The 144179-nt window shown below is 30.2% G+C and overlaps 13 protein-coding genes and 1 pseudogene across 21 annotated transcripts; 5 read left to right on the top strand and 9 right to left on the bottom strand.

Annotated features, from left to right (window-relative positions):
• The first annotated feature begins 28614 nt into the window (after nt 1-28614).
• Nucleotides 28615-30123, top strand: LOC113848950 (DELLA protein GAI1-like). Its single transcript, XM_027478400.1, has one exon. It carries the CDS (start codon nt 28615-28617, stop codon nt 30121-30123), a length of 1509 nt encoding a protein of 502 aa, XP_027334201.1.
• A 3591-nt stretch (nt 30124-33714) lies between these two features.
• Nucleotides 33715-40098, top strand: LOC113848953 (nucleoside diphosphate kinase 2, chloroplastic). Its single transcript, XM_027478403.1, has 7 exons — nt 33715-34021; nt 34108-34164; nt 34380-34466; nt 37773-37853; nt 37949-38061; nt 38214-38263; nt 39668-40098. The coding sequence occupies exons 1-7, from the start codon at nt 33794-33796 to the stop codon at nt 39733-39735; spliced, it is 684 nt and encodes a 227-aa protein (XP_027334204.1). The 5' UTR covers nt 33715-33793; the 3' UTR covers nt 39736-40098.
• Nucleotides 40099-40371: 273 nt separating this feature from the next.
• Nucleotides 40372-41312, bottom strand: LOC113851134. Its single transcript, XM_027481614.1, has 2 exons — nt 41107-41312; nt 40372-40829 (listed from the first exon to the last, which is right to left on the bottom strand). The coding sequence occupies exons 1-2, from the start codon at nt 41198-41200 to the stop codon at nt 40372-40374; spliced, it is 552 nt and encodes a 183-aa protein (XP_027337415.1). The 5' UTR covers nt 41201-41312.
• A 1488-nt stretch (nt 41313-42800) lies between these two features.
• On the bottom strand, nt 42801-51328 carry LOC113848951 (uncharacterized protein slr0889-like). 2 transcript variants are annotated; one of them, XM_027478402.1, is made up of 12 exons: nt 50965-51328; nt 50734-50862; nt 50272-50466; nt 48600-48647; nt 48399-48527; nt 47382-47506; nt 46623-46733; nt 45733-45841; nt 45369-45487; nt 44441-44594; nt 43332-43476; nt 42801-43105 (listed from the first exon to the last, which is right to left on the bottom strand). In XM_027478402.1, exons 1-12 carry the CDS (start codon nt 51079-51081, stop codon nt 43041-43043), a joined length of 1446 nt encoding a protein of 481 aa, XP_027334203.1. In that variant the 5' UTR covers nt 51082-51328; the 3' UTR covers nt 42801-43040. The 2 variants fall into 2 exon arrangements, with proteins under 2 accessions (XP_027334203.1, XP_027334202.1); XM_027478401.1 differs by having other exon boundaries at nt 42802-43105; nt 50266-50466.
• Nucleotides 51329-52726: 1398 nt separating this feature from the next.
• LOC113849703 (26S proteasome non-ATPase regulatory subunit 6 homolog) lies at nt 52727-55923 on the bottom strand. The gene is made up of 8 exons (XM_027479794.1): nt 55730-55923; nt 55542-55656; nt 54374-54464; nt 54154-54299; nt 53842-54061; nt 53618-53726; nt 53225-53393; nt 52727-53129 (listed from the first exon to the last, which is right to left on the bottom strand). The coding sequence occupies exons 1-8, from the start codon at nt 55863-55865 to the stop codon at nt 52955-52957; spliced, it is 1161 nt and encodes a 386-aa protein (XP_027335595.1). The 5' UTR covers nt 55866-55923; the 3' UTR covers nt 52727-52954.
• A 3138-nt stretch (nt 55924-59061) lies between these two features.
• On the bottom strand, nt 59062-64600 carry LOC113851133 (30S ribosomal protein S21, chloroplastic-like). Its single transcript, XM_027481613.1, has 2 exons — nt 64212-64600; nt 59062-59182 (listed from the first exon to the last, which is right to left on the bottom strand). The coding sequence occupies exons 1-2, from the start codon at nt 64598-64600 to the stop codon at nt 59062-59064; spliced, it is 510 nt and encodes a 169-aa protein (XP_027337414.1).
• A 1690-nt stretch (nt 64601-66290) lies between these two features.
• On the bottom strand, nt 66291-70796 carry LOC113849829. Of its 5 annotated transcripts, XR_003502147.1 has the most exons (11): nt 70574-70796; nt 70169-70194; nt 69849-69933; nt 69384-69593; nt 68509-68631; nt 68370-68427; nt 68155-68228; nt 67653-67741; nt 67499-67571; nt 67344-67396; nt 66506-66863 (listed from the first exon to the last, which is right to left on the bottom strand). XR_003502147.1 is itself a non-coding variant. In XM_027480023.1 (10 exons), the coding sequence occupies exons 1-9, from the start codon at nt 70673-70675 to the stop codon at nt 67502-67504; spliced, it is 837 nt and encodes a 278-aa protein (XP_027335824.1). In that variant the 5' UTR covers nt 70676-70796; the 3' UTR covers nt 66443-66863; nt 67499-67501. The 5 variants fall into 5 exon arrangements, 3 of the variants coding, with proteins under 3 accessions (XP_027335826.1, XP_027335824.1, XP_027335825.1); XM_027480023.1 differs by lacking the exon at nt 67344-67396 and having other exon boundaries at nt 66443-66863; XR_003502148.1 differs by lacking the exon at nt 67344-67396 and having other exon boundaries at nt 67697-67741.
• A 3278-nt stretch (nt 70797-74074) lies between these two features.
• LOC113851359 (E3 ubiquitin-protein ligase AIRP2-like) lies at nt 74075-75593 on the top strand. The gene is made up of 5 exons (XM_027481824.1): nt 74075-74163; nt 74420-74588; nt 74689-74755; nt 75032-75254; nt 75383-75593. The coding sequence occupies exons 1-5, from the start codon at nt 74075-74077 to the stop codon at nt 75591-75593; spliced, it is 759 nt and encodes a 252-aa protein (XP_027337625.1).
• Nucleotides 75594-78316: 2723 nt separating this feature from the next.
• LOC113849950 (GDSL esterase/lipase At3g48460) lies at nt 78317-80132 on the bottom strand. Its single transcript, XM_027480224.1, has 2 exons — nt 79456-80132; nt 78317-79002 (listed from the first exon to the last, which is right to left on the bottom strand). The coding sequence occupies exons 1-2, from the start codon at nt 80089-80091 to the stop codon at nt 78496-78498; spliced, it is 1143 nt and encodes a 380-aa protein (XP_027336025.1). The 5' UTR covers nt 80092-80132; the 3' UTR covers nt 78317-78495.
• An 18360-nt stretch (nt 80133-98492) lies between these two features.
• On the top strand, nt 98493-99641 carry LOC113851388 (protein NOI4-like). The gene is made up of 3 exons (XM_027481853.1): nt 98493-98737; nt 99244-99441; nt 99559-99641. The coding sequence occupies exons 1-3, from the start codon at nt 98729-98731 to the stop codon at nt 99580-99582; spliced, it is 231 nt and encodes a 76-aa protein (XP_027337654.1). The 5' UTR covers nt 98493-98728; the 3' UTR covers nt 99583-99641.
• A 965-nt stretch (nt 99642-100606) lies between these two features.
• LOC113849342 (zinc finger CCCH domain-containing protein 43-like) lies at nt 100607-104863 on the bottom strand. The gene is made up of 6 exons (XM_027479197.1): nt 104131-104863; nt 103487-103552; nt 103008-103127; nt 102625-102900; nt 101587-101856; nt 100607-101360 (listed from the first exon to the last, which is right to left on the bottom strand). Exons 1-6 carry the CDS (start codon nt 104650-104652, stop codon nt 101157-101159), a joined length of 1458 nt encoding a protein of 485 aa, XP_027334998.1. The 5' UTR covers nt 104653-104863; the 3' UTR covers nt 100607-101156.
• Nucleotides 104864-109532: 4669 nt separating this feature from the next.
• Nucleotides 109533-114478, bottom strand: LOC113849693. 4 transcript variants are annotated; one of them, XM_027479781.1, is made up of 5 exons: nt 113957-114237; nt 113764-113874; nt 113319-113553; nt 111922-112016; nt 109533-111758 (listed from the first exon to the last, which is right to left on the bottom strand). In XM_027479781.1, exons 3-5 carry the CDS (start codon nt 113536-113538, stop codon nt 109965-109967), a joined length of 2109 nt encoding a protein of 702 aa, XP_027335582.1. In that variant the 5' UTR covers nt 113539-113553; nt 113764-113874; nt 113957-114237; the 3' UTR covers nt 109533-109964. The 4 variants fall into 4 exon arrangements, with proteins under 4 accessions (XP_027335582.1, XP_027335580.1, XP_027335581.1 ...); XM_027479779.1 differs by lacking the exon at nt 113764-113874 and having other exon boundaries at nt 113957-114303; XM_027479780.1 differs by having other exon boundaries at nt 113319-113874.
• A 5028-nt stretch (nt 114479-119506) lies between these two features.
• Nucleotides 119507-123992, bottom strand: LOC113850504 (annotated as a pseudogene).
• An 8171-nt stretch (nt 123993-132163) lies between these two features.
• LOC113850239 (26S proteasome non-ATPase regulatory subunit 6 homolog) lies at nt 132164-135545 on the top strand. The gene is made up of 8 exons (XM_027480692.1): nt 132164-132505; nt 132580-132694; nt 133767-133857; nt 133929-134074; nt 134167-134386; nt 134507-134615; nt 134842-135010; nt 135106-135545. Exons 1-8 carry the CDS (start codon nt 132370-132372, stop codon nt 135278-135280), a joined length of 1161 nt encoding a protein of 386 aa, XP_027336493.1. The 5' UTR covers nt 132164-132369; the 3' UTR covers nt 135281-135545.
• Nucleotides 135546-144179: the final 8634 nt, after the last annotated feature.

The following is a 144179-nucleotide window of genomic DNA, read 5'->3' as shown; positions in this document are numbered from 1 at the left end:
GGAGACGACCACCGCTTTTGGAAAAGAGACATTCAATATATTATTTTTAAAATATGCAAACTAAAAGTTATTATTGAAGCCTAAAATTGAAAAAGTCATTATAGAAGTCTATAAATAAGTGCATTAACCATCCCTAGTTAAAATGCAAGGCTTGTTTTAAAAGATAAAGTATAAAATATAGATTTATAATAAAAATAATAAAAATCTAAAAAACTATTTGTTTTTTAAATAAACGTTACATTTATCCATTTCAAAGAAATGAAATTTTAAATAAGAAAGGAAGTCAATTAAAGAGTAAATACATGCACATTTTTCGCGTGTCCTATAGCCATTTTAAGACTCACCCACTCAAGATTAGCTAAATATGACATCATTTATTTTATCTGATGGTTTTAATTGAATCAACATTTTGAAAAGTTCTTATAATAAAACAAATTAGTATAAAAAATGAATAATTTTTTAAAGAATTTAAAATAATTTGTTTCTCTATTATTTAGAAGTTTTGAAAAATTATTTTATTTAACTTTTTTAAAATTTAAAGAGATAAGTTATTTTTAACTTAAAAAATTATTCTTTTATAAGAATTTTTTTACAAGTTTATCCAAATAAGACCAATATATCTTTGAACTCATATTTAATGAAATTTAGTTATGTCTAACCGACCCTTTGGGATAATTTTAAGAGTTGAGTTTTGTAAAGGTGAAGAAAATATTTTATTTCTAATTTTATATTTTTAAAATAAAAAAATAATACAACAAATAACATTTAATCTGTTAATTTTATTTTTTAAAATGTTATATAACTCTTTTATTACTAGAAATTTATGTGTAAATATAGCTTAAACGAAGGCGAGGCTATCTTCTACTTTTTTTGTCTGAAGGCTACGTTGTACTTTTTCTTTTTGGGTCAGAAGGCTACCTTCTACTTTGAGAACGATTGGGCTTAACCCATCATCCAAGTCTCATGGACTATGATTGGATACGGATTCAACATGGGCATGAAGCTCTGTTTTGGTCTAATAAAGACACCAATAAGTTGAGAACATAATGATAGAACATTTGGGATCCAAACAAGAAGCTTAATAGTGAGAGTGAACGAAGTAAAGAAACATAGGCTCTTTGTTGGAGATGCCTTTATTATCTTAATATTTGAGTGACAACCTTACAATAAGAATTTATTTGCTTAGAAACAAATTGACTAGGCTACTAAACTGTAAGGGAAATTAAGAGTTAAATACAAAAAAGCCTTCCAATCAACCATCTATATGTTACAGCATAATAAAAATTAAAGGGGTTCTTGCTATTACTTTGCAACATTATGGTTGGATCATACTGTGTTTTAGTTAATTTGGGAACAAATAAGGCATTATATCCTCTAACAGTTCAGAGTATACTTATGATTTAAGACAATGCCTTTGATCTGGCTATTTTGAGATCTAGAAAATATCAAAGAGGACCTAAATCTTTGATTTTGAATTTATCATCTAAAAAACATTTTAACATGAAGAATGTCAAAGAATTTATCATCAAAGGAAATATGGGTTTTTTAGAAAAAATAAAAATCATTTGCCATGAAAGTACTGCAAAAAAAGAATGGTTCAATAATCCAATAATTGAATGAACAAGTTAGAAAAAAAAAGCAACAAGTTGGAATTAGAGCTCTAATTAAAAATTCAATGTCGTTTTATACTAATAATCGAATAATTTAGTCACTTTCTTAAAAAAAAAAAAAGTCTAAAAAAAGTCACATAATTAATGTCATATTTAGTTAAAGTTGTGGATAAGTCTCTGTAAAAAAAATAATTTAAAATTAAATTTTTTATAAATTTAAAATAATTCATTTTTTTAAATTTTATAGAAATTAAATAAAAATAAATTTTAAAAAATAGAGAAATATAAATTAATTTTAACTTATCAAACATGAAAAAAAAATTATTTTTTATATCATTTTTTTCTTCTATAAGAACTTATTCACAAGCTCACTCAAATATGACTTGAATAACTAATTATAGCATAAACACAAAGTAACTAATTTCAACTAATACCCTGTTTAGATGAATTTGTAAAGATGTTTTAATAAAAAAATTAGTATAAAAATAAATAAATTTTTTTCTAAGTTAAAAATTAACATATCTCTTCAAATAAAAAAAATTAATGAAACAACTTTTCAAAACTTTTAGAAAAATAGAAAAAATAGAAATTATTTCTAACTCATAAGAAAAATTTTATTTATTTATTTTTCGATAAAAACTTTAAAAACAAAATTATTACCAGAACCTAATTGACATGACCAGCAACTACCTTCGCTGATGTGTGAAATGTAAGAGTTCGATCGGTAAGATGTAAGGATCGAAGGTTTCTTTTATAGCATAATTATTTAAAATTTGCATGGCATCAAATTTCGAAAACCAAATGAAACTTAAAATCTAAAATTAGCCAATAGTTTATCAAGTATCGAATAAAAAGGTTAGTATAATTTTATTCTAAACTGGCATTTAAATTTTTAAATTTGACCCAACAATACAAGAATGACGCAACACTTGAATATATATTTTTCTGCTCAACACAAGAATTTAATAAGTGAATCGACATTTCACTCACAGTAAAACCTCTGGCATGATTGAGTTCAATCATTTACTTACATCTCCGTTTAGATGTGCCCTACTTTTTTCTACTACTTGGATCGGGTGACACTGATGTATGACGATGTGATGAGCTGATGACAACCATTGCCAAGAGACAAATCCACCTGGCACCTGCCTCATTTGCCATGAACCAAATTCATGAACCAATTGTGATGTTTCATACACCTTTATTGGTGATAGCAACGGATGATTTTATTCAGAGAAGAACCAGTGTTTTCCAACCAGTGTCTCTCTCTAAGGACCTTGTGCTAGGAAACAAATGCTAATGAGAAACACTCTAAAACACACATACTTGTCATGTGACCAAAATTAGCATAACCTCTCACCAAAATATATGGCATTGTGTCCCTAGCTGCGTGGAGAATTTTATGCGCTATACATGAAACTCCAAATATTATAAACCATAAGCAAATGAGATATCATTCCAATTTGAAAAAAAATAATCTAGAATAATACCGTACATGATATCTATATTCGGATTGAGGCTTAGAGATTCAATGAATTAAGGGCAATGATAGGGTCAACTAAGTCCTCCAGAAAAGGCCATGGGGTCAAAACAATTAAAATGGCTTGTTCATGAAATGGCCAACATCCCATTTTCTAAAATGCAGGGCCCTGCATGCCTAGAATTATGAGTTCATGTCTTCATCCTTCCTTTATTACCTTGTCTGTTTCAATTGCAACAAACGTTGAGTTTATGACGCTTAGCCCCCTTTCATTTTCACTGCAGCATGAATCGCGGCACACATCGACATCAATAACAACTTCTGGCTCTTCATATCACATATGTTATTAGCATTTGCCATGCTTAACCCAACCCGTTTTGGTCGAATCGAATTACGTCTAATATTTCTCAATTATTTTGCATAAATAAAAGGTATTTGTTATAAGTTCATAAACTTCAAATAACATCGTATACTCTTTAAATTAATGATTATATGAGAATTGAGAAAGTGGACAGTTACTTAAAATAAATAAAAAATTACAAAAATGAAGATGTTAGAATCTAAGGTTCGGAGAGAGAGAGAGAGGAGGGGGGGGGGGGTTTATTAGAATAACAATTCAAATCACGTATCTATATACTGGGATTTATGGGATGTATATGACGCATAGCTTGCGTAATGACTTAAGTTAATCATAAATTAATGTTGACTTGCCAATTTTTAATCAATTAATTAACTTAATAAATAAACTTAAACTTGATCTTATATTTAATTATATAATTAATTTAAATTTAAACTTTATGGGTTGACATTACAGATTCGTCAATAACTTGTGTGCGATGTCTATATTCATATAATAACAAAAGGGTTAGTTTTAAATAAGAAAAAAAAATATAGTTACTAATAAAATGTTTCTATTACTTAATAGATTATAACTTTATAGAATCATTTATTTTCATCTTTAGATTTTTTCGTCCTCTTCATTTTCGTAATTTTACTTTCAATAATAACAACAATAATCAAATATAAACAAGTAAAAAAATTAAACTGAAATTTTATAAATTAAAAATATAAACTTAAACTTTAAAATTTATCTTTTAACATCTTCACTTTTTGTTTAGTTAAACCGAAGTTTCAAGTACTATGTCCGGGTCGTTCATATCGATGAAGGGGATGTATTTTACATTAGGGAGGGAGGTAAGGGTAATGACGATGCCCGAAATTCCTTTATGCCCAATCGATTCTTGGACATGTGATATGTTGGCAATGTGTAAAAGTAATAAGATTCTGAAACACCATTGTTTGAGCCAGGATTTGAATTGGTGATTGGGTTCATCTCATATGGTCGATGTAACTTTTCCATTATTAATGGCCGAGTTTGTGACTAAGGTGAGAAAAGGGTAGGTAGATATAAAGTCATGCACTCAAACTTTTAAGTCAGCAAGAGTTTAATCAAAGCAAAGTAACAATATACCTACATAAGATCATGCACGATGTCGGTACAAATGAGTCGAAGCTGTGTGACCTTTACTCATGTAATGTGCCAACCATTTGAGAATCACAAGATTACCATAGATATGGCCGTTACGGATGTTCCAAAAGCGGATCCTCCAAGTAAGTATGGCCGAATTCCAAATAAATCATCCAAATTTGGGTGTAACCGCAAAATCTACCTTTTCCGTACGTTGTTTGGACATAAACAAACAAATACAAAACTACAAATTCAGTAGTTAATTAGTATAAAAATATTATTTTTGCTTACTTAATATCTGTCTAGGTATGTTCGTGGATAAGTTTATATATATATATATATATATATATATATATATATATATATATATATATATATATGAAAAATGATTTTTTTTACACTAATATAAGTTTAAAAAATTTTATATTCGATTTAAATATTTCATTTAACTTACATTTAATGGTTAGTGAAGTAATAAATTATAACTTATTAGATGTAAGTTAAATGAAAGGGTCAGATCAAATGTAAGAGTTTTTAAACTTATACTAGTATGAGAAAATCTTGTCCTTGTATATATAATAAATAAAGTATTTTCCATGAATTAAATAAATGATCTTTTAGTCCTTGTATATTTTTTTTTTATAAGATCCATATTATTACGACGTGGAATATCATTACGACATGAAGTTTAACTTGCTACTATTGCTGCTATAACTTAGGAGTTTCAATTTTATTGTTTAAATATCTAAATTTGTGTTTTAGTTTAAACGTTTGTGTATCACGTTATAGTTATTTCTTAGCTTTCTGTTAAGTTGTAAAGGCTATATATTGGCCACTTTGAATTCAATAACAACAGTCAATTTGCAAGTTATTTCATTCTCTTCAAACTGGTATCAGAGCCCCCACTGGGCCTGATACATATAACTAAGCTGCAACTTAGCTATAAGGAACATAAAGTTCAAAGATGAGCGACGAAAAGTTTTCAGCAAAAATTCCTCATTTTGATGGTCTTCATTATGATCATTGGAGTGAGTTGATGGAGAATCTCCTTCATGCCAAGGGTCTATGGAGCTTGATTGAAGATAGTTTCGAGGAGCCTAGTGATGTGGCTGCATTGACTGATGCAGAATTGGAGCAGTTGAAAACAACCAAAACAAAGGATCACAAAGTCAAGCATTATCTTTTCAGGGCCATTGATAGATCAATCTTCGAACAAGTCTTGGATAGACGCACTTCCAAGATTGTTTGGGATTCCCTAAAGCGAAAATTTGGGGGTAATGATCGTGTGAAAAGGTCGCTGCTTAATTCTTTGAGAAGGGAGTTCGAGGTGCTTGAAATGAAAGAAACAGAAACCATTACTGAATACTTTGCCAGAGTGATGGCAGTGGCTAACAAAATGAGAAGCAATGAGAGGATATACCTGACTCGAAGGTAGTGCAAAAAATTCTTTGAACATTGACGGAGAGATTCACCTATGTAGTGGTTTCAATCGAAGAGTCAAATGATACAGAAAAATTGTCCATTGATGAGCTTCAAAGCTCTTTAGTGGTTCATGAACAAAAGTTTAAAAGAGTCAGCCGAGATAGTGAACAAGCCCTCAAGGTGGAAAGCAGCCGAGGACGAGGAAGAGGAGCATATCGAGGTAGAGGACGTGGAAGAGGGAGGCAGTCCTTCTCAAAGTCCACTATGGAGTGTTTTAAGTGCCATAATTTAGGGCATTTTCAGTACGAAAGTGCAAAATGGAACAAAGAATCCAATTATGCAGAATTGGAAGAAGAAGAAGAGCTCATTTTAATGGCTTTTGGAGAAGAAACTGAAGTAAAAAGGAATGACGCATGGTTCTTAGACTCAGGATGTTCTAATCATATGTGCAGAGACAAGGGACTTTTCTTACACATGGAAGAAGGATATAAGCATTCTATTAAGTGTGGAAATAACTCTCGAATGTCTGTAGTAGGAAAAGGTAGTGTTAGATTAATGTTTAATGGCACGACCTTTCTTGTTCAAGATGTATATTATGTGCCTGAGCTTCGAAACAATTTGTTGAGTGTGGGGCAGTTACAGGAAAAGGGTCTTGCCATTCTCATAAAAAATGGGATATGCAATATCTATCATCCATGCAAAGGCCTGATTGCTCATACAAAGATGAGTGTTAATCGTATGTTTATCCTTCTGAACGAAAGCGCCAACACCACTATTTCCGTTGAAGAATGTTTGCATACTTCCCCTGATCTCACTTACCTTTGGCATCAAAGGTATGGTCACTTAAGCTACAAAGGATTAAAGACACTGTAAACAAAGAAAATGGTACGTGGACTACCTCAACTAGAAGCCTCCAATGTCCCTTGTGAACATTGTTTTACTGGTAAACAACATCGTAATCCTATCCCTAAGAAAAGTGAATGGCGTGCTAGTGAAGTCTTAGAACTCATACATGCAGACATTTGCGGACCAATAGAGCCAATCTCAAATAGCGGAAAAAAAATATCTCTTATGCTTTATTGATGATTACAGTCGCAAGAGTTGGGTCTATTTGCTCTTTGAAAAATCAGAAGCTTTAGAGTGTTTCAAAACTTACAAGAAATTGGTGGAAAAGGAAGTAGATGCACCTATCAAGTGTCTGCGGACAGACAGGGGAGGAGAGTTCAACTCTCTTAATTTCAAATTATTTTGTGAAAAAGAAGGAATAAAGAGGCAACTTACCACAGCATACACGCCACACCAAAACGGAGTAGCAGAACAAAAAAATAGAACAGTGATGAACATGGTACGCTGCATGCTTTCTGCTAAAAAGGTTCCCAAAATTTTTTGGGCTGAAGCTGTGAATTGGACATTCTACTTACTAAATCGATGTCCAACACTTGCTGTGAAAAACATCACTCCTCAAGAAGCCTGGAGTGGCGTCAAACCGTCAGTTGAACATCTTCGAGTTTGGGGTTGCATAGCACATGTGCACATACCAGAGGCAAAGCAAGGTAAACTTGATGATAAGAGCTTTCCTTGTATTTTGTTGGGCATGAGTAATGAGTCAAAGGGTTATCGTCTATTCGACCCTAAGACAAAGAGGATTGTAATTAGTAAGGATGTAATATTTGAGGAAGAAAAGAGTTGGGAGTGGGGACCTAATTATAAAGAACAAATAGAAGCAGATCTAGTGTGAGATGATGATGGCTTCAGTAGTAGTGATGAGGAACATAGAGGTGAGATAAATAGTGATGGATTAGAGGAAGAAATGGAGTTCAATAATGGCGTTGAGGATAATGGGAACAGTGTAAGGGGTAGTGCAGATAGGAATGAAGTAGAGAGTTCACAAGAAAATTTGATTGAAAGGAGAGAGACAAGGACACCATTTTGGATGGAAGGTTTTGTGAGTGGTGAGGGGCTGAGTGAAGAAGAAGCGGAGTCCTACATGGTACAAGACAATATAAGTAATGATCTAACCCTGTTTGAGGAAGCTGGCAAGCATGAGAAATGGAGAAAGGCTATGGACAGCGAAATAAACTCAATTGAAAAAAACCAAACCTGGGAGCTCATGAACCTGCCAATTGGAGCAAAAACAATTGGAGTGAAATGGATTTTTAAGACAAAATTGAATGAGCCGGGTGAAGTTGATAAATATAAAGCACGGCTAGTGGCTAAGGGGTATTCTCAAAAACACGGAGTTGATTTTTATGAGGTATTTGCCCCAGTTGCACGAATGGATACAGTAAGGATGATTGTGGCACTTGCAGCATGCAGAGAATGGAAAATTTTTCAACTGGATGTCAAATCTGCGTTCCTTCATGGAGAATTGAGCGAAGACGTGTACATTGAGCAACCAAGAGGATATGGAAAGAAAGGAAAGGAGCACAAGGTTTACAAACTGCACAAAGTCTTGTACGGCCTAAGGCAAGCACCAAGGGCGTGGTTTAGCCACATAGAGTCCCATTTCATGAAAGAAAGATTCCAAAAATGTCCAAATGAACAAACCTTATTCATCAAGAGAAGCATTAGAGGCAACATATTAATCGTTAGCATTTATGTTGACGATTTGATTTATACTGGTGATGATATGGGCATGATGATTGAGTTCAAGAAGTCTATGATGCAAGCTTTTGACATGACTGACTTAGGGAAGATGAGATTCTTTCTTGGCATAGAAGTGTTGCAAAAACCAGAAGGGATTTTCATGTGTCAAAGAAAATATGCCACTGATATCTTGAAGAAGTTTGACATGTCTGAGAGCAAACCTGTGAGAAGTCCAATTGTTCCAGGTTTTAAGATTAACAAAGATGTTAATGGTATAGCTGTGGATGATACTTATTTTAAGCAAATTATTGGAAGTTTAATGTACCTTACTGCTACAAGGCCTGATATAATTTTAGTGTAAGCTTAATTAGTAGGTATATGTCAAAACCAACTCAATTACACTTACAAGCTGCCAAAAGAATATTAAAGTACTTAAATGGAACTGCTGGCTTTGGAATTTTCTACAAGAAGGGAGGGGAAGAAGACTTGCTTGCTTTCACAGATTCTGATTATGCAAGAGATGAAGAAGATTCTAAAAGTACATCCGGTTATGTTTTTTTATTGAGTTCGGGAGCAGTGTCGTGGATGTCTAAGAAACAACCAATTGTTGCTTTCTCAACCACTGAAGCAGACTTTATTGATGCTGCTACTTGTGCATGTCAAGCTGTGTGGATGAAAAGGATATTAAAAAACTTAAATCATGTTCAAGAAACCAACACTGTTATCATGTGTGATAATAGCTCAACAATCAAACTTTCAAAAAATCCAGTAATGTACGGAAGGAGCAAGCATATCAGAGTACGTTTTCATTTTTTAAGAGATCTTGCAAAAGATGGAGAAGTCAAATTGGTGTATTGTGGAACTAAGGAGCAGATTGCAGATTTGATGACTAAGGCTTTAAAACTTGAGGCATTCGAGAAGCTGAGGAAGATGATGGGAATGTTTGACCTCAATGAAGTAAACTAACTGCATAGTGCATACTGCAGTTAGTTTAAGGGAGGGAATGATAAGATCCATATTATTATGATATGGAATATCGTTACGACGTGAAGTTCAACTTGCTGCTATTGCTGCTATAACTTAGGAGTTTCAGTTTTATTGTTTAAATATCTAAATTTCTGTTTTAGTTTAAACGTTCGTGTATCATGTTATAGTTATTTCTTAACTTTCTGTTAAGTTGTAAAGGCTATATATTGGCCACTTTGAATTCAATAACAGCAGTCAATTTGCAAGTTATTTCATTCTCTTCATTTTTGTAGTTTAGTTTTTATAGATAAAAAAATTTCTATATCAATTTTTATCTAAAAGTTTATTTTTAATTTTGTCTCTATTATTATGGTGACATTTATATTAGTTTCAAATAATATTTTCTTATTATCTTTAGAGGAATATTTTGAATTCTTCAAAGAATTTTCATATTCTTTTCTATACATTTTTAATTTATAACATTGAACTTTATTATACAAGTTAATGTTTTTTTCTTTAAACTTGTATAAAAATCATATTGAGAAGATTTTATATTTTAATTATCTTTACATGAGTATTACTTCCAATATTTTAATTTCAAATGTTATTATTTATTTGTCATATTCTCATAATAATTCTTATATCTGCTTCTATTATCAATATTTTAATATAATTTTTTTAATATAGTCAATATGTTATTGTAGAAATAATGGCAATAATAATTTAAATAATAATTTTAATTTTCTTACAATTATACTAAAGATATAGAGGAAGAAAATTATTAACTTTGAACACAATTTAAGAAGATATGATTGAGATTTGAGATATTAGAATAAAGATGATAAGAGAAAGAATGACAATTACGATGAGATGTAATAGAGTAGAAAAGTAATAATATTATAGATAAAAATAGTAGAAATGATACTCATGTAAAGCAAGATAAGACATGAAGCTAAATATGAAAAAATATAAAAAAAAATGTAAGACTTATTTAAAAATTTTGAAATATTCATCTGATGATATAAAAAGTCACTATAATAATATGGACAAAATTGAAAATAAATTTTTTTATTGAAACTTATATACATTTTTTTAATTAAAGAGACTAAATTACAAAAAATAACCTTATATAAAAATTAAAAGATAATCTAAACATGTCATATTGGATAGTTATTTGTCATATAAAAAAAATCAACTTCATTATAACATTTTGTAAAAAATGAAATTGAAAATAATTTTTTATAAAGACTTATATATATATATATATATATATATATATTATCTATAAGAATTAAATTACAAAATAAATTTTATATGGGAACCAAAAGATTATTTATTCTAAAATAATTTATCTTTTTAAGTTTTAGGATAAATAATTCTAAGGTAATGATTCTGTAAACCATTACCTTAAGAATTAATATTTAAGAAATAAATTATAAATTTTATAAATAACATTGAAAATAATAAATTTTTGGTGTTATAATTTTAAATATTTTTATTGATTGATTTCTTAATCTTTATTCTAGTATAATGATTAGCAGAATTGATTTTATAATAACCGTTTTAATATATACATATATATAGTCTTAAAAATACGATTTATGTAAAAAAAAACAATTATAAATCGTTATATAAAATGTTCTATTTAGAGAGAGAGAGTCGCTTCATCAACAACAAAGGGTCACGTGGAGTGCAGTTGATAACACGTGATTGTGAAATACGAGATATAGGGATTTAGTTCTGTGCACTCACCTCCTCAAGGTAAATAAATTCATGTACGAACCTAGAGATACTTAAAATGTCTTCACATCACAGACCTTAACCCTTGTTTATTATTTAATGGTGATTAATTCGAAGTATTAAATGAAATAACGTGGGCCATTACAAAATCCCACAAACCGCATCTAATTATTGTTGTTATAAGTTAGAATAGAAAAACAATGGGCCCAAAGGAAGTGGATCAGAGTAGAAGAGGACGAGAAATCAGGCACATGCTCACATGGTTTGGCACATGAAAGGGCTATCTATCCCCCAGGGTCACGACAAGAACTCCCTGTGCAACGTTTATGCCAAGCATAGACCTTAATTACATTGCAATGTTTGACCCTTTCGTATCCATCTTTTATAAATTTAATTCATTGAAAATGACACTACTTTTTGTCATGCAATGGTAGTTGTTCCTGATTTTAAATCCTATACATGTTTTCTAATTATGACAACTTTCAATGAGCTTTTGTATGTACTAATCATTGATTTCAATAATTAACTAAAATATAGTTCGTATTATTTGTTTCAATCATCAATAATCCGACATTCAAAGAGGATGATCATGCCCTTTAATGCATAAAAGAATTACATATACATGGTGTTTCAATTAATGATTAGTATTTGTTCCTCAGCGATATCAATAATATAACAAATGACGATTCTAGTCTGGCAATTGCACAGTGTAACCCATTCATATTAATCTGTAATTATACAACAGCTATTTTTTCACTATACCTAAGTCTCGAGAAGGGAGTTGTAATTCCAAGATTAAAATTAACACAATATAGAATTGCAAAATTTACCATCATCAAATATTGGAATACAAAATTGACATATTAGTATAAAGTAGGGATCTGTGTGTGATAATGGTATGTAATATGGTCGATGGTACCAGTCCATTCCAAGTTTACAACTTGGATCCATTGTGTCGAAACATATAGAGCAAACTTTCTTAGTTGGCATTTATCTCATTTTTTTAATTTGGGAATTAAGGGGGGCCAACCTTGTACCAATTGAACTAACTGATAACCAAGCAAAAACTGGCAAAAACCATTACCAAGGGCATTTTTGTACCAGAAAACTCTATAAAATAGGGAGGTGCATGTATGGGTGTTTCCATGCACAATATTCTCTCTCTTACCTTCTATTTTTCTAATTCAATTTGCTTAACATCATTCAAAGAAATCATGGTGTCTAAAGTGGAAGAATCAATGAAGAGGAACAAGCAACTACACCCACAACTGCAGAATCAGCAACAACAGCTGCAGAAACAAATTCAGTGCAACAAAGGAAAAGCTGGCAAATTCAAGAGAAGCAGCTCCAATCTTGAAGAGGATGGTGCCTCTTCTGCCATTCTCTTTCTGGCTTGCATAGCTTGTGCTCCTTCCTATGCATAGCACGCAAAATCCACACACATATATATACCATGTGCCTCTCCTTCCTCTTCCATCTTGCCTTCTTCCACACATCTTATCGAGTAGAAATATAAAGATATGTTTAGTTCTTCCACCATCTTTTTATTTTTTCCCAGTCTTCTTAATCTTATCTCTTCGCATGTTATCTATAACCTATGTTGTTAATTAGTAGCTTTAAACAGTGTAGCTTCCATGTCATCATTCTTTTTTAGTGAGTGTACCATTGTTCAATATTAATTGCAATTCATTTGTGCAAGGTTATGAAGTACAAATCAATGTCTCCTCTGTTTTGAATATTAACACCTTTTTGGTTCCACCATTTTAAATATGTTTAATATCTTCTATGTGGCTCACTATTACATACAATTTCAGATGCAATCAAGTCCACTACATTTCATGATAATAACAAATCGCATACAAAATATATATATATATATATATATAAAAGATAAAATTTAAAAATTTTTATATTCAATTTGAACTTTTTATTTAATTTATATTTAATAAGTTATAATTTATTACTTCACCGACTATTAGATATAAGTTAAATAAAAAGTTTAAATTAAGTATAAATTTTTTTAATTCTATACTGTTAAAAAAAAATCTTTCTCATATATATATATATATATATATATATATATATATATATATATAAAAGTCAATAAAAACATTAAAAGACTCTTATATAGCAAAGTTTTTAATCCATACAAATAAAAATATTTTAAAGTTTTAGGTATATGTTAATTTAGGTTTAATCTGTATAATCTTATATAGAAATTACATTAATAACATGATGCAGTACATTTTATGCATTCAATGGGGTAAATAACGGACGTGCTAGCTGTTACACCGGTCAATGACATGTAAGTAGTTACTACTTACTTGTCCAATGGGTGTAAGGAAAATAGTTGTTAGACACTTTTTTTTAAAAAAAAGAATAATTTAAAAAAAATACTAAATGATATGATATATATATTTTTTAAAAATTATGTAGGCATTAATATTGTTTAAATATTTAAAATAAAAGTTGGTGAGAGTGGTTGTATTGCAAAGAAAACGGGATTACGATGAAATTGTTTTCTTTTTTAAATCACATTTCTCCATCAATACCAACATGTCTTAAATATTTAATTATATTATATCTGTTTCTATGTTCTTAACTAAAAAATATACTAATTAAAAAATAATTATTTTGTGATAATTATTTAATATTTTAATTTATTATCCTTTTTATTTTATTATACTATTTTTTCAATTATTAAACTATTCAAATAATATAAACATTTTATTCTTATACTTAAATTATTAATAATATTATTTAAAAGTATTTAAATAAACTCAACAACAACATGGCCGTACCATCTGACCCCTCACTCAATGGATGTTGTCTTTTTTCTTCTTATGGGTCTTTATGGGTCACATGGATGTAACAGGATGGTAAATGAGGGTTGTTTGGGAAGAGAAATATTGCAGGGACAGCTTGTCAGAGTATTTTTAATTATAATAAATATATTTAAAATTAATATTTTTAAAATAAAAATTGATATATTAACAATAAATTTTGTGCATTTTTTAATCATAATTAATATATAATTTTTAATTTAAAATTTAAAATATATCATCTCCTAGAAAACATCTTCCACATACACTTTCAGTCACTGCATAAATAGAAATATAGCACTTTGTTTGTATGATTGATTCCCTGAAGACCTGAAATCAAATTTGTGTGATAGGTCCGGTACTAACATAAAACACCGTGGTTGACCCATTTCTGAAAATAAATTCCACAAACTTGTGACTTTTTTAGCATTAATTTTTGAACCATTTTTTAATTTCTTTTTATACCATGTTTTATTTTTATTTTTAAACATTTCTCCTCCAAAAATGCCCTGTATCAACACAAAAGGAAAAGAAGGCTCCATTTTTGGACCCGTACTCGTACTCGTGAAAATATAGAACACTCAATAATCACCTTTACATTATTCACTTTTAACTTGCATGAACTCTATTGATTCTTGCCGGAAGTCTAGGGTGTTGGTAAGATATGCTGTGGTAGTGGGACATTATGCTCAAAACAAGATTATCATTTGGAATTGAATTAAAAGAGGTGAAGTTGAAAACGACATTGTGGCTTAGATCTGACGGGAGAAATTGGTGAGAGAAGTTGAGCCAAAAGAGGTGGTGTTGAGAAGCATGGGGTCCAAAAAATGGTTGAAAACATTGTCGTTTGCATTTGCTCTGTTGAGAGCATCAACAAACCAGTACTCAATTTTGGGGCAGCGAAAAAGGAGAGTGGGAAAGATAGACGTGTGTGTGAGGAAATTTTGGTAGGAGGATGGTGGAGTGGAAAAAAGAAGAAGGTATTTTTAGATAAAAAATTTGCAAACAATATTAGGGTGCGAAAAGAAAAGAAAATGAAGGTGTAAAAAGTAATCCCTTGATTTTTGTTTTAAAATTTGACTTTAAAAGTTAAATCAATAAAGGTCCTATTAATATGATTATGATTATATATGCATTTTCATATGATGTAATTTACTAAATAATACATTACAAATATTAACATAAAAGAACATATTTTATATTTTTTAATAGAATTTGTTCTTTTGTATTATGAGCTCTTGTATAAGTTCATTTTGGGTACTTGCTTAGTATATGAAATGAAATATTTTTATTTTATCAAATTCAATATGGTATCAATTGTTATCTTCTATAGGTAATTTTCTCTTTTCACGTTTAATTCTTTTTTTAAACTTTTGAGCTTGTTCTTCCATGGATGATTCTATCTCTTTCTTGATCTATCCATCAAATAATCTAGGTGTCCTTATTTCACATCCTCTTGATGGTGAAAATTTTAATTATTGAATCAAGACTATGAAGATGATTCTTTTTTGCAAAAACAAGTTTGGTTTTGTTAATGGTTCCATTGTTGAACCTAATCCAATGACTTCGAATTATATAGTATGACAACATAATAACAACATAGTTGCATCATGACTTCTCAATTCTCCCTCGTGGGATATGCAAACTATTGTTCTCCATTGTCTCATGACTACAACTATATGGAATGACCTTAAAGAACGTTTTGAGGGGGAAAAAAATGGGTTAAGAATCTTTTAGATCAAGCAAGATTTGATGGCTTTTCAACAATGTACCTTATTTGTCATTGTGTATTACTCAAAATTTAAGTCTTTTTAGAAAATTTTCACAAAATTACAAGTTGCCCATTGTTGTTAGCAATCTACACTAGCAAGTGCACTAGGATTGCAGCAAGTGATGAGTAAAATTAAGATCCAAATATCGTCTCCACAGGGAATTTAGATTCAAGTATCACTTCATAGAATTATAACCATTTAAGCTTTTTCGAAATTGTAAGGAGAGTGGTAACATCTAATAACAGCAAACTGGAACAATTAAAAGTAAAATGAACACACAATTATGTGATAACAGAAGGAGAAACCATAGCTAGGGAATTGCTTCACCAAAACTCCAATATTTAATCAATAAAGTTCTGAATTAACAAGCAATTGGAAAGAATGACAATCAGTTTCACATTATACTATTCAGAGGTTAATTCCTTAACTCAGTGAACCTAACATTCAATTAAACCATTCTAATTCCTTAGATCTAATTCAATTCAATGTTGCTTTAAGTGTAAGAAACCAAAAGATTGGAAGATCAAAGTTCCTTATCCCTAAGAAAACTAAAATCTCGGTGATTGGTTCAGATATGAAGAATAAATTCAATTTCCATTGACAAAGGTTTCTCTGAATTTAGTTAATCAAATTTCCATTCAATTCACACGTGAAGTTCAGAATCAATCACTCAATCTATTCCAAAGCTTGAAATCCAGATCCAAATCAATTCAACATGTTCATTTCAGATCTACAATCCCTAACTATGAACGAATTACACAGCCATGACAGCAGAAGAAGAAAAAGAAAGAGAAGAAGAGAAGAAGAAACTCAGAAACGCCATGGAAGCTTGCTCCACTCCAATTCCTCTTCGTGAAGCTCCAAGATCTGAATCCCCACTCCTCTCTCTCACTTCCTCTAACCAGAAAATAGAATCCCTTTTTTCCGGATCGCTTCTGGTATTTATAAAATTTCCCAGATCTTCACGTTATCACTTTTATGAGAAATAGTAGTTACGTAAAGAGTTTTTGGTTGCGCGTTAACACTTTTCCCAGAAATAGTGGCCACGCGCATTTTCCTGATATTGAGAGCTCTCTGGAACTATCACTCTTGATGATAAAAGTGACAACGCAGAGCCAAGGTAGTTGCGCGTTATCACTTTTTCTGATAAAAGTGACTACGTGCAGCTCGCCAAGTTGAAGACTCTCTGAAACGATCACTTTTGATGACAATAGTGGTTACGCAGAGCTTTCCTGATATTTTGTCTCTCTGGAACTATCACTTTTAATGATAAAAGTGGTAACGCCCAGGCTTCAATTCTTCTTTGAGCTCTGAAGTGATCACTTTCACTGACAATAGTGATCACGCCCAGTCTGCAATTTCTTATTCTTGAGTTTTTGGAGTCCAGACTTGCTTCTTTCCTCTTCCTTGTCATCAAACTTCCATGAATATGATCATTGCTCAATTTATTCCTACAAAAACAAGATTAAAAACTTAATTCCTAAGCAAAAATTTCACAATTGCTAAAATAACTTCATATGTAAACAAAATTCAATTCCTTCTCTTTTTCTAAGTTTTTCTGCTTTCTTTATATATTTTTCTTATCATTTGTGTTAGAATTATGCTAAAATATCAGTCAAAATATGGATTCATCACCCATTCATTCACATGTGGAGGCATTAAATCTCACCTGAGTTTCATCAAATGGAATTTGTAATACATTTTTTAATGGGTTAGAATGATACTTTTGCTCTAATTTGTGGCCAGATTCTCTCTATGGTTCCTATTTCTCCAAGGACAAATGTTTTTCTCTCATTGTTCAAGATGAAACATAAAGGCAAAGTGGTGCTTATTCTCCTTTGGGTTCTACCTTGAATGATTCTCATGCATTTGTTGTAAAATTTACATTTGACAACAAGCTCAGAAACATGAAGAAAGATAAGCCATTTTGTTTACATTGTGGCATTCTTGGTCACTTCATCTCAATCTTCTAATACCCACCTAAAGTAAACAAAAGAGAGGTGCTTCAAGCTTAGTAGATACTCACCTAATTACAATCTTCTTTTGACAATGTCAAGACACCTTAATCTTCAATTCTTCATCTAACATTGTCAATCAAGTCTCTATGAATTCTACTACTGCACCTTCTTTCCAACTCACTTCCTAACAATACACGTAGTTGATGAATCTTTTAAATTTTCAACCATCATTTGACATTACTCTTACTGTTAAATCTTCTACTGATAAAGTTTTTCCTGTTGACTCTTACATTTATACTATTTCATCTAATTTTTGAATTGTTAATTCTGGAGTAAATGTTTACAATAGAACATTTACGCTTTCAAATCAAAGTGTTACTTTTATTCTTAAAATAGGAATTGTTAAACTTTCTAATAAACTTTGTTGCATAGTGTTGTGTACATTTCACATTAACCTTTTATTTGTTAATGCTTAGTTAGTAAATAATTCTTATTTCATTACTTTTTTTAAGTCATTTTTTGATACAGGATTTGTATCACTACAATAAGATTGACAAGGGTGATTTATTTGATGGTCTATATGTTTTGTCTTTTTAAGATCATATTATTAATTCTGATCATATTTATTGTAATTCTTTGAATAATATTACTAGTTCTTATTTATCTTTTTCTGTAAATTTTTCTACCACTGTCACTTTATGACATACTAGATTTCGTCACATTTTTTATAAAATTCTCAAAATATTAAGCAATAAATATCTTTTTTATGTCTCATGATTTTAATTCTTCCTTATGTCAAGTGTGTCATCTTCCCAAATTTAGGCGATTGTCTTTTCCTTTTAATAATCATATTAGTAATTTTTTTTTTATTTCATTGCAACATTTGGGGTCCATATAGTCATCAAACTTATGATAGAGAGAAATATTTTTTGACCTTATTCAATGATCATTCAAGATTCACTTGGGTATATCTTATCAAACACAAGTCAAAAGCTACCATTGCCCTTATCAAATTCTTTGCTATAGTCAAGACTCAATTTGGTGTCCCTATAAAATTTGTGTAGCCTGGTAATGCTAAACAAACTAGCTCTATTTAAATTCCTACAAAATCAATGGACATTGCACCAATTTTCATGTGTCAAGAGACCTTAGCAAAACTTAGTAGTTGAATGTAAGCACTAGCACTTATTAAATGTTGCATAGGCCTTGTTTTTTCAATCAAAAGGACCAATTCTATTTTGGGAAGAGTGTGTTGTCACTGCTGCCTTCATCATCAATAGACCCATCACCTCTTTTGGAAGATAAGTCTTCATTCCTATTGTTACATAAATAAGAATCTGACTACACTTTCATGAGGTCTTTTGGATGTTTATGTTTTGCTATCACTTTTTCTTCTATAAGAACAAAGTTCATTACTTAAGCTACTTCTTCTATTTTGTTGGTTATCCTAAAGACTGTAAGGGGTACAAATTATATGACTTATAAGGAAAAAGAATTTTTATATCATGATATGTTATTTTTCATGAAGAAGTTTTTTCATTCCCTACTTTACCTATTGATTTCACATCACATGAAGCTCTTAATGATGTAGTCATTCCTTTATCCTTACTTAAAATAACTACCCACCCAAACACTCATCTTGTTGAACTTCACTAACAATAATTTGATGTGGTACTTGTTAGTCCACAATCCCATCTTGACACAGATAATTGTCAATCCTCCAAGTCTCATGCTTTGGAGATCCACTAGACCCATTCTCATTCCTTCCTACCTTACAAAAAATTATATCTTAAATCTTCAAACATAACATTACCTTATCCAAAATGTTTGTTCCTATAACATACAAGTTGTTCATTAATCAGATTTTGTCTACATTTGAGCCAACATTTTTTCATTAGGCAATTAAGTTCCCTCAATGACAGCAAGCTATGAATGAAGAGATTCAAGCCTTGGAATCAAATCATATGTGGTTCCTTTAACATCTGACATTAGTGACAGATATAAGACATGATTAGTTACCAAAAGATATACTCAGCAAGCTTGGGTGAATTTCTCATGTACATTTTCTCTTGCAGCAAAATTAACTTCAATTAGAGTTATGCTCATTGTTGAAGCTGCAAAAAGATGACATTTGTTACAATTGAATGTTAACAATATTTTTCTAAATTGAGATCTCTTTGAAGAAGTGTATATGAATTTACCTTTGAGCTATAAAATTGAAGACAAAAAACTTGTTTGTAAGCTTAATAAGTCATTGTATAGATTTAGAAAACCTTCTCGTCAATGGTTTTGTAAGTTTTCTAGCACCTTAGTCATGGTTTCAAACATTTGGTTCTGACCCGTCCTTAGTTATTTTGTTGGTATATGTTGCTGATATACTTTTGTATGGCCCAAATTTGCAACAAGTTCAAAAGGTCTAACAATTGCTTCAATCTCTTTTCAAACTTAAGACTCTGGGCAACCTAAAATATTCTCTTTGCTTGGAAATTGCCAGGTCTAGCAAAGGAACTTTTTTCATCTAAATGGAAATACACTTCGACTTTATTAGAAAATGTTTGTTTTTTAGCTTACAAGTCTGCCTCACTACGCATAGATTCTAATCACAAGTTGAAATCTATTAATGGTGATCTTATATCAGATCCTTCCATGTATAGGAGGTTGATTGGAAGACTCCTATATCTAATTGTTTCTAGACCAAACATTGGTTTTTTCTATTCACAAGTTATAATATATGCAAAATCCTAGAACATCACATTTAAATAGGGTACATAATTTGTTACAATATTTAAAATCTACATCAGGCTAAGGTTTCTCTTTTTGTTGTTATGAACCCTTCACATTTGACAACATACTCTGATTCTAACTATGGTAATTGCATAGACACCAAGTATTCAACTACAAACTATTGTATTTTTCTTAGTTATGAGTTGATCTATTAGAAGTTAAAGAAACAACCAACAATTTATAAATCCTCGGCTGAAGTTGAGTATCAGGCTCTATCTTCAGTAACTAGTGAAGTAGTTTAGCTTAAGAGGCCCCTCACTTATTTTGAAATTCGAATTGATTTAGTCATGATTTTTTTGTGATAATCGATTAGTATTCATCTTACTTCAAATCTAGCGAATTATGAACAATCTAAGCATATTGATATTGATTATCATTTCATCTTTGAATTAGTTCACTCTCAGTTTATTAAACTTGTTATGTTTTCAGCAAACATCAAATAACAAATTTGTTCACAAAAGCATTATCTAGAACTCTATTCTCCTAAACTTATTATGTTTTGAGCAAACATCAAATAGCAAATTTATTCACAAAAACATTATTTAGACCTCTATTCTCCTCCTTCATTCACAAGATAGGAATATTAGATATCTAGATTTTGTTATTTTGTTATTTTGTATCAGAAGTTCTTATATAAACTTACTCTGTGTATCTTCTTGGCATGTGAAATGAAATATTTTTATCTTTCCAATTCAATACAAATCAAACTAGTTTATATTATAATATAGGTTCATTATTGTTAGAAGACACGAAACTAAAAAACAATGAAGTTTAAAAATATTCATGTTTAATGAACAAATAAAGATGTATTTGTTTCAAAATCAAAATAAAAATATATTATAACTTTAACTCACTAAAATTAAAGATAGCTATATTTTTATTCACACACTTTAAAACTAATTTTACTTTAAACTAACCTTCTTTCTTTTGAAAGATATAAGTTAAGTAATAAAGCTAAAGAAAACTTTTAAAAGTGTCACAAAAATAAAAGAATAATTGAAAAGAAGGTAAATTAACTCAAACAAGAAAAAGAAAGACTTAGTTTATAATTTCGTTAAATACATTACTTCGCTTAAATTTTATTATACTCATAATTATATAGACATGGGGAGATCAACTTACATCATTGTGAAATTATTTGATTTTTCAAAGATATTTTTTTTTCTAGTAAATAGGGCTTTAACAGCCCATTTTCAAAGATAATTTTATCTTAAAGTAGTTATTGAATTAAATTTTAAAATTAGTTAGTAGTTAAAAGTTTGTGTTATATAAATTAATATAAAAGTATTTAACATTTAATTTATATGTATATAAATAAATTAGTATAATATATATTTTAAAATAGATAAAAATAAATGCAATTAATTATATTTTTATAGTCATTTAATTTTAATAAATTTAACGTATATTATCACAACAAATAATAGTTATAATTAAATTGATACAATTTATTTTTTTTATAAAGTTGTTATAATACAAACTTTCTCCCTGTTAAAATCTCTCTCCGTGTTAAATTATATGTATCTATTGATTTCGTTATTTAATAAAAATGTTTCATGTATTCTATGATAAGACTGCAAATAAAAATAGCCGGAAAATTAACTCAAATATTATCGTGTTTAATGTTCTCATTTTACTAAAATAAAAAGTTTTAATTTGTATTTTTTTTATTAAGACCGGTTAAAATAGTTTTTATAGAGAAAAATACATTTTCTATAATTAATTGAATTAAAGTATAAAGTAAAAACTAAAATCTGAAAAGAGTTGCTATTTACATTTGCTTAGATAATAATTTTGTCGATCATTGTCTACTTCAATTTTGTATGTATTCGTTCTTTGATTGACACATTTTAACACTATTCCATACCATGCAAATTGCTAATAAAAAATAAACTAAGGTGTTAATGACAGCATTGCTTACGAACAAGATTCACAGTTTATTATATTATGTGTCAACGATGTGAATTCGATTTAACTATGTTTGATGAGATGACAGGTCTAACGTAAGAGGCATTGGTTAATGGGTATGAATCCTGGGACAACACAAACGAAGATTCTCTTCTAAAAAATTTCTGTATGATCGTAATCATTCTATGATTAGAATCTATATCGTAAGTATCTGTAAAGCTATAAAATGCATTTTATTTTATTTTTTAATCGTTGATCATCCTGTCATGATCTAATTATATTAAAAAAATTAACGTAATAACTATAAATTTAAAGTATGAAATTAAAAAGTTTAATTACACTTTCATTTCTATACTTTAACTTAAATATAATTTTATTCTCTTTAACTCTAAGGTTAAATTGTATTTTTAATTCTATATTTTAACTTGTGTATAATTTAAATTTTTTAATTTTAAATATTTAAATTAATTTTTTATTCTAAAATTGTATTAATAACTAATATAATTAAATAAAAAATATTTAAATAAATATAAAAATTAATAAATTTATTTTATTTTTATTTAATTAGTTTATAATTTTTCTTTACAAATTTACATGAATTAATGGTATATTATATGTTTGTTATATTTTTATTAATTATTAAGAAAGACTTAATTTTAATAATTAAAAAATACAAAAATAAATATGAATAATTAAAATTAAAATACTAAAATTGCATATAAATTAAAATATGAAAAATAAAAGTGTAATAAAATCATTTTAAAATCATAAAAATTTCAAAGTAATAAACAAAATTGTGATATGTGATATTAAAGTTTATGTATTTTATGGCTGGGGAAACAATATTCCTTGTCTTGCCCTCGTGCAATTCCTGATCCTTTAATATTGATTGGTTTTGGTTAATAAACATTGTTTGAAGTGTTTCAATTCGATGCTAGAAACAAGAATTTCCCTTATCTAAAGGGAAAAATATTACTAGAGTTTTGAGAGCAATAATAACTAATATTAATCCATCCCTAAAGAATAGCACCTACTATGCAACATTATTATAAAGTTACATTAAAGCAACGTATGGGACTCATTTAGAATTCCTTGTGAAAGCACACTGCCATTGTATTGTTCCTTGCTTCTTTCTCCTTGTCGTTACTTGTCACTAAAGCCGGCAATTCATTTTTTAACAATTATTATAACTACAACTACAACTAGGCTTAAGGAGATAATTAAATGTTTCATTTCTACAAAAGTTATATAATTTAAATAATTTAAATTTAATCTACGTAAATTATTTTTTAGAATATAATCTTTACTTTTCTAAACGTTTATACTATCTCAATAAATCATATCATTTAGAGAAATTAAAAGTAACATTTGAAAAAAAAAATTTAGATAAATAAATCAAACATTTAAACTTTTTTTATTTTATATAATTTATTGTATCATAAAAAAAAAAAAACCATTAATAACTACAACTACAACTACAGAATTTAAATATTTTTATATATATTTATAAAAATTACAGAATTTAAAGAAATTTTTAACGTAATTATCTGGCCATCGCATTTGATCTTGTTAATTGATTTCCGAGCTTTACACACTTTCTTAAGTTACATTCCAGGCTTTATCTTTGAACTAACTATTTTAATATATTTAAATAATTCTTTATATTTTTAAATCTCTATGAACAATATATAGATAGATAGATGGTTTTATTAATTCAACCATCATTATCGTTAAATTTTATATAATTTATTGTCTGGTAAAAAAAATATTAATATACATGTTATTAATTTATACTAATCATATAATAGAGTATTCTAATACTTTGATATTCTGATAGATATATAAAGTTTTATATACCATCGAAATCATCTATTAATATATTATATCATACTATAAGTGTGAACTCGTTATATCATTAATAACAATTCAATTTTTTGTCCAAAATTGTAAAACAGAAAATTATTTAATGTCAAACCATCTGTGTGTAATTTTTTTTTTGTCTGCTAAGCACATGATTGGTTGTTTGTGCAAAATTAATACTAAGCCTAAGCCGTATTAAAGGTGTTTTATCGTTTGATAATAACGGTGGAATATACACATCTTTATCAACAAAGTTACGGTGATAAAATAAATAAATAAAAGTTAAAATATCGATTATGATTATATAAATTATCAAAATGAAATTAATATTATACATATTTTTTAAAATAATAAAACTTGCCAATCAATAGTTACTTGTAATCGTTTCACATCATGTTTGGTTTGACATTTATATGATGATAGATATGTGTTTATTTTTTAATATTTTTAGTAATAATTTATTTATTAAATTTATGTTAATAGATTTTTTAGCAAATGCTTAAATTATATAACAAGGACGTGAGAAAGGCCTTAGATTTAATTTGTATTCATAAAATAGTGCTCAAATTCAATAAAGTCTAATTTTTTAAAACTTTTTAGAAATTCAAGTAAGTGCGTAAAAATATCACATCCATGCCAATAAAATCTCACATCAGGACTTATTTAATGTAACATTAATAAATTATTTTGCCCCATAGAAAATAAATGTGATCGGAAAACGATAAACCCCGGAAATCAACAGTAATATAAGTTCAAAGCAATGGAGATGGAGACCCTTATTTAATCGAATAGGGCTACCAAATAATTTTCCCTCCATAGTGAGGATGAAAAGTTAATTAACTTTACTATTTTCATTTGTTTATTCATCTCTTTTAAATAAAAAAATTCAATTAATTTTATTTATTAGTATTTTAAAATTCTAAGATACTTCTTAATTTTTTCCTCAATTATATCGTTATCAAGAGAGATTGGTTGTACCATGTGAAATATCAAAGTAATCCGCAAGAAAAATAAATGTCAAATTAGGAATTATAAATAATTTTAACACAATTGAATAGTTTAATTATTATTTTTTAATTTGTATGTTACAACCTTAAACGATAGATAATAAAGAAAGCATAAAAAGTAATTAATTTAAAAATACATGTATTTTTTATTTTAAAACCATAAAAAATTGATACTTTTTTTATTTAATTAGTAAAAATAATAATAAGTCTATGTAAGAGAATTGGAAATTATTCTATCATATTGCAGCACTTATTGATGGGATTCGTTAAATTATGAGAATTATTCTATTATAGTTTTTTTTTTTTGAAGTTGTGAAAAATAACTCAAATTTAAATAAAATATAGTGTCAACTTTTTATCTACCCTTTCGATTATGAATTGTCACTTCATTAAAAATTATTATTTTAATAATTATTTTAAAAATCACATCCATGATAATTTATTGATATTTTTTACATATCAAAATCAAACAAATAATATTCTTAAAAGTAATATAATTAAATAAAACATTAATTTAAATTTAATTTATTGTCACTGTAAAAACTTTTAAACTATCAATTAATTTAAATATACAATAAATATTTTTATAGTAGTTATAAAAAAATAAAAAATTATTGCTTATATAAAAATGTATAAGTGAATGATACTGTAAAAAACATTTACATTATCAGTGTATTTTAATTAAATTTATAAATATTATATCATAATATATTTTTTAAAAAATAATCTTTCAATCATTTTAAAAACCCGTTATCTTCCCTCATTGTCTTCGTCGTGTTGGGATTCATCCTTGTTGACATCTTCAAGTGGGAGGAGCTTTATCTTATTGAGCAAAAATGGAATCATAATAGCATCAAAATATAGAACAAAAATAAGAAATGGAGAAACCTACATGTCTCAAATGAAGTGTAGTTAGCAGAATGCAGACAAACGAATATTTGAAATAGGAATATATTTGTATACATCACTCTCCCCTTTCCTTTTCCCCAATTTAGAATGAAATGTAAGATCCTTGTTTAGGTTGATTGTAATTCTTTTTATATCTTAAAATTTACAAAATATTTATTTATTTTTATATAAATCATTAATCCCACTATCAATTAATATAAAATTAATAATAATTATTATTTCACGTATAAAAGACATGAAATACCATTCTAATTTATAATATATCATAAAAATTATCAAAATACAATTTAAGATAAGATCTAAAAAACTTTCTTCCAATAATAAAAAATAGTTTTGCTCCATTTTTTTTTATTTTTCTTTTTTCATCGAAACAAACAAGACACACACTTCATATTTTTATTAAATAACACTAACACCTATTTTTTTATTGATCAATTCTTAGAAAATAAATATTTAAAATGATGAATAATTCCATTAACCTTATATAAAAGTGATAGTATTCACATTAAGAATTCTAATAATTAGAATTGCTTTGCATTTAATAATGAACGAATTAGAACTACATAGATTGTTATATGAAGAATATATTTATTTTAATATTAATTTTTAAAAAAATTAATCTTATAATGAATAAAAAAATTTATTAACTGATATCTTGAATATTGATTGATTAATAAATAATAAATAAAATTATGATGGAGAACATTAAAAGTATGATACAATGAAATAGAAATGTCACAATTTAGTTTGCTTCAATTTTTACTCAAAATAATTCAAACTACACATAAATAACATGTCATTCAATTTTATTCAATTTCAATATTAAAACTGAACCAAACCAAATTGATATTTTGTTTTGATTTAGATTATTTTTTTAAAAATAGTTTATTATTATAATTTTAATTTAATTGTTAATTTAGACAGATTAGTAGTCTAAAAATTAAAATAATTTTTAAAAAAATAAATAATAGAAAAATGATAAATTTATTGGTTAAAAAAGGAAATGATACTTAATTAAAAAATAGAGTTTTAAGGAAATAGAAATGATATATCATATATTTAATCAATGTTATAATAAAATTGAGTATAAAAATTATCTTTTATATAAAAATATAAAAAATTAACATATTATAAGTGCGTGGTTTAATTTGGTTTTAATAATAGAAATTTAAAACTAAATCATAATGTAAAATGTCGTATTTTTTATTTTCAATTTATTTGAATATCGATTTAATAAATTTTTGTAGTTAATTTAGTGGTTTAATTTTAAATACATGAATTAGTATTTCTAAAAAATAACTTTAATTTTATTAATCAATGCCCTTATAGTGCTGAATAACATTATATATATATATATAAAATAAAATAAAATATTATTCATTGATAAAGTATAACATAGTTGATAAATAACGGAGTCTTTCAAAAGAATCGTGTTATATATATACTTTATTAATGAATAATGTTTTATTATATATATATATATATATATATATATATTATGTGTGCTCGCGCGCGCAGAGGGTAAATTTTTTCATCCCTCTCCACTGAAAAAAAGTCAACTATAGCATTAAATATCACCCGCGCTTAATTATAATCTGCAATTTTTCTATTTACTAATTCCCACTAGCTAGAGCTATTTGTTCCATTTTATCCGTAAACCCACTCTTTCAGTCTTTCTATGGGTCGCTCAGAATTGATTGCTTGTAAGTGGTAAGCATTTCACTCTAGTGAGTTAATCACAGTATATAAATGATGAAGATTATGAAAAACGAGGCAAAGAAAACGTTAAACCCGAACGAGGGGTAGAACTAAGGTTGATAATAACTGGGGCAGCCAAAACCCAAGATAATTTTTTTTAACAAATTTGATTTTATTAACACTGCAGTAACTATAATAATATTAAACGATAAAACAATCTTACCTCCAACACACCAAACTATTTGATCTTGGTTCTCTCCTCAAAAAAGGACAGCATAAATGGAGACAAAAATGGACCATGTTATTTAATTACGGAATATATAATGCTGTGGCGACCAATCAGTGTAAACCGTTCAGGAAATTCCAAAATCATGGGAAAAACGATGTTTCGGTAATAACTAATAGATCGCTATGTTACATTTCAACAGGACAAGTAGAAAACTTGAGGTACATATTCTTTATGTATCTAATGCAAAATCATAGTGCATCACGTCACGAGGAAAAACACTTCATGTTAAGAGACTGAAGAGCCTTCTATTTATTGGCATCACTTGGAGGGAGGTTCTTTCAGAGCGTTGTTGAAAATCTTTACAAAAAGAGAAGAAGAAAAGCAAGGCTACAGCGATGTCCCCAACTCTTTATAGTGCCTTCAAAGGTGAAATCGATGGGGAAAATCTTTATATTGTTGATATCCCCACAATGGATCACTATGCCTATTGTCCCCATCAACATGTTTTGGAGAGTAGCACCCCAACTTTGTTCATTCCCTTATGCGATGAAACCACGAGGAATAATAAGAGGAAGAGAACCGTGGAAATTCCCTTTTGGTTGGGAAGCTTTAACACCCATTCAAGCCTCAACACTAATAGCAGTAGGAACAGCACGAAAAAGCATTTCAGAGATCACATACAGACTTATACACAAAGATATCTTGCAGCTGAAGGTGTTGAAGAGGGATCAGAAGATATGAACATTTCTGAGAGTGAAGAAGATGGGTGTGCTGATGGAATGAGGCTTGTTCAACTTCTAATTGCATGTGCTGAAGCAGTGGCATGTCGTGACAAATCACACGCTTCGATATTACTATCTGAACTCAAAGCCAATGCTTTGGTTTTCGGGTCTTCATTCCAAAGGGTCGCTTCTTGTTTCGTGCAAGGCCTGGCTGAGAGGCTCACTTTGATCCAACCTATTGGGCCTGTGGGGGTGATGCAGCCTATGATGAACATCATGGACGCAGCTTCTGAAGAAAAGGAAGAAGCGTTTAGGTTGGTTTATGAAACATGTCCGCACATTCAGTTTGGACACTTTGTGGCTAATGCCACAGTATTGGAAGCCTTTGAGGGTGAGAGTTTCGTTCATGTGGTTGACTTAGGTATGAGCCTTGGTCTTAAACATGGGCACCAGTGGAGGGGACTTATCCAAAGCCTAGCAAACCGTGCTGGTCAACGTGTACGTTGCCTAAGAATCACAGGTGTAGGACTTTGTGAGAGACTCAAAACCATCGGTGAGGAACTCTCGGTTTATGCAAATAACTTGGGCATTAACTTGGAGTTCCAAGTGGTGCAAAAGAATTTAGAAAGTTTGCAGCCTGAGGATATAAAAGTGAGAGAGGAAGAGGTTCTTGTGGTGAATAGCATTCTTCAGCTGCATTGTGTGGTGAAAGAGAGTCGTGGGGCTTTGAACTCTGTCTTGCAGATGGTTCATGGGCTTTCACCAAAAGTGTTGGTGATGGTGGAGCAAGATTCGAGTCATAATGGACCCTTTTTTCTTGGAAGGTTTATGGAGTCATTGCACTATTACTCAGCTATTTTTGACTCATTGGATGTTATGTTGCCAAAATATGACACTAAGAGGGCAAAGATGGAGCAGTTTTACTTTGCTGAGGAGATAAAGAACATTGTGAGTTGTGAGGGGCCATTGAGGATGGAGAGGCACGAGAGAGTGGACCAGTGGCGTAGGAGAATGAGTAGGGCTGGGTTTCAGGCTGCACCTATTAAGATGGTGGCTCAGGCTAAGCAGTGGCTAACCAAGAACAAGGTTTGTGATGGGTATACGGTTGTGGAAGAGAAAGGGTGCTTGGTGCTTGGCTGGAAGTCAAAGCCTATTGTTGCAGTTTCCTGTTGGAAATGCTGAATGTGTGTATCTCCATTTCCCTGATGTTTCACTTTGGTGTTTGGAATCTGTCAATAAATAACAGTTTCATAGGAAGCTGTTTGTGCTTAAATAAATAACGTTGTGAATTAGGACCCAAATCAGTGATTTGAAAGCACTGAATTTTTGGGTAAGAATAAAATCTTTTTCAGTAATTCTGTTTATGGCTGCTCGGGATCGAACAGATGAAATAAAATTTGAACTTCTTGTTTGGTGTGCATAATGTGGGCCAGAACTTAACATATAAATTCTGACATTTCTTTCATTCTTTTAACATTAAAATATTGATAGATTTATACAAGTTATATATACTTTAAAATGTGAAGTACATTGATACTTTACATTTGACTGTACTCACAACATCTTTTTTTAACTACACTGAATCCAAATTCCAAACGGAGGAGTTAATAATTCGTAATAATATCAGTAAATTGATTTCATATTTTTTTTACATAAAAATAAAATCTCTGTAATTTTTTAAGAAAATTATTTGAGAAGGAAGGGGTCAAGATCTCGTCCCCTCTAAATACATCCATTTGTTTTAAGTTCAAATGTTCTATTTATTATCCTAGGCAAGATTTGCAAGTATACATGATGTGTTGAGATTCTAGTAAGACTAGCTTTGACACATATAGAGAAGGAAATTGATTTGAAAGTCATGTCATCAGTCATTTTAATGCATATTTAAGTTGACTAGTTTTAATTTTTTTTGAAAGAAATTTTGTTATGTGTTGATAAGTACATAATAAGAAAATAAAAATTGAAATTTTGTATAAAAATTTCAGATCATGTATAAAAACACAGTAGACAATCCTTTAAAAAATTATAGAAAAACAACTATTTCCTTTAATTTGTTGGCGGCGAACAACAGCTAAGGCAATGTGAATTTCACAACTATACATACCTGATGCCAACTGCCACCATCGCAATAACCAGTATCATTCTTGGCTAGTTGTTACTTGCATATGTTATTATATCATTATTGGACGAAGAAAGAGGAATGCCAGCGTAACACTTTTTAAAAATATTAAAAGTGTGTTAGTGTTAGCATTACTCTAAAAGAAAACAGGAAATATAATGAGCCGATTAATGGATTTCATCATCAAACTCGCCCAAGGTACTATTGAAAGGAGGCTATACGTTTCTCAATTACCCAACATTGTTGCTCTTTGTTAAAAGTTTTCAACAACGTCTTGAAAAACCTTTCCTCCAAATGATGACTACATATACAGAAGCTAAACTATAACAATATTAATGTGTAAAACATCTACGTCACAAACTAATCTTGGTTAGGAGGCCACCAAAATGTAAATGTTTATTTAAATACCGAATATATTATGATGTGGCTACCAATTAGCTTATACCGTGATGGGATTCCATAATCTTTTTAAGACATGCCTTGGAAACAATATCTGATCTATATTTGCTTTGTTTCATTTCAACGAGACAAGTGAATCAACTTATGTTACTTAGGTAAGTTACATAGGTGATGTTTGGGAGAATTTATGAATAAATTCTCATGAGAAAAAAAAAATATAAAAAATCAATTTTTTTTTATAAATTAAAAAGTATAAATTAATTTTAATTTATAGAAAAAGTTATATTAATTTTCTTCTCTTACAAGCATTTATCCACATGTTTATCAAACAAAGTCTTAAAAACAATCATTTGGTTTCTATACCTAATGCTAATTTATGGATGAGTCTAATTGTACGAGAAAATCCTCTCTCTCTTTTTTTTTCCTTTTTGTATTATACAAAAATTAGCCTTACTAATTTTTGTCCTGCTATTTAAGCTTGTTATAATGGCGTTAAATGAACATTGGTGTGCGCACAAAAAAAAATCAATTTTTAAACGAGGCTAAATCTTGATTGAATCTTTATATTAAATTAATAGAGTTTAAAACAAGTACTGTATTTTTATTATTTTTTTTGTATAAGAAATTTTAGAAAGAAAAAATGGTGCTCCGTTTTAAAGAAAAAATTTGTCAAAAATAACTTATATTTATTTACTCTAAAGATACAAGTAGAGATACAACCAATATTAATTTGATTTTTATATAAAATTAACATTGAGCATTTTATATTATTGATCGTGTGTTAGTCTCCACACAAATTTTTCATCCATTGTTATTTTGGTGTCTATTATTGATCTTCAACAATAATATTGAAAATTAATTAATAACAAAAAATACATGAAGTTAAGTTTATAAAACTAATTAGAAAAAAAAAATTGATTACTAATGTATATTTTTTTCTTAAGAAAAATAAGAAACAAGTAAGAGGGAATTAAGCATAGATATTTGATTAATCTTCTATCAAGAGAGTGTCTTTAGAATCCTAAATAATAAAATACCATTAGGTCACATCGGGTTATGGTTTTTTTAATTAAGTATTTCTAATCCTCCTTTTTTAATTATAATTTATAATCCACATTTTGTATAACTAATTTGTAATACACAATTACACAAAAGAGTATTGTTATTTGGTTATTTAGTTATTATGAGTGGTTAGGAAGAGTTTATAAACAATTATAAAATAATTTACTACTCTTATAAATTTTTAAAATTTATTTTAATTAAAAATTTATCTAACTTATAAAATATATTATTTTTAATTTATTTTAATAAAATTTATAAAAAATTTAAGACATAATCACATAAACTCTCATATAAAAAATATTAAATAAGTACTTAATTAAATTATATATTCAAACATACTCTTAATTAATTATTTGCATAGAAATAAAAATTTAAATTAAAACACATATACAATTATTTATTATATTTTTCTTTAAAAATTCTATTTTTCCTAAATATTATTTTTAAAAAATTGTTTGAAATTCATTAAAAATGTTTTGAAGGTTTTTTTATTTCATGGCGAGTAGTGTACCTATATTTGTATGTGTTTAAAGAATAGAGTAAATACTCTCAATTTATATTTATGGTGAATTTATTATTATTATTATAATTATTATATCAATTTATTTAATTATATAATTATATTTAATTCTATTATATTATAAAATTTATTATATTAACAAAGTATTTTAATTAAAATAAATTTAAAAAGATATTTATATTTTTTAAACTGATAGTTATAATTATTCTAATATTTTAAAAATTTAAAAATACTTATGTTTTTTTAAGATGAATGATTAATATATATTATTTATTATACATATTTAATATAATAGTAATGATTATTTCACACGTAAAAAATATAGGATATTTTATTAATTTTCAAGTTATTATATAAATCATTTTTAATATGTTTTTGATAGATAATTAGAGAAAGATGATAAAAAAATTATAAATTAGTATTAAAAAATAAAAATGAAGTAAAACAAATGATAAAACAATTTCTGTAATAATAAAAGAATTTTTTACTATGTCTTATAGATGAATACTCTTTCATTTTTCAACTATTAAAAAGAGATTATAAATTTGAGAAAAATTGTATATTCTAGTGTAATTCCTCTTATATAAGGTATTATATATATATATATATATATATTAAATTAACAAAAAAAAAAAAAGTTTAAATATAGTCGCTTTCTTGGTTAACCCCATCCAATCCAAATTGGAAAGAAGAAAGGTGAGAGAAATTTTGATTCTTACCCGAAGACAGCCGCAGACAGGGGAAGGAAGAAGATGGAGTGTGCGGCAGTGTTCGGTGGAAGCAGGGGTTGCGTCACATCCTCTCTTCAACGCTCACCAACACTAACCAAAAGGCCTCTATTACGCGCCATTGCCATCCATCACCAACGCCTAACTGCATTTCCTTCGCAATCCCATCTTTTTTCATATTCTCCTCCGCGTGCTAAAGCCCTACGCACCAGAACCTCTTCCATTTTCCTTCCTCACTTAATTGCTTCCATGGTTTTCTCTCCCTCTTTCTCTCTCAATTATTTGAAATTTCGTTTGTCATAAGCGTGTCTGTAATTGTTTCTTCTTCTAATGTGCAGGAACAGGTGGACCAAACTTACATAATGGTCAAGCCCGATGGCGTGCAACGTGGCCTTGTAAACTTTCTATTTTCTTTTCTTCAATTCCGTCTGTTCTGGTTTCACGAATTGAGAGGAAAATAAATTAAAATTGAAATTTAAGCTTAGAATTATTTAATTATTTGTTTGTTTTTAATATGCTGGTCTTTAGGTCGTCGTTCTTTTGGATAATGGTCACTTATGGCTCCCTTGCTAGCAATGCTGAATTTTCTTGCTGTGTTGAACTGGTTTAGGTGGGAGAAATTATTTCTAGGTTTGAGAAGAAGGGGTTTAAGTTAACTGGCTTGAAGCTCTTCCAGTGCTCTAAAGAGTTAGCTGAGGTTTGTACTCACTGCAATGCTTGATTGTTACAATGTATGTCATGTGTTACGTGCAATGGTTTTTCTTATTGTTCTGAGATTGTGGAGTTTAGGTCGGGAAGGAGGAAAATAGAGAATATTCTATCAAATTGATTAGGAGTGGGCAATAATTGTATGATACAAAACATTAACTAAATGATCTTATTTATTAATTATACAATAAATAAGACTATCGACCCTAATTAAATAAGGAAATACAGTGAGAAGATTGCTTCCTCATTAGAAAACCCATTGATTCCACAATTTATTATGAAGATCTTCTAAGATATTTCAAGATACACAGGAGATACATTGAAATGTTCTAACATTCCCTCTATAAGCTTTATCTTGTTATGAACGCAAAAATAATTGGTGATGCTGTTGTAAGGGTGCGCAATGGGAGAGGTGCTGTTGTGAAGGTGCGTAATGGGATAGCCAACCTATGAAAGGAAAAATTGAAATGAAGCCAATATGCGGCAAGACAGGCCAGAATGAAGTCAACCTGTGGTTCGGGGGGTGGTGCTGAAACAGAGTTCTACAGTTTGAAATGTATCTGGAATGGAGTGAAAAGATATGACAAAAAATACTTTGGGTATGGTAGGGGAAAATGACAATTTATTTAGTTCCATAAATTTGAGACAAAAAACACTCTTCAAGGTGGATACTATGGCCTCATTATGGGGTTTAGTTAGGTAGGGCAAGAGGAAAAAGGTAAAGAAGCCTCCTAATAATAACCTATTAAATTGATATGATGTGTGATGATTGGATACAAAATACTAAACCAGTGGTCCTATTTATACTAATAGTACAAGAAGAGGACTATTTTTCCCTAAACAATGGAACATTGTTTCCTCAATAAGAATCTATAATATATTACGAAGATCTTTTAAGTTATTAATGATACAGTGAAGATGTTATGATATGTTCTAACAACTATGTGCCCGTTTGGTTTAAATTTGTGTAAGATTGATATGTGATCCATTGAATGTGATTGAAATGTATGCCTAAACTTATCTAAATCACATATTTTCATTCGAAAGTGCAATGATTGTTTTCCTAACTTTAAAACAAATAGGACTGATATCATCTAGAAGGTATGCCGGAATTATTGTGTATATATTCCAAATAGAAAATATACAAAAAATAAAATAAAATCTCATTTAATTATTCTTAATGTATACTATTTGATTTTATTGTAGTTGCATGAAATTTAAGAATATGGAGTGCTTGAGTAAGTGACTTCAACCATTAAGGACAAATGTAGGAAAGGGTGAGGGCGGGCCTCAACACCTACCTCATCAAATAGATTTTAATTTTTTTCCAAGAATTTTTTTTGGTATTATAATCATTATTACAATTATGTACATAAAGGTTAAAAAAGTATGGATACTTATAAATAATAATCATATTGTGTTGTGTGAGTTGGATATGTATTCATGTAGGATATTACATGGATGGTTCAAATATTTCCCCCTCATTATTATAATTTTGCTTCGATTTTTTAACTCTTGTACCTATATGCATTTTAACACTACAATAATTAGATAATTGTAGCATTTTATTATGTTTATAATGACTCTTGCTTATTTTTTAAATACGATTCTCTCATGTTTTGTTGTAGATTTGGGTATGTTAAATTATAGTTGTGTTGTGTTGTGTTGATAAACTTTTTGGCAAGTGCACTAAATCGTTGAAGTGGCAAAAAAGATTATCGTTCACAGGGATTAATGCTAAATACCAAATCATAAGAATGACACTAGTTGGGTCACCAAAAATAGAGTATAAACAAAACTAAATTTAACTAAGTGTAGAATTGTAAAAACGGAATTTAAGGTGTTGGAATTGAATTATATAAATACGCATAATGAGAAACTAAAATTGGGAACAAAAATCAAATTAACTGTAGAATATAAATGTTGTAATTACTGAGATTGGGTTTGAAAACAATTAAAAAGTAGGGTGAGCTCGGAATCTCTTATCTTTTTCTCTCTGCATAAAAATATATGTATAATTCAAAATACAGTTTCATCTAATAGTCAGATTTTCTAAAATACCTAATCCTAATTCTTTGGTTAATTAGTTCTAAAACGAAATTAACTCCCTAATTCCTTAGATAAAACTAAAAACATTCAATATTAACATTTAAACTCATTGACCACATCATCACAAATTTCTATTTCTATATAATTTATAATAAGCAAATTAATCCCAGTCCAAGAAAGCTCATTATTTTCCAACAATAAACTCCTTTTCATTAACTCCATTCACGTAGAACAGAAAAGCATTAAGTTCAGAATCAAGATGTTAGATTAAAGATTGTATCTTGAGCTATTCAATGTTTAGTTCATTGCAAAGGAAAGTATAAATTCATCCTCAGTAAACCTCAAGATATTTAGTTAGATATAATGAAAGTAAACAAACTGAAATTAAAATATATTGCTGAAAAAGAAATCATGTTCATAGAAGAGCTTCCAGTAGAAAGGTGAAAATGAGAGAAGCTACTGTTCCATTACATAAAACCAGAGAGAAAGGGAGTGGAATGCCAGTTTCCATAAGAATCCTCTAGAAAGCATATAAGAAAACTATCCTAGCTACCATTTATATGTAAAATGTACCAAAACCTAAATTTCTGCGCTTCCAGAATGTAATAAAAATGAAAGATAAAAGATGCCACATTTTTTAAATTTTCTGCTTTTACATGCTCTGTCAGCATCGTGTCCCCACAATCAGAAATCCGTGTCCCCATAACTGTGTTCTGCAGCACTCAATTTCTGCTCTTTAGTCCAATTGTCAATTTCTTTTAAATCCCTTCAAAATTTAAATGCTAGCATCAAAATATGAATGATCTATCAATTTTTCAGCAATTATAACATTCCATTGAAATTTTCAATTAATTGCATTAACTTATAATTTAAATTCAATGAAATATCCTAAAAACTTTTAATTTTCTAGATGAGTTAGTGACTCGTCATGTGTCCTATAATTTTGAAAACTTGTCTTATCTCCGTATCAATTTCATTTCATATTTGTGATCTATGCTTTCTAAGTCAATATTTATTTACTTTTGGCCCCTTCCTCAAACATTTTCTGGACCTGCCCCGGCCAACCATCAAATTACAAACTATCATTGTATCCATGTTTTCATGATTGATTACTATACCATATGACATGGACATGGATCTTATGTTTGGAGTAATGTTGATTCTGTCTATGATGTTTGTGTTATCATCAACTTTGAATGCGCTATTTACAAATATAAGGCTAATTGTGAGTGACTGTTAATTCCAGGAGCATTACAAGGACTTAAAACAAAAGTCATTTTTCCCCAAGTTGATTGACTATATTACTTCAGGTCCTGTTGTGTGTATGGTACATCTCTCTCCAGTAAAATCTCATTTTCACCCACATTTTTACAATATGTACCTGCTGAATGTTTTTTCTGGATGTGATGCTGTGTTTGCAAGGCTTGGGAGGGTGTTGGAGTAGTGGCATCAGCACGTAAGCTTATAGGGGTTACAGATCCTCTTCAAGCTGAACCAGGCACAATAAGAGGAGACCTTGCTGTTCAAACAGGAAGGTAAGGCCTTTTATGCTTTTGCATCTTTGCATCTGACTTTGACTTTTGAGTGCCTTCAGTCAGTCAAGCATTAATGTAGGCTGCAGAGAATCTGTATTTCTCATTGAGTATCAAGATTCAGGAGTGACTATATTTTCTAATGAACTTGGCAGGAATATTGTTCATGGCAGTGACAGCCCTGAGAATGGCAAGCGTGAAATATGTAAGCCTCTTACATTTTCCAGTATCCGGCTTAACCCCAATACATGCAAAAATTTGAAGGTCGCAGAAGTGTTCGGGTTACAAAATATAGCCTGAATTTTAAAATTTATTCATTGGGTTTTAGCTTCTGCCTATATTTTGCTTTGGGGGTAAGTTTGAATTCCAAGAAAATTTGATTGAATAGACCCACTTTTGGAAATGACTTTGCTAGCCTCAAATGACGTTTAATTGCAACTGTTTGACTGGCAAAAGGACTTCATTACAGACTTCATATGATAAAATAAAAAAAATAGAAGTTTATTTCAATTAGCAATGGCTTTTAGAGTAGTGATTGTAGGAGTGTTCGTGTGGTATTATCCTCCTACTACTAGGTTGTTAAACTTGAGAATTTTGGTACCGTACTAAAACCCTGGTAAACTCAAATTCAAAACTTGACTTGCAAAGTCTTTCATCAAAATTACCATTTGAAAAAATATCCTAGTACCCAAACATAATTTAATAACATATCCTAATTAATATTCAACATTCCAACTCCTTAATAAAGCAATGCAGGTCCCTTGAGCATAGAAAATCCTTTGCTGGAGGAGGTAAAACTCAATTTCATGATCACCATGTGGTGAAGGAATTGATCTCTAACTAATGGTTGGAAGATAACCTCAGTGCACATACAAAAGCATACAAAAGCATTAATAACTAAATAAATTACAGATAATTCAATAGTTGACCTGGCCTTACCGTTATTTATATACTTAGCCCAGCACTTGTATATTCTGTAGTTGGACAAAACAGAACAAATATAACAGTGAGAACTCCAAAGTAGCAATATAAAGCTAATATATGTTGCACAACATAGGCAATTCAAGCCAACGAAGTATCCAAGTCTTGAGGACAGTCTTGAATAAATTACAGCATGTAAACTTGCTTCTAGAATCAAGAGTTTAATGATTATGTTACAGTTTACTTCAATGAGTTTACCAAAGAGTGCACATGCAATTTGACTCATTTGTGTTTTATAATCATAAACTTGTAACAGATTGAGTTAGCTTGAGATATATATCCAATTTTTAGTCTAAATAGACTAGGGGCAGTTGTATTATATGCTGAAAACACGTTATTTGGTTATGATCTAACCCTTGTTCTGAACTTCTATCATCAAGTTTATCAATAACTCACAATAGCTGCCTTAAATTATCTTGCATACGTTATTGATGTTGTAATCTTATATAAAATTATATTCCTAATCTTTCGAAAATGTCTTGCAAACCAACTAATATTGTGTGGGAAGATAGTCAATGGAACAATTGAATTGGGCATATATTTTATGAAAAATAATAATGTGCTTCAATGTAAATGTTAACCATAATAATGTGATTCTTTATTAACTCGTTATTTCTACTTGTGGCAGCTCTGTGGTTCAAGGAAGGCGAATTATGCGAATGGACTCCTGTCCAAGCACCATGGCTGAGGGAATAATAAATCACAAATGCATAATTACAACGATACATGCAGCTTCCAAGCTCAATAACCTGATCAAATGTTTTCAGTGGCCAATGTAGTTCTACATTAACTTCCCAGTTTAAGCACTTCTCGAATTTTTGTAAAATTTTGCTCGACTTAGATTCAAGTCCATACCATTTTCTTTTTGTCACATCGGATATGAGTTGGGCATGCTGTGTTACCTAAAGTGCCACTGCAACAGGCACTATCAACCAAGAGTTGCAATTAAAGAAAACTCAGCCATACACTACAAAACTGCATTTATAAATACAGCTAAAACAATACAGTAAACAAGATTGATGAGCAAAACAGCAAGGAAGATTGATTAATTTTCCAAATTCATTATTAAACCTAGATCATCTGATGTATTAGAAACAATATATGGTCCACATTCCACACTATGGTATTGAAGTAATCCCAGAAAGAGATAATCTGATGCAATCGATGGTCCACATTCCATGCCATGGCGTTGGAGTAATCTCAGAAAGAGATACAAATACAATACAACACATCGAAAAATAGTTCAATTTGGTTGATAGTAGTGGAAGATATATATTCATACAACCTGGGTTGAATTGTTCATCTCCTTTTATCCAGGTCATAAACTCATCTTCAATCTGACAATTCACAAACTTGCAAGGCTTGAATACCTTCCACTTCACTTGTGCAACGATATTCAGCAGAAATTAATGAAACAGATTCAGAACTACCATTCCCCGTTGATGTTGTTGCCTCTCCGGAGGTTGATACAGTGTCATGTCCATGATCTTTAATTTTAAAGAAATGAAGAATAGAAACGTCACTCTGCTTTCGCTGTTCCGAGTTCCCAGTAGAAACATGATCACTAACACTAGGCAAAGACCCATCTGTGTCCATCGTCGTTATTCCCTGACCGGGTGAAATTACCACAAGCTCCAAACTTGAAGGAGTAAATCGTGCCTTCAGATTTGTTTCCTCAGTGCACGGTAAACGAACTGAACAATCATTTATATCTTGGTCCATTTCCATGGAGGATGAACATGCGATTGCATCACGTTGAGCACCAAGCTTTAGCTTCATGAGAGTAGCCTCTGAATCAAAACGAAGATAACTTGATAAGAGTTTTATCAAGTTATGCAATTCACACAAACACCGTGCTTCCTAAGAGGTTTGCGGAGAGTGCACAAACCGGTGATTGTCTTTCATAATGGATCTGAACTTCCAGAAATTAAACATGGATGTGAATTTTATTTTATTTTATTTTTGGTTCTTAACTGGATTTTCTTTCCTATTGAAATTTCAGATCCTCAACTTTATCTCTTTAAGTGAATTAAAAAAAGAACGAACAAAGAAAGAGAGAGAGAGTACCGTAGATGGAGAAAGTGTCATCTTTGATAATCTTGGATGGAGAACCCTCTAAGCTGTCCAGTGATGAAGTCGAAGCCCTGACTCTGCCGAACATTCCTGATAACCGCTCCTTACTCCGGTTCTGTTCGGTTAGGTCCGGGTCGGGTCAACCGCAGAGAGTGAGAGGCAGATATATAGAGAGAGAGAGAGAGAGAGAGAGTGAGAGAGAAAGAAGCGAATTTTGTTGTTGGCGCCTCTTCGGATTGAATTACAGAATTAAAGCGGGAGTCGTCTTCCACACACTTCGTTTCAGTATTTTTCAGTTTTTCGTTTTTTAAGAATTTTAATTTTGTACTTTTTTTTTTTTGCCAACCTTCATTTTGTTTTTTCAAAAAATCTCGATCACCATGTAAACAATTTTTTGGGCCGGGCCGGGCCGAAGCCCATATTTTAGGTTGATAATTAAAGGATTACTTTTTGCACTTCTTTTTTGCTAATCATGTTATTTATAAATTAAACTCGGTTAGCATCAGAATTATTGAATTTGGACCAGTTAATAACTTGATCAAGATATTGATTCAACTAGTTAATTAAAAAAATTATAATATATAGATATTATTATACTAATAATAAGTAGTGGAGTAGTGATGGCCTTCTTCCATCTGGACCTTGGTTCTAATCCCGTCCAGTTGGTTTGTATCTGTTCTACTCGATTTACACCGGTTCATAAGTAAAAACGGTTGGGACAACTAGATTAAACTGGTCTTTAATAACAATAGTTTGTACACTTAAGGTTGAGATTTTAGAATGTACAGCTGCAAACTATAATCATGCTATAAAGCTGTTTAGTGTGGACTGTCCTGTTGAATGTTAAGCTAGAAACTTGGTCTTTGGGTCAAAGTTATACACAAAACTCTAACTGTCTATACTTTTTATACACAAATACAAATAGTAAATTAAGAAGGATTAAAACTACGTTGTAATTTATTAAAATGTTTAACGCTTGAATAACCCTAATTTTTTTAAGTCTCAATTTGAATGTTAGGATACTCATAAATCAAATTGTGTCAAATTATCCGTAGATATTTAATCCTACAAACTTATCACTCTTAAATATTCAGTTTACAGATATACAATAAATGTTTCACATCATCTAAATATAGAGGCAAAATACTTCTTATAAAGCTTGGATTATCATCCTTTGAAAAGCTAAATATGAGAGTTGTATAATCTTCCTTCTACGAGCTAGAGAGGAAGTTAAACTCAATTTTTTAATATATAATCTAAATTATATACAGGAAAGTGGCCTTGGAGTTAGATTCCAAGGCCGTGGTCATGGTTTAGCGATGAAATCAAATGATTTTTTTAGTGTCGCAGACCTTTTTAATCTTGTGACGGTATTTTCTATTAATGACTGTAGCATGCTATGTCCAAATTTTGAACCATTCAAAATCAGTTCTCCGTAACTAGATGCTTGGATAAAAGTGTAGGATTACCTCTTAATTTCTTACATAGGAGCGCCTTATAAAAGCTCCGTCAGTACTCAAGGGTACACGAAATTTCCCCTTCAGAGTGTTGCCATACTACTACCACTGTATTATTTGGCTTCGTATGAAACACACGTCTACACATATACTGTGAAAAGATCATCACGTGGCCCATTTGAATAGGGTATCGTAATAAAGTAATCAAATATACGTTAGACTGCGTACTGTCATGAAACATTTTCCCAAAATTTCAACTAATGGTAGCGGAATTACTCGTCTGAAAAACATGTACAATCCCAAAACATTTCAAAATAAATAAATAAATACTCGTAGAGGCACCAAAAATCTTTTTGTGATTGCCATCAATGTCAAACTTATAAACCATATTCAACAGTTAATTTGAATTTACCTTTCTTTCCACGTGCACAAAGAATTGATAAGTTAATCGACAAACTAGATTGATCCTAATCAGTTTCTCCAAAATAATAATTTTGCTAAACAGCATTTGCTACCTCTGCGTTTAACATCCTTATCTGTGAAATTATCAAGTAAAGTCAGAATCGCTGGCTTAGAAGGATGGATAGATGTCATAATATGAAATATCAAAACCAATCAATGAATGAAAACACTAGAAACCATTTTAAGGCATGCCGTTTTGAAATGCAAGTAGAGATTATAACAATTAATAAATTAAATCAATCGTAAATTTATTGCTATATATTTTCAAATGTCAGTCTTAAGCAAGAGTCAGAGCGCTACCTTTAAATCTGCCAGCTCGAGACAGAGCTTCTTCTGCTATGGGTCTCCACTGTTCTGCACAAGAATAATTGATTCCAAGTCCAACGCTAAGTCCCCTCAACAGATGCACAGTCCGAAGTACAGAAAACAGTTCTTCTGGAAAAGACTACCATAACCGGGCAGCAAGAATAGAAAATTTAGTGAAAAAAAAGTAGCAACATAAAATACAAGTTATTTCCTGCTTGTTTCGCCACTATAAATATTATTAACTTGGCATGGATCAATAGTGGCTTAATTATTCAGTGTCAACATATTTTCATCTATCAGAACGAGTCATAAAAAAGAGGTGTGCCACTAATCGTGGACGTAGAAAAGAGACCAAATTTTTTTTTTCATTTTTTACTGTAACATTAAAGTATCACATTCAGAACGAAGACTCGTGAAAATAAAAATCAGAATATGATATTGCACTTTTTGGACATTTGTCGGAGGTTATGGAATTAGCCACCCTAGATTAACCATTTTTTTAGGTTAAATTATTATGCAAGTCCCTAAACTATTTGAAAAATTTAAATAAGTTTCGCTACTTTAAAATCTTGGAAGTCCTTGAACTTCTAAATAATTTTTAGTTGGGTCTTTAATAACATTTCTGTTTGGGTTCCTTTAAGAATAGGAACCTAATTCAAATTTTTATATTAGTTCAGAGACTTCTGAATAATTAAATCAGTGACCTGATCTCTTAAGTATTTGAAAATATTCAATTAGATCCTTATACTAAATGAAACTCAAGCAGTACCCTAATGGAAAGACCCAATTTGAATATGATTAAAAAGTTTTGGAACCTAAACAAACCTTCAGATTATAGGGGATTATTTAAAACTCTTCAAATAGTTTAGGGACCTACAAATTACTTTAACCATTTTTTTATCTAAAACAAACAACTGAGATCTTCTCAATCAGTCAATCTCTAACTTTAATGTAAAACAAAATGACACTGATATGTCCCCTGATTAATATAAAATACTTTAACGAAATATAGACTAAGTAGCAATTTGACCGGTAGATATCCATATCACATCAGGTATGTATGATCTCCAGGAACAAATGGAAAATTGGATTCTAGAACACACCTGAACAGCAATCTTTTTTATTGAAGATTCCTCTGAGAAAGGTTGCAGCATTTCCACCCCAGGAGGCAATTTTGTATCAAACATTGTATACGCTAATCTAAACAATTCCTGCTGCTCATTTTCACATTTGCTCAAGGTTTCTATACCAAGCTCCCTAATAAGAGTAAAACTACTTAGATAATTTAATTTGAACATAGCCACTGATTACATTTTTTTGAATTCAAAATTATGAAGCTAAAAAGTCAACTTTCCTCAATAAAGTCCACATTTCGCATGTTCCATATTGATATAGCAGTAAACCATTATGGGGAAACATTAATATCAGTAGTGACAGATAAATTAAGGAAAAATAAACTTCAGAAAAGGATACCAAGGCATATTTTATGGGCATTAAATTTTGTGATAAATGTTACTATACAGTATGACCCAATCAGGATTAATATCAACTCAGGGTTTGAACCTTCAATTTTGTCAAGACAAATTGAGATTCAAGTCATGGTTTCTTGGATTTGACCACTTTAAAGTAAAAATGTATGGAAGCATCCACCCTTGATTTAAAGCGAGTCAAATTTTTTTTGAGATACTTTAAATCAAATCAAGGGTGAATACACCCATACTTTCTCAGTTTCGTCTTAGTAGAGAGAAATTTAGAAAGCCATCAAATCTTATGTAACTAATGAAGAATTAAGTAATTTAGATTATTCATTTTTCCAAGACCCCCTTAATTTATTTTTTCTCCTCGCTAGTCTTATCTGTCTTTCTCAAATCTGTTTGTAACCTAAGTCAATATATTCTACATCAATTATTCCCAGTAGCATTTCTGGTAAAGTTTGTAACTCTGTATTAGCCTAACTAAATTTGTTCTTATTTTAAACAAACCAGAGAAGAAGCATGAAATAGATAAGACTTTAAATGCAAATTTCAGTACCTATAGCTCTCTGCAGCTCTTAATGGATCACCATCAGCAATCGCAAGAACTAGATTAGCATAACCAAGTCTCAACTGTTCTGGGAGATCCTTTACTTGCCCATAGTCTAGCAAGGCAACCTGACTTGAGGGAAGTCACTAACATTAGGGTCATAGGGTGGTTAAAAAGTTTTTATTTTAAAAACATATTTTAGGCATCAAGATCTAAAACTACTTTTCAAAATTCTACCCCAAAGTCATTTCCATATGTAATTACTCTTGATTAAAACATGGTCACAATAAGAGTGCCACACCCAACCGTAGAAAGATGAAATAACACTTCAAGGGATATCAGAAAAGGGAAAGAAATATAGCTAACGACTTGCCTCTGATCCTTTACAAATCAGAATATTTCCTGGATGAGGATCAGCATGGAAGAATCCACTCTTCAAAATCATTTGACCATATGCTAGAGTCAAGCTTTGAAGAATTTTCCTGCACTTTTATAAGAAAGTTAATCGTGTAGTACACCTAAACCTACATACATAAGTATGAAAAATCATCTATGTAAATCATTTGGGAAAAGGTTTGTGTTACTGTTATTAAAACTTAACCACCCCCTCTGTTATCTGATTGTGAAATTTATGGACATGCCCCCAAAAAATTCAGGACATCAACCAACTCTGTTCATAGTTGAATTAGTGCCAAGATTTATCAAATCTGTCCTAGTCTTACAATTGTGCCAAGATTTATCAAATCTGTCCTAGTCTTACAATTTGTTAATTTACAGTTCAAACATGCAAACTGAACTTTAGTGGCCATGTTAGATTTACACAATTCTTTGGTGCATTTGGTTGAAGCTGAATGCTCACATCTTGAAGGGCATCTTGTTCTCTGCAACTCACTATGAATATGTTTAGGTTTATGGCATGACAGTCTTTCTCATGGTTTATTCAAGGAGTGGCCATTCTGAAATTAAGTGCGACTACCACCTTGCTGCATTCTTAATGGTATTCAGTTTATGCTTTCCTTATCTTTTGGAGGATCTCCTATGCTTCCCCCTAGTTTTAATTTCCTTCTTGTTAATTTATTTTTCTATGTAAGAAAGACACCAATGAATCAATGAGTTTATCTCAATGATTCAAAACAGACCAGAAAGCGAAAAGAAAATTTCATAAGTTTCATACATCAGAATTTAGGTCATGTATAAGTTATTAACTACAACAAAAGTGTGGTTTAGAGGACTACTTTTAGGATATATAGCTCAGGAGCTTACTGCTTGGCCGCTGTTGCAATCTTACCCCAAGGATTTATGCCTCTCTTTGCTATTTCATCACCAAGTTTCATTATTGGAATCCCATCAATATATTCCATAACTAGGACCCTTCTGTACAATCCAAGAAGCACGTCATTACTTAAAAAAAAAATGAAATGTGTAAACTAATACATCTGAATAAAAGCTTAACCAGGCAAATATATATAAAAAAATACTGTATCCTTCTCTGCTATTTGACCAAGATTGAACATATAACATAGCAAAAATGTTTTTCCGTAGGGGATATTTTTTCTTTTTGTTTTTAGTTCAACCTTGTTTTAATCTATAAAGGGTCTTTACATATCATGGTTGGTGACATGCTTGATTCACGGCATAGAATTGTATCCTGATTAATGTAAAAACTTAACAGTGCACTATCATTCAAGTTTTTCAATTAATTTACTTTTAATATTTTGTCCAAAACCAAAATATCACCTAGATTGTCCAATTAGCAGAACTAGTTGAAAAAAAAACCCTCATGTGATCACATAAAGAAATTAGTAAAGTTAGCACCAACTTGCATTTAACATGTAATTTTGGACTTGGGAGACAAAATCTATGTTCAAGAAAATATCAACCATTTGTAAAACAGCCATACACTCCAAGTCCAGTGAATAAAAGTCTAGCACTCCTCTCTGAAAATAATATAGTAGTTAAGCATTCAAGTCCATTACTAATATTCTTATCCAGATTTTTATGATACTGGACTTGAAAACGTACCTACTAACCATATCACGCATTACTCGTGGCACCATAACAGGAGTCCTTTTGTTATTTTCATACAAGAATTTTCTAATTCTTTCCATTGCATCCGCCTCCCTCATGAAGTCAAATTCATACCCAATCTGAAATGTCACAAATCATCAAGTAGATGTTCAGAACTATTCATGGTAGACTGCAGGAAGAACCTCAATATTAACATGACGATAAAGCTATAAGCATAGAAAAGAAAGTAAATGATATATACAAATTTTTAAGGCAATCAACTAAAAGGTAGCAAGGGGCTAGCCAGTTTTGTTTTCTCAGGCATAAAACCTGTGTCATTCATAGATAAAGCACTCTTAGTCTATTAGTCTAAACATAATTTACAAGCTAATCAAAGAAATCCTTGCTCAGATTTCTCTAGAGAAGTAATAAGCTGCCTCTATACAAATATTACAGAGAAAAAACAAAGGAAAACCTGCTAAAGCGTAAATTTCTATTGTCCTCCAAAAACCTAGTTAGTAACACAATTTAGGAAAGAAAAATTGGATGATAGTCAATATATATGAACATTCACTCCAGCAGTAAAGTGTCAACCATAAAGATTCCGTCAAGATTTAATCACAAAATGCTCCAAGATACCTCTGTCAGAGTGACAACATCTTGTCTTTGGACAAAAAACTTTTTAATGTAACTCATTCAAAAGCAAAGAAAACAAAGTACAGGTCAAATACGTTCAGAACTTCCTTACTACTTGATTTAATATTCCTTTTAACATGTAGCATGTTTCTAGCATAAATTGCATCCAAATTCCAAAAGTCATCATTCATACACATTACACATAATGACGGTACAAAGTACACCTTATTCTTAATAGGAACTTCTATATTATTCTATAATTGAAAGACAAATCCTGCAATGTGTTTCTTCTTTCATTAGGATGCTACTAATCAACAAGTTCACAAAACAGAGGAAGACAACAGGTGGGAACCAAAGAATAAGCATAAAATGATAAAATTAAGATGTATAGTCCACCTGTTTTTCCATTTCCTTAGTCACTGAATATAGATCAAATTTGATATCTGTCTTCTGCATGTACAATGCAAAAGCTTGCAAGTTGTGGATATCCGTCATCATCAGATCCTGGACTCCAGGATGTTGAACCTATTATATGCAAAAGAAATCAGAACCAAAAGTTTACTGGTGTCACTAATCAATAAGGCTTTATTTATGTACCTTGACAACAACATCACTTTTATCACCTTTCAGTCTTGCTCTATGAACCTAATATGAGCACCAGATATATGTCAGTTACATGGTACTAAATCTGAATAAGAATTTGACCGTTGCAAAATATACTTCTGGTTACTGACAAATCACCCTTCTGAGGACTTATATGTGATATGAACACGAATATGAGAAGCAGTGTAAAACTTTTTAGTGTTTAAAATACTACAATTCATAAGAGGTGTTAAGTTTTAACACTTCAAAATTATTCTGTCACCAATAAGATTGAATTGCATGGACATAATGAAAGAAATTTAAATAATAAAAAGAAGAGAAGAATTAGTTTAAAAAAAGCACATGGGGCCACAGTTGTTCAATTTCTCAAACATAACCCATAAGTCACCCTTGATTAACATAAATTATGCACTTGCAGTAAAGTTGTTTTTGAATAACTCTATGACTGCTATTTCATAGGAGGAACAGTTTAGAGTAGTTATTTTTGTAAGCATATTAACTAGTTTGTACTTTTTCTGGACTGTTTTCTATAACTGCTATTTCTTAGGATAGAGTTTAGAACAGTTATTTTGGTAAGCATGTCCCTAGGTTGCAGTAAGAAATAAAGTGTTACACAGGAATTTTCAGAAAAGTTCTTTAGTACTTTTACAGTTGGAGATCACTGGGTTCTCACTAATGAGACCAAACATGCTAACAAAAATAAGACACAGAGGAAGAAGTCAGAAATCCAGTGATTTACAGCCATACTTTACTGTTCAAGGCCCTAAAACAAAATCTAAGGGACTAGACCATGACAATAACTGCACTGCACTTAATTACAACTACAATATAGAAGAACAATCTAAGAATAGTTGCATATGCACATGCAACTGCGTCAATGATTACATGATAGTGGACTGTATCTGACCGAGATACACACCACACCTCAAGGAGATTCTTTGATTACCTTAACCAAGCAATTTGCTGCGCATATTTTACCAATCTAGCAGCTCAAATAAAGCCAAAGCCATTTCCACCTTACCATCATGTCAGCCCTATGGCTGATCTACCTGACTTTCACGAAGAGCACTGGGTAAACTTGGTACCCTCTCAACTGATCAATCATCACCCAAGACAAGCAATCAGCTAAACAGCAAGGAATCCTATCTATAATATTTTCCCATAAAAGAACGGACATGCCTTATATTCTCATACAGTAACAGGAAATCTCACCCAAATCATTGCAAAGCATGGGCAGGTGCACACTGCCTGCATACCCCCTTTCCCGAAGGTATCATGTTTCCCCAAAGGTGTCCACAGACACAGTCCACCTCTGCCCTTAATAAATAGCAGCGAGCACATTTATTTTCAGGTACGTTTCTCCTTTAAGCCAAACTAGTAAGCAGATACTCACTAACTTGGGTATTGGAGTACCCTTAAAAGTACCCCAAAAAACCATGTGTAGCTGCTGCTAGGCATTCTCACCCTCCAGAGACCAGCAGCTTATCCCCCTCAGGATCCAGGCACAGATGGAAACTTAAATTGTTATCCACAAATAGTGTCCTAATGAATCATTGTAAACATGCATAAACACTTGTCTTGAAGGAAAAAGAATACTACTGCAATTCAAATGATGACAATTACGCAGGGCAGTGATAAGATAGCAGATAAGAAGCTTCACATGAACCTGAGCAATTGAAGCCGAGCCAAGGGGTTCCACATCAAACGTCTCAAATACATCATCAATCCCCAGCCCAAGCTCATTCTCCAACACTTGTTTCACAATATGAAATGGGGTTGCAGGAGCCCTATCACATAGCGTAATAAGCCTTCTCACCCATGCAGCTGGCGCCAAATCAGGCTTCCCAATAATCTGGGCGATCTGTTTAACATTTTACGCCACATCAAATACATAGCATCATGAAAATAATCACAAGGGAATACAAAAATCATACATGCGCTGCAGGGAAAGGAAGAAGAAAAAACAAACAAACAAAAATGCCAAGTCATAAAAATCCTCCAAACATTCAAAACCACTGTCCACAATTTCCTCAAGAACAAACAAAAACAATGAAGTCTCCCAATTGAAAAAAAAATTAACGATCAAAATTGAAATTAAAGAGAGATAAATTAAAAAACGATGGAATACCTTGAGGAAGAAACCTCCAAGGTCGAAGCACATGGCATAAATCTTATCGGCAGCAAGCTCGTGCTGCCTTTCCCACATTGCTTCCCTCTTCTGCACATCTTTCTCGAAATTCACTCTTAGTTGAAACACCTGCGAAGGTAAATTGAAAGCGAAGCCAAAACAATAAGAAACATGCATACGATTAACGAACGAATGAATATAGATAGCAATGGCATAGTGAAAGAGAAAAACCTTGTATCCGCTATATATATCGATGGCTCGAACCCAGAAGCCAAAGGAGCGTTGCCATGGACGCAACTGAACCGAGAGCTTATCTTTTAAACTGTTAAAATCAATAGGAGGCAACATCGTATTGTTATGTTATGCCTCAGCCCTCATAAGTAATGTGTAGTGTTAGTGTATTAATGTGATTGTGAGTGACTCAGTGTGTGGTGAGTATCATAAACTGGGAATAGCCCTTCTTTCATCTGTACTTTGCTTGTGAGGATGGGTTTTGTGATGCTCAAGAAATACACACAAAAGGAATAAATAAATAAGGTGAAAGGTCGCTAGCAACGTTTCCCTCTGCGGTTTTGGATGGATAACTCCCCGTTGTCACATGTTTTATGGAACACGTTCTTCACACATCTCGTTATTTTTGTTACAGTAGTTTCTTCTCTCTTTTTTTTATGTTTTTCCGGCACCACAAATCAAGTTTGGTTCGATCTTGTGTTTTTCCTTCCCTTCTTTTAACTTTGCATTGATGATGATTTACGGCTTATTTTAAGTTCAATTATATTTTTTCAAATTAATAAACATTTAATACGATTAAATACAATATAGTTGATACTGTTTTAACAAACATTTAATGAGTTTAAATAAAACATAGTATTTTCTTTTTTTAACAAAAAAAATACCATGTGTTCCTGACATAATGAATTAGTCGTATTTATTTCTTTACTTTACATAAGTTTCTCTTTATATATATATATATATATATATATATATATATATATATATATATATATGCTGTTATAACAACATTAATGATAAGAGTAATTAAATTATAATAAAATTCTTGTATAGGGACTAAAATTTTAATTGTTTTAAATATAGAGATTAATACATAAATTTTTTAATTTAAATTTCTTTTAAATATTAAGACTAATTCATAAACATGTCAAATATAAAAATTAAATATATTTTTTAATTAATTATAATTTTAAAAAAATACAATACACCAAATTTAATTGAGTGAATATATGCATTATAAATTCATTTTATTTTTATAACACTTTGTTTTTGACTAATAATTTTTTTTACTGGATTATATATCTTACCTTTTATCGTACTTTTATTATAATTTTGTAACGTATAACTACATCAATTTATATGTTATATATATATTTTGTTTTATTTAAGCGTTTAGTGCACAATTTAGAAAGTGTAATAGAAGAATATGGAATAAATAATATTACTAAAAAAAATTCGTACAAGTTCGACAAATCTTCTAGATTACAGTTCAACGATTGACCCTGGAAATATTTACTTCGGATTTTCAAGGATTTAACAATCAAATAATATTTTCTTTACATTATTTTGGAATAAATGCACACACATCAGTAACAATTACAAAATTAGAATGGATTAAGATAATAGCAAAATAGGACCTACTTTAAAAATTGCGATGTAAAATAATATATGTAAGTTTTTATGCATTATTGTAGGCAATATCGTCCCATCCTAGACAGTTTATTTAAATTTTGGTAAATTTGATATATTAGGTTGATCCTCTGTTTATGAATGAAATTTACCCAAGCAATTATGTGCCCAAAAACTCCTTACCTTTTCAAGAGTAAACGTCGCAGACTCACTGGTAATACAAGTCCCAATTCAACCTAGCAAGACTTCGGGAAAATGAGTGAGTGAAGTAGAAGGGAATCTCCTCATAGGCAAGCCCAATGATAAAACACTATTGTATACCAAGACGGCCAGTCATATCCCATACATTCTCAAAACATTCAAACACCCGAATATATTCATCGTAACAAGTAATTGAAAACTGATTTGACATACGTATATTCAGCAAGTTAGATTGTTTCAATAATTTGAAAATCAATTATACTACAGAAATGTCATGCCCCATGCCCCCCTAGTAAAATGCATTCAAAAGATGTCCTTGAAATTTGAAATTGTCATCCGCCTATTCAATAAACTTTATATTTAAAATACAAGCAATGACCTAGAGATCAATCACACGAGACAATTTCTGGATCCGATTCAATAGGAAGTCCCCTTGCTTAATAGTTGCTTGATAAAGTGCATTCTTAGCATCAGGGCGGTTAGTTTCTAGTACGCCTGCAACTTTATCAATCTTACAATGAAGTTTCCCTGCTGCAATAAAACGTGATAACTCCCTGGAAGCAAATAATATAATGAGTTGCCTCCCATAGAATCTAAAAACTGATCAAATACTAAACCAAAATTGGGTTTGTGAAATGCATTCACTTACAGATCAATGAAATCCACTGTCACTCCAAAGGCTTTTGCCATGGCTTCAATTGTCACACACTTGTAAGATTCCAAAAATTGGGAATAAACAACAGTTCTGACCTCCCTCATGTAATATCTGAAATGTGGATGCAGATAGCGGTCCAACTTAATTTGCTGTGTCAGGCCAGCTGAAATAAATTTCAAAATGAAACAAAACTCTGAACATTGGACCAAATAGAAAGGAATGAAATATCTGCAAGCACCTAGAAGCCTCTGCTCTACATTAGATGATTTCCACAGATTCTCAAAATATAACAAAAAATTAGCTTATTGCAATAAATTGTCTCTACCAAAGAGTAAAAATTCAGGAAATCACTGCAAAAGCACTGAGATTTTGCAGATGCCTGCTCACCAAATGCTGAGAAAAAAGACTTGTATTGACAATCATATAAGGAGTTCATAAACTCAGAAAGATATGGGATTTTGCCAATCACTGTCAAGATCTCCGGAGCATCCACTACCTAATGCAAATTAGCAGAGTTTATTATTTACAATATGCAGAACACGTGCCAAGAAACATAAGTCAACTGTATAAAAAAAAAGCAATGTAAAGATCAAAACAGAAAATCAACATACCTTTTGCTTTAAAGAAACTCTATCCAATGATATAATGCTTGTCAAAACTGTGTAAAATATAAAGGTGTCATAGGGAAAAAGTTCATAGGTAGTAAATGTTGAAATAGAATCCAAAAACAATTTGGCAGCCTTCTTGAAATTTCGAGTGGCCATGCAGTACAGGCCTTCATACACTTTCAGCCTATTCTTCCTTTCCCAATCACCACCTTCTTCAAACAAGCTGTCACCATGGTGCAAACAGTTAGAAAACCAATCCTTAACCAAAAAAATATGACAGAAGGCATAGCTACAGTTTGTAATTCAAAATATTACTTTTTAGCTTTGTCAATGCTTTTGGAAATGAGATCAAAATCCAAGTCAAAGAAACCAAGCTGTAATGTATAAAACACTAGGTCCATTTTCTGGCCAACCGCAACTGTCTTGGTTTCTGTTACCTTGAGATGTTCCAAGGCTTTGTCCTGGTACATAGGAAAGACTGTTATCAATAATGGATAACAATAGCAGATAGGTAAAGGGCAATAGTTATATGTACCTTGTCCCCAATCCGGATGAAAAACAATGATTTTGCCAAGTGAGCCTCACGAACTTCACTCTCACCTAAGTTTTCCTCAGCATCAGCAATCCTAAAAAGAGGCATTCACATGTATTATCATAAAAACTAACCAATTTCAACTCATAGGAATCATTATATAAAATATTATTTATAAATCCACAACATGTATATGTAATAAATTTTACATTTATTAATAATTATTATCCTTTCTTAACTATGGTAGTTTCCATGTCATCCACCATGCACCATTATGTGTTGGGGTTTGCTGCTATTGGTGACCATAAGCCACTTGCAGCACTAGGTCTAGTGGTCTACAACATGAACTCGAAAACGAAAATATCTACAATAAGCAAGGTTTGGCCAAGACACAACATATTCCAACATTGCCGGTAGGACTGCTATTTTGATTTGAAAACACTACATACATAATTTAAATACTAATCATATAATTCCACAGACATTATAACATACTTTTTCCCCTTACAATGTACCATTAAAGTCAACCTTTCATAATGAATTCACTATAGGAACTGTGTTTGCATCGGTTACTTCAACAAAAAAAGGGAGGAAAAAAAATAACACAACTCCGCTCACATTGCTAGAGAAGGGAAAATTTTAATGCTACTATGCTAGAGATTCTTAGGTAGGAGAAACATGGATTCACAACTTCAAACACACTTCAGTGACAGGCATTCAGCATCTTACTTCTTTTAATTCCGTGTCTACCATTTCGTCCCATAATTATTCAATACAAACAACGTGCCCAAATGATCAACTCTAGTTAGTTAAATGCATCATACAGCAATTAGCAGGTACCATCTATCTAGGTGCAGTTCACAACCTAGGTGATAACAATGATGAAGCATCAATCACAACAAGCAGCAAGATGCATAAGAAAAAAATAGCACAAACCAAAACACATTGGTATAATTTAAATAAGCAAATCTCACATAAGATAGTCGGTTAATTGGAAAATAAACGTTGAAAAAGGATTACATATCCAATGGTGGTAAAAGTTTTCACCACTCACCTTTCCTTCAGATTCGTCTAGATTCGTTAATTAACCTACTAAATTTCAAATCGGATATTCCAAATTATGGTTTGAAGCAAGCATAGAAGGTAAAGGGAGGAAGAGAGAGAAACTCACTTTTCGTCAAGTTTGTTGAGTTCATCGTGAATTTTAGCACGCATTGAGTCGAAAAGGGTACGATCCATGTCCAAAACGGAGTCGGCGACTAGGGTTTCGTACAAAGGGAGCATATCTGTAGGGAAAACACGTGGTGAGAAAAGGAAAATGGAAAGGGGGTGAGGGGAGAGAGAGAGTGAGTTATTTACCGTTGTCCTTGACGTGAGTGAAAACATCGTCCTTGTAGCGAACCTTATCGATGTCTTGCACATCGGGTTGTCGGAGAAGGAATAGCTTGTCGGCGAGAACCAACTGCGGCTGCTGAGACCCTTCTTCTCCTTCCATCGCTTCTTCGCTTTTGCTTTTCCTTTCCTACGGATGCAAACAAATGCACTTCATTAACACACCGTGAAGCACAAGTTACAATTTAACTTTTAACTTTGGAGCTCTTCAAATTCAGCTATTTATTAATTCACCAGCAGCGGCAACAATAATAAGAATAAGATTTAGTCTTTAATATTTTAAAAATATAAAAATTATTTTTCATCGTCAACTAAAATTTTATTAAACTACGAGCTAGATAAAAGAAAAATAATTTCTATAATACTTCAAAAATTAAAAAATATTTTATTATATTTTTATGTAAAATAATAATATCTGTTAATATTATATTAAATATATAATAAATAATATAAATTAATAATATATTTTAAAAACATATAAATATCTTCTAATTTTTAAAATATTTGAACTATCGTAATTCAAAAAGAGTATAAGATTTCTTTTTAAAATATATAAACACCGTAACAAGCACTCAAAATAAATTTAACTCATTTTATCTTTATTTTTAATATTTTATCGTTTAAAAATCAATATTTAAAAAAAAAATTCTCACAATTTGTAATAAAATTGGAGCAACCAGTACCAAAATGAGCGGAGGACATTGTGTTGTGTCGCGATGAAGGTGTCCGGTTCAGGGATCTGCGTGAAGAGGGTGACGGTGGAAGCATGAGAGCACGTGCTCGGTCGTTTGGATGGTTGCTAGGGAATTTGTATCTCTGATGGCCTTACTATTAGACAGAAGATGAAGTATATGAAGTTCTTCCGCAAATGCATGAACACCAAAACCCTTTCACGATCCCTGTCATGGGTAACTACAATGTCACCACAGCTGAAACGAAGAACAAGAAGAAGAAGGAAAACCCCTTCACAATCGACTACGGCTTCAACAACGCAACGAGTTACGAGTTGAGTCACGAGGCATTTCCTAGATTTGAAAACTCCATTTCCCAGATTCAACAATCCAAACCCAGATTTCTTATGTATTTAATTAAATCCATTTAATTTTGCTGAAGGATAATACTTAAGTACAACTGCTTAGAAAATGTTGGCATTATTTGTTAATCAATTTTAGAGTTTTACCTTAATAATTTATAATAACATTAAATACAATTGTTTTTCTAAAATAATATTAATTTTAATTAATAGTTATACAAATCGCACCTATAAAACACCATCCAAGTTTTCTTCTTTAACTCTGCAATTTAATTTCTCTTTTCAGTTAATTTCTCTTTCAGAATATCAAGCCTCAAACATCGATCCATTTTAACCCTACAAAACGTAATTTTACACGATTATGAATGCTATAAAAAAAAACTAGGAGCATGAAAATATACTATATTTTATTTTTTAAAACTAAAAACTGTTTTCAAAATGAAAATCAAACATATTCTAGGTATGCTTCACCTTAGTCATGGGAGGCACCTAGCCTACCAGAGAATTTCTGTCGTATTGAAAATAAGACAAATGCTTTATTATTGTGCTAATAAAGACCGCAAAGCTTTCTTGGACTTGTCTACGACCTGTGCTCAAATTTAATCAAACCAAGTGCTAAATTTCGTTATCAGAAGCACTACACTTTCCTGAGAAAAAAAAAACGAAATAAAGAAACACTACACTTTAGTGAGCATATAACTTGTGTTCTCCAACTAATATTTTATAAAAATATTCATTTGACAAAATTGTCCTCATTTTCTTAAACAGAGAAATAGAAATTAATAAATGACAATATATACTGTCCATTCTCAAAAAACCATTTAAGTAGTTGTTACAATGTACAAATATTTTATATTAATATATATATATATATATATATATATCTATATATATATGTATATATAATTTAATAATTAAAGAACAAAAATTTATATTTTTATAATAATTATATATATAGTGATACAATTATTTTAAACAATAACTTTCTTTTAAAATTGTTAACTTAACTATATAACTATGAATATTATATATTAAAATAATAAATATTTAATAAAATTAAGATAATTTTGATAATATAAAAATAGATATTCATGAAAAATTTTAAAAATTATGTAAGATAAATAAAAAATTAAATAACATTAATCTTCAAAATTTTGAACAAAATTAATAAAAATGTGAATAAAAAGTAAAATTATTTAATAAAAGAAAGCATAATTAACACAATTTTCAATCAATTTTAATCTTAAAATTTACTAGAGACAGAGTAGCTTCGTGAATGTTTCAATTGTAGACTTTCATTTATAATATTGAGGTTGATAAATGATTATCCTAAAATTTAGAACAAAAAGTATTGACTCGTGCCCATGCCCATGCCCATGCCCATCTCCCTTCTATAAATGCACTCACTAGTTCTGATCATCAAATTATATGGAGTTGCATTCTTTGCATTTTGGCTCCTTGCCTCTCTTCCCATTTGGTTCACCACCTTGATTCCTCTCAAATGAGGAGACACTCTGGTTGCCAAATACACTTTCAACATCGATTTTATGAAATTTAGTAACAGCCACATTTGTTGTTAAAAATGCAAAAACTTTATCAAGATCCCTAAAATCGATAAATGTTAACTATATTAGTCCTTATATCCAATGTCTAACAACTAATATGACTAACACCAAGGTAAAAATTTTACATGTTCATGGACTAATGTGTTGCCAAAATATGCAATAAAAGATTTAAGAGTTTATTCATAATTTTTCAGGGTGTAACCACTAGGTAGTGCCACCCTCTTAGTGACCGTTTAGTATACCGCCTTAATGTATCTGAAGAATATGCAATCTGCTAGTAATTTCTACCATAACAACGAACGTGGATGCTACCTTGAAGCTTGAAGAATGGATATAAAACAAGAAGATTCCCCTTTGATAGCATCTACCCCTTACGTTCAGAACAATTAGCAGAACCAATAAAAATCAATGTGAAATTTAATCTTCAAGAGGAAACCTTGAATTGCTAACGTAGAAGAAAATCTCCACAAAAACTCAAAAATGGCTTTACAATAAGCAGCATTTACGCATACATTAAAAAGAGACAAGGAAGGCCTGCATAATCAGTTAAAATATAATTAAGCAACGTTCCCTCTTTCCTTGAAGAATGTAATCGAAGTAATAATTATACTACACAGAAATTACCTCAGCCGGAGGGATTTGTCATTGAAGTTAGAAGAGAGTCATTTTATGCCTGTTTGTTTTGTGTCTGAGTTTGAACTTCATAAATACGGAATATCTACATCTGGAAGTTCCCAGTTATCAATATCATCATCTTCATCATCCTTTTTCTTTGCAACAGATTCCAGTTTCTTCTCAGCCAAAGCTCTTGATCGTGGCTTCCTGACATCACATAATCAATACAACTCAAGAAACATATAGATATACTTTATATATTTATTTAAAATAGATTATCTTAGCATATAGATTTCAGTTATTTAGTTATAACTGTAAGTCAGTTAGTTGTTAAAAAAAATAGTTTGTAATTATATATAACAACTTGTATATTCATTCATTACTTTTTCGATTAAGAAAAATACTATTTTTCATCATCTTCTTCATTTTTTTTTTGTGTCTATTCTCCGAGCTTGCTTTCTTTCACAGTGTCATTCATGACTTTTTACGATTTTTTGATGTTATCTGAAGAGCTTTGTTGCGCAACTCATATTATCAGTTTTTGCTAATTTCGTTTTTGATTTGTTTTCTTCTTCTCCCCAAACATGAGTTCAGGGAAAGATCAATCCTTAAATGTTCACAGCCCCCATTATCTGCATCCTAGTGAAAATCCTGCAACATATCTTGTTTCACCAGTTCTTAATCCCACGAACTACAATTCATGGAGTAAATCTATGCTCACTGCGTTGAGCTCGAAAAACAAAATTGAATTTGTTGATGGATCGTTTCAAAGACCAGCATCTGACCATGTTCTTCACTTAGCATGGAAAAGATGTAATAATATGGTTGTATCATGGCTAGTGCATTCTGTATCACCTTCAATTCAACAAAGCATATTGTGGATGGATAATGCTCTTGATATTTGAAAGGAGTTGAAATCACGCTACTCACAAGGAGATTTGCTGCGAATTTCAAGATTACAACAAGATATGGCTTCTATTAAACAAGGTGATACTTCTATTACCGATTATTTCACAAAATTGCGTGTGATTTGGAATGAATTAGAAAGTTAAAGACCTCATCCTGTGTGTACATGTGTTTATAAATGCTCCTGTGATGCTCTTACTAGTATAATGGAAAGAAAAAAGCAAGATCGTTTATGCAATTTTTAAAAAGATTGAATGAACAATATAGTACTGTGAGGTCTAATATCTTAATGATGGATCCTTTGCCACCCATTACTAAGGTATTTTCATATGCAGTTAAGCAAGAATGTCAATTTCTTAACTCCAATTTGATTGGAGATATGAGTTTAATCAATGCTACTAGCACAATTTCTGGATCTAATATTTCTTGTAGTTACTGCAAGAGAGCTAACCACACGATAGATAATTGTTTTAAGAAAAATGGATACCCTCCTAATCTCTTGATTAATAGGGGAGGAAGAGGAGGTCGCAACTCTTATGGAAGAGGTAATACTGTGGAAAGAATTATTAAAGCTTGTACTCACTGTGGAATAAATGGTCACACTATTGAAGAATGTTACAAGAAATACGGTTATCCACCCTGTCATAGATTTTATAAATCAGTGAATAGTACTGTCGCAGATGGAAACAATACAGAAAACAATGATAAACAAATACATGATTGTATTGTAAAAGATATGAAGCTCACAACTCAACAATATGAGGCCTTGATGAATTTGCTTCAACAACAGACAAATCATGGAGTTTCAACTTCAAGCAACATTTCTCACATAAACCAACTTGGTACAATCTTACCATCTAATGATCATGGCACTATAGGTAATGATTTACCTTTGATTTGCACTATCAACAAGCATGATCAGGTCACATGGATCCTTGATTCAGGTGCCACTCATTAATTCCCTTACACTCGCCAATGTCCTATATTTGCCAAATTTTACTTTTAACTTGATTTCTATCTCCAAACTTGTTTTTTCACTTAATTGTAAATTGACTTTCTTTGCTGATAAATGCTTGATTCAAGAAATAGCCAACCAGAAGATGATTGGTATAGTTGATGCAAAAGATGGACTATTACAAATTGAAGAAACGGTCAAGTAAAGTTTTTAGGGTCAGTTCTATGATTGCTACTTCTAATTCTACTCTTCCCTGTGAAAAAATGATTAGACTTATGGCACTATAGATTAGGTCAACCCTCTTAAGAAAGGTTGCGTCTCATGAAACAACATTATCCCATTTTGTTTTCTGATTCAAACTTTATATGTGATACATGCCATAAGGCTAAGCAAAGAAAATTGACATTTCCTTTGAGTACCTCTCGTGTTTTTACTGTTCTATCTTTATTGCATGTAGATATTTGAGGGCCTTCTTCAGTTACACCTCTACATGGTCAAATATTTCTTAACCATTATAGATATTCAAGATTTGTATGGGTTTTTCCTATGGTTTCTAAAGCTAAGACACAAACTCAATTACAAAAATTTGATCTTTTTGTTGAAAGGCAATTTGAAACCAAAGTTAAAACTATAAGATCTGATCACGGAACAAAATTTATTATGACCTAATTTTATGCTACTACTGGTATAGTGCACTAAACTTCTTGTGTTGAAACACCTTAGCAGAATGGAATTGTAGAGAGGAAATACCAACATTTGTTAAATGTAACTCAAGCTCTTCTATTTCAATCCCATTTACCACCTATTTTTTGGTCATATGCTCTTCTCTATGCTGCGAATCTCATTAATTATTTGCCTACACCTTTTCTTGATAATTTTTCTCCATATCAGAAATTATACACTATCCCTTACGACATTACCTTGCTTCGTGTCTTTGGGTGTCTTTGTTACACAAGTACTCTTACAACTAATAGAAAGAAACTTGATCCAAGAGTTTTACCATGTGTTTTTCTCGGCTTCAAACCCCACAAAAAGGATTATGTAACCTTTAACCTTAAAATTTGAGCTATTGAAATATCAAGAAATGTCATTTTTTACGAAGATTGTTTCCCTTATCTTGATGCTATTTCTGTCACGGATAATCCTCCCTCTTTTTCACACCCTCCTATAATAATTCATATTGATGATTCATATCCTCCTCTTTCTGAGACACATAATTTTTCTGAGTCACATTCAATTGTTCCCTCTTCATCTTCTCGTGAGAGTATTCTCAATGATACACAAATTAATGCATCAATTGATACTTCATCCTTCAATGAAGGACAATCTCAGCTTCGCAGATCTGATCGACCAAGGTATAGACCAAGAAAGTACAATGAATTTCAAACTAAATTTGCATCAACTGTCACTTCTTATCATTCAGGTATTCGGTATCCTTTATCCTCAACTTTATCATATGATAGATTGTCTCCTTCATACCACAGTTTTATTATGTCTATCTCTTCACAAATTGAACCAATATCCTACACTAAGGCTTTTAAACATGAACATTGGATCCTCATAAGACTGCTATAAGCTAGGTGGGTCTATAAAATCATACACCATGCTGATGGAAGCATTGAAAGATATAAGCCACGACTAGTTGGTAAAGGTTATACTCAAATTGAGGGACAAGACTATTTGGACACATTTTTCTAAGTTGCAAAGATTACTACAATCAAACTACTTTTAGCTCTTGCTACTGTAAACAATTAGCATCTCAAACAACTTGATGTCAACAATGCCTTTCTACATGGTAATCTTAATGAGGAAGTTTATATGGTACTTCCTCCAAGAATGAAATCATCTAAACCTGGCCAAGGGTGCAAACTTCAAAGATCTCTCTATGGCTTAAAACAAGCTAGTAGGCAGTGGTATGCTCGATTATCTACTTTTTTCATGTCACATGGCTATAAGCAATCTGTTTTTGATTATTCATTGTTCACCAAACATAAAGAAAATTTTTTTATTGTTGTACTAGTATATGTTGATGACATTGTTTTGTCTGGAAATGACATTTCTGAAATATCTCATATCACCAAAATGTTGGATATTGTTTTTCGCATAAAAGACCTTGGAGATTTAAAATTCTTTCTTGGTTTTGAAATTGCTTGAAGCCAATCTGGTATTAATATATGTCAAAGAAAATACACTTTGAATATTCTTAATGATGCTGGCATGCTAGGCTACAAACCGACTTCTACACCAATTGATTATTGTACACAGCTACATCAAACATCTGGTCTTCCATTATCTGATACAGAATCTTTTTCTTTTCGAAGACCCATTAGGCGATTAATCTATCTCACTAACACTCGACCAGACATTACTTTTGCAGTACATCTTAGTCAATTTGTGTCTCATCCCACATCTGCACATCAGCAAGCGGCTTCTAGAATTCTGTGCTACCTTAAAACTGCTCTAGGCTAAGAAATTCATTTCTCATCAAAAAACATACTTCAACTAAAAGCTTTTAGTGATTCAGACTGGGTTGAATGTATTGACACACGCAAATCAATTACTAGTTATTTAGTTTATCGTGGTTCCTCTCTGATTTCATGGAAATCATAAAAATAGGCAAATGTGTCTCATAGTTCTTCTGAAGCTGAATATCGTGCTCTTGCTAGTACCACATGTGAATTACAATAACTTACTTTCTTACTCCAAGATTTTCATATTAATTTTTGACAACATGTTTTGTAACAATCATCCTGCTCTTCACATAGCCGTGAATCCTATCTTCCACGAAAGAATCAAATATATCGATATTGATTGCCACATTGTTAGGGAACGGTTAGCTTGAAGGGGGATCTTAGCATATAGATTTCAGTTATAACTATTAGTTGTTAAAAAAAATAGTTTGTAATTATATATAACAACTTGTATATTCATTCATTACTTTCTCGATTAAGAAAAATACTATTTTTCATCATCTTCTTCATTTCTCCTTGTATCTATTCTACAAGCTTTCTTTCACAGTGCCATTCATGGCTTTTTAGGATTTCTTGAGATTAAAATGCATGAGTGACATTCCTTTATATACCGATTCTTGCATTTAAAAAATTTACGTTGAGCAGTCTTTATACAAATGTTAAATAACGTTCGAGTAGTTTTTTTTTCAATAATTTTTTTTAAATAATATCATAAATTTATCGGGATAAACTCAAAACAACTCATGAAAATAAGCTGCACAAAAAGCTCAGTGAAATAATCTAAAAATAATAAGTTGTTATTCCAAAGAGACCTTAATTCGGAAATGAATATTAATTATATGCATCAATGTATACTTTTAAGTTTAAAAAAAATAAGTGGAGGCCAAAGGTTTAAAAAAAAAACCTTTTTCGATTCCTTCTAGAAGCTTCGCGGGTTTTTCTCTTGATCTTGTCGTGCTTGTTCTCGAAGAACCGTCTGCGTCGGCACTCCTGAAGAACACCGGCCTTGAGGACCTCCTTTCTGAAGCGGTTGATGAGTTTGTCTTCGGGCTCGTCATCGTGCACGACGATCTGGACGTTGTATGTTGACTTGAAGTAAAGTATGGTTGAATAGGCCAGTGCAGGGTACAGCATGCCAATCATTGAAGCATCGCTGTTGCTTGCCGTTGCACGTAAGGGTGCTGAGGCTGCAGCGGTCACCGCCGAAGACCACCGTGTCCGTGATGAGGTCTTGGGAAGACGGAGGTGTGAGCATGGTAACGTCAAAGAGAGGAATATTGTAGAGACGGCCATTTCGGACTGGGGGCATGAGCCAACTCAGCCAAGTGTAAGTGATTTTGTCCGATTGGACCTGGTTGGGCTCTCACTGTAATTCAAGTAACCATTGTTTTAGAAAAGTTTTAAAATTCAATGACCAAAGAAAAAAGGAAAAGTTTTAAAATTCTTGTATGGGATATAAAACTAAGCCAATCTAGAAAAAAAAATTATAAAATAGGGAAGCAAACATTTTCTTTGTAGTGTACTAATTTAAATTTTATGATCAATTAAATTCAAATCAAACTAAAATCATATATATTATTTATACTTATTTAATAACTTTCTGATTAAACATAAAGGAAAATATAATTTTATAGCTTAAATTTATACATATACTGGTTCACTCATGCAATACACATGTATTTCAAAATATATATATATATATATATATATATATATATAATTTAATAACGAAATAAATTTTTTTTACATATATGAAACATTAAAATATAAATAGATATTTATAGGAAATTTAAAAATTTATATAAGATAATAATATTTTTTATAAATATAAATTTATATAAGGTAACAAAGAAAAATTAAATAACAATTTTGATATGTAAAATTTAAAACAAAATTAAAAAATATGTAAAAACTAAAAAAAAAATGTAATTCAGACATCATTCTTAATTAATTTTAATCTTAAAATATACATGTGACAAACTAAAAAAAAGTAATTTTAATAAATATTATTTTAAATAATAAGCTCTAATTATAGGATTAACAATTAATTTTATTATATAATATCGATAAACTGTTTAGGTTTGTATTTAATATAATGTGCAAAGACGATTATTTATATGTTAAATGAATCTAATAAAAAATATCTCAATTTTAACTAATTTAAATTAAGTTAGTTCTGATGTACATTTTGAACCAAGCCAATTAAGAAAGTTGATTAGATAGAAGGGTTGATTGCCCCGACGACAAATTTAATTCAATCAATTCTAAATTATTCCGCCTGCTACAATGTAAGCCATTGTTTAGATCGGTGAACTTGAGAGAGAGAGAATTACAAGAGGTTTTTTTTTTTTTTTTAAAAAAAAAAGAGGAGTTGTATGTGATTTTTAAGTACCGGATTCATTAAAAAAAAAAAAAATTCCTCCAAATTGAAAAAAGTTGAATGTAGTTTAAAATTTATTTATTTATATTATTAAATAATTATTGTATAATATAAATTTTAAAATAATTTAATTAAAAATATAATTGTAAGGATGTTAAATTTTTTACAATTTTTTATAATGATTATACATATTTTTTAATACAATTTACTTATTTTATTCAGACTCTTTTCTTACCCATTCAAACAAATGGAAGAAAAAAAAATTCAAACACTACAATTTTATTTTATTTCTACTTATTTTTCACCTTATTTATTTTTAATTTTTGTCACTCATACAAATAGACCCAAAAGAAATAATCTGACCAACTTTTTAATGAAAATTTATTGATTTTAATTTTCATGTATTGTAAGTGTAAAAACTTGTACACTATTATAGAATTAAAATACATCACATATATACTTTTTACATTAATTATTATAGAAATAAATGATTCTTACTAATACATGATTGGATGATAGTGTAAAATTAAATTCATTTATTATTGTGTAAAATTGCAACATTTTTACACGGTAAATATATAATGATGTCTTTTTTTCTTGTTAGTATTACCGACAAACCCAGCTCAATTTTTTTAAAAAAATTTATTTCATTAATTAAATTATAAGAAAGACTGAAAAAAGGACACAAAATTCTAGACCAGGGGATGGGAATTGTCACTGCATTCTGAGACTGGAATTCTATGAATTTGCCTTCAAGAATGCTTTATGATGCGAATTGCATTCATTACGAAATCAGCAGTTAACGAAAGAGTGGTTACGAATGCAAACACTATTTTGGCTATAAGAAGAACAACTTCTATGAATATGGCCTTGGATCTAGTTGCTTTGTTAGTTGAATGAGGTTTGTAAGACTGAAGACGAATGATCACATAAATTTGCTCTGGTAATATCCTCTTTTGGACAAAAGATCTATGATCTTCAAATAATGTTTTGCTGCCCTTCATCAATAAAGCACCTCAGGGAAGTTTACCCCAGTACAAATTTTGATTTCCTTCGCTTTCACACAATTCCTTCATTGACACTGACGACGCAAAAAGAAATCTTCTGAGAGGAAGACCAAAATTGACATTATGCAGTATATCCTCCGGTCTTAGATGATGATTGCAACATTCTAACCTGTAGTAATAAACGAGTTCCACATACAAGAAAGTAAAAAGTCTTGCATAAGTAGAAACAAAAGCAATTCAATGGAGAATCTTTGAGACACGGCCCACCATATGTTGTTGACAGAAGATGTAGGGAAAAGAGAAACACTTCTGAAATAAATGAGATCCAATAGAACTAGATGTTGACAAATACATTGGAGAACTGATGCCAAACAGCTATGGCTCAAAATTGCAGTTGAGAATATATATAGTTGAAGTGAACAATTCATTAAGACATTGAATATTGCTCAGTAAAGAAAACAAAGCCTCCATAAAATGTGCACGGACATAAACATGTTTAGATGGATTAGTAATAACAAAAATAAAGTTGTGGTAAATTAAAAAAAAATGCAACACAGAGATTTGTTCCTCGTTTACTAAGGTAATGCTTTGCCAACTGCACAACGTATACACACGCACACAGCAGAAAGATAATAAACAGTACATTTAAGCCAAATGAGAAAAAGGGCTGCAACAACAGAATCATCAGAATTAATAGACAACCTACATGATATTAGTTAATTTTTAATTAATGGAAATTTTGTTGTCATTGCAACCCATTGTCATTTAATTACGAAGGTATGCCATTTAAAAGAGAAACATTACCAATCATGAAGGTTTTGCTTTCCATCTAGTTTTTGAGATGCGACGAAGCTCTTGAGTTCGACTTTTCATATCACTGCAACTTGCCAAATAGCATTATGAATATTGGTGAAAAACCTGACTGGTTAAATTGCATTTAATAATATAGAAATAGTACCTCTGTATCAAATAAAGAAAGAGATAAAACACTGGAAGTAGCACCAAGATCAATGCTCCAGCAGCCAGGCGGAAGAAACTTTTTTGATCCTGCAGAGGCAAAATATCAGGATTGATAAATAGCAGCTCTATTCTTAAGTATTAACTGTGGTAATAAGTTATAATGTACAAAAATCTTAAGAAATTGTCGCATAATGAATTGAGAAGACAAAAGGCTAATGCCTAAAAGTTTCAAAAACTTCCCCATAGAAAAGGAAACATAACTGCAAGTTTGACCGTAAATGGTAATTTGAGCCAGCCAAAAAAGCAAGCATAAGCGAAATGTCAATAAAGCTTTTTAAGGAGGGACTTTGTGAAATAGAACAAGGCTAGAAACCTCCCAACACAGATCATCTATTGAGTGGAAGTATAGATTTGCATCTACTACTAGAGTTAGCAATGACAGAGTTCTATTAAAAGGTATATTGATAATAAATTAGTCTAATAAGATAATCAGGCTTCACCTTGCCTCCTCTAGAGAAGGGTTTATGTTTCCCTGAGCAAGTGTGAGCATCACAAAATTGGTGCAGAAACAATTCTACCAGCATTTCGGGAAATCACCATAAGAAACAAATCAAAAAAGACCAAAATATATATATAAAAAAAGAAAATTGAAGAAAAGTGACAAGAAACATCATAAGTAGAAAATTGTTAAGAAAATATAAGTATAGTAGTATACCATGAAGACGGCCGGCTGATGGACCCTCAGTTATAGGAAAACAACTATCAGCAAGGCTCTGTACAAAGAGAGCAGATGGATTAGGAAGAATAGGTGAGAGTACAATGATCAGTGAAAGCAAATAAAAAATGAAAGCAACCTCACATAGGTGACGGTTTCTTGCAGCAGCTGCTGGATTACACTTGCTTCTAGAGGACTTGGAATTCATCACAGCATCACAATGCAATGCTCCACATAAATCAGCCAAGCACTTTCCATGACTCTATATTAAATGAATCCACCAAGTAACAGAAACAACATTTTCTGATTAATACTAAAACATCAAGTAGAATTGCAAGTAAAATTAAAGTAAGACTCAAACTCATTGAAACCTCCAATCTGATTAATACTCAGATTAGCCAATTTTTTATTTCCTCATGTTGTTGAAAGCCAACTAATAATTTTAACTTATTCTCAGGCCATACAGAAAATTATGCATTCCAAGGGAATTTTAAGGAAAATTAGTGGGGAGACATGTAGGGCAAAACTGATTGAATTGTGCAAAATCAGATTAGCTTCATGTGTAAGGGTATCTATATCAGTATATCTTGGATATTGACCTAACATGTATTTAAAAATAACAAAAATGTTTGAAGTTAACAGGAACAAGGTATGAATGATAACCTAAAAGAGAAGCTTGATTAAGGCTTAATAATAAAGGATCACATATTGCCGTAACAGAGAAAAATAATATGAACTAAGAAGCATGTTGAGATTTGACATATAAAACAGAATAGCTGTAAGGTAACATTGATTCAATATGAGAATTCTGGCCAGATATAAAAACAAAAGAAGATAATCTTTGGGTTTGAATATCTCAATGGCAAGCATATCTAAGCTCTATATACAAAAAAGGGTGACGGGTGACAAGCAATTATGAATACTAAACTCATCTGATAACTGATAAAATTAAAAGATGAAAAAGTTTGTATATGTTCTCCACATAAAATAAGAAAGGGATGAGAATCGACATACTAGATTCAGAAGATTGTAGTGCCTGTTATCAAAATGCTGATCAAGAAATTTTTCTTCACGGAAGCTTTTCTTGCAATATCCACATTGCCATTCATGTCTATCAATGGAAATTTTGTGTTCTTCCTGATCCCTGAATATATCATTTTCAGGGTGAAGTCTGCACTTACTAGAAAGCTGGTAGTTTTCTTGTTCCACAAATGGTGTCAAATACTACAAAAACATATATAAGAAACGTATTATTGAGAGAGAGGAAAAAAGAAGCATATGCTGAAAATCCATGTGTCAACTGCAATAGGGACTTGATATTTTATAACGAGTTTAACTGAACCTAGATATTTACACTGATCCAATTTCATAATGATACATGCTTGATGTTTCTACAAATATTCATGGATGTGATTCAAATTTTAACTTTATACTGCAATGTCATAATTCATAATGATTGCCAAAGGAATTTTTTCATACATCCTCTATCACTTTCCAAGCTGCCCTACTTCTCTCCCTTGAGCAACGCACTTCATGAGCATGTTCTTGTTCTTGTTTAAGATTTCTACAATAAAAAAACACAGCTTAGTCAGGCATGAGACTGAATCATGCGACAAACTAAGGTATAAAAAAGAAGTCTACTGAAAAGCAAAAAAGAATAAGTTCTATACTCGTTATAAAGTAGGAATGAAACTATAGGTATCTGTTTGGGAATAAAAGCTAAATATCAAAGTAAATCATCTCGATATTTGGATGAAGTATTAAAAAACAAAGAATAAATTGCGAATTCATTTCAATACCTTCCAGCAGAAGATTTCTCAAAAACCTGGAGCAAAAGAGGAAAGAAAACGAGTGTTAACTTCATAAATTCTGGCGATAGAATTGAGGCTCAGTGCTCAAATGAAATAAAAGCTTAGCATAAAGACTCTGATTAAATCAACCAAAAACTATATAATCTAACACTGAACTGAACCCTAGAAACTCATTATTCCAATTTCCACAATCCAAACTCGAAATTCTTCATAGTGAAGCTATTTATTTTATTGCAAATTCATTCACCAACAAAAACCAAACATCGATTATTCTTAATTAAGTATCGAAAATCAATCTCATGCTCTTCTCAAATAAAAATAACACTCATAAGAAGTTATACACCATGCAATTTTTGTTCATTAGAAATCCAATCTGAAGTCACACGCCATTACCTGGTTTCCATATAACAGAGGCGACGACGAAACATGGACGAGTTCTTTAAAACAAAGAATCAAGAAAACGAAAATAGTAGCAATTCCTGTGACCTCTTTCATCTGTCACTCTCTGTTCAAACTTGCGATTAAAAAAATTCTGAAACGCTTTGGCTTGGATGATGGGTCATCCCATGATGCAATGCACATAGCATTTGGTAAAGAAGAGAATCTTGCTAACCTTTTATTTGGCTTAATGATTTAAATAATATTTTTTTAAAAATTAATTATCAAAATAAAGTGAAAAAAAAAACCATTACTTTTTGTCTAGATAAATTTTTGTCATCTAAACAGTTGTTTCGTATTTAAATTAAATAAAATTATTTTTTATTTTTTATTTAACTATTTTATCTAAAAAAGAAATGAAACACTTAATAATTTGACGTGTTATTGGTTTCGCATAAAACAAAGACGAAATATATTATCGTCTTAATTTCAGACGAAAGTAGTGTTAATAAAGTACCATTACTTTTCTCGTATCCTGGTGTAAAAGAAGTGTTGTGTTTCTTTGTGTGATGTACACTGTGCAGCTTAATAAGGGTGTTATTATTCTTTAAAGATTTTTATAATAAAAATTCTTCACTTTACTATTTATTCATTTAATCTTCTATTTTATAAAAATTATAATTTCTCTAAAATGATTTCTCAGTTAAGAAATCGTAACAAGAAGACAAGAAAGTATATAAATAGTGCTTTTGTTAGCATTTCTTTAGTCTTGTTAGATATAGTAATACTAATAATCATTGCGGGTTATGGACGATAAAATTTAATGGAAGAAAACTTATCAAAGTAAGATATACTTGTATCAACCGCATGAATTTTTCTTTACAAATCTGTTGTACGTAAAGTAAGTTAGATTTGGAAGAAAAAAATGTAAAACATAGATTATGCAGCAAATTAATTTTATTCTCAAATCACTTTATTTCTCGATATAATTTAAGGAGTGAGTGAACCAAAATTATTAATCTAATCTTCTTTTTTCAGTAACCTGGGCCAAAACAAAACAAAAATTAGCCATAACTAGGCATAAACAAGCATGTTAATCAAGTATAAACTTCGTTAACCATTTGTTATTTACTTTTATATTTTATCCAAGTCTGTCATTAATTAGGTTGCTTTTTGATTTGGATCACTAAACAATCGCTGAAAGATATGCACACATATCCAGGGTAATACTAATTTCGTCCCTTACAAAGACGAATAAATTTAGATACAATTTCATTTTCAGTTGAGACGAATTTAAGGATATATGAACACTTTGTCGTTTATTTTTTATCTGTAGATTAAACGAAATAAATTAATATATTTTGTCTCTGCTTTGTGTGAAACTAATAACATGTGTCAAGTTGTAAAGTGTTTCATCTCTTTTGTAGATGAAATAGTTAAATAAAAAATAAAAAATAATTTCCTCTAATTTAAATAAAAAATAACTGCTTATGTGACAAAAATTTATCCAGACAGAAAATAAATTTCTTTTTTACTTTATTTTAGTAATTAATTTTTAAAAAATATTATTTAAATTATTAAGCCGCTTTTCTTTAATCTAATCACTAATTTTTATCTGGATTTAAAAAGAAAATTAATTTCATTTTATACATAATTTATTCTTAAATTTAATTTTTACCATAAATGTATGATTAAATTTTAATTTAACTCTATATATTTTTTATTTTGCAAGTATATATTTTTAAATAAAAAATTGTTTTAAGAGTTAATTTTTTTCTTCACGTTGTAATTAATCTTTGTTATATTAAATATTCATTTTCTAATATAATATTATTTAAATTTTTATAATTTAATTATTAGTCGATATTTATTTGCATCATTAAAAAAGTTTAGATGCAATTATTTTATAATATGATTGAGAAAAAAATAAATTGTTGATATTACTGTTTAAGCATTTCTTTAATATAGTTTCAGCAAAGAAAATAGCATTTTGTTGCCAGGAAGATTTTAAGGTTTATATAGAAGTCAATGAATTTTTATTTATAACAATTAATTATTTTAATTATAAATAAATTGTTTAAAATATTTTGGTACCCTTTTATAAAAACATTTTTTAAAAATTTAAATAAAATAAATTACCTTCAAATTATTTTTTACGTGACATATCCAACCATAAAACTTATCTCATATAATTCATTATAACAAATAATTGATTATATAAAACATTTTTAAAGTTAATAATCCACGCAAACAAATTTATCTATGTAATTATTCTATTATACTTCTAATGTAACCCATAAAAGGTGAATTAATTAAGTTCTTTCATTATTTTTTACATTAATTCCAAAAACTTTTTTTAGTAAAATAATTGAAAAACTAAGATAAATTTGAGATAAAAAAATTTCAAAAGTAAAATATTTTATAAAACTTTAAAAACTTTTAGAGTGTGAAGTCAAAATTTTGAAAACTTAAAATTTAATGTTTTAATTTTGTATGAAATGTGATATTTTAATTGATGAATATTGACAAAAATATGATTCAATCTTACTTAAACTTGTAATTTTTTTGAAAAATGTAATGAACTAAAACTATTTTTTTATTTAAAAGATAACAATAAACCTTTATGACTATTTTATCATTTTTAGTATTTTTTTTTTTCTTTTTAGCTAGGACACTGATTAACTTGACTTAAAAAGTAATAAAGCCTTGCGGTGACTGAGTAAAATTTTGACTGGCATAAATGTTATTTTTCCGATAACAGTAAGAAATACAAAATATGATAGTATATTTTTTAACATATATTTTCAGTATTTATTTAATTAAAATAATATTTATTATAAATTTTAACTTACAAGAGGTGAAAGTTAAATTTTAACTCAAATATTTTTACAAGATAAAATATATATTTTAAAAAATAGATAATATAAATATATAAGTATCTTATAAACATAAAAAATAAAATAATATTAAACATTTGTCCTATCCTTTGTATTTATTATATCTTTCGAATTAATCCTTCTTCATACCGAAACATAATAATCCATTACCTCTCTTTCGTCCCAATACTGAAAGAGAGATGAAAATAAAAGGTGAGGAATTTTATGTTTCTAATTTCTGCACCCTTTTAAGTTTCTGAAACAGAATTTTTTAATTTTTTTTAAAGAAGGCTCTTATTGTTCTTTTATTTTTTTCGCTGTCAATAAAGGTATTGGAAATTTTCTACGTAAACAAACAAAAGTCAAAGTTCAAAAAATATGTTGTACTCTGTTCTGATCGATGAATGATGATAATTGTACTCTGTTCTGATCGATGGAGATATGATGTTGGAACGGCAGAGCTGGTCAACAAAGTGCCACTAAGCGTCTTCAAAACTCAAAAGACCTTTTCTCTGCCTGTTCTTGGTCAACCCCAACAAATTTCCATGGCTTTTTTGTGTTGTTATTCTCTCCCTTTCTTTCTCTATAATCACTTCATCTTCCTTTTCCACGGTAAAGATCATACTCCCATTTTTGAAAAATGTTGCGCTACCAAATGCTCGATTCACCACCCTCTTTCCAAGACTCCCTCAAGGCACTTGAAGCTGACATCCAACATGCCAACGTGCTGTAAGTTCTCTCTCTCTCTCTCTCTGTTGCTATGGTCGTGGCAATATGGTTTTTAACTAATGTAATTGGCATTCTATGAGACGTGCCCTCGTGATGCTTGGGATTCAAAGGAAGAATCTGAGAATACATTTATCTTAAAGGTTGAGACTTGAGATGATTAGATTAAGATATAAAATATACTTTTTCAATAAAGATTTACTATTTTTTTAGGCTAAGACCATAAAATATTTTGGTTTAAATTCGAAACTGTATGCAGGGCAGCTTCTATTCCAAGGGGCAAAGGCGGGGCTTACCTTCAAATGAAGTTAGTTTACAATAAATTGGCACCCATTTTTCTATTTTTATTTCAATGGATGGATTGCTCATGTTCATGTTCATGTCTACTTTCAAATCATCTGAATCTTTTCCGGGTAGTTGTGTATAAGGTAGTGTCTTTGCCCTTCTTTTTCTGCACTGAATTATTGGCTTTTTTCCTCAATTTTATAACTTTTATCGATCTTTCCTTTTTTTCCTTTTCTCTTTTAGGTGCACACCAATGGGAAGTCAGATATTTATTCTTGTGGAAGGAAAGCAACCATAAGGGATTTCTATAGTAAGTACTAATCCTTTCTTCCACTTATAGTATACTAATACTATGTTACTGCATAGAAGGTTACGTGAATGCTCCGGAGCTACTAATATTATTGCATTTTGCTTTATTCCCATTGGTTGATTTAATCAATTTAGTGATTTAAACACTATTATATTGTTCTATAAATAGCATTATTGTTTTCTTTTCTTTATAAAGGAGTAAGGACCAATCAGTAGTGTTCTACTGTTATTGTTTTGCACTAAACTATTTGGTTTCATTATTAATTTATAAATGCAGGTGTTATATTACCATCTCTCCAGCGGCTTCACCGGGATTTAGTAGATGTTGACATTGCTCAAGATAAAGAGCATCGCATCCATAGGAATGAGGAGGACAAGGGAAAGCCTTCTGATTTGGACTTGGAGAGAGAAAATGAGTGTGGCGTTTGCTTAGAATCTTGCACCAAAATGGTTTTGCCTGATTGCTGCCATGCTATGTGTATAAATTGTTACAAAGACTGGTAATTACTATCTCCTTTTTTATGCAATTAACCGGTAATAGTTTACTAGTCATTGTTAATATGAGAATTGAAGAGTGGGTTATTCTTAGCAATTAATACATGTTTTTTTTTATCACTTTATGATACAGGAACACAAGATCAGAATCTTGTCCATTTTGCCGAGGAAGTCTAAAGAGAGTAAAGTCAGGGGATTTGTGGGTTCTAACATGCAGTAGCGATGTGATTGATATACAAACTTTATACAGAGAAGATATGTTGCGTCTCTATGTCTTTGTAAATAACCTGCCAGAATATATCCCAGATGCTCTTTTCGTTATGTATTACGAATACCTAATTTAATTAAAAATTTATGTACATACGAGAAAAAAATAATTGAAGAATTATTATTATTTTTTTTTAGAGTTCAGTTATTACACTTTCTTCGTGAAGTATATCAACTACTGTGCAAAATTAGAATTTTACGTAGAATAGAAAGTGAGGTCCAAGATTGTAAATCGTATGCGTAATAAAGATTGTAAGATAATACTGAATATTCAAAATTATGCTTTTATATATAATAATATAAAACAAAATAAAAACATTTAAATCACATAATTTAACTGAATATATATTCAAGATTCAGACTTAAAGATCTAATACAAGTCAAATAAGAAATAATAAAAGAGCGCCGTCACAAAATATTGTTGAATGTTAAGTCATAACACACCGTCAAGCAAAAACTTCAAAAGTAATATAGAACCAATGAAAAAAAGAACATAAACAAAAAACATAGGCAGCAACACCTAGATCACATAAAATAGAATATCAACATAGAGAGAAAGTAGCTCGTTTTGAAACGTAGAGCAACAATCGAAAAAATAAATATAGAAATAGTATAGACAGAAATCACACAAACCAAACCCAAACCTAGAAATAACAATAATGCAAAGGTTGTTTCAAAATAAAGAAAAGATGGAGAGAAAACTTTGTGACCTAACTAGAAAAATAGTCATTGTATGAAAATAAGAGATTAAAAGTTTAAAATCAAGTCAAAAACTGTCCGGGAAACATGTTTTTAAAAAATAGGTTGTAAAAATTTGATCTAAAAATATGTGTAGTGAAAATTCGAATTGTTGATCCTATGATCCAAAGAAGAAAAATCAAGATCTTATATAATCTTGCTGACTTTTAATCATTTTTCTGATTAAGATCGTGGAATGAAAGAAAGATTGTGATTATAAAGATATTGAATGAAAATGAGGTGAATAGTTGTTTTTAATAGAAATTTCATGTACATTATTAACACCTTATTTAGTCATAGAGAGGAAGAAGAAAATTCTTATTGAGGTAAAAACAAGTAGGATTAAAGTTAAAAATATATATTTATCTGATAATTTATATGATGATGAGGCACAAAAGATATATGCAATTGCTTGTTTAAACGCATGACATGTCTACAAACTTGTAAATATGTATTTTTATCTAAGATAATGAGTTATTGTAGTATTAGAGTAATTTGAACTAATGCACTAAATCTATTATGAATCCAAATTTTCTTTTGTTATGACAGATGATCATCCATTCAAGATTGCTTAAGTGAATTCTATAAAATAACAAAGAAAACTTGCAAAATTCACTTAATCAAAAAGGTTTATTTTTATCTTTATTTTTTATTGATCTTGATACTTCTTTTCAACTCCTTCTATGAATCAAGAAAAGTTTTCTTTATCCTCCTTATTTTTTTCTTCATAATCCTGTGTAACATTATCAACCTATACTTACTTATTTCTCTCTTTGGATCTTGTATATTTATGCTAGCAATTTTGCTTAAGTAAATTTTATTGACTTAAACGTATTTTTTGAGTTTTTATTTTATTTTATAGAATTTGCTTAAATTTCAAATAAATAATTCAATTTCTAAGAAAGATCAAATTTCAATCTATTATTGCTTTGAAAAGTCTATGCATGACCCTTAAAAAATGCCTCCATCGGTTATCACTCTAAAATGTTTGTTATTGCACCTCATTTAAGATTTATTTTATTTTATTATTATTAATTTAACAAGCCAATTAAAAAGAGTATTTAAAAATTAAAATATTTAATCTTAAATTTATAAAAAAATATTAATACATACTTTAAATGGTAATTTAAAATATTTAACAGGATATATTTAATATTTTGGACCCTGGTTGAAGAATTAAAAACAAACAAATTTTTATTAAAAATTATGTTGGACTGTATTAAAAATTATGAAAACAGATGTATTTAATTATTTATTATATTTTCCAGTAAAATATTTTCATTTTTAGTTCTTTAATTAGTGCCACATAGGGTATTTCGTCAACATTTACCATGTAATTTTTTTTAATATACACCCATAAATATGCATTAAAAAAAAAAGATTCATCTCATTGAAAGGAACGGAAGAAAGGGTGACACGTCATCTCAATTATTACAGTCATAGACTTTGGTTAACATTAAATGTTCTCCATTTCTTTTTGTTACGATTTTTTATTTTAGGAGCTCTTTGTTTAAATTGACTTTTTTTTATCATTATTTTTTCTTTTATAGACAGGAGAAGAAAGAAGAGAAATTATTACATGACATGAGACAACATCATTCTAACCACTCACATTTTTACACGTGTAAAAGAGTTTATATGTGAATTTATTATTGGTCCCAAAAAATTTATCGAGAAAGAGAGGAAACTGTACACAACCACCGGCATGTGCTACTTACTGCTCTGCAAACATAAAGTCGAATCAGAACGAATCAAATTAAAATTCCGAGAGTAAAATTTATTGCATAATTTAAGGTATCTGCCGTTCTAAATTTCTTCGTACTTAAATTCCTTTCGTCGGTTCCAAGACAACTAATTTCTGAGAAGTTAGGACCAAAATTGTTTGTTTACGATTCATTTTTTCACCGGGAAAGTAAAAGTTCGATTTTCTAAGGTGAAAAGGTTATTAAAATATTTATTTTTCTCTCAACAAATTATTTTCTATAAACAGCCACATAATTACTTATTTTTAAAACGTTTTCTACAAGATATATAAGTAACCCAAAATATACTCACATATGATATAAATATAAATACAACATTCCTTTTAAGTTCTTACATAAGATATAAGATATGCGGTAGACATAAGTTCTAGAAAAAAAGAAGATAAAATCTGATTCCCTCACTTGAAGCTACATTAGCAGATGCATTAGAGCCATAAGCACAAGCAAATTACACCGAACATTATTCTCGGTGAACCATTCATCCCAGCCTCTCTTTTTTTCCCAATAAAAAATTCAATGGAGGTTGGGTGAAGTTCCCTTGCAGAAACATATTAGAAACAACCTTGTACATGGCCTCTGTTAGGTGAACACCATCCCAATTTATGTACTGAGAAGGGGTTGAACATGCCGTGGCATTGGGTGTGCCACATGTGGCAAACACAGTGAAGCTGTAAGGTGGTTCTCCTGATCCACAGCAAACTTTGAAGGTCTCTTTGAATCCATATTTGCTTGGATTCTTGATGACAGTGCGGTAGGCATTAAAGAAATCAGCATAAACTATGACAGCATGAGGGTACTGTTTCCTGAATTCCTCTAATTTGGCTTGCAGAACAAGGTTGTGATGGTAGCTTTGGTTGTTCACACTTTTCACGCATCCAATGTCATCCCTGTCATCTCGAGGAGCCAGGTACATAGACAATGTTAGGCACCCAGTTAGTGGCAAACCTTGCACAACTACGTACTTGGCACCCTTCTCAAGCAACGTCTGCAAAACAAATAATGAAAATCAAGAAATAAAATTGGATAAGATGATCTGTGCATAAAATTGCTATGTCGAAAGAAAATAACTTTTTTAAAATATATTTTTAGTCATATAAATAGGTTTAACTTTGATTTTGTCTTTATTAATTTATTTTCATTTATAATAATATGACAGCTATCCAATTATATCATATTTGTAGCTATTCTAAAATAATAAATGATTTAACATGTTTAAATATCTGTAAATAATAAAAAAAAAAAAATTTGAAAGTTTTGACATTTTTATAGCTTAAAAGCAACAAAAATGAGTTAAGAGGACTATAATTAAATTTAATCATATTTTCAGACATTAAGAAAATATTTTATCTAAATAAGCAATCGGTTTTAGATTTGTTTTTTTCACTATAACGTGATAAATTGGTGTAAAAGACAAACAGATCAATGAGGGATTTATTACCTGTAAAGCTCCTGAGACACTGCTGATTGCGAGTTTCCTGATGGTGTCATCGGAGACTGAAGATCCAAGAGTGTAGGCATAATCATTGACTCCAATCTCACCAAACCAAAATAGAGTATCATCAAAATCTTTGCACTTAGATTCTTGACATTCTTGGCTCTCTAGGTACCTATTAAACCATATCATCTGGGTTTGGATGGACTGAGGAGTGATGTCAAGGGAAAGGTTGTTCCTTACAAAGAACAAATGGTTTATTGCTGTAGAACCAGCAACAGCAAAGTTAACACCAAAAGTGTCATTGCCTTTGCTATGACGGTAAGGGGGCAAATAAGGCAATGATAGAGCTTCAGCTACAAAGTCAATTACAAGCCTACCATCAGAGTACCTATTAGTGGAACGGTTAAAGAAAGTGGTGCCATATGGAGAGTTTGATACATGGCCAAACCCACTTGGACCATCGGCACTCTTGGTGTTGCCTGTGTCGGTAAATGAGTCTCCAAAGGCATAAACCCTTTTGAAGGGTCTTGTCTTTGCTTCCCCAGCTGATGCAGAGGCTATTGACAGAAGTGAGGACAGCATGCAGATTGTACTAAAGAGGATGGTGGCAGAAGAGATGGGTGCCACAGGAGAAGCCATTTCAAAAGGCTAGCTTAATTGCTTTCCAAATAGTAGTTGCCAATTAGCTATTGAGTTCTAGACTTATATATATCATTTTCATTATTTTAATATCAAATAATTGGTATTACATTTTTTTTATTTTTATAAAAAAATATCTTATTATTTATATATCGTTATATAAATTGTTATCTTAAAACTAAAAGAAACAATAAAAACGAAAATATTTTATCTGTGTAAAAATAATTTTTTATAAAAAATATCTCTCTGTGTTATAAACTTAATTACTTTTAAATTAAAAAGTTTGTTGATTAATATTTTAGTTCGCAAATGAATAAATATTTTTTTCATTAAAAATACGTTGATGATATTAAATGCTATATTTTTCATATTCTTTTGAAAAATTACATTTTTCTTAAGTGAAATGATACACTTTAAAGAATTAAATGTGTTTATAATTATTAAATGAAAAAAAAGTTGAAATTTTAATAACTTAAGAATTTGATGTCGAAATATTTGTGTCTTATTGTACAATAATAAATTTACTTTATTCTTTAAAATGCAATCTCTTGATTTAAGAGGAGTTAAATTTAAATTTTTATTTTTTTTAAAAAAATATTATTAAAATATTAATTATTTTTAATAAATTAATGGTTCATTTTTTATTTTATTTTTATCATATAAAACATATTAAACAATAATTTATATATAATAATTTTTTATTAAAATATAAGATATCACATGATTTAATATTATCAATATTATAATTTTAATAAAAAATATTATTTTTTATTACATGTCTTTCAACCGTCATATATATATATATATATATATATATATATATATATATATATATATATAATGCAATTATTATATTTTTACCACCGTGGGATTTCCGTCCTTCACTAATCACTATAAGATTATGATATATTCTTTCAGTTTTAAAATAATAAAAAGTAATAATATTTATAATATTTAAAAATTGTTAAATATTTTAAATTTTAAGAAAAATATTTGTTCATCTTATTATATTAACTTATTATTTCATTAAAATTCTTCTAGAAGTAGTAATTATTTTAAAATAATAATAATAATAATATGCGATGGTTGTCCAAATACTGCTATTGAAGAAAAATATTAAATAAAATGTTTTTCCGGTTTCAAAATTATCACTTTATGGTTATATATTGGAATTAAAAATATTAAATACTATATAATAATGTAAGGGAAAGATAAGTTTATTTAAATAAATTATTCTTTCATTCTATAAATATTTTTATTTGGTTTAATGGCTATGTTAAAATATAAAGATTAAAAAAAATTCTGCTTAAAATTTTAAAAACTAATAGTTAATTTTTTTAAAAATAATTTTATAAAAATATTTAAAAAGATAGATCAATTTAAATCATTGTACTTACATTATCAATAATTTTATATAAAATATATTCTATTATAGTTTTAAATGCTAAATTATAAATATTTATTATTTTAAATATTTATAATAAAATAAAATAATTATAAAAATAAAACTATTAGCAATATATTTTTAATATTTTGTCATTAAATTTTATTAAAAATTACGTAAATGACTCTTATTCTTACTTTTAATATAATAATTAATTTTATATTTTTATATTTTTTAATAAATTTTATTTAATAATTATAAATATATTAAAGAAAATTTTTAACACTCTTTTTATAAAAAAATTAATCAAATTATTATTATTTATATTTTTTTGAAATTTATATTACGTTAATTTTAATATATACATATGTATAATGGTTAACAAAAAAATTAATATATATATATATATATTAAATAATTTAAAATATAGTAAATTTTGTAATTTGATTAATTTTAAAATGAAATTGTATAATGAAAGATATTAATTAAGATAAAAGTTAGTACAAGTATATCTCATACTAGTATAAATTTATTTCTCCTCTTATAAAAATATAATTTTTAAACATAAAATAATAATAATTTTTAAAACAAAAATATTAGTCCCAATGCCAATGCCGTGTCTTTCCTAGTTTGACTTCTCCCATCTTCCTTCCCCTTGCACCGTCCTGGAGATCCAGCGTCAGACTTACATTAATAATCTTAATTAATACTCATCGTGTCACCGCCCGGTAGCTCACAATTATGCAATTTTATCACTTTATTATATCGATTTAATTAAATTTATGTTATTTCTTGTAAAAAAAACTCTTGTTATATTTGTTCAACTATTCTTTTAATGAAATACTAAATAGTAAACTATACTTAATACACTTTTTTTATTTAATGTTCGAAATATTGGTAAGACGATTGATTACGAAAAAAATTCAAAAATGAGTAAATCTCTAATAATTGAGGCATTGAATGAACATGTCCCTACACCAACTGTTTTTTCATAAATTAAGAAGGTGCACAATGGGGAGAGGTATTCATAGCCCTCTATTTTCATGTCCGAAGTAAATTTGCGAACAATCTTTGGTGGCCTTGGCATGCATCTCATTAATGCTCACCAACAACCGTTCTCTCAATGCTTTGCTCACCATTTTTTATAATTTTTAGTAAAAATTATTTTATTCAAAACTTTATAAATCATGATTATTTATATCGACCATAAATAATGTTACTTTAAAATGGGTTTAATTTAAACAAAAGAAAGAAAACAGGTAGAGTGTATATAGTATTGACCTAATTTAAAAATTAGTATAATCTTAATTCATTAAAATTTAACTAGATAAAAATTGTTTATTTACTTTATAGACAAGTTTACTTTTAAAAAATCTACTCAAATTCTCTAAGATATTCATGGGTTGCCATAAAAGTAGTTGCAAAACATGTTAAAATTTACGACTCTAGATAATGTATGAAATTAAAATGTATGGGTGGAATCATGAAAATTAACTAAAAATATTAATAAATTTTATAAAGATACTGATTAAAATATAAAAAATACACAACATTGATTAAAAATTATGAGAAGTTGGGTATTAAAAATATTTTTAACAAAAAATTTACTTTTAATTCTTTAATTAATATAAAGCTAGCAAATGCTAAAACCCAAATCGCTATATCATCAAAATATAACTTTATTAAAAGAGACATAACAGAGACAATTGATATGTGTGGAGATGGAAACATGCTCACGTATTTTATTTGAATGCACAATTGGTTACAGGATGTGGTTGCTCACATAATTATGAAAGACATTTAAACCTTATTTTTATAATTGTACGTCATATAATTTAGTTTATTCATAATAGTATATGCTATATTTTTAATAAAATTTATTATTTATTAAATTTTTATTGCTTTATGTTCTATTTATAATTCTTTTATTTTAAGTATAAAAAAATAAAGACTATTTTTAAATGTATTAATTGTTAAATTTTTACATCATTTATTTATTATAAATTTGTATTTTAGGAGATACTCATATTATATTCATAAAGTAAATACACACATCAATTTTACAATTTTACATTATAAATACTTTTTAAATAGAGTATAAATTTATAATAACTAATCATTTTTTATTAATTAAATATTTAATTTTTATAAAAAGTAACAGAAGTGAAATCATGTATCATTATACACGTGTTAGAAAATTAATTTAAAAGTCAAATACTTTAACATTTTTGAAAAATATCAATAATAAAAGTATATTAAAAAATTATAGTTCAAAACTAATAAACTTTTATTGAAATTTGTAATATTTAATATTAATAATGTATTGAATTATGTAACATATTATTATTTTTAATAAAAATTTAGTGTATATAATTCAATACATTTAAGTAGGAGAAATAAAATGAGAATGCCATGGCCGCCTGCTTAAATGTCTCTACATGCGTGTCAAGTATGTTTATGTTATTTATTGAATAAGGAGTGAAATTAGACAGAATAAAAAAAGGTAATAAAGAAATTCAAATAAAATAAAAAATAATAAAACTAACATTCCATTGTTTAGATTTTGTAAGATTGAATGAAAAATAAATTAATCTTATATATCCTGTATCCCTCAAAATTTACAAGAAAAAAAAGGTATTAAAAAAATGCATTTCGTTAGGTTTATTTTATTTTATCCTATGACAACTTACAAGTAATTTAAAACATTTAACTCAATATCATTTATTTTATCCCACTTTATTAAGGTTTAAGCTTTACTAAAATGGTTATGAATAATATTTATTGTCTCTTTATTCTTTGTAAACTTACATATAAGTTATTCATTAAACTCTTCTTAGTAAGTATGTTGCGCAAAAATTTAAGTAGAACTCGAAGGTTATGTTTAAATAAGATATTTCAAAAATTTTATAATTCAATATATTTGAATAATAATTTTTTAAAAAATAATAAAAATTTTTAATTAATTTTTTATATTAAATAAACAATTCAAATTACTTATCTTTAGAGAAAATTTCACCTTCAGTCTAGCCTGAACCACAATAGGATGTAATGTTACATCATGCCTTCAAAAATCCAACTATTGTGTAGATCGATTAGCAAATTTAGGTTATAAAGGATCTTTCTCACGTTAGATAATGAATTTCCCTTTCGCCTCTTGCTTTAATATAGTTCATTTAAAAATCTCAGGATTTTGCTTTTTTGTAATTTGATTATTTAGTTTCTACCATATAACAGTTGTCAATTCTCAGAGAGGAAGACATCGATAGCTTAATAAAAATTAATTACTAATAAAATAAATTTATGACTTTATAACCCTTTTTTTCTCAAAAATAACATATAATTATCTTAATATACTAATCAAACCAACTAACATGTGAAAATATAATAAAATAACTTTAATAAAAATTGGTTTCAGATTCTATTTAGTTTTGGTGGAATCACAGCTTGTAGTCTAAATTTATTTAAACAAATTTTATTTTGCTTAAGTGAATTTGATAAATGTTATTTTTATTTAAGTAAAAAAAATTATTTAAGCAAATTTGATAAAAAAAATAATTTTCGTTTAAGTAAAAAAAATTCACTTGTAGAAAATTTCAAATTTTCATATTCTTTATCTTTAAATTATAAAAAATTTGAGATATATCACGTGGTCATGATAAGTATGTAATTAGGCCTTATTTTACGGCCCATGTATTTATATTTGACCTTTATTTTATTTAGATTTTACACTAATTTATATATTAATTGTACAATTTGGTATAAAGAGACCACAAGTGGATGTTAGGTGCAATTTGAGCCCAAATTGATGGAAGATTAGAGCTTCGCAACAGTTAGCATGCCCAGACCCTTTCGACAAGCACGGAGTGCTTCGAGCCCATACACAGTTGTACTTAAGGCCTTGCACGACCGTGCTCATCTGTGAGGAGCCTAATTATCAAGAGTCTTTAGGGTTTTCAAACCCTATTAAGAGGATACCTCAGGCATCGGGAGACCATTTTTACATATAATCTTTGGCTTTTGGATACATTTCTCATCTCGTCTCTCTTGCAAGCTTCAAGCGATCGTACTTGAAGACCGAGAACACATCTCATACTCTAGTTTGCTATTTCTTTTTATTATGACTTTGTTTATGATTATTTTAGTTCTTTTCTTTAGCATGAGTAACTAAGTCCATAGTTAGGGCTATGGAAACTATTGTTCATGAATTTATGAAATTTTGATGTTTGAATCTAAATTTAATTTCTGTTTTGTGATTAGATTTTATCCTATTGCGCTTCTTTCTTAATACTAATTAATTATATCGTCAAGCGACCGTATCTCGGTTAATTAATAGATCTAGAGGGTAAAACGAGACAAAGGATTAGATGAACTAAACCAATATTTCTCTCCTAATTGTTATTAAATTAACAAGTTCATAAGCTCCTTAAGTTTTCTTAAATTAATGTCTTGCATGACAATTGGGGATGTTGATTTAGAGAAAAGAATATTAATATTACATGACCATTGGGTATTAATAGTATTCGTATGAATGATTGGTAGTCACAAGGAAATCGAATTTAGAGTTAAACAGAAGAATTACATAAAGGATTGAATGAGAAAATTCATATGCCCTAGGTTCCTCTATGATAAGTTTAACCAAGATGTGCATCGTATTCCTTACTCTTAAATTTAGAATTAATTTTATAAATTCTTCTAGTAATTAATCTCATATCTTTGAAGCTCAAACAATTAAATTAGAAAATTTTTAATAATTGGAAAACAATCCTTGTGGGACGATATTTCAAGAACTTAATTTAAGATCCCTTTATTACTTCTCGATGTGTACACTTGCTCTCCGAACAGGTCACACTTTATAGTCATACTTAAAAAATTTAAATATTTCAGAATATGCAATACTACAAATATTTCTCAAAGTCATCATTTTTATAATCTTTAATATTATTTTTAACAATTTAATTAAATTCTAAATAGTTTTATTTATTGATATTTAATAGAAATAACATACTAGACAATACATTTAAAATATTTGGTAGGATAATATATGTAAGAATCTTTGATAACTAAATAGTCATTTGATGAAAAATAAAAGTTCCTAGTTTAGAAAAAATTGATTTTTTTTGTAATTTTGACTTAAGCAAAAATAATTTTTTTACTAAATTAACTTAAATAAAATTTTTAAGTAAATTTTGTTGACTTAAATGAAAATTATTTTTTATCAAATTTACTTAATTGAAACAAAATTTACTTAAATAAATTTAAATTACAGACTACAGTTGTTGCCAAAACTGCAAAGTCTCCTATCCATGAAAATTTCTAAGGTTTTAAGAAAATTAATTGTCAACAAAACGATTCCATGAAATATATAAAAGTAGTTGTAATTAAAAATTTTAAAAAAATTATAAATATAATAATAATAATAATTATTATTATTATTATTATTTTTTAACAATAATAGTATGATTCACGAACATTTTTATAAATTTATTTTTCAAAAAGTAGTTTAAATTTAGAAAAATATATTGAAAAGAATTAATTTTAATGTTTATATTTCATTTTTTAGTAAAAAATAATTTTTAATAGAATTTATAAAATAAAGGGAAAATTTATTTAAATAATATTATTTATAAAACATATTCTGGAAATAGAGTTATTTTAAAACATATTCTTTGTCTGGTCTAATTTTTGCCAGATCAGCACCTGTCTCGCACCTGCATAGCTGATAGTAATTTTTTAATAATTTTTAACTAGTCTATCGTTCCAGAATGTCTGATACAGTTTTATACATTGACACGTGGTGGCGTATCTGCCAAACAAGAGCTATGTGGAGGAACAGCTTGGATGATGACACGTGGTGCCTTGTGGATGAGTATCGGTTGGTCAAGAGCGATAGCATTTCGGCGGTCAATAGGCGACTCACTTGTCGAGTGGCAAAATGCGAGATAGCTGGAGACTTGACACGTGGTAATAACTGATGGTCATTAAGTTGAATTCACTCCCTTGTCTGATTTTAAAGCATATATATATATATACATTCCGATTTCGCAATTGACGTTCTTTGAATTCTTTGAGCTAGAATGAGAAAAACTGCACAAAGTGTTCTCAGGTTAGTTAACATGTCGATTTGTGTTTTTAAATTTTTTTTATGAATTTTATTTTTATGTAGTTTATTTATTACAAATATTAATAATTTTTATGTTAGTTATTTAAATGAAATTGAGTTTTTTTAATTAGTTGTTAAATAATTGCAATAATGTGATAGAAATTTGTTTAAATAACAAAAATAACGGCTGAATAATAATAATCTGTTAAATTCATTAAATTTTAATGCATACAATATTAAAATAATCTAATAATGCATATACAAATATGTTTTGTAATTTATCTTGATAATTAACTTTAAATGTAAACTTTGTTGTGTTGTGTTATGTTAGTAAAAAAAATATAGATTGATGCAGTATTGTAAATAAATAGATATTGTAAATAAAAATAGTTTATTATAAATTTAATATAAAGTGAAAAAACTGTAGTTATTAAAAATCTTTGTTAAATATGTAAAAGTAGGAAATTAATATAGTTAAAAAAATAAAATAATTTTATATAAAATAGGATAATGTTGTATATATGAAAAAAATGTCAAATTTGTTGTATGCGTATTTAATTTGTTAAATTTTATTGATTTAATTTGTTGTATGTGTATTTAATTTGTTGATGCAAAATGACTGATTTTGTGATAATAGTATATTGGAACAATCGAATATTCTCGAGTAATGAAGGTGTTACCTTTGAAGGAAATAATAAAATGATTAAAATTGAACGTGAAATAAGTTTTGAGACATTAAAAGAAAAGATTCATAAAAAATTTCAATTATCTACTAATCAAGTTATATCTAGATTGATTTCACGGTTTTTAGTAGATCCAATTGCTAGACAATATACAAATATGGATATATGTGATGAAAAAGATATCGATTGTATGTTAAGTGCTTTTTTACAACAAAATCAGAGGAGTGCAATTGAAGTATATACAGATATTGCATCTAGTGAAAGTTCTTGTATTCGAGCAGAAGGTGTGAACTTAAATGCCACATTTTTACGTGACAATATTTGTGATGATGATGAACATGAATTAGGATCAGGTATGAGAATGTTTTTTGTTTGATAAAAATTGATATTTAATGTGTTATAAGTATGTTTATGTGATAGCAAATTTTATGATTATGTAGAAAGTGAATATGTAAGAAAGCACAATGATTATTCTATTTATACTTAAGCTATTTCCTCACGTAATCCTTCAGCCACACACTTTCCCTCCTGGATCGCGTGCTTTTATTCTTTGCCATGATTTCCACGCTGTCACCCATGTGTCCCATTTGTATTGATTTACCTATAACAGTCTCCACCTCATCATTATTTTGCACTCTCCTTACATTACTTCCCCCCAACAAAATCGACCTTGTCCTCAAGGTTGAAATGAGAGTAAGCCCGAGCAATTACATTAGTATCTTCCCACGTTGCTTCTTCTGTTGAACCATTTTCCCACTAAACTAAGGATTGATGAACTTGTTGGTCACCCCTAAGAATAATTTGTGTATTTAAAATTGCCAGTGGTTGGATAAGCAGAGGAATCTCACTGTCACATATTGGTAAAGGAACATATGGACGATCATGATTGCCCCTACACAACTTCAACGGAGAAACATGAAATACAGGATGAATCTTGGTCGAAGTTGGTAATTGAAGCTTTTAAGCCACCTTTCCAATCCTGTCTACAATCGCAAAAGGACCAAAGTACCTTAATCCCAACTTGTGATTCTTTAGCAAAGCCAATGAATGTTGTCTATATGGCTGAAGCTTTACTAAAACCAAGTCACCAATCTAAAAATTAACATCTAACCTCTTCTTATCAGCATATTGCTTCTGAAGTTGTTGAGCTCTCTGCAAATTGAACTTTAGCTTCTGAAGTATGTCATCTCTAGAAAGTAATTGCTCTTTTACTGTTACTGGATCATTCTCTTGTGGAACATACTTGAGTATCTGAGGTGGATCCCTCCCATACACAGCTCGAAAAGGAGTCATACCCGTGCTGGTGTGATATGATGTATTGTACCAATATTCAGCCCACATAAGCATCCTAGACCACTCTTAGGGTGCATCAAAAGTAAAACATCTTAGATACAACTCCAAACATTTGTTAAGGATTTCATACTGACCATCAAATTGAGGATGGTATGCAAAAGATATCTTGAGTGTGGTGCCACTGAGTTGCCATAGGATTTTCCAAAATTGGCTGGTAAAAACCTTGTCTCGGTCAGAGACTATTGATTTTGGCAATTCATGTAATTTCACTATGTTCTTAAAGAAGATTTTGGCAACTGATTTGCTGGTGAAATCTTGTTTCATTGGGGTGAAATGAGCTGCCTTAGATAATCGATCAACTACCACATAGATTACTGTGAACCCATGAGAGACAGGAAGGCCTGTGATAAAATCCATTGCCAAATCTTCTCAAATTTGACCAGGAATTGGTGCATTCCTTTCCAATAAAACTAAGCAACAATTCTAGCTAAAGTTCTAGAGAACCTAGCATGTCCACCAATCACAGAGCTATGGAATTTGTTCAAAAGAATGTGAATTAACGCATGTCCAGCAAGAACCACAATCCTTTGTTTCCATAGTAACAATCCTTGATGCACTGAGTAATGAGGATCAAAGCAAGAATTGTTTTTACAAGCATCCATCAAGGTCTTAATTCCATTATCTAACTTTTGTGCTTGCTGCAGAGAGGTCACTAGTTGAGGTACTGCTTGGGACCAAGCCATGTAAAAAGACCTTGAAAGTGAATCAGCTGCTATATTCTCTTTCCCCAGTTTGTATTCTATAGTAAAATCATAACCAAGTAGTTTATGAAGCCACTTCTGCTGCTCAGGAGTTTGTAAACTTTGATCCATGATATTTCTCAGGCTTTTCTGATTTGATCACAAATTGATGACCCAGTAGATAATGCCTGAACTTTGCCACTGCTTCAGTCATTAGATATAGTTCCCTTACATAAGCCGATTGCTTTTGCATTGAAGGTGACATTTTTTTTGAAAAGTAAACAATGTGGTGCTTGTTTTGATTTAAGACAGCTCCAATACCTATACCAAAAGCATCAATTTCTAACTGAAATGGTAATGAGAAATCTGGTAAAGCCAATACAGGACTTTCTGTTAAAGCTGTTTTCAGCATTGTAAAGGCTTTGGTAGCTGCATCTGACCAATTGAAGTTGTCTTTTTTTAGTAATTCGGTGAGTGGGCCAGCCAAGGTTGCATAACCTTTAATAAATCTTTTGTAATAACCTGTAAGTCCCAGAAAGCCCCTTAATTGTTTAAGACTTGTACGTAAAGGCCAAGCCAAAACAGCTCGAATCTTGCTATCCTCCATATGACCTTGAAACCGTGTGCCCCAAATATTTGATCTGCTGTTTGCCAAATGAACATTTAGAAAGTTTGGCATATAATTTGTTTTCTTGCAACAATTGTAATGCTTTTTCCAAATGCTAAAGATGAGTACACCATGAAGGACTATACACCAAAATGTCATAAAAAAAAAGACAAGAACATATTTCCTCAGCATCTTTCAGAAAATGTCATTCATCAATCCCTGAAATGTGGTTGGTGCGTTAGTTAGCCCAAAAGGCATGACTAGCCACTCATACAAGCCTTGATGCGTTCTAAAGGCTATTTTATATTTGTCCTCCTCCCTCACAAGAATTTGGTGATATCCAGCTCTAAGATCCAGCTTGGAAAAATTTTTAGCTCTATGCAATTCATCAATCAACTCATCAACCGTGGGAATTGGAAAACTATCTTTCACAGTAATGGCATTCAAAGCCCTGTAATCAGTACAAAATCTCCACGTACCATCTTTCTTCTTTACCAAGATAATTGGAGAAGAAAAAGGGCTATTGCTGGGCACAATTATTCCCTCCTGCAACATCTCTTGCACCATTTTCTCAATCTGCTGACTGAAAGGATATCTATATGGCTTCACTTTAATAGGATTCGAACCATGTACTAGAGGAATAGCATGGTTATGTGATCTAAGAGGAGGTAGACCACATGGCAGATAAAAAACCTGTTGATATGTACGTAACAATAAGGCTATCTTTGGGTTCATGTCCTCAGGTAAGTCAAGAATTTGATCTTGTGAATTGCTGGAATTTTGAAAATTGAGAGAATACATTTCAGCAATCGAATTAGTATGTAACATTCTTCGCAAATGGTGAAATTGAGCCTGGTCAAGTAGCTTGATCTGTTCCCCATCAGTGTTACAAACTTATCATCTAGCATAAATTTTAATGATAAGTTGCTATAATCAGAAATGTGAGCACCTAGTGTGACCAGCCAAGAAGCTCCAAGAACCAGGTCAGCACCTGAGATAGGAAGTAAGTATGCTGGCAACTGAATTGCATGGTTTTGAATTGTAACTTCCAATCCCTTGATGAGGCCCTCCACTACTAAAGCACCTCCATTACCAACCATCACATTAAAATTTTGAATTGGTTCTACTGGTAGTTTAAGACAAGCAGCAATCCTTGGCTGTGAAAAATTATTCGAATTGCCACTATCCAGAAGGATATGCCCGGTAAATCATTAATAACTCCTTTAAATCTCATAGTGCCAAATCCAGTCGAGCCTTTAAGAGCATTGAAAGACAAGTGAGGTTCACTCGGAAGTTGAGACTTGATATTACTCTTAACAACGCTAGCATCTAGAACAGGTTCAGCAGGAACTTCTTCTTCATCTGTGTAACCAAAGATATTGCTTATTAGGACACCTATGAGAGGGCGAGTATTTGTCATCACAAGTGAAGCATAATCCTTTCTCTCTCCGCAACTGAATCTCTGCAGGAGACATCTTCTTCACCATTGCATTTCTAGCTAGAGGGGTCTTATTTGGTGTAGACAATAAGGGAGGTAATGCAGTGGATTTGAGAGATTGTGAAGTGGCAGGCAGTGATTGTGTTTTTGTATGGATATTGGACCAATAAGATTTCTGTTTAATAACATACTTTTCTTCAAACAATTTGACCAATGACACACATCTCATCAAGGTAGTGGGAGCCTAAACCAGCACATCACGACGAATGTCATGTTGCAAACCATCCACAAAACAATCCAATAAAGCCTCTGTGGTTACACCTTGCACACAATTGGTGAGAACTGTAAACTTAACATAATAGTCATGCACCGAACCTTCTTGTGTAAGTTTAAACAAATCTGATCGAGAACATTCATAAGGTGAAGGGACAAATTCCAACTCCAAAGCACGAGTGAACGCAATCCAACTATGAAATGCGTTAGTTCGGGCCTGCATTTGGAACCATGGAACCACCTCCATTTCCAGATGAATAGAAGCAATAAGCAACCGTTGTTCATCCGGGGTTTTATAATAATCAAAAAACTATTCCGCCTTGAATATCCATTGCAACACCTCGGAGCCATCAAACTTAGAAAAATCTAACTTGACATTACAAACTTGAAATGACGGGGATGGAGAAAAAGTATGCGAACCTTTGTCCAAATCTTGGATTGATTTCAACACCAAATCCATCGAAGTTTCCAAGGTCTCAAATCAAGTAGAATCATCACGTTGTCGTTCATTAAGAGCTGCAATCAAACTCGTCAAATCTCGATCCATAGCAGCCATTGCATTGGCCAATTACTTGACGTCGATGACAAAGTCCTTCAGACGAGAAATCTCCGCTTGTAATTCCTTCATTCGAGTATTCTCCGTCATGATAGAAGATGAAAGCACCAATGTAAGAAAGCACAACGTGCATGCAAAAATAATGAAATCAACAATTACAAAAGCGACAATTACCCGTTCAATTTATTACATAAAGAATTCTTATTCAATGACATCAGGCACAAATACAAACGTTTATTCTCCGTAAGCCCTCAAGAACAAGAAAGTGAGCCAGAGAGAAGAAGAGAGTCTAACTAATTCGCTTCCCCCCTCTCACTTGAAATTATTCTATTTATACTCAAGTTATTTTCTCACGTAATCCTTCAGCCACACACTTTTCCTCCTGGATCGCGTGCTTTTATTCTTTGCCATGATTTCCACGCTGTCACCCACATGTCCCATTTGTATTGATTTACCTATAACGGTCTCCACCTCATCATTATTTTACACTCTCCTTACAAAATACCAGGATGAAGATGTTGATGACGACGAAAATGAATGGAATTTTTCAACAGATAGTTCATCAGATACTAATGTGGATGGTCATCTTAATTCAATATTAAATACTTATGAAAATGCACCACATAGAGGTATTATATATTATATAAGTTAATTTATATATTTCATGAATAAAGTATATAAACTGGAGGATTTGGTTGTAATGCAGGCATGATTGAAACTCTGTTTTGGAATTCAAGTCCGCATTATACTTATATTAATTGGGAACATGCTGATCAAGAAATGGAAAATTTAGATGTTCGTGTACATAAATCATTGAGAGAGGGTGATGTTGTATATGTTGGGCAAGTGTTTGAGTCTAAAGAGGAGGTATTGCATTTGTCATATAGCAATTTTAATCAACGATTCAAGAATCCAACTTTGAAGATAGAGTTGATAAAATTAGGTATGAATATGGTTGTTTTTATATACGTGCAGTTCGTATTTCCTGTTTACAAATAACACTATGTTTTCAATAATACTATTCCAACATCCTTTTCATTGTATATGTATAGGATACACAACATGCAAACAAAGATTTGAAGAAAAACTTCAACAATTTTGTAATCAATCTGAGGATATAAAAAGTTGGATTGACTGTATCTCTAAAGAAAAGTGGACGCTTGCCTATGATGACGAAGGAAGGCGTTATATACATATGACAACAAATTTATCAGAAGCGGTTAATAAAATTTTTAAAGGAGCCAGGATGAACATGGTCTCGCTTAATGTGCGCAGTTCATCAAATGTGAATGAATCTTGGCCATCAGTAGTCAAGTAGTATGTCCTCTCATATGCATCTCCCTGCATTGCCTAAGAAGATGTAAATTGTATGATTTAATTGTACTTAATGTGCGTAATATTAACCAGCAAGGACAATATCATATTACAATGTCTAGTAATATTAACATGTACACAAATACATACCAGAAGTGAGAAAATGACTGCATCTCTCGTCATCCAACGTTTAGTATGACTCATATATCATCTCATGTACTCCGAATTGGAACTCAATAATCCAATTTGAGGGGCATTGCTGAAAACCCAATCCATGCGCCTTTTCCATAATGCTAAGATGTGTCTAAATTTGTCATTCCAATTCTCTCTCGTCTTCCCTCTAAGTGTAATGTCATATAAGGCATCAGGTTGGTATGGAGCACGAGGAATGTGTTGAACCATTCCAAATTGACGCATTACACGGTCCGGTTGATGCCACTCATAAATCTGAATGCAAATTAAAGGCACCACTAACCTCCAAATGTTCATCCCTTGCAAGCAAATGGGCGGTAATAATTCAAGTAACTCTTGACTATAAGGCTGTCATACAATCTGATAATTGAAACACAAAATTCATTAAATTCAAACAAATTGAATTTTTTTACTACAATTATTAAAGTGTTTGAAACTAATAAATACCTCCTCCCATTTAAGACGATCAAGTTTATATCTATAATATGCAACATCTTTCTTTGCCTTTCTAGGCACCCAATTTACTAACCACCTATAATATAACAAAGTAAACAACATTAATTTAAAATCATTAAATTATATATCATCATTTATCTAAGTAGAAATGTGGTAAAAATGTTTACCTAGCACCATATGGAACATCATGCCGCAAATGTGGAGGTCTAGGAGGAAACAAACATGGGAACCTATCCCAAGTCCACATAACTAGCAATGGAGTCAAACCACTAATGGCAACTCTGCCAATGTTTGTTGTCATGCACAATTCTCTATATAAGAAACTAAGAGTTGCTCCTCCCCAACTATATTGCCCTGCAATGGTGAAGTCCTCAAGTAAAGGCAGGTATCAAACTATGACTCTGCTGCTAGAATGATCGGCTAACATGAACCCTCCAATCAGTCTCATAATATACACTCTGGCAAATCTTGTCAGTTGAAGCTCGTTCTGATTATGCATAGCAACGTTAGTGAAATGTTGGTCTAACCAACGAAGCTTCAAGCTGCTGCCCACAAAAGCCTCTAGTGGTGCCCTAATACCTAAATTGTCCTCAACTATCTACAGCCAATTACTGCCAGTTGCTGCAAATACTGGAAGTCCATCAACCCGAAGACCTATATGTATGGCTATATCTTGAAGCGTTATGGTGCACTCTCCTGGTAGCATATGAAACGTGTGTGTCTCAGGCTTCCTTCTCTCAACCAATGCGGTGATCAAATGTCTATTCAATGGAAAGTTGGCAAGCTGTGCCACTCCAGCAAAGGCAGTCAACTCTAAATGTGGTAAAATCTCTGCAGGAACACCGTCTAGACCAGCTGGTATAAATTGATACTTCCTAACCTTCATTACGGGATGCTCTCGACCATCCCAAATGTGTTCAGACGTATGTATACTTTGAAAACGCAATAATAATGGATCCTCTTGGCCTGAATTAATCACTAGACTTTGTGAAGAAGATGAAGTCATCTGATAATTTAAAATAAAATATTAGTATAATTAACAATAACAATAAATTAGTTTGACTCATCTTTCAATTATTTAAATACACAACACTAAATTTAATCAACATAGATACATAATAAGGATAAATATGCATAATGGTATGGAACAAAAAAAAATTAATATTACGATTACATATTAATATCCAATATTATTTTATTTACATTATTTTGTTATATATGTATATACATGACTGATATTTTATTTTACAATATAATTTCACTTTTGTTTTTAAATTTATAATGATACAACCGTATTATTCCTACGACAATTTATATATTAGAGTTATAGCTTATCAAAGTTATAGTAGTTTAATATTTATGTATAGCAACATATTTATTAACTTACGTAAATAAATTTTAACAACTTTTTTATTAATTGTTTCCATTTAATATATCTAACTTAACCATATTCTTACTTTAATATAATTTATTTTTAATATGATAACATAAATTTATTTCTTAACCAGAGTTAATATTAATCTAAAAAGTTATAATATTTTATAAATTATTTTAACTATATTTTTTATTATTACAGATGTTAACTTGTAAATTATTTCAATAATATGTATAATTATAATTTTACGTAATTAAATTGTTTTTAACAAAAGTTACTAATATAAATTTTATTTTAATCTACAACAACCAAATATTTCTTATATATTTAAAATGTAATATGTTTTTATTTTTTAAAAATTTAATTATTAATTTTTATGAATTCTGAAATAAATTATTTAAATAATTATTTTTTATACAATATTACATATTGATTATTTCAATTGAACTATATATACTTCATTTTAATTATCATTTAAATTCCCTCTTCATATCAAATTAAAAATGATTTTATTTTAAATTTTTATCATTAAAAATTTAATAATTTTTAATTTACTTGTAACATTTTTTCATGTATTAGTTACTATTTTTAAAAGTCTATTTACCTAAAATTTTGTTTATTTCTAATAAAAATTATTCTACATTTTAAAGTTTTTTACATTACATTTTTTTCTTTTAAATCACGCCCCTAATTAATTTAAACAATAATAAATTTTATTACAAATTTTAATAAATAATTCATGTTTTATTGTACATTTTTTTAAGTAATTATGCATTTTACTATTTTATAAAAATATTATACCATTAATATATTTTATTTAATAATTACAATAAATATTTCATCTATTTTTACTGACATTAAGTACAAAGTTAAATATAATTTGCTCAGTTAAATCTACATATATACATAAAATTCTAATTTTAATGTTAAACTACCCGTAATACAACAACATTTAATCAATTTCTAAATCTAATTTCCAATCTAAAAAAAAATTCAGATATTACAAATTTTTTTTCTACATAATATTATACAATAAAAATTTAAGGACTCAAATAAAATATAATAAAAATATATATAAACTTCCATTCTTCAATACCTTCAAACTGACAAAAATAGACTAGCAGAGGACCGACGAAAATGGACTGCAATGTATAAAATTTCAAAACATGTAGAAACATAAATTTTTTTTTTACGAATAAAATAAAACTTAATTATTTCATAATGTTATATTTACTTTTGGATTTCTCTAAAAATACTGCAAAATTAAAAACTTGATCAAAAAAATTTCAGATCAACAATGAAAATTTTTCTTGATGCCAGCGTTAATGGAGGGAGGGAAGGAGGAAGGGGAAGAAGAAGCCCATTCGTGACACTAATTTTGAGAAGCCACATGTCCACACCACAAATAGTATCGCACCAAATAAGTTGATAGCGTAGTCGATATTTCAGAGCCGATACAACTACGATTTGAACACGTGTCTATTTTTTTTCTAAACCGTTGATTTCAAACAACTATCATCGCTGGTGGGATGATACAAATCCATTTCCGACACGTGGTTACTATCGCATTTATAAGACTGATACTCTTTTTATTTTTATTTTTTTTATTCGTCTAATTCCAGGTGTCAGCGTATAGAGCTATATCGAACAATTTGGAACGATAAGCTATTTAAAAATTATTAACAAATTGTTATTGCTCATGCAGGTGCGAAACAGGTGCCTGGCAAAAAATTAGCCCAAACAGAAAATATGTTTTAAAATAAATCTATTTCCAAATTTTTTTTTATAAATCGTATTATTTAAATAAATTTGCCAAAATAAAGGTGAGATTTCAGAATTTTTAAAATAAATCAATATAAAATAATAGTTGATAAAATGACTAATAAAATTGAGAGCTGACGGGGTGAGCCAAAATTGACAACGAGGCGCGCCACACTCACGACACTGTTTCCGGTGTTGTCGTTAACGGAAAACAAGCAACGGTTAGGGGCGGTGAGTGAAAGAGAAGAGGACGTGTCCCTCATCTAGAAGGTCCAACAAAGCAAACGACATGGAGTTGTTAGTGCCGTTTCGATTCCCTTTCCCACGTATTCCTGTCTGTCCTAATAAATCGCCCTTAAAATAATTTGTGTCCCCCAAACGTAAGTGTTGTGTTCCTCACCAATTCCTTGTAGATCTTTTTCTCTCTCAATCCAATCCACAACCTCTTACCTGCGATTTTCACCCATGGCTTCGGTATTATTCTTCTCCTTTCTGCCACCATTTTCAATTCTCTGTTTTTGGTATTCAACGACAAATTAAACACACAATAAAGTATTCTTGTTGTGAAACTTGTTTGATATGTAGCGTGTTTGTCTAATGGGTCATCCATTACTTTAGTGGCATTTCATTATTGGCATAATTAAGGACCCAAATTGCTTGCATCATTGGAAAATTGATTATGATACAGCTAGAATGGAATGCATCTTTTTAGAATCTTTCAGTATGGATTGTGTATTTGATTGATAAATGAGTCAGCACTTTTGTTCAGTGAGAGGGTAAAGAAGTTTTGTTTATAATCCAATTCAATACAAGATCTTATTGCAAAATGTTTATTTATACAGATCAATCATTCATTAGTTGGAATACACAATATGATTTAGTATCATAATATGGATTTGCAGTAATGGAAGAATGGAACATAACATGCCAAAAGTACATTAAACTCATCTTGAACTGTTCAACTTTTTCTTCATAAACAGCAGGAAAAAGGTCGGCCATTGCCTAAATTCGGTGAGTGGGATGTGAACAATCCAGCCTCAGCTGAAGGTTTTACAGTCATATTCAATAAGGCTAGAGATGAGAAGAAGACTAATACTGCAGCGAACGTGGTAACACCACGTAGATCTGATCCTGTGTTCAGGAATGAGAATTATAATGATCCTCAACGTTCTCAGAAGGTGAACTTAAGTAGTCCATACTAGTGTTACTTTTCAGTCTATGGGTTTAGGCTTCATGCTTGAATATTCATCTAACAATGAGCTTTATTTAATTTCTGAATTGAAATTTGAATGCAGAAAAAATGGTTTTGCTGCGGCTGACTCTAGGGTGCTTTAGGCGCCTAGAGGGCATTGTGATCCCAACAAGAATTAGACAGGGGAGCCCTCTACAAATCCCTTTGTTCTGTAGATTATGTTCTTCTTGTAAATCAGGGGGGGATCAAGGAATGGTTTAAGATCCTATTTGCCGTCTTTCACTTATTTTTTTCCATTTATTTTCACCCTTTTGACATTTTGTGGTTTGTGGGATCACAACCTGATACATTATTGGCGTTAGTTGTAAGCAAATTGAAATTTCACACGATGCTTTTTGCTTAGGTTGATCTAAATTAATTAAGTTCTTACTGTGTAAGAACTGATCACTTTTGCAAAAAGGTAGTGTGGAATGCTGTGTAATAGGAAAAATTGTACAAATACGAGAAAAGAAAGAAAACGAAAAAAATAATGTACAAAATTATTCCCCTATTATTATGATTATCAATATGACTATTTATATAGCCTTTTTTTTTTTATTCTGTTCTTTCAATTCAGGGTTTATGGCAATTTTTTAAGGACTTTCTTTCATCCATTTTGTTCTTTTAATCCAGCTTTTAGGAATGAAACCACTAAACAATTAAAGTATTTGAGATTAATTCTTTTTTATTGGTCAACTAGTACTTGAGATTAATTCAAACTAGCCATATGGTGATTATAGCCAAATCTATGAGGCCCTTGGCAACCCAACTCGGTTCGACAGTGTTGATTTTGAAGGTGACCAACACACCAACCATATAATTTTTTTAGACAAAAACAAAAGTTTGGAAGAATATTAAAGTGCGCATTAGCATTTTTCGTGCTGTGAAGTGTGGCAGGCCATTTTCAATCCTTTATTTCATCAATACTCCGGAAAGTATTTATCCACTTCAAGGAGCTACGGTATTGACTCCGATTTATCAATATTCGACTATTTTTATAAGCCAAATAGACTCGCTTAGTTTTTATCCTTATGAGCCTAAAATAAATATTTGAAAGAAAAATTAAATATATAATAGTACCACCAGTTCCGATATGCACGGCCTCTAAATCAAACGTGATAAAATCATAAAAACTCAAGGGTAGTTAGCATGCCCAGCAGGCAAGATAACCCAATTCTTTATGATTCCGCCCATCTGGTTTTGCAAATTTAGTTACCAAACGGGTAATCACAATTCCTTAGGTTAACTTTCTACAAACTGAAAAAAATGCACCTCTCCATCAAGTTTCGTTCAACTTTTTTTTTTCCAGCAGATGTATAGTTGCCATTCTAACAAATCAAGGTTCATAACCTCTCATTAGCAACTGAAAAGCAAGAAAATGCACATTCACACAACCATTCAAAGCAGTCTAATTATAATCCAACACTGAACTAATTGAGAGAAACCAAACCAGAAAACAAAAGATAATCTACAGATGCAGAGGTTGTAATAAATACATAAAAAAACTGTTTGACATATGTATGTTGCTATTCTCTGCAAAGCTTGCATTGCATAGCGCAGAGCCAGACAAAAGATAAATAAATTTATCATGTTTAGGAAGAAAACTACAAATTCTGGGTGATATCCATCCTCAAAGCTAGAAAGATCCTTGACAAATAATGTTTACACAGATTGCTGAATTGCGGCATCACTTGCACCTGCACTTTCACCTATCCCAGCCACCTCAACACTAGCTGAATTTGAGTAGGATTGCTGACCAAGTCCAGGCACCATCAAGGGCAGTGAGCTTATCGGGTGATCAAACTTACAAGCTGGTCCAAATTTGCAAATTCCATAGCGACTGTAATGTGAGCAGACACTTTGGTCCTGGATTTCATGACAAAAAAATATTAAATATGAGAAACTAGCCAATCTGGCTTGTAGTCCCATATGACTAAACAAGCTAAAAGGAGTTATCTTTCCAAAATCAGAAACTCAATCATCTCAAGGTTACAGAGTCGTGTTAATTTCATTTTAAAAAATTAAGATTTTAGAATAGAACATGTTAAACAAAACTAAATAAAATTTTCAAGCTTTTAACAATAAACCTTACAGGTCTTAAAGGCAGACCCTTATCGCTGAGATTGCATGGAGGTAATCTTGCAATCCGATTCTTTGGATGGTGAAATTTACAATTAGATTTAAACTTGCAACCCCCAGTTTTTAAGAAGTAGCTGCATTCAGGTTCACCAGGCCTTTCTGGAAACTCTTCAACAGGCATCTGCTTTTGGTGGGGTATATAGACATTTGTTTCAATTGCTGGGTTGTTCATGACAAATGTAGAAGGGGGATGCATGCTCCTCTCAGATAGGTATACAGGTGCCTTGACAACCACAAATAAGTCAATTTGATGGGGAAACAATAAAATGCAAGAGTTCAGCAGGCAGAATAGTTAATTCGTGGAAAGGAAAGAAAAAAAGACCACTCTGTCTTGGTTTGTAAACCAACCAAATCAAACACTTCCCCATAAAAATCAAGACAAAAATATAATAATAACTAAGGAGGGAATGGATAGGGGACACATACAAAACATTAGATGCCATACATTATATTTTTAATTTTAGAGTTCAGTAATAGGTGCAATTTTAAATTCAATTCTCGGCATAAAGCCAAAGGTCCATTGCTTAATCTGCACAATTCTTAAATATGACTGTTTTTGACAAAATGGATCACACACCAGATAAGAAAAACTAGAACCTTATGAAATGTAAGAAACAAAACAATTTTGGACCATATAAAGCTAAAACCTCAAATAGCTTAATACTCATTTTGCTACAGAATTCACTGTACAGATAATAAAAAAACAAGATTAATGACAGGTCTGCAATAGTCAATAGGTGACATAATGATATTATCTCACAATCTAGAATGTAATTTCAAAACACATCTAGAAACCAATGGCAGGACAACATAAACTTGCAAAATTTAAAACAATTGGAACATGGCTCTGCCAATGTATCTGCAGCAACAGAGAGTATTAAGATGCATGGTATAAAATTGGCACACTAAACATTATGTAGTACTAGTTATATAATAAAATGCCCTTGTCAAGAGGGTTATTGGCAATTTAGCATTGAATCTATGGATTTACCTGATATCCATTCCAATCAGAACTTTGAGTAGAAATTCCTTGAGTAGGCGGGAGCATCACTGGCACAAAAGGGGATGCTTCATTTAATGTTCTTGGAGAAGACCAGGAGGGTACAGATTGCTGTGATACACCTTGTAATGAAATGGACCCTCCATTACCATACCCTGAAGGAGGATCACAGCCTCCAACAGCTGTAGGGTCAGGATGGTTAAACTTGCAGTTAGCTCCAAACTTACAAGAGCCAGTGCGCATGTAATAGGGGCACTCTTTTTCTCCCTATCATGAAAATCAACCTTATTAATATTTCAGAGACAACTGTTTTAGAAGACTGCAAAAAGTGACAGAGATATTATATATCTTTTGTTATAGACAAGTAATCATACCTGACGAATAGGCAGGCCTAGAAAATTAAGTTCTAAAACTGGTGCTGTTGAACATTTTCCTCTTGTGTGGTTATATTTACAAGATTTTCCAAACTTACAGCCCCCAGACCTTTGATAATACTGCCACAACATCAGGAAAAAATTGTTATGAATATGTCAGTAATAGTGCCATATGCTGATCACATGGTTTGGGAAAGAGATTAGCCATAAAAATCATATACAAACATGCTTTTCCCCATAAGTTGTTATGCAAGTCCAATCATTTTTTAAAGTTCAAAAAGCATTTATTAATGATTTTTTCATTCATTCATTTATTTCCATTCTACTACTATAGTATAATGATTATTATTAATTAATCTTAATAAAATAATTAACAAAATTGTCATCATTTTCCTTGCAAGCACATGACCTTGCAGAAATAACACATGACATTAAAACTTGCAACATAATTTGCTTAGAAGCATAATTTGGACAATAACCTTGCATTCTGTCAGGCCCAGTCTTTCTGCAGATTCCTCTCTTTCTCCAGCCTTGTCCTTCACAGCCTTCATTCATCATTAAAACATCAAAACAAAGAACATTTTAAGAATTGAAAATCTGATATGATGTTTCCATCCATAAACTGACCAAGAGAATCTCATTAATATACTCAATCACCATACACCTTGTAAAGTCTGAAGAGGTAAAATAGGATACATCATAAAAAGAGAAAGATTTGGAAGTCCAAGGAAGTAAATAAGCAATGCTATAGAGTAAAAAGAAAGATCAAATCAAACACATTTTACAAGCAAATATGCACATTACCAAGGTAGCAATGTAGCAGCCATCACCAGTTCTTCCAATCAAAAGTACACCTCCAGAAAAGGCAAAAACCCCTACTTCTCAATCCAACAATTCCACCAATAATAAATGTCACCACACACACAAGAAATCTCGGACCAGAAGATAGCCCTTACACAGGTGAATCATTCTAAGCTTAACTTTCAACAATGCAATATCAAAATGGATGCTGACACATGGATCACTAAAAAATATCAACGGCGAACCATCTCTAACTGAATGCATCACTAACAAAAAACATAGCATCTCAAAACTTCACGAGTAAAAAGGACAGAAGCAATACCTGGTTTTTCCTTCTTATGGGGTGATTAAACTTGCAATTGAACCCAAACTTGCAAGTCCCAGTTTTCATATAGAAAGCACAATCTTCAGCTTCAGGCCTCAAAGGGTATTGATGAGTTCCACCACCACTTTTCTCTTCCTTCTTCTCCACTCCATCACCATCACCATCAATGTCAACATCAACATCAGCATCAACATCAACACCCACTTCCTCATTCCAACTATTAATCTCCCAACCCCTGCTATCTCCATCACACCCTTCTTCACCCTTACCAGTTTCTTCATCACAAACTCCTCCACCATCGTTAAAGTCCGAAACTTTCTCAGTACTTTCTTCCCCAACATTCAAATCCAACTTGTTCTGAAGCTCTTCACGAAGTGAGTCTTCCTCAGCCGCGTGATTGAGATCTGACGGTGGAGGAAGGGCATCGGGGGCAGAAGAAGGTGCCCCCTCAGGACCCAATTGCAGGTCCTCGCCATTGGAATTGGAAAGTGCAGCAGAATCGGATTCAGAGGGTTCCATTCTCCCTCCACATTTCAAACCCTAATAACGTGAAAAAAAAAAAGGGAAAAAAAACTCACACGGAGAGCGCAGACGAGAAAGGAGAGAAAAAGGTTGTGATTTTATATATGGGAATCAGAAAACAGAAACCACAACAGTGTGACTGTGAGTGTGAACGTGAACATACAAAAGGGGTAAAAGAGAGTACTACTTTATGCTGTTCAGTGTGTATGGGCTGCGTACACTGTACACTGCTATTTATTTTATTTATTACGATAATTATTAATTTTCTACACTTTAATTTTAAAACAAAATTTAGTTACAAAAAAAATAAGGTTTTTTATTCAAAATAAAAATGTATACAAAAATTAGTTTAAAAAAAGTATAAAACATATCTAATACTATACATTGATTTTATTTTAAAATTTCACACTTCTCTTTTGCTTTTTTTTTTATCACAGAATTCACTATTTTTCTTAAAGTCTATTTAACAATAAAATATAATATCATTAGCATAACATATATTTTTATGATCTTACATTTAATACAAGTTAAAATAAAAAATTAAATAGTATTATTTTATTTTATTTATTTTTAATTTAAAATTATTTACAAAATAAAAATTACATTTAAAATAAATTTATCAAATTACAGGAATTAAATGAATATTGTATCGTATTATCTTAATTTTAAACAAAATCTGATATTGGGGTATACCCTTTGAAAAGTCAAATCATGATAGTGCACATATGGGTGAAGGTGTAGTGATTGGCATTGGAGATAGTTATGTAGTTGACAAATGTGTTGGCCTAAGTAGAAGCTTGGGGAAATGTGTTACAAAGGAGAACCAATGCAAACCAAAACCATTTCAGACGAAGAAGATAAGGACTAGGGATGAAAAATGAAAACTCTGATCCCATCCAAAGGCTTTTGTTCGTAAATAATTGGGCGTTTGTGTATTGGTGAACGGGTAATTTGTATCTTTCTGAATGGAGAATGTGAATTATAATGCCTCATCCCCTGGCTGTGGTAATAATGTATGTTTCATTGTTGGGTCAAATTAAAGTAAAAGGTGTGTGGAATTTATTGTCCAATGCAACATAGCATCTTTCAAGGAGGTAAGAATTCCTGGTCAATTTTTTGTTTTATTGATTTAATTTTAAATTATTAAATATAATCAAGTATACATTATAAGAATATTTTAACTCAATTATATAAACCAAGAAAAGTTATTCCAAGTGATTAATGTATTGATTTTAAAAAATTAACAATAAAGAGTAAATATGTAATAAATAAATGATGTTGAAAATTTATAAAATACTTTATATACAAATAACAACAAAATTTAAGAAATTCTTATAAGAAATTATTAAAAATATATAAAAATTAACTATCTAATTGCAAATTAAATAGATACTCACGCTCTTGAACGAGTTGGCCAGGGTTATAAATGTAACATGAATCCCATGGATTTTGCATGCTAAGTTCGATCTTTTTTTTTATTTTTTTTAAATAATAATAATAATCATAACAGCTGTAGGTGAGAGCTCTGAGTGGTTGAGCGCGTGTTAAGCTTTTTTTTAAATAATAATAATAAGTGATTATTTTCTTTTTTTAATGTTTAAAATTCTGTATAAAAATTAAAAGATATTAATATTTATATTTTTATAAAATAATATTTTTAATATGTATTTAAGGAACAAATTAAATATTAAAAATTATAGTATTTAAATAAAAACTTGTTTTTACTTTATTTTAATTAATTTAAATAATTAAATATAATATATTATTTAGCATTGAACATTTAGATTAATTAATAAAATATTATTCACTTAGTTTGTAATATTAAGTTCGGATCTCATTCAACTGCTTTGAGCACTAATAAAAAGCAAACTTTTTAATAAGGTATTGTTAATATGTTTCAATTATAATTTATAATATATTTTAATATATTTTTAATGTTTTTAATAAAAAAATATCTTAAGAGTATCAATTTACTTAGATCTTTAAATGTAAACTTTTAAGTGATTTTTATTATTATAAATTTTTAACATTCCAAAGAAGTGACATGAAAAAAAAATTCTAATACTTGATAGAAGAGAATAATTTTCTTTTAAAAAATAATGTTTTTCTGAAAATGTTAATTTAGAAATAAATGAAGATAAAACTTTGTACATCTTCATATGTAGGAATAAAACTTCTCCTAGTAAATAGTTGTGAAGTTACTAAACTTTCTAATAATAATTGATATGTAAATATATTATTCATAAAAAAAATTGAATAGTATTGATAATTATTATAAATTTTATAAAGAATCATATATTTTGAAATTTTATCTTTAGAAAATTAACTTTGCTGGGAATAAAAAATTTCTGTCATAAACACTATCAAGATAGAGTGGTTTGGCATAGGAACCATAGCTTGGTTCCATTCTGTGCATGGGAACTTCAAATGAAACGTCTTTAACCATTCAATTTCTATTTCACTGTTTCCAATAATTCCTTTGAGATTTGCATTTCTCTCAAAGACAGGCCCTCTCCGTCTAGTTTGTCCCTACCAACAACTGCTTTCGTTGTAGCAACAAATTCTCACACTGACTGAATTGGCTGAATCCATGTCAGTGTGAAGATTGTTTCATTTCTATCAATTACTTCAGCTTATGGCACATTTATTATTGGAATTCAAATAGATTTTTAAATTAATTTTATATGGATCTTATAATAGCACGTAGTTTGAAATATATTTTCATTTTTTTTATTTTAGTGATAGAATTAAAGTTTAAATTTTTAGATTATTTTTTATAAGTCTCATTAAAATTATTATTTATTTATCAACGGTGATAAAAAAAATTAAAAAAAGTTAAAGCAAACTAATTTTAAGTTTAAAAAACATTCTCAAAAATCATTAATAAAGGTACTCTTAAACTTCATATATTTGTCTTGTATGCATTATTTTACTTTTTAAAAGCAAAGTTTAAAAATTAATAAATAATATTTTTTAATAAAATTTGTAATATTTAATATTATTAATATATATTTATAATTTTTTATAAAAATTATTATATATATAATTTCATTATATACTCTTAAGTATATATGAACAAATTATTGTAAGAATTTTATTCAAATAAATTACAATAATTTTTTTTTAAAAAATCCCACTTAGGAAATTTACAGCCGAAAATGTAACTAAATAATAGATTAAGAAAGAAATCAGATTAATATTTATTTTTGTTACGTGAACTACTAAAAGTAAAATTAAAAATAATATATATAATTTTTTTTTTTAGCTCTATAAACTTTTTTTATATTTTATATTCTTAAATTTGTTAAAATTTTAATTTGGTCCATTTCCTTAACCAACGATTAGACAAAGCAAATGATATTTTGTATTTAGTTCTTAAATTTGTTCATATTTTTATTTTTAGTCCTTACAATATCATCATACTAGATATTGTGTTAGCGTTAATGCATAGAAGTTAATGTGCATCAATGCGCATTTTATTATTACCTTTTCACCAACTATTAGATAGTATTACAAATAACTTTATAAAGTAAGACTTTATTGATAAGTATAAATCATTTCAATTCCTTCATTATTCATATATGTTAAAATGATATCTTTTAGGAGGAAGCATTTTCAAGTGTTTCTTTATATTTAGAGTATATTTTTAAAAAATAAATATTAATAATTTAAACAATGAAGTTGAAATACTAACATGGTTTACATAAATATTAATATTCTAATTATAAATCTTTTCTCTTCTTATTGCTTATCTTTTTTGCCAAGAATCAAAAGTCTTTATCATATAAATGTTTATATTATCAATTTGATTATATTTTTATAAAATAATTTAAAAATCATTTCAATAAAATATATCAAGATATTTAGAAGTCCTTTTATAGAATTTTCTAAACATACTTTTAATCTCTTAACTTTAGGATATGTTTGGAAGAGGATTTTGAAAAGAGAAAAAGAGAAGATATATTTCTAATTTTAAATTTAAAAAATTATATATAATTTATAGGCTTTTTTTATATGAAAAAAGAGAAAAAAAAAATTAAAATGTGATGTTTTAGATGAATACAAAAATATGAAAAAACAATTTGCCCAAAAATCACCAATATCATTTTTTGGTACTTTAAATTTTATTTTATTTTTTTAAAAGTATCATTTGATATTTTTTTTTTAAATTACCTACTTTATAAGTTTTCATTCTCTAAACATTTATACTTGTACAAAAAATTATTATCATTGACAAGTTTTGAATTTCATACTTTTGTAATTTTTTTAAAAATACCATATTTTGGTATATATTATAATTCAAACTCATATTTAAAATAATTAGCTTAATTTATAATAATTAATACATTAAATTTATATCAATATATTAATTCATATTTTTTATTTTTTTTAAAAATAATTTAAAATATATTTATTTAAATAAAAAATTGTCTTTCTTCCTAACAACTCTCAAACATCATCCAATTTATTTTTTATAACATTTTCTTACACTAAAATTAAAGTAAATAATATTATATAAAATTAGAACTAAAAGATTATCACTTACAATGTCATAAAATTAGTCCCTTAAAACACATCTGACAAGGTTGAAACTTAAAAAATGGTATTTGATGGTTTCTTTTATCTTCATTATCAATAGTTTAAAATTATCATATTATTGTTGGCGCGAAACAAAGGAGAGAATTAAAAAATTCTTTTTATCGCCATCAAGATTGCCAAACTGAAGTGACACAAGTTTGGACAGTGTCACTCTCAACAAAATTTTCTCTACAAATTGTTCGCAAGTCACTAGTATATATGGAAGTTTAAGTTCACGATTTTTTTCACCAAACTTATGAAACAGTGTTTTAGAAAGTTCCAAAATGAACCCATTATCCAAATTGAATAGTTTGTTTCAATTGTTACTTTGCACGAAATCGTTCAGACGTTATGTTATACCAAAAGCAGTAGCTTAAAAGAACAGAGAAACGGCTACCATGCTATGGTGAAGATTCAACAAATTTAAAAGTAGAATCAACTCTGAAAATACAATATATGGCCTTCTAAAATACCTTTTGATGCAACATCATCCTAAAAAGCTGTTAATGGAAAAAGACAAACTTTATACAATGGCTGGGATAACAGGAATCTTTGTCGTTGAGATGATTCTAGAAAAGAGTTAAATAAAAGAACAGATAAAAAGGTTCGTCGGAAGTCCAACCATCCCGGATTTATCCATATTCGGCGGGAGCTCAAGGACAACATACATAAGAGAAACAATAAGTATATATGTCCTTCTCAAAAAAGCTGCAAGGAGGGAATAGGGATAGTTAGACATCTGAGGCAGACGAATCAAATGATGGTAGAAGCCAGCCTTTGGCCTGGGCATGCTCCACATAGAAGCCAAATTTCTCCTTAGCGTTTGGAATGTCCAGAGCCAGATCATCGAGGCCATCCTTAATTCGGGTGAAACCTTTAGTCATCTGATTGATCGTGATGAGGCCCTCACTAAAGCACTCCTGCAGCAGATGTAGCATCCGATCATTCTTCTTCTCCATGGCCATAATCAAAGCTTTCTTCACTACCTCATGGTTAAAAAAAGGCATTCCCAGGTCACGGATACACTGGCATGCTTCACTGACAACCCCACCACTTTCATACTCCTCCAAGAGCTTCATTATCTTGTCCTTGGCATCCTCCACCGCCCATCCAGTTCCTCCGCCCCAGCATCTCAACAGCCTCTCACCAGCATGACGAGCAGCAATGAGTGTTCGAGCCATACGCACAGTTTCACTACCACTGCATTTTGGTGGTAACCTGCTGCCAATTTCTTCCAAGTTCAGTGGGGCTAATACATCATCAATCACAGCCCGTGCTAAAAAAAGAGCAAGCTCATTTGAAGCATCCAATATATCCAGTGCTGTATCTTCTGCACTTTCCAGAAGCAAGACAAAACCATTAACTATATCCTCTGTAGAGAAGAGCTCTATATGAAGAGCAGATAGCAGTACAGATGCCATTTCCTTTTCTCTGTTCTTTCGGTCCATAGCAAGTGTTATTAGCTTTTTCAAAAATATTGGGTTATACTCGGGTGCTCCAAGATCTTCAAGACTTCGAATGAGTTCAGGAATGTCGTCAGAAAGAAAATACTCATGAATAATAGTTACAGCTTCTTTTTTGTATTTCCTCACCTTTTCATCTTCAACTTGGATTTCCCCATCTTCACCAGCAGGTTTAGTAAATGAAGCATCAAGCCATCCTTCAGATATTGCCTTGGGGACAAATGTCTGAAACAAGGATTTAGCTGAGGGAATATCAAGAGCAAGATCATCTAGGGATTCTGCCAATCGAGAAAACCCTTTCACCATTTGACTGGAACTAACAAGTCCTTCTTCTGCTGCTTCTTTTAATAACTTCAACATTAGAGATTCTGCTAAACGAATCTCCATGGCAAGTACCAAAGCCCTCTTTACAACCTCATGATGGAAGAATGAAACCCCTAACTCACGTATACACCTACAGGCTTCAAATGTATCACCACTATCCACATACTCTCTAAGCAAATCAGCAATCTTCTTCTTTACTTCTTCAACAGTAATGTGAGTGCTACCACCCCATCGCCTTTCCACAAGTTCTGCATGGTGTGGAGCTGATAGATAACTCTTCTCAGCAGTCTGGATAACCTGAACCCCCTTGGAAGATTCTGGAAGAGCCCTCCTTGCCCTGGCAAGAAAGGCTGGAGGAATAATATCATCAACAACAGCCCGAGCCAGGAATAAAGCAAGGATGTCAACTGCATCCAGTATATCCACTGCAAGATCATCAGCAGATTCAAGAAGCATAAAAAACCCATCCCTAATCTGTGCAGGGCTGATGACATCAGCATACAATGCTGAAAGCAGAACAGAAGCCATTTCTTTCTCCTTATCATGCCTGTCCATTGCCATGGACACAAGGCGTTTAATGAAGTATGGATAGTATTCACTTGAACCAAGTTCTCTGAGGTCAGATGCTGTCAATTCCACATCCCCATTGCTGAAATATTCCTCTATGATGGATACCACTGCTTTCTTGAATTCATCTAAGGGATCAGTAACAGTAGATCCAACCAGCTGATAGGGTTCCTGTAAATAGAAAGAGTATGAATAAGCATGCATTACACGCTTATTTATGTAATTCATTTTCAATAATCACAGAAAAAGGATAGGTTATATGAGCTTTTCAAGCAGCTAGTGTTATGTAATAATGATGTTAAAAACTACCACAAAAACATGAAATAGATTTTACATCGCCACTGTCATAATTTGGATCATTCCGATCTATGTGAGATTCAACGTCTGTATCAAGCAACTTTCCCCAAGTGCCCTTACCACCAGCACCATCTGCATCCACCAAAAAAAAAAAAAAAAAAACTGAAGACCATTATAAAACTCAAAAGCAATTCTAAAATCAGATATTGCTACTGCAAGAGAAAGCTTCAAGCAAGGAACGCTCAACCTCATTGACAAGCATCATTATCATCAGCCCAAAATAAAAATCCAAAACCAACAGTAAGAATCACTCATAAATTTACTTGGCTATTGGTTTATTTCATGAACCAGTTGCATTTTAATTAGTTAATGAAAGTCAAGATAGATACTTGGCATGACATGCATCCCAAATAGATTACCATACATGTCTGACAGCTTATTACTGGGAAAATAAGCTCTTTTTTTTCTCATAATATCTGTACAAAAGCTGGGGTTAAAAATGTGTTTCACAAAATATGCGAAATCCAAACATATAAAACCATAAGCAGAGTAGAGTTGAATGTCCACATGCCAGTGCTGTTTAGAATTACAGTCAATGAACTGGAAAATAATCAGATTAGCCCCAAATTTTGGACAAAAGAAAGGAAAGAAATTTATCAAAAAACATAATAGTACTTGCCTCCTGTTTATGAAAATTAACCAAATATAAATTAAAATTACTAAAATAGGCATAAAAGATTAATCGTAAAACGTGGTAGCCAACGGGTAATTTGAGTAACTTTTAAAAATAATTGCAATGTATTTTTCACTGTTAAAAGACTAATGAAATTTTGCTTCTTGCAATGCATTCATGCCTGCCTCACAATCAATAAGATTAGCAATCATGGAAGCAAGAAAACACTGTGCTAGCAAGTAAAAGTTAACTAAGCACAGATACACGGGATAATGATGGGAGGCAAACTCACATAAGGAGTCCGGTTCCCAAAATCAATCCCTTAATACTAGTAGTTTCTTGCCTAGACAAAACAGCTGTCTATCAGTTCTGATTGGGGAGGCTAAACCACTGCAGCTAGATCATATTAATAAAATAAAAATTTTACCAACCTAGAGCAATAATTCCAAGAAATTCAGACAGAATAATAAAGCAGATATTGCCCCGAGAGAAAAAACAAAAAAACCATAAGCAGCACAAGGCAAGTAACTGTTAAAAATTAATCATCTCCCAAGTCAACTTAAATCCCAAAAATTTGTGAAGATCCAAACCCGTTGACCTATTCATCTAAGTATATATCAAACTTTCTTCTTAAACCTTCTCATGAAAACAAACGGCCTAATCCTATATATCGTGTAATTTGCTCAACAATGCAACCCAAAGGCAATGCACTTAGCATAGATAATCCATTCAGATAAAACATCAGAAGGACACAAACTTACCCTTCTTCACCCGCACAAACTTCCCAGAGTGTGAACGGCGCACATGCCTCACAGCAATCCCAGCAGTTTGTGCCCTACCACCAGGAGGGGCTTTCACATGATGGTCAGAAAGCAGAGACGACGGGGACTTCGGCGATGAAGACAGATTCTCCGCATTTTGACTCGCAATTTTTAGCATTTCCCTCTGCCCATCCGTCAGAAACCCCTCGCTCGATGCCATTTACTCGCAGAGACTCTATAAACACATACACCAATTAACCCCATCACTTCATCAATCACAGCGTAACTCAATAGACAGCACTACATTAATTTATCAACTAATTAAATACTCTTTCAAATGCAAACGAAACCAATGCACATAGCCAAATATCATTAGCTCTGCGTTTTTTTCCTTACAAACTGCTAGATAAAAAAAAACACGCTATAAAAAAACACATCTCTCAACTTGAAGCACTTCCGTGTTTGCCACGTGTCACTTAAAACCATAAGCACCAAATAGAGCGTCTCGTCTTACTTCCAAGGACAAACAAAACACCATGCCAATAAATCACATCACCTTTATCGCAAAACAAAAGCCAAATCACAGGGGAAAAAAAAGCACAAAAAAGAGAGGAAAAAAAAAGGTGAATAATTCGAACCAGAGACTACAAAATGCAAATCAGAATCGGATTCTTCTGCGCTTGGCCCGGATCTCGAGCCAAGACAGGAGAAGCAACCGGATTTCCCGAATCGAGCCCTGCGATGGCGAGAAACGAAAGCGAACGAGGCGAAGCGAAGAAGATCCAAAGGGAAACGACGTTGAGAGAAAAACCCTAAAAGACGACGAGGTTGTGTGCAACAATCGAAGAGAGTGAGCTAGTGTCTGAAAGTGAAACGGTGGATACTGGAAAGAGACGCGAGAAGAGAAGCGAAGCGAAATGGATGAGAACGAAAAGAGAACGTTTATATATGGAGGCTACGTTTACCTGTACACGTCACCACTGGGCGAGGTTTTTGGGTTTGGGCCTTCAACTCCTATTATCGTTCCCTTCTGTTGACACGTGGCATTAGAGCTACATTCTAATACCAATCTTAATGATGTGTCCTCTTTTAGCTTGCCATTGCATTCATATGCTCTTTGTATAAACCCTAACCTAGTTCTCTTCTTTAGGACCATCATCCTCAACATCTGTTCTTCAAACAACTTTTTTCTACTCCTATTATTATCTTCTTTTTCAGCTGTCTTAAAATAAATAATTTTATTACCCGGATCCAAAGAGTCGTGTTGTAATAGTATACGTACACATTAAGTATATACATGCTATTATTATAGGGACTCGTGTTACGGCACATGTGATATAAAAATATATGCTTTACATTTTTTATGTAGTAAAAAAATATATCGTTTATTTTTATTTCTATTTAAAATACATTATTTCTAGCTAAGGGTTTTCATCGCCTTACTTTGATCCAGCAATTTTAAAAGTGCAGTTGAACCAAGTAAATTCAAGCTATTTCCGTTGCTTCAAGTCCCAAATATTTTGAAATTTTCAAACTTTACCTAACTTGTTCACATAATTAAACCTTGTATGTATAGCCGTGCATTTATTTAACCTCTAGGTATTATTATTTTTTAATGAATATTAATTAGTGTCTTGAAAATATAAGTTAAAGAAATTATAATATTTTTTTAAGTTACATTGAGGCATTATTTATGTGCATTTAAGTAATTGAAGTTTCTCGCACATTTCATGACCTAAGGGAATCTACAGCGTGCTAGGGTTTAACAATTGTAGTTGGTTTCGTGGTACTTGAGGATGAAGGAGAAGGTTAAAAAAAAAACACACTGTTAAGTTTAATGAGGAAAACATATAAAGTAACAAACATATTTGACCATAGTTGTCAAGAATCATAACAGCAATTTTTAACACTTAGAAAATACTTCATAACAAGAACATTAATTGTATATCATGTAAAGTATAAATTTTGATTGGTATGTAATTTTATTTCTCTCTTTTTATTAACTTAAAATGCCTCTTTTAATTAGTTAATTTTGAAAATCGTTATAATTCATATTGTTAACTTTCGTACAAAATAATAAAACTCTCACAAAAATACTTAACAAAATAAATATGAATTCTCGTTCATGTAAAGTATAAAATTTAATTGAAAAGTGAATTTTCTCTCTCACAGTCTAAGGTACTCCTTCTAACTAGTTATATTTGGAATTCATCATAATTTATGTTGTTATGCTTTTTATTAAATAGCAAAATCATTTCACTTAAAAAGAATTTGCTAGCTGCAATGATCTATTAATTCTGGGTTGAAATGACATAATCTAAGATTATTTTTTATGTTTTTATTATTTATCCAAGGTAGGCACAAATGGCAAACATGATATCGACAACTATTTGTTAAGCCTTGTTCGTGTCGTGTGTTCTCCAGTAGCGCATTGTTTATCACTCGAACAAGCTATTGAGAATCCAAATGAGAGAGAATTTTGAAAGTACACATTGATGTTGATATAGCATGGAAACTTTTGAAAGTTGATGAACATCTATAAATTTCAAGTAGCTTAATTTTTTAAAACTCCTTTTAATTATAAATCCTTTTAATTTCAAGTAGCTCAACGAGTGATTAACGAAATCCTCCTCACTGTATGCTTATAAAATCCTTTTAATTATTAAATAATGTTTATATTTTTAACAGAATAAATGCATATATTTTTATTTAATATTTATTTTATAAAGTAATGGGAAGATTATTAAAATAAATAAATATATGAAGATATAACAAACTATTAATGCATTGTTGTCTACAGGTTTATCAAGCTGAATCACATATGCAATCAGTTAATAATGCTACAAGAAAAATCAGCCTAACATTGTAAAACTTGAATAAACATTAAGTAAATACTGAAGATTGTAGAGACGAACTAACTAAGAACACATTAAATAAGAAAACAAAATATAAAGGTTTAGTTAACAATTATTATAATTATAAAAAAATATTTCCATGTTTATTTAAATAAATGGAAACATTCAATATAATATATTTAAGAGCAATTTTAATTTTATTCATAATTTTTATAACCTTTTTATTACATTTTTTAAAATTTTTCTTCACTTTACTCATTTTATCTCACTCTCCTTTCTTTCTTTTTTTTTTTGGTTACAGAAAATGTTGTATAAAAATATTGTGAGAATAACATTAATCTGCTATCATTTTTAATCATCACCTTTGGAATACTCATTAATAAGACCTAATTATAAATACGTAAAAAAATGAACTTCCATAAATGAATAGTTTTGGAGTCTCAACTCTCAAACATGAAATGATAGTATGGAGAGTGACTCAAGCACAAATTAATGTAATTAAATAAATGACAGGTATTTTGTGATACAACAAGGAAATAGATCAAATTTGTTCTTTAAGATTTATAATTACATAAATTAAATATAATTAGGTCAAAAATACTTTTCAATTAGATGTGAACTAAGGTCCAAAACTGTTTTTTTAAGGAGCATATTTTATGCATACAAGGGATATCTTTGGGATGAGACACTCAGAGACTAATCCCTTCAAAGCATAGTAATCGTTGAAACGAGTTTATTCTCTTTCAACCATTTTTAAGTAGTATTTGACTTAATTATTTTTAATTTGTTCTCTTTAAAAGTAGAAGTTTCTAAGAAAGTTCAATCATATGCTTTTTTTTTTTTTATATATATTAATCACATGCTATTTTAATAAAATATAAATTTGAAACCAAAATTAAATAAATAGCAACATAGAAGCCTTTTGAGTCTTCAACATAAATAAAAAAACTTGAAAAAATTGGTTTCCCAAACAATTGTGCTTTTTATTAATTACACGTCTAGTTTTTGTTGTTTAACTCTCTTTTTTTTCACTTTTATTTTAGATTTGAACTCTGATATGGATGAGATCCAATAGTAAGAAAGAGTGTTTGAATTATACGTTTGAGAGATATTTTTATATAAAATATTTTAGACAATTTTAAAGTGACACTTTCTAACTTATATATAAATTTATAATATATTATTAACTCACGGACTTTAAATCTCTAACAGTTAGTCACCCAGGTTGCTGAAAAAAAAGAACCTTAAAAAGAATCAGAGAAATGTTCCCGTGCTGTGCAGGTGAGAGCAGAAGTACGGCACGCTAATTAGCATTTTCAATTTCCAAATCTAATAAGAAAGAAAATTAATATGAGGCGGGGAAAAAAAATACAGCAAGTATTTATATATGTCAAATTCCTAGAAAAAGTTTTAATTATAATTAAGTTATATTTCAATATTTTTATAATTAAGTATATAATTTTTAATTATAAAATATTAAAAGTAATAAAATAGCAAAATCATTAAAATGTAAATCAAGTAAAATTTTTATTTAATATAATATGTATCATATTTTGTGTAAGATAAATATTCAATAATAAGTTAAACAGCCAAAATTTAAATATAAACTTCATACGTGAACCTTTGTAGCTTAGTAAAAAAAATATTTAGTAGAAAAATTAAAAGATTAAAATATTTGGTTTATACCAACTTCTCATTGCCAGCTTAATAATGAAATTTACTAGTTTTGAACGGATTTAGTTAGTTATCTTTAATTCTGAAATTAGTCAATTTTTTTAGTTAAACAAATCAGACATAAATCAGTTCGTCAAAGCCACTCAGATGATAATGCTATGCTCCAGTTCGTGGGATTTCTCTCTCACACACACACACCCCTAATACTCTTTTTAACACACCTGTCAGTTAAAAATTTACTCAAAACTACAAAAATTATATGAATCACTCTTCAATTTAATATTTTTCTCTCATACTTTTTTAATTTTCATCAATTTTAATCAATAATAAAAAATACATTACTAATATTCCTAATAGTTGAAAGTATAGCCAATAATTTAAGAATATTAGTTAAAAAAATAAAAAGAAAATAAAATTATTAAAAATCATATTAAAAATGTATCAATACTATTTATATTATATATATATATATATATATATATATAATTTAATTGAAAAAGACATGCATAATAATTATGTTATAATACCTATTAAGAAAAAACTGGGGGAGCCATGGCTCCCCTTGTCCCAACAAAGGATCCGCCAAGCATCCCAAGAAAAATCTAGGATATTTTGTTTTCGGAAAATATGTTATGTATGTACATGCAAAATTGCGTGATGTATGTAACTCATTCTAGCTCTGCTCAACCATCATAAATCTTGCTACAATGCAGCATGTTCCATACGTCTTGAGCAACGTGGCTGTGGTGTGGGGATGCCATGCAGACCCAAGATGCAAAACTTTTGTTGTTGAGGCTCCACATGCCATGCCTGACAGATTAGAACACACTGTTAGAATGTTAAAATGTTTGAATGGTTTAAGAGACAACCAAAATCCTATGCAAGTTCAAAAAGGATCCCACACCCAAGGTATCACGGAGTTCTACACCATCTTTAGTCAATAAGGATAACATAGGATGGTCTTCAAAGAACCTAAAATTGGACATTCTGAACCTAGGAATTGTCAATAAATTGCAGTTTCCTTCAAATAAACAATTGCATAATCTTTTAGACTACAGACTTATGGTTTGGAAAGCAAAGGCAGTGAACTTCTAATGAAAGATTTAGAAAAGCTTGGCAAAATCATTGAACAGCATCCACAACAGTATATCAAATTCAATAAATAATTCAACTGAAGCATTTTTGTTAGCAGACAGTGGTAAAAAATATCAGGTACAAAGCAACAGGTCCGTGAAGCAGACAATTAGTAAAATGCGCTACCGTAGTTTTTGCTTGATTATTAAAACAAACCAAAATCTTCAAAAGGAAAACAATTCTACTTACACTTCTTTAGATGCGTTGCTTCCTCCCTTCTTGTTTGAGCTAGGAACTACATAGAAAAGTAGAAAACTATGTTAATAAGTTGAGACAAGCTAGTCATTTGAATAGATTTAAGATTTAACCTCAAGCTACATAGAAATGTTCTAGCAAATCATCCTAGGCAATACTGTATAACTGCAGTTCACAAACTGTAACAAAACAAACAGCATAACTGACTCTAGTACGATGCAAATATAGTGTAAACAAAGATAATGTACAACCTACTTTTCATCTGCGGCTGTGGTGCAGTTGTTAGAGTTGTGAGAAAAAACACACGGTTCATTATCATATCTATAAGTCTCAGAACATTTGAACTTGGGGAGTGATAACACAAAATCCTTCTGTTCTGATGCATAGGAAGGATAGAACTTTTTGTGAAGCCAGAAGGTTCGTGGAAAACAGTCAGACTGATGATCTAAATCAAGGGTTGATGAAGCTAGATGTTCATAATTGCATCCCACTTCCTTGAGAGAATCAACTCTAGAACAAGAAATCCTTGGAGTTTCTTGACCTGACCTATTCAAAAATATTTTCCCAGAGCTTAGTGAATTCCCTTCACAACTTCTCAAAGTTGTTACAACCTCCATTCCATGATAAGACTCAAGTGGTGGCACCCGAGATCCGTTATCAGACAAACAAGTTAGAGTTTGTTCCTTCATCATTTTTTGAGGGGTGTAATCAGCATAGTCTGATTCACTTCCTTGCTCAATGGATGTAAATGATTTCCATAGAATTCTGCGGGAGCAACTAAAGAAATTGAAAGATGACCTCTTCAATTTAGCATACTTAGAATCCGAAGTACAAGGTATGTAATTGATTCTGAGCTCAATGTTACAACCCAATATGAACTGTAGGGAACTTGCAATCAGTTTCCATGACTTCTCGGCCCTAGCTACATGCTCACGATGGGGGAACACCAACTGTGCAACTGCAAGACCTGAAAATTGGAACATTTCTCATCCAATTACATGATACATAGTATTTACTGTACTAGGGAAGATTCATCTCAAAAATGTGAAAGAATGTTTTTTTCTTTACTATAAACTTGAGGGTACAATTAATGATGACAAAAGACTGCAGTATGTTCGAACTAAAGGAAAGGAAGTACAATATATGTAGGTCACACAAAATACTAGGTCAAAGAGTATAAAAATAATTGATTTAGATTATGGAAAAGCGGTCGAGATCACATGTACTTGTGTTATAGTAAATATTATTGCTGTGAAAGCATCTTTAAGGTTGTAAACTGAGATTGGAAGGTTTATACAAAAGGTTGCGGAGTACCGGAATATCTTCAAAAGAAATGAAATTAAACAATAATTTATAAGAAACCTCTAAAAAAAGCATTTGACGAAAGAAGATCGCTAACAACATACTCTTTGACAAACTCTTTTCAGTACAATAATAATCAATAGTGTGAATTTCATCTAGATCCCACAAAATAACTTATGCTCGCTCTTGATTAGTGGGATTCACATGGGATTTCACCCATTAATATAATATTGAAAAGAAAGTGTCAAAAGTTAATGTTGTTGCAAAAATTTCTATTGACAAAAACAAGCACAAAAAACACTGGCCATAACTTCAAGAAGAGATTATACGATGATGCAGCAATTTTGATGAATGCATATTTAGTCTCTACACAAGAAATCTGTGTAAATAAAGTACCATATGTACCTTGATTAATACAAACTGACGACAACTTCCCCTGCTTCCTGAGAAAAGTCTTTAGCCTGCTAGATTGGCATAGCTCTGTAGCTTTATACCATATGGAATCCAATGTTTCTTTGTGATCCTCCTGTAATCCTAATCTATATGACTTGTCATCGCACTGACCTGAAGCAAGATGATTCAGGTTTGCTCCTTTAGGAGATGCACTGCAGATATCACCATCTGTAGCCATTTATATAGGCAAGCTTAGAATGGAAACTTCAACCTGATTAAACAACTCCAATTCTGCCAATTTCATCCCACCAACCCACTAAGGAAGATAAGATATTAAAAATAGAAAACATAAAAAGCAAAAAAAAAATGTCAAGCTCACCTCTATTTGGCACAACTCTCATACACAACTTACTATCATTTGCATCAATAGATGAATATTCTGTGGAGCTTAACTGTAGAAGGGCTGCAGTGAACCATGTTGTTTGATTCTTTGAAATTCTCAACTGCTTCTCTGTTTCAGAAAGCACTCTCAATGCATGACTTAGCTTCTGTAGATCTGCTTCGGCTAGGGTGGATAAAATAACCAATCAGACAACAGAAACAAGATAAAGGCCGAATGGTGTTTGCAAAGTGAAACACAAGGATGGACACAAAAAAATCAATATATACAGTCAAAGCTAAAAGAATATGATATATTATATTTTGAAGCACATACAGGTATATCTACTAGAAAAATTTCTTTTGATTTCAGAACCACCAAGTTCACACTTCCCAGCAAGAATGTCCATAATAAGATTTGCCAACTGTGATATAAGTTGTAAAGGATCTATCCTTGTTCTCATCAGTTCCCGTGCTTTTATAACAGTATTTGAAGTGTCAGATGACAAAGCCAGATCCAGCAAATCAAGCAATTCATCATCAGAAATTACCCCCGTCTGAAAAAAAACAAAAAGCAAGACTGAATGCTCAGGAAAAATAAAATGCAGACAGTTTCAAGGACATGCATATACAGAACAAAGCATAACACTTACAAGCTCATGGACTAAGGAAATTGTGATTTTTTTACCAAGCAGACTTAGCTGATCAAGCATTGTTTCCGCATCCCTAAGAGAACCACATGATTTAGCAGCAACAAACTCCAAAGCAACTTGTTCAAATTCAAGACCTTCTTCAGCACAAATTTTTTCCAATCTGCTTGCAATGTCAGCATCCTTAATCTTTGCAAAGTGATACCTCTGAGCCCGGGAAACTGCACTTCGAGGAAGCTTATCCAAATCAGGAGTGATCAACACAAAAACCACATGTGGAGAAACATTCTCTAAGCTATTCAAAAGACACACCCATGTTTCCCCATGCAATAACTGGCACTCATCAATAATGAACACTTCAAAATGTGAGGAAATTTGAGGGATGCATGCATTCTTAACAAGGGCTTTAACCTTGTCTGCACTATTTATTCTCAAAGAATCCACTTCGTTAACATTTTTGCTTCTTCCAGAAAGGAACAAAACACATTCTCTACAAAGACCACATGGCTTTTGCTCCATATGGGAGAGACAATTCAGGGCAGCAGCAAATATTCTAGATGCAGAGGTCTTGCCTGTGCCACGGGGACCATGGAAGAGATAAAATGATGATATCCTTCCTCTAGAAATAGCACCCAAAAGAGACTTTCCTATCACATTTTGTCCAACCAAATCACTGAAAGATTTTGGCCTGAATTTCATTGATAAACTTCTAGGAGTTTCGATTGGTGGACTAACTTCACCGCCAATGTGTCTCATGCTTCTGTCTTCATTAAGACCTGTCTCATTAACATGCTGCAATATCAAGGGAAGGTCTTCCATTTCAGGATAATGATTTGTTTCTCTAAATCTTGGTGACTTTGACCAACAACACCTTATTCCACATCCGTGTTGGTCATCCAAAACGCCAACATCTCGAGTGATATGTTCCGAGGTTCTATGAGCCAACAAAGCATCATGAACAGAAAGGCATTGACTCCCTACGTGGCTTGCAATATCACACATCACTTCAGATGGTTTCACTTGATTCTTGCATAGTGATTTTCTTGTTGACTTTGAGTTATCTACTCTTCCTAATTGTGATGATAATGCAGTTGATAAATAGCATGATTCCTTTTGATTGATGGAAGCCAAATCCAATCCTCTGCCTTCATGATTGCTACGAGATCTTTCATTTGGTGATTTATTTCCACAAATTCCTTGTTGCTTACATTTAGAATAAACTACTTCATCATCCTGTTGTCCTTCCTGACATGTGATCCCATAATAGTTCAGCTTAGATTTCAACAGTCGACAATTCAACTGAAAATCAGTAGTATCATTCTCTCTTTGTCCCTTAAATTCTAAACTATTTGATTTTAAAAACCCATTATCATCAGAATCACATGCATAAGAAGCACTCGGGAACCTCAGAGAAATCCCATTTTCCCAATGTCCATTGTCAATCAAAGGAGAGAGTCTGCTAACACCATTAGTTGATGGATCCCTCAATGACCTTACTCTCCTTAATGCTACAAGAGTTTTAGAGATTGGAATGTCAACAGAATGCCTCCGACCATCCATCACTGTCTTATTCTTATGTAATCAGAACTAGAAACAGTCCAAACCAACCTAGAAGAAAAAAAAACATCGAAGACATGGAAAGGGAAAGCCATTAAAAAATTATTAAAAAAAAAAAAACACCTGACACAAAAAAGAAGTGAGCAATGAAGTGGGAAATAAATAAAGTAAGGAAGTGGAAGCATATTATTATTCCAGAAGATAAGCACAAAACCAAAAGCAAAGTTGAACGAAATAAATAACACTAATGATGATTAAATGGTGATAAAAGCTAGTTTGTTTCTCGCTGAGAGCTTTGCAGGACCCGTTCAAGCAACAAATAAAAGTATCACAAATTGAACAAACAAAAGAATAGTAAAAAAATGAAGTACTTTTGATCAGAGAAGAACCAAAAGCAACCCCATTAAGGCATTTAGGTGGGTTCTTACCTCAACAGCAAAATGTACTATTTCCATTCGGTCAGTATTAGAAAGAAAAAAAGGACAGGAGAGAATAAGAGAATCTTCAGTTCAAATTTTAATATATGAAAAAAAATATTGCTGATACAAATACCCAATGCGAAACGACAAGCTGAGAACAACAAAATATAAAAAGAAAAAGAACCTGGGCAAAATCTTCGAAACTGACAAAGCAAAACCCCTTGAATCGAGTAGCATAGAAAATGGGTTGTTGAAAAACCCAAGCTTTGAAAGAATGGCATTGATGGGTGGTGATCTAAGAAGAGTAATAAAGGGAGATAGATAAAGAAGCAGCAGTAGAAGGCAAAAGTGGCAAAATAGTAAAAAGAAATAAATGCAAGGGGGTGTTAGGCACGCCATGGGGTTAGTGACAGGTGAGGACTGAACAAGTGTCAAATGTGTCTCTCTGACGGGTGGTTTAAAGATGGGAACTTTTGGGTTTCAGAAGCTTGTTTTGTTCTCTTTATAGCTGTAACAGTAGCACGGTGGTGAAGGATGAACCTTTTACAGAAAGTGGGGATGGGGTGTTTTGTAATTACCCATTTGAGTTGGAACAGTTCCGTTAATTTAGTTGAACAGCAAAAGCTGTAACTTTGTATGTTTCCATTTCACTTCGGGGAATGTTATCATTGGTACCAAAAAAGGTGTGTCTACACAAACTTCACCCAAAACTATGGAGGCCGCATGTTATCGACATAAAAATACAGTCACCAAAGAAAAGAGAAATAAAATAGTCATATTTAATTTATAAAAAATAATTAATTGATTATGAAGATTAATAAAAAAAATTTGTTATATGTAACAAATTTATAATATATTTTAGATTTAATTATATTTTTAATTTTATATTTTAATGTATATGTAATTTTTATTTTTTTTTCTATTATACGTGATTTTTTTAATTGTTCATGTTTTATTCCTCTAAATTTTTTGAAGAGCGAGTCTATTTAGTCCAAAGAAAAAATAGTTCCAAACGCAAAAAGAAAGATGAATATATATATATATATCAGCAGGTTAAATATCAAGTTAAAAAATAATAAAAATTAGAAAATGATGGAAATCATGGATGATAATCATTCGTGCGTCAAATTTTGTTTACTATGCAGCATTATTACTTTTAAATGCACAGATTAAATTATTTTTTCTAAAACTAATATTTTATTATATTTTATACAATTTTATTTTTAATTAAATATTTTATTTATTTTTATTAAATTAATAAAATATATATATATTTTTATTAATTATTACGTTAAATTTTAGGCTAAAAGTCTTATATTAAGCATTTAAAAAACTAAAAAAATTAAATATGAATAATTAAAATAAAAATTTAAAATTATTCATGCATTAAAATATTAGACAAAGAGCAATTAAATTTATTTTTAGAAAATATTTATAATAATAAACACTCAAATCAATAACTTCAATATTAAATGAATGATATAATCAATCACATGTACAAATAATGAGTGAGAATCTGGTTAATATACATCTTACAATGAATAAAGATAAAAATTAGAATTAATGTATTTGAAAATAATTATTTATTTATTATAACTTAAAAAATTATTATTATTATTATTATTTATTGTAAATAGATTTTGAAGAAGTACTTGTACAACATAATATAGACGAAAGTAATTATTTTGATTCAAATATTTAGTAATAGATGATAAAAAATAAAATTATATGGAATTAAATTAAATTGAATCCCTTGTTATTCAATTATTATGAAAAATAAAAAATATTTTATATTTCATATAATTGTATTTATAGAAAATAAATGCATTTAATTTTGATTTATTATGTTTATCTTATTATAACGCGGGTGAAGCATGTTGAAATGACTTTGTGAAGGGTCTTAGATCATCAGCACAAAAATCATTTTATGATTTTACTTTATTTATCGTTAGAAACCACAAAGTATTTTCCGCAGTCATTGACAAATTCAAAAAATTTTGCATACAATGAAATATTCCTCGGCTAAATATATTAAACTTAAGATTAAATGGTTGCAAAGTTATATTTTAAAATATTTAATAAGGTCAAATCTTTTCAATACTGATATAAGTTTAACTCTTACATTTGATTAATTTATTATATGTAAATTAAATGAAAAGTTCAAATTAAATGTAAAAGTTTTTAAATTTATACTAGTGTGAGAAAATATTTAATTTATTTAATATAATTTATTAAAATTCAAATTTGAAAGCCCAAATTAACTTAAAATAACTTTCTATCAAATTAAATTACAAAAAAAATTTGAATTTGTTCAAAATTCTAAGTGGAATACATATTAGTTTATACATAAACTTAGAAATTTTTTAAATAATAATATTCCTCGTTTTTACCACTTTGATTACCTATTTGTGTAAAGAATAATTAGTGTTGCAGACAAAAACATTGTAATATAAAATGCACACAAGGAGACGAGTTTTTATGAGAACCCTTTATTCACTGTGGAAATATACCTCATCTCTCAAATCATTGACAGTGTTTGGTAAAAGCCTCAAATACATAAAAACTTGCAAGTTGTTGGTCCCAATTTACAAATAATACGCTGGTCCAAAGAAGCTAGCTATACTTTTCTTCATTTGGTTTATTTACATTCTTTGATCCCTTCTTTTATATTTAATTTTAAAAGGAAACAAAAGTTTTTACAAAATAAGCCCCAAAATTGTTAGTATCATCTTGACTTGTTTAAATACATAAAAAATTATGTTGTGCTCAAAGATAAATCGAGAATGATAAATAAATATCAAAGAGTTTAGTTACATTTTCTTAGTCATTAGGTTTTGATGCCATTTGGAACCAACCAACATTCAAGCCATCGAATATCCACTTCGTCAACTGCTAATGACCACAAAAAGATTGAAATTTCAATAAGCTCCCTTTGAATATAAGTTGCATGTGAGATCAATGACCATTTCACAAGTTCAACAAAATATCACACTAGAAAGCACACACATTGTAGTCAACTTCTTAGGAGACATCAAGGGTTCCATTGTGTTGCGAGGAATCTGCAGTAGTGTGGCTAAAAAGGTTTGATGAAAAAGATCAATAGCAGGCAAATCGATCATATAATAAATTACCACAATTTCATGTGCAGGTGAGGATGATTAAAAATGAATGGGCCCCTGCTGAGGAAAATAGATGAATAATAAAACACTAAAACTACAGTAATTTCATGTGTAGTGGTATAACTTGTGTGTTCTAAAGTATATAGATATGTATTCCAACATGAGTACATTTTATGGTTTAGCTTTCGATTTTACCAAGCATAAAATAATCAGGCTCTCCAATCATAAATTATAAATGGTTACATATATAGCCTCAAGTCTCACTGGTCCTGTTCTATAAGAATATTTATAATATCCTTTTGCCTATTCTTTACATAGTTAAATATAGAATTTGCTCTGTTATCAACAAAGTGCAATGAAATTAATCTGAGTTTCCCTTATGTCCTGATTCCTCTTGATTTTCACAATTTATGACCAAACAAATGAAGAAGATAAATGTTATACTAATATATTTTTAAAAATATATTTTAATATACTTGTTGTGATAAGTTATAAATAAACTCTTTTTTAAAAAAATATCCATAATACTTTTTAAAAAAAATAATTAATTGCAGTGGATAAACGACAGCTACTTATCACTGAATATTGTCGACTCAAGATAGGAAGGTCAAATGGTCCATATGATGAGAATTCTGGACAACATTACAAATGATCAATCGTTATTTTTTCAGCTGTGTATATTTTTTTAAAATTTTTAATAAAAATTATTTTTATAATAATTAAAATAAAAAATATATTTTTGATGTATTTTTATAAATTGATAGTATAAAAAATATTTATAATGACCGTGTATTAAAATTAAATTCTTTTATTAATATAAAACTTGTATTACCGATATTAATAGTTTAATTCTTGTAAAATCAAAATTTTATAATTAGATATTAACCCAACGCCAAAAAATCTGTATTTTATGACCTTAAAAAAAGTGTTTCAGGAAGTATGATCTTTTACTGAATTACGATTTCTCTACTAACTTACTTTACTAAACTCCCTGAAATATAGAAGTTGTTTAGAGTCTGCTTAAATATATAATTTATTAAGTTTTATTTAATAATATTTTAAACGATAATTTATACTAAAGATTTAAAAATAAAAATTATTAAAACAAGTAATCTAAATTATTTATTAAAAGAAAGAGGGTTTGTGGATAAGACTCTGGAACTGGGGAGATGGCCGAAGACTTGTCACAGTCATGCGCAGAGAGGTTGCAGAGGCAGGGCTATATTGATAAGAAACACAAAATAGCATTTTACCGTTTACTATATGATCATTGATGGGAGCGTCGTTGAACCTTGTAGACTGTAAAAGATTTGGGTAAAGAAGGTGAACGTTGAACATGGAGTCTTAAATGGGATAGACATTAGGCACTCATCGAGTTACAAACTCTGTGCAGGTTCATTTGTAAAAGCTTTTACCACTGACGCGTGACGGGGCCACTTACACGCCCTGCCATGGTGTCATTCATGTGATCAACGGCGCTCTCATATTTTCATGTCACCTGCAACTCCATGTGTTATGTACGTACCTCTCACCCTCGCCAATGACAATTGAATCATTACTAGTTGCTGCTATACACACACATGACTGTGTCCCGGTTATCAATTTGTGGATTTTAATAATTATTAACTTATTAAAATAAATATCTAAACATGGAAGTAAATTTATAGTTTTACTTTTCCATGAAAATTATATAATTTTAACTTTATTTTTATAAAATATTTTTTTTAAAAAATTAGTTCTTGTAACTGATGTGATCCAATAAAAATTAACACTTGTCAAATTTTAATAATCATGTCATTTAGATGGATTAAAAATAATAATTTGTAAAAAATGAATAGTATATTCTTATAATTTTTTTATACAAACTAAATTTAAATTATTTAATTTTAATAAATATCAAATACTTAATTAGCTTAATTTATATTATTTTATCAAGAATAATTTGTTTCATCACATACTATTTGTTCGCAGTATAAATCTATCAATATTTAATTATGTATATTTTATTTTCTTTAGTATAATTTATCATATAAAATAATGTTTATAATAAATTTTTACTTTACTAAAATTGAGATAGCAGGTTATTTTTTTTTAATTCTTATTTATTATAATTTTGATAAATCTGTAACAAGTTTTTCATGTTTGACTTATCATAAATTTCATTGAGTCTTAAGTTAATATATTTTATAGATATAATATTTAATACGTGTCTTTCATTTATTATTGGTTATATATATATATATATATATATATATATATATATAATTTTTTATGTTTAAAAGTTTAGCTTATGACAATATTGAAGCCTTTATTCTAATTAATCTTTGTAATAAGTTAGAAGAAAAATTATATTATTTGAATCTCTTAAAACAACCGCATGAACTGACATGTCTCACATCTAGGAGTTCTTTGTAATTACACTTAGAACACTTGTAATTATTAAATATATAATAAATAGTATTTATTGTTATATTTTTTAGTGAATTATTTTTATTCTTCATTATTCAACACTCTTTGTTTCTCACTTGTAACACCAATACTTACACTCATCATAAGAAATACGAAATTAGTAGGGTTAGTGTTTATTTCAGTTGACTTTTTTATGTTTAGAAATAAATTATAGAAGGAAAAATGATATTTTTTTTATATCACATGAGATGTGAAAACCCTGCTTATCGAACTTAGACATTTGTAAAAATTAATGTACTAAAAACATACATATTGAGAATTATGAAATTGCAATTTATATTGATTTTAAGGTTTTAAGTAAGGATAGCAAGTAAACCTAAAGCTTTTCATAGTAATAATAATTTGAAAATTTATCAAACAACTAATGATAAGGTAACTTGTTTTCTAAAACGTGAGTAAGGAGCCCGTTAATGAGAAAGACAAAAGTGGTAAAAGCTTTCCATTAATACCGTAGTAGCATTCTGGTTTGAGAAAAAAAAATGTTAGACGAGATCCAATAACATGCTTGTATTTTCTTTAAATTCGTCTATTTTAGATTGAGGTGTATTAGCATGACTATCTCAATTGAATTTCAACTTTTATTATTAATTTAAAGGCTGTGAATTCTTTGTTTCCATCATGTTGTAAGATTTAAAATGTTTGTTATTAAATATACTTTCAATGATATTCTCAAATTAAATAAAAACTTAAAATACATATTATTATTTTTTTAGTGAAAAAATCTAGCTCCAATTATCAAGAAACAAAATATAATAACCATATATTTATATTCAGAAGATAAGGCTATCTTCTTCACAACATTTTAGCCTTTTTTTTTTATTGTGCAAATAATCATATATTTAACATTTTAATAAGTATGTTACCTACCATCTGACATAATTAAAAACCTTAGTGAATAAAAGAATAAAGAATGGTGATCAAAGAGAAAGAAGAGAAAGAAAACTTATCTTTAGAACTAGTTAATGAAGGGAGGAAAAAAATTATAATTCACGAGATCTACTTGTTTAATTAAAGATTTTATTAAAAGGGAGAAACAACTTAATATTTGTAGTAAAGACAGGAAAATAACATGGGAAAAGCATAAAATTTTGATATCTTATGGATTGGGCTCACTTGGTGGTAGAAAAAAACACAAATCTTAACAGGTATATAACGTTTTTGACCTCCCCAACCCTGATGAAGGCAATTTCCAATGCATCCAAAACCAGGCTCAGTGGATTCAGCTTTATGGGATCACTCCGTTGCCGTAAATGTCCACAGGGAAAACCCAAATCTTCACATGTGAAGTATTTTCACCCAAAAGGAGTTGTCAATGTTATAAAAGTGCTGAATTTCAACCAATATCCTGTTCAAAAGTAGATTATTCGTTACAGATGGAATTTCAATTTTTTTTTTGTTGTCAATCTGCGATCAAGTTAGAAATTATTTGATTGACAAAGGAAATTTTTTTTATTGAGTTTCATTCATATTATATTTATAACTATTGAAAATAACAAATTTAGAATGAACCATTTTCAACTTTGACTTTATTACCTCGAATTAAAAAGTTTACTTTTTATTCAAATTTTAAAATAAAAATTTAAATTTACTTAAATATGTTCTTGATTTTACATTTTAGTAATTTTTTTATTTAGTTTCTTTAAATAAATTTCAGTTCTTATTTTTTTTATAAATTTTTATTTTTAGTGCCTGATACTAATTTAGTCTACTCGGATATTTTTACATGTTATTTTTTATTCACATCAGTCTTAAGGACTAAAAATAAAAATATAAAAAAATAGAAACTAAAAAAATTATTTAAAAGGACTAAAATAAAAAGTTTCTTCTGCCTGGCTGCTGGAACATTGATCTTGATGCTACTTCCTGTTTTCTCTCTTTTTCTTTATTTGATAGCTATTTGGCAAGTCGCAGAGATATGAAAAGTCGAACTCGAGCTTCATCGCATCTCAAAAACTGGATAGAAAGCAAACCTTCGTGATTGGTAATGTTTCTCTTTTAAATGGGCCTATCTTCATAATTAAATGTCAATGGGTTGCAATGACAACAAAATTGCCATTAATTAACAATTAACTGATATCATGTAGGTTGTCAATTAATTTTGATGATTCTGTTGTTGCAGCCCTTTTACTCCTTTGGCGTGAGTTTTAAATGCACTGTTTATTATCTTTCTACTGTGTATGTGTGTGAACGTTGTGCAGTTGGAAAACCATTACCTTCGTCTCAAACGAGGAACCATAATCTTTGTGTTGCATTTTTTTAAATTTACCACAACTTTATTTTCGTAATTACTAATCCACCTAAACATGTTTACTCATTCGTGCACATTTTATGGAGGCTTTGTTTTCTTTATTGAGCAAAATTCTATGCCGTAATGAATCGTTCACTTCATATATATATAATAAGATTAATTTACATTTACTTCAGTCTAGAGCTATTGGCCTATTTGTTTTTTCACAGTATATAAATTTTAAGTAATTTTTTTTTACGTGAAATGAATTATTTTTTCACGGCTTAATGACCAAACATGAATTTGATTTAGATTGAGTATAAAATTATTTCGACAATAACTTTGTAGTTTCAATTGAATGCAATTTATGTTTATTCTTAAAATATAATATATATCTATCTATAACAGAATAGTTAATTCTCAATTTCTTTTAAAAAAGACAATATAATATTAGAATATCTATAATTCTAAACACACAAGGAGTGGAATTTACGGTGGCCTATAATGTTACTTGGATTGAATTAGGGTGAGCTTTAAACAAGCAGAGTCGACAGCTTGACTTGGTTTCGTCTCTAATTGTGCTTGACATTGTGTCGATTCCGAGCATTTTGCATTTTGTTGGCATTGTCGATTCCGAGCATTTTGTTTGCATCCACAAGAAAGGAAAAGAGAAGTAGGAATGGAAGGAGAAGAGGGGTCTCAGCAGCCGCAGTTGGTTCTCGCCGATAAGCTATTCTTTCTCCGGCAACCCAATGTGCAAGACATCGATAAGGTTCGGTACAAGGACGATGTTTTCACTCACGTCAAGGACAACGGTAAATAACTCTCTCTCTCTCTCGACCTCACCCCCTTTCCATCTTCCTCTTCTTACCACATGTTTTCTCTACAGATATGCTCCCTTTGTACGAAACTCTAGTCGCCGACTCCGTTTTGGACATGGATCGTACCCTTTTCGACTCCATGCGTGCTAAAATTCACGATGAACTCAACAAACTTGACGAAAAGTGAGTTTCTCTCTCTTCCTCCCTTTACCTTCTATGCTTGCTTCAGAACCCAATTTAGAATATCCGATTTGAAACTTAGTAGGTTAATTAACGAATCTACACGAATATGATGGAAAGGTGAGTGGTGAAAACTTTTACCACTACTGGATATGTAATCCTTTTTCAACGTTTATTTTCCAATGAACCGACTATCTTTTGTGAGATTTGCTTATTTGAATTATACCGATGTGTTTTGGTTTGTGCTATTTTTTTCTTATGCATCTTGCTGCTTATTGTGATTGATGCTTCATCATTGTTACCACTTAGGTTGTGAACTGCACCTAGATGGATAGTACGTGCTAACTGCTGTATCAATTTAACTAACTAGAGTTGATCATTTGAACACATTGTACGCATTGAATAATTATTGGATGAAAAGTCAAACACGGAATTTAAAGAAGTAAGATGCTGAATGCCTATCACTGAAGTGTCTTTGAAGTTGTGAATCCATGTTTCTTCTACCTACGAATCTCTAGCATTAAAGTTTTCCCTTCTCTAGCAATGTGATTGGAGTTGCGCTGTTTTTTCTTCCTTTTTCTGTTGAAGAAACGGATGCTGACACAGTTCTTATAGTGAATTCAATATGAAAGGTTGAGTTTAATGATACATTGTCGGGGAAAAGGAAATATGTTATAATGTGCATGAAATTATGTGATTAAAATATTTAAATTATGTATGTAGCGTTTTCAAATCTATTAGCAGTCCTACTAGCAATGTTGGAATATGTTTTGTTTTGGCCAAACCTAGCTTATTCTAGGTATTTCAGTTTTGGGTTCATGTTGTATACCCAGTGCTGCAAGTGGCTTGTAGCCACCAATGGCAGCAAACCCCAAAACATAATGGTGCATGGTGGATGGCATAGAAACCACCATAATTAAGAAAGGATAATAATTAATTATAAATGTAAAATTTATTACGTATACATGTTAAGGATTTATAAATAATATCATATATAATGATTCCTATGATTTGAAAAGTGGCTAGTTTAATAACCCTTACACTTGCGATAATACATGTGGATGCCTCTTTTTAGGATTGCTGATGCTGAGGAAAACTTAGGTGAGAGTGAAGTTCGTGAGGCTCACTTGGCAAAATCATTGTTTTTCATCCGGATTGGGGACAAGGTACATATAACTATTGCTCTTTACTCTACTATTGTAATCAATTATTGATAACACTCTTTCCTATGTACCAGGAAAAAGCCTTGGAACATCTCAAGGTAACAGAAACCAAGACAGTTGCAGTTGGCCAGAAAATGGACCTAGTGTTTTACACATTACAGCTTGGTTTCTTTGACATGGATTTTGATCTCATTTCCAAAAGCATTGACAAAGCTAAAAAGTAATATTTTGAGTTACCAACTGTAGCTATGCCTTCTGCCATATTTTTTTGGTTAAGGATTGGTTTTCTAACTGTTTGCACCATGGTGACAGCTTGTTTGAAGAAGGTGGTGACTGGGAAAGGAAGAATCGGTTAAAAGTGTATGAAGGCCTGTACTGCATGGCCACTCGAAATTTCAAGAAGGCTGCCAAATTGTTTTTGGATTCTATTTCAACATTTACAACTTATGAACTTTTTCCCTATGACACCTTTATATTTTACACAGTTTTGACAAGCATTATATCATTGGATAGAGTTTCCTTAAAGAAAAAGGTATGATGATTCTCTGTTTTGATCTTTACACTGTTTATCTTTTTCTTTAATACGGTTGACTTTGTTTCTTGGCACATGTTCTGCATATTGTAAATAATAAAATCTACTAATTTGCATTAGGTAGTGGATGCTCCAGAGATCTTGACAGTGATTGGCAAAATCCAATATCTTTCTGAGTTTATGAACTCTTTATATGATTGTCAATACAAGTCTTTTTTCTCAGCTTTTGGTGAGTAGACATCTGTGAAATCTAAGTACTTTTGCTGTGATTTCCTGAATTTTTACTCTTTGCTGGAGACAATTTATTGCAATAAACTAATTTTGTATTATTATATTTTGAGGATCGGGAAATCATCTAATGTAGAGCAGAGGCTTCTAGGTGCTTGCAGATAATTCATTCCTTTCTGTTTTTGTTCGATGTTCATACTTTTGTTTCCTTTTGAAATTTATTTCAGCTGGCCTGACGGAGCAAATTAAGTTGGACCGCTATCTGCATCCACATTTCAGATATTACATGAGGGAGGTCAGAACTGTTGTTTATTCCCAATTTTTGGAATCTTACAAGAGTGTGACAATTGAAGCCATGGCAAAAGCCTTCGGAGTGACAGTGGATTTCATTGATTTGTAAGTGAATGCATTTCACAAATCCAATTTTGATTTAGTATTTTATAAGTTATAAGATTTTATGGGAGGCAACTCATTACATTATTTGCTTCCAGGGAGCTATCACGTTTTATTGCAGCAGGAAAACTTCATTGTAAGATTGATAAAGTTGCAGGCGTATTAGAAACTAACCGCCCTGATGCTAAGAATGCTCTTTATCAAGCAACTATTAAGCAAGGGGACTTCCTATTGAATCGGATCCAGAAATTGTCCCGTGTGATCGATCTCTAGGTCATTTCTTGCTAGGCAGGAGGACATTTTTGTAAATTATTGAAACAATCGAACTTGCTGAATATACGAATGTCAAATCAATTTTCAATTGCCTGTTACGGTGAATATATTCAGTTGTTTGTATGTTTGAGTATGGGATATGACTGGAGGTTTTAAAAAATTGGCCAATCTGAGTATTAATCAGATTGGAGGTTTCGATGAGTTTTTCGAGGAGTTTTTGAGTCCTACTTCAATTTTACTTGCAATTCTGTTTGATGTTTTAGGATTAATCAGTAAATGTTGTTTCCATTACTTGGTGGGTTCATTTAAATTTAGAGTCATGGCAAGTGCTTGGCTGATTTGTGTGGAGCATTGCATTCCATGTCCTCTGGAAGCAATTGAAATTCAGCAGCTGCTGCACGAAACCGTCACCTGTGTGGGGTTGCTTTCATTTTTTTATTTGCTTTTACTGATGGTTGTACTGTCAAACAATTCTTACCCTCCTAAATTATTTTTCTACCCTTACATTTCTCACGTTGTTTAACATAGGAGTGCCCAAAAGTTTCATTATTTCAAGTGGTAGTGGACGGCCCATAAAATTGACCATGTATTTCTAACCACCATTCAGTTGTTTCAATGCTATAAATAGTGAACTGACACTCGAGATAATTTGTATTTAAGCTTCAGAGCCGATTGACTTACTGTCATCAAGACATTAGGCAAGAAAAAGGCAATCGTAGTAAATAATTCAACATAAAGCAAATTTTTTACCTTTCCAAATGTGTTGTGGTCCTAAACTTCAACAATTATCATACCGTGTAATCCATCCTCGATAACAAAGTCAAATGTTCGATTCCAAACAGGATTCAAGCTATCATTCACAACCTGAGAAATTAACAGAATTTTAGGATCAAGTTTCTAATATGTTGATAATTAATTAAGCCATAAAATTGGGAAAGCTGTAAGAAACTTTCAAGCACATTATAGATAGCCTCTCCCAGTGCCCCTAACCAGCCATAAGAATTAAGAAAAAAAATATCTTAACTGAATAGTAAATTTCATCAACAATATCAATTGTAGACCCATCTCTATGATTCTCCAGATGGTTGTAAAGTATATGCCACTTTTTGTTCTTGGTCCATCAAAATCTTACGCTGGTTTGTTTATTTGTTTCTCCTTTCTTCAAGGTAAGAACGACAAAAGGATCAGATTTCCCCATGAAATCGGTTGCAGGCAAGTCTTCAGCAGATATCACAGTAACAGAAAGGACTCTTCTAATAATAACCTCCTTTCTCTTCTGTGTAAGTGTATTTTCATTTCCATTAGACTATATTCCATTTGTTGCACTCTTAAGAACCTTTTCCAAGGACAAATGGATTGGTGAACCTGTATTTAAAAAAAGTTTTCTCCCTTTTTTCTCTTCTAAATCAATCACATAAATTCCTCTTTTCTAAAAAAGGAAATATATGTATTTTAATTCTTTCCTTCTAAAATTCACCGATGTAAACAATTACTTGGATTTAAATTGTATCAAGCGGAATAATTTAGCTTCTCAATGTAATTTTTCTGAAGGATTTTTTTTTTCTCATTTGACTTGATCTATTTCTAATAAAATGGAAGACGAATTAAGGGTGTCTACCGGTTGGATTAAATTTGATGCTGTGGGGGGGAAAATGTCAACCTAGTCTATCTGATCAACTTTCTTGATTGGCTTGGTTCAAACTTTACAGTAGATATAATTTGATTTAAATTAGCTAAAATTGAAATATTTTTATTTTATTAGATTTAATATATAAATCATCATCTTTACACAATATAATATATGTCTAAATTTAAGACAAAGTTATATTTTCTTTTGTATTTAATCAGAAAGTTGTTAAATACGTATAAATAATATATATAATTTTAGTTTGATTTGGAGTTAACTGATCATGAAATTTAAATTAGTACATTCATTCAAATAAAATTTTTGGTTCTCTATTTTTAAAATTTTAAACTTTTTATTTTAATTTTTTTGCTTTTTAATATTGGTTTAGTTTTACATCCCATAATTTCCTTATTTACTTTTGTCAATTATTTTTGTCCAGTTTTTTGGTCATTGAATTTTAAAACTTTTCCAAACCAATGGTTACCTGAATACAGTGGGAGTCCAACCCAAGCCCACTCATACAAAATCATCTACACTCAGTTCCCGCCCCCACCCTCCGAGCCTAAAATGACTGTCTGTATAATGTTTTTAGAGGTGTCAAGTAGGCTGGCTTTAATTAATATAGTCTTAACTCATGTGGACTAGGGCTAATCCATGGACCAACTATTTTAAAAAATATTTTTACAATTCATTAAAAATATTTATTTTATATAACATTTTTTACTATAACTTTATAAATAAATAAAATTATTTAAAAATAAATGAAAAATAATTAAATTGTATAATATTAAATATTTAGAATGAATTATTGCTATTGAATAATGTTAAATAAAATATAATAAATTATTATTAAATTAAGTTACATCCTTATCTAATTTTTGTTTGTATTATTGATAATTATTAAATTATAGTAACATTTTTCATTCATATAATTTTATTAATAATTTCTTAACATGTTATTTTATAATTTTATTTAAGTATTAATCATAAAAATTTTCATGTTTATATATTTTTATATTATTATGTTTTATTTATATATTTTTATAAAATTATTTTAAGAACATCACGCGTTTAATAAATATTTTTAAAGTTCTGACAACAAAAAATAACATTAGTTAAATTTTTTAAGTCATCTATCGTTAAATTATCAAAATATTTGAAATGATTTATTTAAATTAAATTTATTGTATTAAAGAAATAAATACAATATTTTTATCATTAAAATCATAAATATGTAATACTTAATATTATAAAATTTATTGATATAGAAAAGTAATTTATGAAATTATTAAAAATTAATAAATATTTACAAATTTAAATTTTGACTTATCTTAATTTGATAGAATTTATTTTTAAAGTGAAATAAATTGATTGGATAGAATTGATAAACTATTTTATATTTAAAATTTATTTTAAATAAAATATTTTAATAAAAATAATAAACAAACACATGTATTTTTTAATAAAAATAAATAATATTTATTTATTATTCTCTAAAAAGTGTTTATTTATTTCTTTTATAAAATTATTTTAAGAAGATCACATGTTCAATAAATATCTTAAAGTGACAATAGAGACACAAAATTGATAATAAAAGATAATGTTAGCTAACTTTGTTAAGTTATATATTATCAAAATGCTCAAAATTATTTATTTTAATAATATTTAATACGCTACAAAAAAATATAACATTGTCATCATAAAAATTGTAGATATATGATACTTAATATTGTAAAATTCATTTGTGTAAAAAAGTAACTTGTGAACTTAGCAAAAATTAATGAGTGTTTACAAATTTAAATTTTAGCCTAAATTGATAGAATTTTTATTTTTAAATTATATTTTTATGTTTAAGATATTTTTTTATCAATTTTAAATAAAATAATTAATAAAAATAATAAACAAATATATGTATCTTTTATTAAAAAAATGTAACATAATATTTATTAATTACTTTTTAAAAAGTGTAAGCTAACCCACTTTTTGTTTATATATTAGGGCTTAGGGCCAAAATAGATCCGCTATATATAGGGCTTAAAAAATATGAGACTATGTAATGGGTTATACGAGGGGGCTTGTGGGTCAAGGGCTTAATTGACAGCTCTAAATGTTTTTCCTAAAATCTCAGTCTAAAATAATTTTTTTTAAAATCATTAAATTTGATTAAATATTTATCATTTTAATACACAATTTCTATAGTTATAAATTAAAATTAAAATAATTTTTAAATAAAATTATTTTTTAAGATAATGTTATTATTATATATGTATATATAATTATTTATAAAAATATATGATTTTGTTCTTTAATTATTAAATTATATGTATATTTATTTTAAAATAAAATACTTGAATATTGAACAGACTACTAAAATATTATTTTTTTTTATCATAATGGATAGTATATATTGTCATTTATTAATTTCTATTTCTCTGTTAAAAAAAAAGAGGTCAGTTTTGTCAAATTAATGCTTTTATAAAAGATTAGTTGGAGAACACAACTTATATGCTCATATAAGAGTCTCATCTAACATAAGTGTAGCATTTCTTTCTTTCCTGTTTTGTTTTTCCTCAAAAAAGTGTAGTCTTTTGATAATGAGACTTGGCAACTAGGTTTGATTAAATTTGAGCTCATATCGTAAACGAGTCCAAGAAAGCTTACCAGTCTTTATTAGCACAATAGTGAATCAATTCATGTCTTCTTCTCAATATGACAGAAATTCTTTATTAGGCTAGCTCAATCTATAGAAGCAATAACTTCTTAATTTTTTTTTCAAAAGAATTGTTGACGGGCATCAGAATGACCCTTCATTTTTAACTTTGGCTTCATTAGTCAAATTAAAAAAGTCACTTATTATTCAATTTTTAAAAAAGAATAATTTAATTTACACATCCATCTTATACTTAAGTATAAACTGGATCAACCTAATCTGACAAAGAAAAAAAAATCTTATGATCATATTAAAAATTTAAAATTCAAATAATTTATTTTAGCAAAATTATTTAAGTTGGCATTTTGTCATGTCTATAAATATTGCTACTTTTTCTATTATTGAATTATTAATAAGATGACTGTTTATTTCGAAATGTACTGTGTACTAACTTTTTGGAAAAAAAAGGTATACTAACTTTTAAGTTATAGCTAAGGAATATGTAATATCTTCATTCAGTTTTTCTGATTACTTAAATTGAGTTTTAAATATTTGTATAGTTTCAATATATTAACTATCTTAAGGTAATTCTTTAGCAGATGTCTTATAAAATATGCGAAGAATTTATTTTTAAACAAGAAAGTCCTTATTTTAGGAAAAAGAATGTAGGTGTGGTTTATTGTCAAACAAATTGTTATGAGCATGCAATAAATACTTGTATTAAAATAATTGTTTCTTGGTTGGCTTAGAAGAGAAGAAACTTTGTAAATGTGTCAATACAAATTGCGTTGTTTAAGGGATGCAACTTTCTTTGTAAAATGTTGCAATATCAAAGGATATGTACGACTCCACCCATAAAATGATTAAAAAATATGATAAGTAAGAGAATGTTAGAAAACCTCTTTTCGAAACTTATATTAAAAGTTATACAGCGATTTAAATTCTTTCCATCCGTAATTGTAAATATAGACATCTTAAACCGAATCATGTTGAGTTTTATATCCTATTTGGTTATGATAGGGAGGGCATAATAATCCTTGTAGCGTCTCATGACTGGCATGATAAAATTATTAAAAATGAAAAATCGTAATTGAAAATGAAAAAATAGAAGAAATGAACAGAAAGAAAAATGGTACGTGCCTTTCCACTATGAAAAAAATATTGCATGTAATCATGGAGGATTTTTGACTTCTAAACCACAAGGGCATGCCAGCACATGATTGATGAAGCAGAAGTCAGAAAGACAATGGTAACTGAATATAATTAGGAATATTTAAATGATAAATCTACCAAATGGAGTTTAATTAACGTGTTTGATATAATAACCATACCACATGACTTCAAATGATTACGATCCTTCAATCAGTTTCTTCTAGATTCATGCTTCTAAGTTCTAATTAAGCATCAATTAAAACCCCAATTGCGATTTCTTTTGGTCACATCAGTGAACATTGAACCGAATGTGCGCATGGCTATCCAATTAATCCGAAGAGAAACAATATTGATATTGAATATGTCCTAAAAATAACAAGGACGAAGAAAGGCCAAACATCACATGTGAATTTAAGTAGATATTGCGCGTTGCATTCTATGGCATGTTGCTAACGAGTGCGTTGCATCGGTTCCACCAAAAAAGGTCACATTGTCACGCCCACAAGTGAACGGGCTCTAGTTTAATTGATTGATTCTTATAACCTTCATGCTAGGATATGCATCCCAGCTAGCCCACCTTATCTGAGAATAGCTTGAATAAGAACAGCCAGGCCAAGCATACAAATAATTGATTGGTGATAGTGATGAAAGGAATCATTCTTAAGATATAACCGTTACGTTTTAACAAAAAATAATTGACGTGGGGTTGTTTGAATAAAGACAAATATACATGAAAAAAGAAGAAGGTGTAAATAGAGAAAGATGAGAAAGGAATCCAATTAATTTAGTAAAAGAACTAGCTAGTCTTATCTTGAAATTTACATACATCATATCAATTGTATATCATTTCCACTTCGTTTAGCAAATCCTATGTTGTCATATATATTATATAAGAACGAATCATGCGGGCGAGTTCATAGTCACAGCTAATATACTAGCTAGTCCATGTGTGAACAGAAGGCATGTGATACTAACTAGTAACTAGGAGAAGAGAGGGATAATGGTGAAGGACAGAATCCTAACCAAATAATTCATTGAACATTTTTTTTGGAAGCCAATTGCTAATTGCTATTGAACCACTTAAAATGAGGGCCTCCATTGGTCCCTCCCTACACAAATATGGCTGAAAATGTCGGTTGTGGCTCTTTTTGTCTACCTTTAGCTCCACTCAAAAGCCTTTCTATTCTAATTATTTGGGATAATAAATGATGTTGTTAAACCTAATATTAATTAACCCTTTTCTTATAAATGGAGATGATGGTATGCTCCACATTTGGATCCTTATCCTCTTTTTCCTCACACAATATAGTACGTAATTCCTGTTATGGCTATGAATTTAGGGTCAGTTGTTCTTCCATTGGCAAGTGACATGTAATGATATAATTATAGTGTCATTGGGGCCGAGTTAAAAATGCAATTCCAAGGCAAATAAAACGTCGGTAGTACTCTACCTAAAATTATATGCAATTTTTGACCATATTTATGGTGCACCTAAAGAATTATTAAGTACACTTTAGAAGTGGTAACTTCAATTTATGCATACATGCGTGCAATGGTGGGAAGGGGTGGAGTGGCGTAATTCCATTAATCAAGGAGTAATTTCATGAAATTGTGAGTAGAATAACACAGAGAATGGGAAAACGAGAGCTTTGATGTGAAACGTCATGTGCTATTGCATGTGCGCTAGGGAGAAATAATTGATATGAGAAAGACTGACAAATGGCATGAAGCAATTAGCACCAGGTGTGACTCTATAAAGTGGAGGTTGCTATGTAATTGTCACAAACCACCCTCTGTTCTACCCAAGCCAACTAACATGGCTGTGCTTTTAATCAAACCCTACCTTAACTGCGTAACAAAGACCCTCACGTTGGTTTTGTCCCTTAAATCACTTTTCACTAAAGTTGGATTCCCATCTAATGAAGAATCAACCATTTATATTTACATTCAAATCCATCAGGAACACTTTATAAACGACAAGCGTATCGTAATCCACAAACCCACAACGCATCGTGAATATATAAATAGTTGCACAAGTCATCACTGGGGACCTATCGCCTGCGCTTTCGTTTTTCAAAACGACAAGTGGCGGTCCCACGTGTCGTCGTAAGAGGTTCCCGTTGTGCCATGTCAGCATCGTATACGGGATTCTTGTTTCTAAGTGTGAAATTTCGGCGACGTTTGCGGTTAGCAAAATTAAATATAATAGGGGAAAGAGAATCAAAGCGAAAAAGAAAAAAGAACGAGAGGGATACGTTTGGCCCTACAAAAAGCCTCACAAGTTTGATTTTTGAGTGCCAAGCATGTGCTTCTGTCACCAAAGGATGTTGTTTTAGATCCCATTTTTTTACTCTCACATCTTCACAAAAAAAACAAACAAACAAAAATAATTGAGCTTCGAAAATATTTAGATTCTCTCTGTTTCGTGTCAAACGGATGACACACTCTCATGTTCACATTGCTTATACTCACTTTGCCAAATCAATTTAAAGTATTCTCTTGAATATATATTATGGCCAAATTTCCAATTAAAAAGAAACAATGCTACATTTTCTGTTCCTTAATGCTTCTTGGTGTGTAACCCCCTCGATGACCAACAATATCATAAATTCGAATTGAAGGGATGTTGCAGATTAATTGAAGGGTGCGTGTTAGTTGAGTGTGCTTTGCCTGCATGTGCTAGTTGCCCCGGACACTCTGTACTGAAGCCAGTGGTGACGTTTGTGCCCCTTGGCATCCATTTCTTTAATATTAAAAACCTATAACAAATCATGTCTAATATTTTTCTTTAAGTTTACTCTATTCTTTAAATATTTTTCAATTATTTTATAAAATAAATATTAAATAAAAATAAAATAATTAAACTATCATTTAAGATCTAAAACATAAGTTACTAATTTATAAATAAGTGTTAATTATAGGAATTGAATATATATTTTAATTAAAAATAAAATATCAACTAAAAGAATCATAAATTTAACCAAAAAACTAAAATTTATATATTTAAGTTAAAGATTATTTGTAGAAGATGTCGAAGCTATCATCCACGTTATTTAACACAACTACAAACTCGTTGTTTGATAAAATATCTTAGTTAATTGAAAACTTGCTTTATTAATTAAAAAACGTATTCAATAAACAAATTTTACTTAATGAAGTAGTTGAAATAAATAATTATTAATGTATTTTATTTTTATTATTTTTCATAATTTATTTTTTAATCCACTAATTTTAAAATATTATTATTTTTATTTCTATTTGGTTCGATTTTAAAAATTACACTGTCATTAAATTTTATTTTGTATAATATAAATTAATTCATATTGTCTCGTTTTATTTAATAAAAATATATTCAAACAAGAGTGTGATTAAAATATATCATTATCAATGTTTAATTTTAGATTAAAATTAACAATGTTATTATTGATTTTATATTTATCAGCTAGTTTAATAGTTAATTTTATCTAACT

Source organism: Abrus precatorius, unplaced genomic scaffold (genome assembly GCF_003935025.1).
Source record: "Abrus precatorius isolate BTA unplaced genomic scaffold, Abrus_2018 Scaffold9, whole genome shotgun sequence".
In the NCBI taxonomy this organism is placed as follows: domain Eukaryota; kingdom Viridiplantae; phylum Streptophyta; class Magnoliopsida; order Fabales; family Fabaceae; genus Abrus; species Abrus precatorius.
The sequence above is the reverse complement of the archived record's forward strand: the minus strand, read 5'-3'. Positions and strand labels throughout refer to the sequence as shown.

Coding starts and splice junctions, on each gene's coding strand:
- LOC113851133 (XM_027481613.1), bottom strand. CDS start 64,600: ATGGCCGTCTCTACAATATTCCTCTCTTTGACGTTACCATGCTCACAC. Junction 59,183..64,211: donor TCTAGAAGGAATCGAAAAAG/GTTTTTTTTTTA, acceptor ATGTGATGTCAG/GAAGCCACGATCAAGAGCTT.
- LOC113849950 (XM_027480224.1), bottom strand. CDS start 80,091: ATGGCTTCTCCTGTGGCACCCATCTCTTCTGCCACCATCCTCTTTAGT. Junction 79,003..79,455: donor GTGTCTCAGGAGCTTTACAG/GTAATAAATCCC, acceptor TTTGTTTTGCAG/ACGTTGCTTGAGAAGGGTGC.
- LOC113848951 (XM_027478401.1), bottom strand. CDS start 51,081: ATGTTGCCTCCTATTGATTTTAACAGTTTAAAAGATAAGCTCTCGGTT. Junction 50,863..50,964: donor ATATATATAGCGGATACAAG/GTTTTTCTCTTT, acceptor TTACCTTCGCAG/GTGTTTCAACTAAGAGTGAA. Junction 48,648..50,265: donor CTTCAATTGCTCAGGTTCAT/GTGAAGCTTCTT, acceptor TGCTCATATTAG/GTTCATAGAGCAAGACTGAA.
- LOC113849342 (XM_027479197.1), bottom strand. CDS start 104,652: ATGGAACCCTCTGAATCCGATTCTGCTGCACTTTCCAATTCCAATGGC. Junction 102,901..103,007: donor TAGGCCTGCCTATTCGTCAG/GTATGATTACTT, acceptor TTTTCATGATAG/GGAGAAAAAGAGTGCCCCTA. Junction 101,361..101,586: donor AGGGTCTGCCTTTAAGACCT/GTAAGGTTTATT, acceptor CATGAAATCCAG/GACCAAAGTGTCTGCTCACA.
- LOC113851134 (XM_027481614.1), bottom strand. CDS start 41,200: ATGTTCGGCAGAGTCAGGGCTTCGACTTCATCACTGGACAGCTTAGAG. Junction 40,830..41,106: donor TGACACTTTCTCCATCTACG/GTACTCTCTCTC, acceptor GTTTTGATTCAG/AGGCTACTCTCATGAAGCTA.
- LOC113850239 (XM_027480692.1), top strand. CDS start 132,370: ATGGAAGGAGAAGAGGGGTCTCAGCAGCCGCAGTTGGTTCTCGCCGAT. Junction 134,387..134,506: donor GAGTTTCCTTAAAGAAAAAG/GTATGATGATTC, acceptor AATTTGCATTAG/GTAGTGGATGCTCCAGAGAT. Junction 134,616..134,841: donor GTCTTTTTTCTCAGCTTTTG/GTGAGTAGACAT, acceptor AATTTATTTCAG/CTGGCCTGACGGAGCAAATT.
- LOC113851388 (XM_027481853.1), top strand. Junction 99,442..99,558: donor ATCCTCAACGTTCTCAGAAG/GTGAACTTAAGT, acceptor ATTTGAATGCAG/AAAAAATGGTTTTGCTGCGG.
- LOC113849703 (XM_027479794.1), bottom strand. CDS start 55,865: ATGGAAGGAGAAGAAGGGTCTCAGCAGCCGCAGTTGGTTCTCGCCGAC. Junction 54,062..54,153: donor AGCATTGACAAAGCTAAAAA/GTAATATTTTGA, acceptor CCATGGTGACAG/CTTGTTTGAAGAAGGTGGTG. Junction 53,130..53,224: donor ACAGTGGATTTCATTGATCT/GTAAGTGAATGC, acceptor ATTTGCTTCCAG/GGAGTTATCACGTTTTATTG.
- LOC113848953 (XM_027478403.1), top strand. CDS start 33,794: ATGGAGTGTGCGGCAGTGTTCGGTGGAAGCAGGGGTTGCGTCACATCC. Junction 34,022..34,107: donor CTCACTTAATTGCTTCCATG/GTTTTCTCTCCC, acceptor TCTAATGTGCAG/GAACAGGTGGACCAAACTTA. Junction 37,854..37,948: donor CAGGTCCTGTTGTGTGTATG/GTACATCTCTCT, acceptor TGTGTTTGCAAG/GCTTGGGAGGGTGTTGGAGT.
- LOC113848950 (XM_027478400.1), top strand. CDS start 28,615: ATGTCCCCAACTCTTTATAGTGCCTTCAAAGGTGAAATCGATGGGGAA.
- LOC113849829 (XM_027480023.1), bottom strand. CDS start 70,675: ATGAAAGAGGTCACAGGAATTGCTACTATTTTCGTTTTCTTGATTCTT. Junction 70,195..70,573: donor CTCTGTTATATGGAAACCAG/GTAATGGCGTGT, acceptor CTTTTGCTCCAG/GTTTTTGAGAAATCTTCTGC. Junction 69,594..69,848: donor CTTGGAAAGTGATAGAGGAT/GTATGAAAAAAT, acceptor ATGTTTTTGTAG/TATTTGACACCATTTGTGGA.
- LOC113851359 (XM_027481824.1), top strand. CDS start 74,075: ATGTTGCGCTACCAAATGCTCGATTCACCACCCTCTTTCCAAGACTCC. Junction 74,164..74,419: donor ATCCAACATGCCAACGTGCT/GTAAGTTCTCTC, acceptor AACTGTATGCAG/GGCAGCTTCTATTCCAAGGG. Junction 74,589..74,688: donor TCCGGGTAGTTGTGTATAAG/GTAGTGTCTTTG, acceptor TTTCTCTTTTAG/GTGCACACCAATGGGAAGTC.
- LOC113849693 (XM_027479779.1), bottom strand. CDS start 113,538: ATGGCATCGAGCGAGGGGTTTCTGACGGATGGGCAGAGGGAAATGCTA. Junction 112,017..113,318: donor GTTTGTGCGGGTGAAGAAGG/GTAAGTTTGTGT, acceptor TGGTGGATGCAG/ATGGTGCTGGTGGTAAGGGC. Junction 111,759..111,921: donor CAAATTATGACAGTGGCGAT/GTAAAATCTATT, acceptor TTCTATTTACAG/GAACCCTATCAGCTGGTTGG.